Genomic DNA, 144179 nt, shown 5'->3' on the forward strand with positions numbered 1-144179 from the left:
GCGGGGAGTACGTGGGATGAGAGCGCGTAGGGTGCTCTGAAGATCTGGATCCAAGGTCTTGATCAGTCTGTTACGTTGGAGGATGTGTTCCTTGGTCGGATCTGCGGGTAACTGTCTGTAGTGTTCTTGGTTGTTCAGTTGTCGGTATACTTCTTTGCAGTAGTCCGTTCTGTTCAGTACGACAGTGGCCCCCCCTTTGTCTGCTGGTTTGATGACGATGCTGTGGTTGGTCTTGAGAGCGCGGATGGCATTGCGTTGTGCTTGGGTGACGTTCGGGGCTGTCTTGTGAATGCGACTGATGAATCTGGCATTGACGTGACTCCTGACGGCTTGAGCATACATGTCGAGTCTAAGGCAGCGGCCTTCCGGAGGGGTCCAATTCGACTCTTTCGTCTTCGATTGCCTCACCGCAGATCTCTCGGTCTGCTGTTCCGGTTCATTGGTAGTCTGCTTGGGTTCGCTGTTGGCCTCTTGGGGTCTGTGGAAGAATTCCCGGAGCCTCATTCGCCTGATGAATTCCTCCGTGTCTGCCGCGAGACTGATGGGGTCCATTTTGGTGGTGGTGCAGAAATTGAGCCCTCTGCTGAGGACTTCGATGAGGTGCTGAGGTCCTCAACCACCTCGTCCGCCAGCTCTACAGCAGACGACGCAACTGGAAACCAAGATAGAGGCCATATTCTCAACTTGCGCTCAGGATGCAGCAGACCAGCTGCGGAACACCGCCAAACAGATGAGACAACAATACTATGCCACCTATATGCATACCAAGAACAGAAAGCTTGAGAAACTTGGCATCACCACCGGCAGCAACCAAGCCACCCCCGGTGTCACAGTAGAAAACAATACAGGGAAATCTATTGTCAACTTGTCAGACTACACCCTTCAACCAGATGAAATCGAAGTCGTCAGCAGAGGGCTTAATTTCTGCACCACCACCAAAATGGACCCCATCAGTCTCGCGGCAGACACGGAGGAATTCATCAGGCGAATGAGGCTCCGGGAATTCTTCCACAGACCCCAAGGGGCCAACAGCGAACCCAAGCAGACTACCAATAAACCGGAACAGCAGACCGAGAGATCTGCGGTGCGGCAACCGAAGAGGAAAGAGTCGAATTGGACCCCTCCGGAAGGCCGCTGCCTTAGACTCGACATGTATGCTCAAGCCGTCAGGAGTCGCGTCAATGCCAGATTCATCAGTCGCATTCACAAGACAGCCCCGAACGTCACCCAAGCACAACGCAATGCCATCCGCGCTCTCAAGACCAACCACAGCATCGTCATCAAACCAGCAGACAAAGGGGGGGCCACTGTCGTACTGAACAGAACGGACTACTGCAAAGAAGTATACCGACAACTGAACAACCAAGAACACTACAGACAGTTACCCGCAGATCCGACCAAGGAACACATCCGCCAACTTAACAGACTGATCAAGACCTTGGATCCAGATCTTCAGAGCACCCTACGTGCTCTCATCCCACGTACTCCCCGCATTGGAGATCTCTACTGCCTCCCGAAAATACATAAGGCCAACACACCAGGCCGCCCTATCGTTTCAGGCAATGGGACCCTGTGTGAGAACCTCTCTGGCTACATCGAGGGCATCTTGAAACCCATCGTACAAGGTACACCCAGCTTCTGTCGCGACACGACGGACTTCCTCCAGAAACTCAGCACCCATGGACCAGTTGAACCAGGAACATTCCTCGTCACAATGGACGTCTCGGCACTCTACACCAGCATCCCCCATGACGACGGCATTGCTGCATCAGCCTCAGTACTCAACACCGACAACTGCCAATCTCCAGACGCAATTCTGCAACTCATCCGCTTCATTCTGGATCACAACGTCTTCACCTTCGACAACAAGTTCTTCATCCAGACGCACGGAACAGCCATGGGGACCAAATTCGCACCCCAATACGCCAACATCTTCATGCACAAGTTTGAACAGGACCTACTCACCGCACAGGACCTTCAACCGATGTTATACACCAGATACATCGATGACATTTTTTTCCTTTGGACCCACGGCGAAGAATCACTGAAACGACTACACGATGACATTAATAAGTTCCATCCAACCATCAGACTCACCATGGACTACTCTCCAAAATCAGTTGCATTCTTGGACACACTCGTCTCCATCAAGGACGGTCACCTCAGCACTTCGCTTTACCGCAAACCTACGGATAACCTCATGATGCTCCACTTCTCCAGCTTCCACCCTAAACACATTAAAGAAGCCATCCCCTATGGACAAGCGCTCCGTATACACAGGATCTGCTCAGACGAGGAGGAGCGTAACAGACATCTACAGACGTTGAAAGATGCCCTCGTACGAACGGGATATGGCACTCGACTCATCGATCGACAGTTCCAACGCGCCACAGCGAAAAACCGGACCGACCTCCTCAGAAGACAAACATGGGACACAACCGACAGAATACCCTTCGTCGTCCAGTACTTCCCCAGAGCGGAGAAACTACGTCATCTTCTTCACAGCCTTCAACACGTCATTGATGCCGATGAACATCTTGCCAAGGTCATCCCCACACCCCCATTACTTGCCTTCAAACAACCGCGCAACCTCAAACGAACCATTGTTTGCAGCAAACTACCCAGTCTTGAGAACAGTGACCACGACACCACACAACCCTGTCATGGCAATCTCTGCAAGACGTGCCAGATCATCGACATGGATACCACTATTACACGTGAGAACACCACCCACCAGGTACGCGGTACATACTCGTGCGACTCGGCCAACGTTGTCTACCTCATACGCTGCAGGAAAGGATGTCCCGAAGCGTGGTACATTGGCGAGACCATGCAGACGCTGCGACAACGAATGAACGGACATCGCGCAACAATCACCAGGCAAGAATGTTCCCTTCCAGTCGGGGAACACTTCAGCAGTCAAGGGCATTCAGCCTCTGATCTCCGGGTAAGCGTTCTCCAAGGCGGCCTTCAGGACCCGCGACAACGCAGAATCGCCGAGCAGCAACTTATAGCCAAGTTCCGCACACATGAGTGCGGCCTCAACCGGGACCTGGGATTCATGTCGCATTACATTCATCCCCCACCATCTGGCCTGCGAAATCCTACCAACTGTCCTGGCTTGGTACAATTCACACCTCTTTAACCTGGGGTTACCCCATCTCTGGATCTGTAAAGATTTAATCACCTGCTAATGCTCGCATTCCAAGCATTGTTTGGCATCTTTGAATTTGTCTATATATGTGTTTCTGGAACAGACCTCTTCATTCACCTGAGGAAGGAGCAGCGCTCCGAAAGCTAGTGACATCGAAACAAACCTGTTGGACTTTAACCTGGTGTTGTAAGACTTCGTACTGTGCTCACCCCAGTCCAACGCCGGCATCTCCACATCATTAGAATGGATGGCATTGAGGTACGTAGGGAAGAGGTGTTGGCAATTCTGGACAGGCTGACAATAGATAAGTCCCCGGGGCCTGATGGGATTTATCCTAGGATTCTCTGGGAGGCCAGGGAAGAGATTGCTGGACCTTTGGCTTTGATTTTAATGTCATCATTGGCTACAGGAATAGTGCCAGAGGACTGGAGGATATCAAATGTGGTCCCTTTGTTCAAGAAGGGGAGCAGAGACAACCCCGGCAACTATAGACCGGTGAGCCTCGCGTCTGTAGTGGGTAAAGTCTTGGAGGGGATTATAAGAGACAAGATTTATAATCATCTAGATAGGAATAATATGATCAGGGATAGTCAGCATGGCTTTGTGAAGGGTAGGTCATGCCTCACAAACCTTATCGAGTTCTTTGAGAAGGTGACTGAACAGGTAGAAGAGGGTAGAGCAGTTGATGTGGTGTATATGGATTTCAGTAAAGCGTTTGATAAGGTTCCCCACGGTAGGCTATTGCAGAAAATACAGAGGCTGGGGATCGAAGGAGATTTAGAGATGTGGATCAGAAATTGGCTAGCTGAAAGAAGACAGAGGGTGGTGGTTGATGGGAAATGTTCAGAATGGAGTTCAGTTACAAGTGGCGTACCACAATGATCTGTTCTGGGGCCGTTGCTGTTTGTCATTTTTATCAATGACCTAGAGGAAGGCGCAGAGGGGTGGGTGAGTAAATTTGCAGACGACACTAAAGTCGGTGGTGTTGTCGACAGTGTGGAAGGATGTAGCAGGTTACAGAGGGATACAGATAAGCTGCAGAGCTGGGCTGAGAGGTGGCAAATGGAGTTTAATGTAGAGAAGTGTGAGGTGATTCACTTTGGAAGGAATAACAGGAATGCGGAATATTTGGCTAATGGTAAAGTTCTTGGAAGTGTGGATGAGCAGAGGGATCTAGGTGTCCATGTACATAGATCCCTGAAAGTTGCCACCCAGGTTGATAGGGTTGTGAAGAAGGCCTATGGAGTGTTGGCCTTTATTGGTAGAGGGATTGAGTTCCCGAGTCGGGAGGTCATGTTGCAGCTGTACAAAACTCTGGTGCGGCCGCATTTGGAGTATTGCGTACAGTTCTGGTCACTGCATTATCGGAAGGACGTGGAGGCTTTGGAGCGGGTGCAGAGGAGATTTACCAGGATGTTGCCTGGTATGGAGGGAAAATCTTATGAGGAAAGGCTGATGGACTTGAGGTTGTTTTCATTGGAGAGAAGAAGGTTAAGAGGAGACTTAATAGAGGCATACAAAATGATCAGGGGGTTAGATAAGGTGGACAGTGAGAGCCTTCTCCCGCGGATAGAAATGGCTGGCACGAGGGGACATAGCTTTAAACTGAGGGGTAATAGATATAGGACAGAGGTCAGAGGTAGGTTCTTTACGCAAAGAGTAGTGAGGCCGTGGAATGCCCTACCTGCAACAGTAATGAACTCGCCAACATTGAGGGCATTTAAAAGTTTATTGGATAAACATATGGATGATAATGGCATAGTGTAGGTTAGATGGCTTTTGTTTCGGTGCAATATCGTGGGCCGAAGGGCCTGTACTGCGCTGTATCGTTCTATGTTCTATGTTCTAGCTTCAGGAGAATACTATTTTGGGATGCCGGAGGAGGCGATGGAATTTGTGAGAGACAATGGACTGGCAGGAGAAGGAGGAATTTGAACTTTGGAGGAGGTGTTTTCCTTTTCTCTCTTGGTTCTTCTGTTCTTTTCTCTTTTGGTCTTTGAATGTTGATGTTGTTGTTTGCACCAGGAGAGTGTTTGTGCGGGGGGAGGGGAATCAGTGGGGGTTAGGTTGCTAGGTGCCATGGACGGGAGCTACCAGGCTAGCTGGGCGGCCTACTTCATGGAAGCGCAGTGGGGGGTGAGCAGGTGGTTAGAGTGTTGATGGGGGTTGGTATTGCTGTTTTGGGGGGAGAGGGAAGGGGGAGACTGCTGACAGGGGAGGGGTTTTTGAAATGTGCTATGAGGAGGGTCGATGATGGTGAACATCGAGGGCAGGCCTGAGGGGGTGGCGGGATGCAGGCTGGAGGTTGGTGCAGGAGGGGCTATGGTTGATCAGTGGGGGCGGGGGGTGGGGTGGGGGCTGTCCCCCGTCCAGGCTGATCACATGGCATGTGAGAGGGTTAAATGTGCCGGTCAAGAGGGGGCTTGCGTGTTCACACATTTGAGGAGCTTAAATGCGGATGTGGCATTCTTACAGGAAACACACCTGAAGTTTGGGGATCAGACTAGGCTCAGGAAAGGGTGGATAGGGCATATCTTTCATTCAGGACTGGATTTGCTGATGAGGTGGTGGCGGTCTTGATAAATAAATTGATAGCTTTTGAGATTATGCACACACGACTGCATGGAAAATCTGGTTCCAACTCCATCTCCAAGTTTGCTGACGACACGACCATAGTGGGTCGGATCTCGAACAACAATGAGTCAGAATACAGGAGGGAGATAGAGAACCTAGTGGAGTGGTGCAGCGACAACAATCTCTCCCTCAATGCTAGCAAAACTAAAGAGCTGGTCATTGACATCAGGAAGCAAAGTACTGAATACACCTCTGTCTGCATCAATGGGGTCGAAGTGGGGATGGTTGACAGCTTGAAATTCCAAGGTGTGCACATCATCAAAAATTGTCCTGGTCCACCCACGTTGATGCTACCACCAAGAAAGCACAACAGCACCTATATAATAATAATCTTTATTGTCACAAGCAGGCTTACATTAACGCTGCAATGAAGTTACTGTGAAAATTCCCAGTTAACACTTGTTGCCACATTCCGGCACCTGTTCGGGTACAGAGGGAGAATTCAGAATGTCCCATTCGCCTAATAAGCCCGTCTTTCGGGACTTGTGGTAAGAAACCAGAGCACCCAGAGGAAACCCACCCAGACACGGGCAGAACTGGCAGACTCAGCACAGACAGTGACCCAAGCCGGGAATCGAACCTGAGACCCTGGCGCTGTGAAGCAACAGGGCTAGGTGCTGTGAAACAACAGTTATAACCACTGTGCTGCCAGACTTCCTCAAGAAACTAAGGAAATTCGACATGTCCACACTGACTCTTACCAACTTTTACAGATGCACTTCAGGAAAGTAAGATTTTGATTTAAAAACACTTGCCTTACAGGAGCAGTCCTCAGAATTTCGGCGGGATCTGAGTGCAGGGGCCTGTCGGGAGGTAAGTTTTTGATTTAAAAACACTTGCCTTACAGGAGCAGTCCTCAGAATTTCGGCGGGATCTGAGTGCAGGGGCCTGTCGGGAGGTAAGTTTTTGATTTAAAAACACTTACCTGGTCCCGATTCTGTTCTTCTTTTCTGTTTTATTTTTTATTTTTTTAATATAAAGCGAGAACCGGAAGTTCGACCCGCGGACTTCTGGGAAGGTTCCCCCCCCCCGCAACCAATAAATTCTGGTGGAGAGGAAACCCGAGACACTACACGTGTAGTGTCTCCCACCCGCCCTCCTCATCTAACCTAATAATAAGACCCATTGGTGTGAGGTAAGTGCCATATTATATATTTTTTTTTTATTTAAATTTTTTAAAAATTTATTAACCAGAACTTGGTTGGAAGTTAGAGGGATGGCAGGGAAGGTAGTGCAATGTTCCTCCTGCAGGATGTTTGAGGTGAGGGATGCCGTTAGTGTCCCTGCTGATTTTACCTGCAGGAAGTGCAGCCATCTCCAGCTCCTCCAAGACCGAGTTAGGGAACTGGAGCTGGAGTTGGATGAACTTCGGATCATTCGGGAGGCAGAGGGGGTCATAGATAGCAGCTTCAGGGAATTAGTTACACCAAAGATTGGAGATAGATGGGTAACTGTAAGAGGGACTGGGAAGAAGCAGTCAGTGCAGGGATCCCCTGCGGTCGTTCCCCTGAGTAACAAGTATACCGCTTTGGATACTTGTGGGGGGGGACTTACCAGGGGTAAGCCATGGGGTACGGGCCTCTGGCACGGAGTCTGTCCCTGTTGCTCAGAAGGGAAGGGGGAGAGGAGCAGAGCATTCGTAATTGGGGACTCGATAGTCAGGGGCACAGATAGGAGATTTTGTGGGAGCGAGAGAGACTCAGGTTTGGTTTGTTGCCTCCCAGGTGCAAGGGTACGTGATGTCTCGGATCGTGTTTTCCGGGTCCTTAAGGGGGAGCAGCCCCAAGTCGTGGTCCACATTGGCACTAACGACATAGGTAGGAAAGGGGACAAGGATGTCAGGCAGGCTTTCAGGGAGCTAGGATGGAAGCTCAGAACGAGAACAAACAGAGTTGTTATCTCTGGGTTGTTGCCCGTGCCACGTGATAATGAGATGAGGAATAGGGAGAGAGAGCAATTAAACACGTGGCTACAGGGATGGTGCCGGCGGGAGGGATTCAGATTTCTGGATAACTGGGGCTCTTTCTGGGGAAGGTGGGACCTCTACAGACAGGATGGTCTACATCTGAACCTGAGGGGCACATATATCCTGGGGGGGAGCTTTGTTAGTGCTCTTTGGGGGGGTTTAAACTAATGCAGCAGGGGCATGGGAACCTGGATTGTAGTTTTAGGGTACGGGAGATTGAGAGTATAGAGGTCAGGAGCACAGATTTGACTTCGCAGGAGGGGGCCAGTGTTCAGGCAGGTGGTTTGAAGTGTGTCTACTTCAATGCCAGGAGTATACGAAATAAGGTAGGGGAACTGGCAGCATGGGTTGGTACCTGGGACTTCGATGTTGTGGCCATTTTGGAGACATGGATAGAGCAGGGACAGGAATGGTTGTTGCAGGTTCCGGGGTTTAGGTGTTTTAGTAAGCTCAGAGAAGGAGGCAAAAGAGGGGGAGGTGTGGCGCTACTAGTCAAGAACAGTATTACGGTGGCGGAGAGGATGCTAGATGGGGACTCTTCTTCCGAGGTAGTATGGGCTGAGGTTAGAAACAGGAAAGGAGAGGTCACCCTGTTGGGAGTTTTCTATAGACCTCCTAATAGTTCTAGGGATGTAGAGGAAAGGATGGCGAAGATGATTCTGGATAAGAGTGAAAGTAACAGGGTAGTTATTATGGGAGACTTTAACTTTCCAAATATTGACTGGAAAAGATATAGTTCGAGTACATTAGATGGGTCGTTTTTTGTACAATGTGTGCAGGAGGGTTTCCTGACACAATATGTTGACAGGCCAATAAGAGGCGAGGCCACATTGGATTTGGTTTTGGGTAATGAACCAGGCCAGGTGTTAGATTTGGAGGTAGGTGAGCACTTTGCGGACAGTGACCACAATTCGGTGACGTTTACGTTAGTGATGGAATGGGATAAGTATACCCCGCAGGGCAAGAGTTATAGCTGGGGGAAGGGCAATTATGATGCCATTAGACATGACTTGGGAGGGGTAGGTTGGAGAAGTAGGCTGCAAGTGTTGGGCACATTGGATATGTGGAGCTTGTTCAAGGAATAGCTACTGCGTGTTCTTGATAAGTACGTACCAGTCAGGCAGGGAGGAAGGCGTCGAGCGAGGGGACCGTGGTTTACCAAAGAAGTGGAATCTCTTGTTAAGAGGAAGAAGGAGGCCTATGTGAAGATGAGGTGTAAAGTTTCAGTTGGGGCGCTTGATAGTTACAAGGTAGCAAGGAAGGATCTAAAGAGAGAGCTAAGATGAGCAAGGAGGGGACATGAGAAGTATTTGGCAGGTAGGATCAAGGAAAACCCAAAAGCTTTCTATAGGTATGTCAGGAATAAAATAATGACTAGGGTAAGAGTAGGGCCAGTCAAGGACAGGGATGGGAAGTTGTGTGTGGAGTCTGAAGAGATAGGTGAGATACTAAATGAATATTTTTCGTCAGTATTCACTCAGGAAAAAGAGAATTTTGTGGAGGAGAATGCTGAGACCCAGGCTATTAGAATAGGTGGCATTGTGGTACGTAGGGAAGAGGTGTTGGCAATTCTGGACAGGCTGACAATAGATAAGTCCCCGGGGCCTGATGGGATTTATCCTAAGATTCTCTGGGAAGCCAGGGAAGAGCTTGCTGAGCCTTTGGCTTTGATTTCTATGTCATCATTGGCTACAGGAATAGTGCCAGAGGACTGGAGGATAGCAAATGTGGTCCCTTTGTTCAAGAAGGGGAGTAGAGACAACCCCGGCAACTATAGACCGGTGAGCCTCACGTCTGTTGTGGGTGAAGTCTTGGAGGGGATTATAAGAGACAAGATTTATAATCATCTCGATAGGAATAATATGATTAGGGATAGTCAACATGGCTTTGTGAAGGGGAGGTCATGCCTCACAAACCTTATCGAGTTCTTTGAGAAGGTGACTGAACAGGTAGACTAGGGTAGAGCAGTTGATGTGGTGTATATGGATTTAAGTAAAGCGTTTGATAAGGTTCCCCACGGTAGGCTATTGCAGAAAATACGGAGGCTGGGGATTGAGGGTGATTTAGAGATGTGGATCAGAAATTGGCTAGCTGAAAGAAGACAGAGGGCGGTGGTTGATGGGAAATGTTCACAATGGAGTTCAGTTACAAGTGGCGTACCACAAGGATCTGTTCTGGGGCCATTGCTGTTTGTCATTTTTATAAATGACCTAGAGGAGGGCGCAGAAGGGTGGGTGAGTAAATTTGCAGACAACACTAAAGTCGGTGGTGTTGTCGACAGTGCGGAAGGATGTTGCAGGTGACAGAGGGACATAGATAAGCTGCAGAGCTCTGCTGAGAGGTGGCAAATGGAGTTTAATGTAGAGAAGTGTGAGGTGATTCACTTTGGAAGGAATAACAGGAATGCGGAATATTTGGCTAATGGTAAAATTCTTGGAAGTGTGGATGAGCAGAGGGATCTCGGTGTCCATGTACATAGATCCCTGAAAGTTGCCACCCAGGTTGGTAGGGTTGTGAAGAAGGCCTATGATGTTTTGGCCTTTATTGGTAGAGGGATTGAGTTCTGGAGTCATGAGGTCATGTTGCAGCTGTACAAAACTCTGGTATGGCCGCATTTGGAGTATTGCGTACAGTTCTGGTCACCTCGTTATAGGAAGGACGTGGAAGCTTTGGAACGGGTGCAGAGGAGATTTACCAGGATGTTGCCTGGTATGGAGGGAAAATCTTATGAGGAAAGGCTGATGGACTTGAGGTTGTTTTCGTTAGAGAGAAGGTTAAGAGGAGACTTAATAGAGGCATACAAAATGATCAGAGGGTTAGATAGGGTGGACAGTGAGAGCCTTCTCCCGCGGATGGAAATGGCTAGCACGAGGGGACATAGCCTTAAACTGAGGGGTAATAGATATAGGACAGAGGTCAGAGGTAGGTTCTTTACGCAAAGAGTGGTGAGGCCGTGGAATGCCCTACCTGCAATAGTAGTGAACTCGCCAACATTGAGGGCATTTAAAAGTTTATTGGATAAGCATATGGATAATGGCATAGTGTAGGTTAGATGGCTTTTGTTTTTTGACTTCCCATGTCGGTGCAACATCGTGGGCTGAAGGGCCTGTACTGCGCTGTATCGTTCTATGTTCTATGTTCTATCTGGCTGCATCACAGCTGCTCGGCCCAAGACCGATAGAAACTTCAGAGAGTCGTGAACACCGCCCAGTCCATCACACAAACCCGCCTCCCATCCACTGACTCTATTTACACCTCCCGCTGCCTTGGGAAAGTGGGCAGCATAATCAAATATTCCTCTCACCCGGCTTATTCACTCTTCCAACTTCTTCCATCGGGCAGGAAATACAAAAGTCTGAGAACACGCACGAACAGATTCAAAAACAACTTCTTCCCCGCTGTTACCAGACTCCTAAAAGACCCCCTTATGGACTTACCTGATTTAATTTTTTTAATTTAGAGTACCCAGTTATTTTTTCTCCAATTAAGAGACAATTTAGCGTGGCCAATCCACCTACCCTGCACATCTTTAGGTTGAGGGGGTGAAACCCACGCAGACATGGGGAAATTTGCAAACTCCACACGGACAGTGACCCAGGGCTGGGTTTCGAACCCGGGTCCTCAGTGCCGCAGTCCCAGTGCTAACCACTGCGCCACATGCCGCCCCCTGGACTCGCACCGGTTGTTAATGGGGGGATGGATTTTAACACGGTTCTGGAGCCGAAATTGGATTGGTCGAGCCCAAGGTTGGGGAGGGTGTCAACAGTGGCGAGGGGGGGCCGTGGAGGTTTAGTAGGCCGAGGGAGATGGAATCCCATGTGCATAGGGTGTACTCTCGGATCGACTATTTTGTGTTGAACAGGACGTTGTTGGCGGGGGTGGTCGGTTCGGAGTACTTGCTGATTATTGTTTCGGACCACGTGCTGCATTGGTGGACTTGCAGGTGAGTTGGGGTGAGGGTGGGGGGGGCGGGGGGGGGGGGGGACAGCGCCCACAGTGGTGGCTGGATGTGGGGCTGTTGGCAGATGAGGAGGTTTGTGAGCGGGTCAGGGCTGCTATTCGGGGATATGTGGAGCTGAACGACACGGGGGAGGTTTCGGCCGCCACGCTGTGGGAGGCACCAAAGTCTGTAGTAAGGGGGGAGTTTCTTTCAATTTGGGTGCACAGAGATAAGTGGAGGGGGCGGAGATGGCGAGGTTAGTGGAGGAGATTTTGCAGCTGGATTGGAGGTATTCGGAGGCCCTGGAGGCGGGATTGTTGAGGGAGCAACAGAAACCTGAGATGGAGTTTGGACTGATATCCATGGGTAAGGCTGTGGGGCAGTTGAGGAGAGCTAAAGGGATGGTCTTTAAATATGGAGAAAAAGCGAGTAGTGTGTTGGCGCATCAATTGAGGAAGCATGAGGTGGCGAGGGAGATCAGAAAGATGAAGGATAGGCGGGGAACACTGTCTTGGATCCGGTGGGGATGAATGGGGTGTTCGGAGACTTTTATAAGGTATTGTACGAGTTGGAGCCCCAAGCAGAGGTGGAGGGAATGAGGCTTTTTGGAGAGGTTGGAGTTCCCTAGGGTGGAGGAGGATCTGGTGGAGGGATTGTGAGTCCCGATTGGGCTGGTGAAGGTGGTGGAGGGTATGGGGTGACCCAGCCCCGGACGGGTTCCCGGTGGAATTGTATAAAATGTTTTGGGGGGACTTGGGGCCCCTGTGGAGGTGGTGGTCACCATGGATGTGGAGAAGGCCTTCTGCCGGGTGGATTGGGGCTATCTGTGGGAGATGCTGGGGCGGTTTGGGTTTGGGCAGGGGTTTGTGGATTGTGTTTGGTTGTTGTACCGGGCACCAGTAGCGAGCGTGCGAACGGACCCGGTGAGTTCGGAATATTTCAGGCTGCATCGGGGGACAAGGAGGGATGTCCACTCTCCCCATTGCTCATTGCCTTGGCTATAGAGTCATTGGCAATGGCGCTGAGAGCGTCCATAAGTCCATAAGACATAGGACCCGAATTAGGCCACTCGACCCATCGAGTCTGCTCTGCCATTCAATCATGGCTGATATTTTCCTCATCCCCATTCTCCTGCCTTCTCCCCGTAACCCCTGATACCCTTATTAATCAAGAACCTATCTATCTCTGTCTTAAAGACACTCAGTGATTTGGCCTCCACAACCTTCCGCGGCAAAGAGCTCCACAGATTCATCACCCTCTGGCTGAAGAAATTCCTCCCCAGCTCTGTTTTAAAGGATCGTCCCTTTAGTTTGAGATTGTGTCCTGTGGTTTTATTTTTTCCTACAAGTGGAAACATCCTCTCCACATCCACTCTATCCAAGCCTCTCAGTATCCTGTAAGTTTCAATAGGTCCCCCCTCATCCTTCTGAACTCCAATGGGTACAGACCCAGAGTCCTCAACTGTTCCTCATACAACAAACTCTTCATTCTAGGGATCATTCTTGTGAATCTCCTCTGGACCCTTTCCAAGGCCAGCACATCCTTCATTAGATACGGGTCCCAAAATTCCTCACAATACTCCAAATGGAGTCTGACCAGAGTCTCAGAACTACATCCCTGGTCTTGTACTCTATCCCTCAAGGGACTGGCAGGGGATAGCGGGGGGGAGGGGGACGGGTGAAGCATAGGGTCTTGTTGTACGCGGATGATCTGCTGCTTTATATATCAAACCTCTTGGAAGGTATTTGGGCGATTTTGGACATATTGGAAGAGGTTTGCTGGTTCTCGGGATATAAATTGAATATGGGGAAGAGCAAGGTTTTGCCGATTCAAGCGGGGGGTGGGGGGCAGTAGAAGAGGCTGGGGGAGTTGCAGTTTAGAGTAGAGGTGCGAGCTTGCGGTATTTGGATATTCAGGTGGCGCGGGGGTGGGAGCAGCTGCACAAGCTGAATCTGATTCTGTTGGTGGAGCAAATGAAGGGGGATTTTAGAAGGTGGGATGTGCTCCCGCTGTCGCTGGCGGAACGGGTGCAGTCGGTGAAGATGACGGTTCTCCCGATGTTCTTGTTTGTGTTCCAGAATCTCCCGATCTTCATTCCCGTAACAGCCTCCCCGAACAGGCGCCAGAATGTGGCGACTAGGGGCTTTTCACAGTAACTTCATTTGAAGCCTACTTGTGACAATAAGCAATTTTCATTTTCATTTCTCAGACTTTTTTTAGGAGGGTTAATGCACTGATTTCAGGGTTTGTTTGGGCGGGTAAAGCCCCGTGGGTAAAGAAAGTGCTGCTGGAAGGGTGGGCTGTGAATATAGCCATGGTTAGGAAGTGGGTAGTGGGGGAGGGGCCGGTTTGGGAGTGGATGGAGGCTGCCTCTTGTAAAGACTTGAGTTTGGCGACACAGTTGAGGGTGCCTTTACCTTTCTCGCTGGCCAGGTACTGCACAAGCCCGGTAGAGGTGGCGGCCCTGAGGGTGTGGGGACAGCACCTGAGGTTGGAGGTGTTCTTGGTTTGGGCACCGATCTGTGGGAATATTAGGTTTGCTCCGGGGGGGGGGGGTCGAACATGGGGTTTTCGGGGTGGCAACGAGTGGGAATTGAGTGGTTTGGGGATCTATTCATGGAGGGCAACTTCTCGAGCTTGGTGGGGTTGATGGAGGAATTTGAGTTGCCCGCCGGGGATGGGTTCCGGTATTTACATGTGAGGGATTTTGTTTGGAAGCAGGTACCGTCCTTTCCTCACCTGCCAACCCAGGGGCTACAGACAAGGTGGTATCAAAAACATGGGTAGGTGAGGGTAACGTGTTGGAAATTTATAAGGAGTTGGTGGATTGGGAGGGAGCTCCGAAAGGGGTAGTGAAGGGTAAATGGAAGAGTTGGGGAGGGAGGTGGAGGCTGGTGGTGTGGGAGGAGGCGTTGAGGAGAGTGAACGCATCCTCTTCGTGTGCGAGGTTTAGCCTTATTCAGTTCAAGGTGGTCCACAGGGCCAGGATGAGCAGGTTTTTTGAAGGGGTTGAGGAAAGCTGTGGGCGGTGTGCGGGTAGGCCCGCAAATCATGTCCACATGTTTTGGGCCTGTCCGAAGCTTGGGGGATTCTGGCAGGGGTTTGCCGACATTATGTCGGAGGTTTTGAAGGTGAAGGTGGGCCCGAGTCCAGAAGTGGCGATCTTCGGAGTGTCAGATGACCCAGGAGTCCAGCAGGCGTAAGAGGCTGACGTCGTGGCCTTTGCCTCCCTGGAAGCCCGGAGATGGATCTTATTGGAATGGAGGGACTCAGGGCCACTGAAACCGGGGGTGTGGGTGAGTAACCTGGCAGTGTTCCTTCAGCTGGAGAAGATTAAGTTCGCCTTGAGAGGGTCAGTGGAGGGGTTTGCCTGGATATGGCGGCCATTCATCGACTTCTTTGAGAACAGTTAAGATGTCAGCAGTGGGGGAGGGGCGGGAGTGGGAGGTGGGATGTTAGGTATTTAGTTGATTCGATTATATACAGCCTTGTTGGCTTGTTTTGTTTTATGGTTTTGTTTAATGTGTAAATATATAAATGCCTCAATAAAATATTTTCCAAAATAAAAGTGGAGAGGAAGCTTTGTTTAAAAGTGTAATTTGGAAAATCTGTTCTGGATTTTGGAATGCAAACCACCAAGGGAATGCATATTTATAATAGTACTAATAATCTTTATTATTTCACAAGTAGGCTTACATTAACACTGCAAGGAAAAGCCCCTAGTCGCCACACTCCGGCGCCTATTCGGGTACACAGAGAGAGAATTCAGAATGTCCAATTCACCTAACAGCATGTCTTTCCGGACTTGTGGGAGGAAACCGGAGCATCCGGATGAAACCCACGCAGACATGGGGAGAATGTGCACACTCCACACAGACAGTGACCCAAGCTGGGAATCGAATCTGGGACCCTGTCGAATTATGAGAGAAGAATTTAAAACATGTTTTTGAGAATGGAGTTTTTCACGTGACAATCACTTGGGGGCATTCTGAGGAGATATCCACAAACATTCACTCGGGGTTCAGAGTGGAGAGTTTGCCCAAAGTCATCTTTTGTGCTTAAAGGGCATCTTGTGTTAATGAAGATTAAGGTGTACTTTGTAATCCGTGTAAATCTTCATACTTGTACATTATTTTTAAATATAGAAGGGAGGAAAGGAGTATTGCATCAGAATCCAATTTTTTCATGTTTAATAAATGTTTTTCTTGTTGAAACAAATTAGCGGTCCTGTGACTCTGTTCCTCTACATTTAGTAAAAAGAAACTATGGTCTTTTGAGCCAGCATTCCATTCTGAGATCTTCCCGTCCAGTTTTAACATCAACTCTGATTCTAATAATTTAAATAATCTAATAGGGCTGCTCAGAGTTGAATTCACTTTCAGTTTTAATACTGACCAGACAGGCTCTCTTTGTTCCTCTGACATTGTAATGCATCTCCATAGGCCCAACTGTGGGAAGACATATCATACAGCACAGATATGAGGCCATTTGGCCAATCATTCCAATGCCAGTTCTTTAAAAGAACCAACAATTAGTCTTGAAATGAAAGAGAAAATGCTGGAAAATCTCAGCAGGTCTGGCAGCATCTGTAGGGAGAGAAAAGAGCTAATGTTTCGAGTCCGATGACTCTTTATCAACAACTCTTTTATCAACTCTTTTTGTTGAAAAAAACCTCTTTTTTTCAACAATTAGTCGTGAGCCCCTACTCTTTCCCCACAGCCCCACAAATGTTTTCTATTAAAGCACATATCCAATTCCATTAATTCTATGATGTGAGGAAGTGCTGGATGATTCTACTTCTGACTTGTCATTCCTCCAATGGAAATATGTCTGATCCTTCAAGACATTGTGACTGAATTGCTGTGATGATATCAATTTTCTGGTGTTCGAAAGGACACAGCATATATTAGGTTCCTCACACAGCCAGTGATTCACTGCCTGGAAGTCGAAGCTGCTTTATGTTTTAATTCAGTCATCGACTGGAACATATCAATATAATAAAGGTCGCGAACAAAGATATCCTGACTGGAAATGTCCCAAAACACAAGAGAGTGCATACTCAGAATGAGGCTAGGCACAAGGCAAATTTTAAGAGACATTTTTTTATATGTGAATGTTTTATAAAGGACACATGATGATTAGGGGATAGTTTTCAGTGCAGAGAATTTTCAAACCTGTGCAAGGAATATTCTGATTTATTTCAGAAAATAAAGTTACTTGCTTTCCCCTAAGAGGGCTTTCCTGCTTCTTCAAAAAATAAAAAAGGATAACTTTTCAAGTTTATCACACAACTTATCTGAAACTTCTTTATATGATTTTCTTTCTTTTGGTTCCACCTCTTATTTTTGATTTAATTTGATTTATTGTCACATGTACCAAGATACAGTGAAAAGTATTTTTCTGCGGCCGATGGAACATACACAGTACGTACATAGCAGACAAAAAGAATAATCAACAGAGTACATTGACAAATGGTACATCGACAAACAGTGATTGGTTACAGTGTGGAACAAGGGACCAAACAAAGCAAACCCATGAGCAAGAGCAGCATAGGGCGTTGTGAATAGTGTTTTTACAAGGAACAGATCAGTCCGAGGGGCAGTCATTGAGGAGTCTTGTAGTTGTGGGGAAGAAGCTCTTCCTATGTCTGGATGTGCAATCTCTTTCAAATGTGCAATTTTACAATCTCTACTTTCACTTATATAACACTTTTAACACGTAAAATGTCCCAAGGCATTTCACAGGAGCATTATCAAACAAGAGTTGACACTGAGCCACATAAGGAGATGCTAGGATTTCCTGGTGACCAAAAGAGACAGATTTTAAGCAACATCTTAAAAGAAGTAGTGAGGCAGAGGGGTTTAAGGGGGAACATTAAAGCCTGTATCTGAAGGCTTGGCTGACAATGGTACAAAGGTTAAAATCGGAAATGTGCAAGAGTCCAGAATTTTAGGAATGGAGGGATCTTGGAAGTTTGCAGTGTTGGAGGAGGTTACAGAGTTAGAGAAGAGTGAGGTCATGGAGAAATTTGAAAACAAGGATGAAAATTTTAAAATCGAGGAATTGCCTGAAAGGGAGGTGATGCAGATCAGTGAGTCAATGGTGGGAAAATGACTTGGTGCAAGTTAAAATATTAGGAGCAGAGTTTTGGATGAACTCAAGTTAATGGAGAATGAAAGAGCATTGTAATAGTCAAGCCTAGAGATAGCCAAGGCATCGAATAAGGCTTCAGCAGCAAATAAGGTGGGATGGGGCAGAGGTGGGTGATACTATGGGGGGGTGAAGAGGGTTGTCTTGGTAACATATGGGGTTGGATGCTCACCTTAAACTCAAACAGGGCACCAAGGTCATGAACGATCTGTTTCAGTATCAGACAGTGGCCTGAGAGCAGGATGAAGTCGCTAGCTAGAGAATGGAGCTTGTGGCAGCTTCCAACAACCTGACGCTTTTAACATGACAAAATGTCTCAAGGTATTTCACAGGAGTATTACCAAACAAAAGTTGACACTGTGCCACATAAGCTCTTCCCAACTTCAGAGGATTGTTAATCTATGAAATTGTCTCCCACAGAGAAGAGTGGAAGCTGGATCTTTGAATATATTCAAGGCTCAGTTAAACAGATCTTTGATTGACAAGGGTGGACAGTGCAGTTAATCAGATCAACCATAATCTTACTGAATGACAGCGCAGGTTTGATGGACCGAATGGCTCACTCTTGTTCCTATTCCTCATGATCTTAGATTATGTATGGTAAATGAATTATGTACTGCATCTGAAAATGTGCACTCCCTGCTTATTTTTGCATCTGCTAATTGGGGTTGAGGCTCGATTAATCTCTTTTCTTCAAATATATCGCAGAGAAGGAACACAGAACCACGAATAGCGGTGGAACTGTTAACTTAAAGGGGGGAAATCTAGAAGGGACTGTACCATCACCTGAGAACAGGGAAGCATTCTACAAATTAAGCCCTGAACTTAAACACCTAAGTATCAATGCAGAAATATTTGCTGTAAAAAAAATGCCTTTGATTTTATGTTTTGGGATAATGGTTCTCACGGTAAACCCCAAATGCTCACTCAATGGAACTGTCTGTTTTTTCAATAAAAGTAGGCAAGATCTCCTTTATTACTTCTCTCTCAAAGCTATATAATTTATATTAATTTTGGTCCACAGTGTACCTCTAAACAGACAGAAAGCGTGGGAGGAATTGTAAGACAGATTATTTAATATCTGCGAACTTGCATTTACAGAGAAATTGCATATTTATGACAGTTTGCTTATTTAAAAATTGCAACGTGCTGACTCAATGAAATCACTTTGGTGGCAAATGATAGTAGCGATTAACTACACTTGACTGACTCCCCTAACTGAGGCAGAGAGCAGATGAAAGAAAGAGCCCATAGCAAGGAAATGCAACACTGAATAGCCATTAAAATATAATGAAAAATCAAGGATAACTTTAAGGAAAAGGGGTAGATGAGTGGCAAATGGATCCTGAGCCAGGAATCCCACCGGACTGTTGAAAAAATTGTGCGGAAGGGTTATTTACGTATTGAGGGTGGGTGCAGTGTGTCTGTAGAGTTGCAACAGAGTTCCACTCAATTCTGCTGCTGGAAACGTGGAGTAACACCCTGGCACTTCAAAAGAAAGCCTGAGGACTTCTTTGCTCTGAAAATTGTACTGTTAAAAAATTCTTAAATCTCACAAAGAAATCAAGGTGTCATATATATATTGTTGTATTTTCCATAAATACTGGTAAAGAACAAGCTTAAATTGTGATTATTACCAACATCTGGGAAACAGAAGACTATACGAATGCATAGCCTAAGCCTTAAGGAATTTAGGCATGTTTTTGGCGGGGAATGGTGATATGTAAAGTAAGTTGGATGACTAGCCCACCACCTCCCTGCCCACCCCTGAGCTGGCCCCCATTTTACACTCGGTGGACAGGTGCCAAAATCGGCAGTCACGGCGCCGAGGTTCCAGGTTCGCTCCCGGCCCCGTGTCACAGTCCGTGTGGAGTTTGCACATTCTCCCCGTGTCTGCGTGGGTTTCACACCCACAATCCAAAGATGTGCAGGGTAGGCGGATCGGCCACGCTAAATTGCCCCTTAATTGGAAAAAATGAATTGGGTACACTAAATTTATTTCGTTTTAAATCGCAGATATGAAATGAAAATCGCTTATTGTCACAAGTAGGCCTCAAATGAAGTTACTAGGTGAAAAGCCCCTAGTCGCCACATTCCAGCGCCTGTTCGGAGAGGCTGATACGGGAATTGAACCGTGCTGCTGGCCCGATTTGGTCTGCTTACGTCCACCATGTGTAGGTAAATAATTAAAGGACTCTTAGGTTTGTTAGAAAAGCTATTGACCTGGAAGAGTAGGACAATATCCAGGCTTGGGTTGACAAGTGGCAAGTAACATACGCACCACACAAGTGCCAGGTAATGACCACCTCCAATAAGAGAGAACCAAACCATCACCCCTTGACATTCAATGACATTACCATCGTTCAATCCCCTACTTTTTTTCTTCAAACAAAATTCTAATTAAGGGGCAATTTAGTGTGCCCAATCCACCTACCCTGCACATCTTTGGGTTGTAGGAGTGAGACTCACAAAGATACGGTGGGAATGTGCAAACTCCACACGGGCAGGGGCCCGTGGATGGGATCGAACACGTGTCCTCGTCGCCATGCGGCAGCAGTGCTAACCACTGTGCCACAGTGCTGTTCTCAATCCCCCACTATTAACATCCTGGGGGGATTACCATTAACCAGAAACTGAAATGGACTAGGCCTATAAGTACTGTGGCTACAAGAGCAGGTCAGAGGCTAGGAATCCTGTGGCGAGTAACTCACCTCCTGACTCCCAAAAGCCTATGTCTCACCTGCAAGGCACAAGTCAGGAGTGTGATGGAATACTCCCCACTTGCCCGGATGAGTGTGTGGTATTATAGGTATTACGGTACCTGATAGGCTAAAGCACCATTGGTGGAAACTGTATCTTTCTATTGGTTAGAATGTATGATAGCTCCGCCCTGCTAGGTGGGGTATAAGAACCCCTGCTGCTCCAGCAGCCTTCATTCTGTACCTGAGCTGCTGGGGGAAACATCTAGCTTATTAAAGCCTTCAGTTGGACTACAACCTCGCTTTAGTGGTCATTGATCGTGCATCAGAGTGCATCTCCAACAACACTCAAGAAGCTTGATACCATTCAGAACAAAGCAGCCCGCTTTATTAACACCCCTTCACAAACATTCATTCTCTCCACCACCGATGCATAGTAGCAGCTGTGTATGCCATCTACAAGATGCACTGCAGGAATTCACCAAGACTCCTTAGGCAGCACCTTCTAAACCCATGACCACAACCATCTAGGAGGACAAGGGCAGCAGATACATGGGAACATCAGCACCTGGAGGTTCCCCTCCAAGTAGCTCACCATCCTGATAGAAATATATCACTGTTCCTTCACTGTCATTGGGTCAAAATCCTGGAACTCCCTCCCTAATAACAGTAGGTGTACTTACACCACATGGACTGTAGCGGTTCAAGAAGGCAGCTCACTACCACCTTTGCAAGGGTATTTAGGGATGGGCAACAAATGCTGGCCTGACCAATGAATTCCACATCCCGTAAAAATGAATTTACCGCTAATGCCCTCTGGCTTTGGAGGCACCCTCCCTAAGATATCATCTCCTCCCTTCCTGATGTACCACCTGCCCTCCAAATTCCAGCCCGCCTCCAACCTCCCTGAGTTCCAAAATACCTCTCTGTCCTAAAACCCTGGGCCTCGACTTTCTGGACCAGCCACCCACTTTGCTCATGTTCCTTTATGCAGTCCCGGCAGCGGCCACTACTGAGCTCTGGCACTGCTGGGACTGCTGGAGCTGCCAGCCAATCAGATTGGCCAGCAGCAGATGAGAGTGAGACCTCCTCTCATTGAAGGGCGGGTGCCCCACTCTTAACTACTGGTTTAGCGCAGTGGGCTTATCAGCTGGCTTGTAATGCAGAGCAATGCCAGCAGCATGGGTTCAATTCCCGTACTGGCCTCCCTGAACAGATGCCAGAATGTGGCGACTAGGGGCTTTTTACAGTAACTTCATTGAAGCCTACTTGTGACAATAAGCGATTATTATTATGAGTTGTGGCTAAGGGGCTGGCTTCTTTCGGGGTGTCAGCATTCTGGCCGATATTCCTTCCATTTGTCCATCAAGTCAACCATAAGCATTGAAAACCATTTTCATTGCCTCCCAGTATTGGTGTTTCATAACCGTTTCTTTGTAAGGGCAGCATTTCTTTCCTCAGCTTCCCAGCAGGCACAACAATCTTTCACCCTTCCACTCCCAGATAACCATGCTCATTCATGCTCCGTGTTTAACCTAGTAACAGCCCTTCTGATTCATTCACTCCTTCCTCCCAGATGGATTGTGCTGGTGCTTGTATGAGTAGGGTAAGATATTAAACTGAGGACCAGTCTGTCAGGTCAGTTGAACATGAAAGTTAACATAGTGATTATTGGAGTAGGGATTTCTCACAGTGTCCTGGCCAAAATAACTCACACATCCAACAGCAAAAGAAATATAGTGATTGGTCATTATTTAATTGTTATTTTGGGACCTTGCTGTACACCAATTTGCTGCCATGTTTGCTCACATAACAACAGCGACCATACTTCAAATAAGCACTTTGGGAATTCCTGTAGGTATGAAAGGAGCTAGATTTTCTTTTCTATTTATAAAAATCACACATATGTGGGCATTAGATATAAAAATGTATTGCTATTATGTTTATGTCACACTTTCATGACCACCTTTTCCATTCTAAAATCTGATGTGCACATTTGTAATGGAAACTGCCTATTTAAATAGCATGCTGTAAGTATGCTCTCCTGACATGGAATTGCTTCAGTTTTGGACCCCCCCGATCCTCAGTCGGGTTCCCAAAATTCCGATATATTTTGCTGGGTAAATCCAAATAGCATAAAAACAAGTGAGTTATAAAAATAAGGACAGACTTTAACATGAACATTTGCCTTTCCTGCAGTCCAAACCCACATCAGCTAAAGTCTTGACCCTCCATTTGCAAGGAAGATCAAGTATTGTAATAATAATGTGTTTATTTGAAAAGCTTTATTCTACAACACACTGGAGGTTTCTGCACTGTTGGAGCATGATGCAACCCACACTGATTAGACTGATTATCAACTATTATATTATTACATCAAAAACAATAATTGGCACATAATTCACCCCACATTGATTATCAACTATATTGTTACATCAAAAACAATAATTGGTACATAATTCAACCCACATCGACTGATTATCAACTATTATATTATTACATCAAAAACAGTTTCCCGGAAATCACTGGATCAATACATATTATATTCTAGTGCAAATTGATTGAGCTCTTGTTATGCTGAAAGTTTCTTCAGATTCATCTCATGATAGGATCTGGGAGAGTCTTATTGTTTTCTCTCCTATGTCATATATTCATGATTTTGAACATCTGAAGATTATCAGTATTTTAACATGTGATTCACTCCTCATCCAAAATTTGCATTGATGATACACACTGAGGATCCACTTCAAATTATTCCAGCTACGGCACACAGAATTAAATGAAATAGGTGAAGATGAGGCTGTGCCTTTGGGATTGTTATTTAACATAGGATTTCTTCAGTGTCGGATCCTGTACGACGTAAAGCGCAATAGTTCCTTCAGCTCTTTTCCAAACATATCTTGTGTAAAGAAAGGATAGTAAACTTAAGTTTGATGGATATGCATTCTTTATTTTAGTAGCAATATGTAAGATTGTTTTATTTCTAGGACATGGGGAGCAGTGTATTTCTAGGACATGGGGAGCAGTGTACGATTTTGATAATTCTACTAATTTAGATGGTTTGTTGTTGCTGCGTAACAGCTATGGGTTTTACTGGTTCCGTTTGAATTTCTGCTAATGAGACAATGGGCAGTCAATGGGATATTTTGCAGTTGCTGTTTGTCAGAAACTACTTTTCTTTAATAAATTTAGAGCGCCCAATTTTTTTTTTTTACCAATTAAGGGGCAATTTAGCGTGGCCAATCCACCTAACCTGCACATCTTTGGGTTGTGGGAGCGAAACCCACACAGACACGGGGAGAATGTGCAAACTGTACACGGACAGTGACCCAGGGCCGGTATTCGAACCAGAGTCCTCAGCACCATAGTCGCAGTGCTAACCACTGCGCCACTGCCGCCCTTCAGAAACTGCTTTTAATTGTTTTATGACTTTACGTTGTCGTAGGTCTTGTTTTTGAGCAACTGTGAGCTGTCTGAATTGTTCCCAATACAATTTGGTGTTTTATTTATCAACTTTGAAAGCATGTTTAAAAGAAGTTTGAGCTTTGGAGGATTTTATCTTTAAACAAAACCTATGCATCGATTTCATTGATAACTATATTTATAGGGTATAACATCTTTCCGTTTTGACATTGTGATAGTAATTGTTTTTAACATTTGTTCTTAATGAGTTTAGTGCCTGTGGGCGGGGGCTTGGGTTAAAATATGTTAAAGGAGATGTGACTTTGTTTGTAACTGTTCTGTATCTGAAGGAAAAACGTTACTTCATAATGAGATGTAAACTCTGGGGGCCCAAGGGATGATCACTTTCCTTTAGTCTATATGATTCTAGTTACAGGGGGCGGGCAAGGGGGAGGGGGGGGGGTGCGGGAGTAATGAATTTGAACAAGTTCCAAATAAGTGATTTTAAAACAATGAGAGGAGGGGATAAAAGTTGGAAAATTGGAATCTTTGTTGACAGTGTTATCATCGCTTCTGGGGTATGACTACTTTGGGCACAGTTCAACGTCATTTTAAAGACTGAGCTGGAAATGCTCAAGGAATTCTAGGAACCAGAGGGATGAAAGGCATCCATGTTTCCTTCTTGGCTTTGTTTAAGTATATGCACAATGTTGCATAATAAATTGTGCTTCAGTCAAATATACTAGTTGTTTGTACCTTGTTAAGTCAAGCACAACTGAGGACCCTAGTGTCAGAGATTAAGAATTCTGAACTTAAAAAGTTTTATTAGAAGTGTTTACACCTCATGACCCACAAACGTACAGAAGGTACTTGCAGCATTTGATTTCTGCTCCATATCGAGTTAATGGATCTTAGTCCAGATGATGTTTGAGTGCTGCAATAATCTTGATACCTTTGAGCTACCAAGTGGGCAAGAGGAATAACGAGGCAGGGTTTCCACTCCCTATTCGCTATTCATTGCACCCAGCAAGAAAATATGGCTTGCGGCCAAGAATTGGATTGGCTTCAGTTGTGTTGCCCTGAACTACAACAGAATGGGGGGCAGCACGGTGGCGCAGTGGATTAGCCCTGCTGCCTCACGACGCCGAGGTCCTAGGTTTGATCCCGGCTCTGGGTCACTGTCCGTGTGGAGTTTGCACATTCTCCCCGTGTTTGCGTGGGTTTCGCCCCCACAACCCAACGATGTGCAGGTTAGGTGGATTGGCCAGGCTAAATTGCACCTTAATTGGAAAAAATGAATTGGGTATTCTAAATTTAAAAAAAAAGACTACAACAGAATGACCTGCTGGCATTGATCATTTGCGTTCACGTGAACATGTGAGCAGGGAGCAGTAGGCCATTCAGACCCTCGATCCCGCTACATAACTTAATAAGATCGTGGCTGATCTGACAATAACCCTAAATCTTCATCCTGCCTATCCCCAATAACCTATCACCCCCTTGCTTACCAAGAATCTATCCCTCTGCCTTATAAATATTCAAAGCCTCTGCTTCCACAGTCTTTTCAAGAAGAGAGTTCCAAAGACTCATGATCCTCTGAGAGCAAAGATTTCACCTCATCTCCATTTTAAATGGGTGACCCCTTATTTTTAAACAGTAACTCCTAGTTCTAGATTTCCCCACAAGAGGAAGCATCCTCTCCACATCATGTTACAATCAAATCGCCTCTGTTGTAGCAGTATTACTGTAGGAATATAATGTCACAGTCTGATTGTGTAAACAGGGAGGTGCAGGAATATTAGAACCAGCAGCAGTTCAATGGAGAGGTGGTGGCAACGTGAATCTAACAACATTATTGAGTCAGTTGTCTTCAGAGTATACATTACTTTGTTTTCAATGGGACGAGAAGGCTGTCTCCTGCAGTCAGATTGGTATTTTTGCCATCCATCAACACAACAGATGCACCCTCCTGAAAAAGATAACACATTGAAACAATGTCTTTATATAGAGTTCGGGATCGTGCTTGGTTGCGATCTGCCCTATATATTGAATATCCGGGTGGCACATATTGCCAAGACCATGGCGCACTTGTGAGTGGGTGAAATTGTGGTCTTCTAATCGAATCTCTGTTAAATAAATCAACTGTGTACAAAATAGAGTCTCATGATTTGGAGCTGCATGGAATCACTCCAATTCACGCAACTTTAGTTGCTTAAAAAAACAGGCCATCTAATATTTCTTGAGTCTGTAGAAGGACAAGAGGGCCCTCAGATGGTCAAATGTAAAATTACAGCCAACAGTAAAACTGCAGTTATAATATCATAGTGAATGTTGTCGGTATGCCAGCAGAGGGATATTTTCATGACACAAGTAGGTATATATTCTTATTGTGATTTTCTTCATTAGTTTACATTTCCTACCACCACGTAAACTATTAAACTGGTAGAGTCACACTCATCATCATGTCACCCTCTGGTTTCTCTTCCAACATCTTTTCCTCCTTCAAGCACCAATATTATTCCACCGCCTCTTCTCTCCTTTAAATCTATATTGTTTACTACCTCCCAAACCTCACCAGATTCTCTCACCTCTGCACAAAACAACTCCCAATCCTCAGTGGTCCCAATCTCCATCTCAGCCCTTCTTTCTCCTCCTATCATCTCTCAATCTGGCCCTCTATTTAAACTCTCCTGCCCAACTCCATAGCCACCCCCTTGATCATACGGTTTCCCTCAGCCTCTGTACCATCTTCGTCATGAACACCGATTGGAACACCTTTGAGCTGTTCCTTTAATTCCTCACCTCCCACGAGTCCTTTATAACCCCCAGTCTTTTTGTTGCTATGGAACATAGAACATAGAACGATACAGCGCAGTACAGGCCCTTCGGCCCACGATGTTGCACTGAAACAAAAGCCATCTAACCTACACTATGCCATTATCATCCATATGCTTATCCAATAAACTTTTAAATGCTCTCAATGTTGGCGAGTTCACTACTGTTGCAGGTAGGGCATTCCATGGCCTCACCACTCTTTGCGTAAAGAACCTACCTCTGACCTCTGTCCTATATCTTTTACCCCTCAGTTTAAAGCTATGTCCACTCGTGCCAGCCATTTCCATCTGCGGGAGAAGTCTCTCACTGTCCACCCTATCTAACCCCCTGATCATTTTGTATGCCTCTATTAAGTCTCCTCTTAACCTTCTTCTCTCCAACGAAAACAACCTCAAGTCCATCAGCCTTTCCTCATAAGATTTTCCCTCCATACCAGGCAACATCCTGGTAAATCTCCTCTGCACCCGCTCCAAAGCCTCCACGTCCTTCCTATAATGCGGTGACCAGAACTGTACGCAATACTCCAAATGCGGCCGTACCAGAGTTTTGTACAGCTGCAACATGACCTCCTGACTCCGGAACTCAATCCCTCTACCAATAAAGGCCAACACTCCATAGGCCTTCTTCACAACCCTATCAACCTGGGTGACAACTTTCAGGGATCTATGTACATGGACACCTAGATCCCTCTGCTCATCCACACTTCCAAGAACTTTACCATTAGCCAAATATTCCGCATTCCTGTTATTCCTTCCAAAGTGAATCACCTCACACTTCTCTACATTAAACTCCATTTGCCACCTCTCAGCCCAGCTCTGCAGCTTATCTATGTCCCTCTGTAACCTGCTACATCCTTCCACACTGTCGACAACACCACCGACTTTAGTGTCGTCTGCAAATTTACTCACCCACCCTTCTGCGCCTTCCTCTAGGTCATTGATAAAAATGACAAACAGCAACGGCCCCAGAACAGATCCTTGTGGTACGCCACTTGTAACTGGACTCCATTCTGAACATTTCCCATCAACCACCACCCTCTGTCTTCTTTCAGCTAGCCAATTTCTGATCCACATCTCTAAATCACCCTCAATCCCCAGCCTCCATATTTTCTGCAATAGCCTACCGTGGGGAACCTTATCAAACGCTTTACTGTAATCCATATACACCACATCAACTGCTCTACCTCTAAGGTTTGTGAGGCATGACCTACCCTTCACAAAGCCATGCTGACTATCCCTGATCATATTATTCCTATCTAGATGATTATAAATCTTGTCTCTTATAATCCCCTCCAAGACTTTACCCACTACAGACGTGAGGCTCACCGGTCTATAGTTGCCGGGGTTGTCTCTGCTCCCCTTTTTGAACAAAGGGACCACATTTGCTATCCTCCAGTCCTCTGGCACTATTCCTGTAGCCAATGATGACATAAAAATCAAAGCCAAAGGTCCAGCAATCTCTTCCCTGGCTTCCCAGAGAATCCTAGGATAAATCCCATCAGGCCCCGGGGACTTATCTATTGTCAGCCTGTCCAGAATTGCCAACACCTCTTCCCTACGTACCTCAATGTCATCTATTCTAATAGCCTGGGTCTCAGCATTCTCCTCCACAACATTATCATTTTCCTGAGTGAATACTGATGAAAAATATTCATTTAGTATCTCGCCTATCTCTTCAGACTCCACACACAACTTCCCATCCCTGTCCTTGACTGGTCCTACTCTTACCCTAGTTATTCCCAGAACATTTCTTTGTTCTTTTAGAAGATTGTAGTTTAGTCGGGCAGTATGGTCGGCACGGGCTTGGAGGGCCGAAGGGCCTGTTCCTGTGCTGTACATTTCTTTGTTCTTTGTTTTGTATTCGCTTATTCCTGACATACCTATAGAAAGCTTTTGGGTTTTCCTTGATCCTACCTGCCAAATACTTCTCATGTCCCCTCCTTGCTCGTCTTAGCTCTCTCTTTAGATCCTTCCTCGCTACCTTGTAACTATCCAACGCCCCAACTGAAACTTCATACCTCATCTTCACATAGGCCTCCTTCTTCCTCTTAACAAGAGATTCCACTTCTTTGGTAAACCACAGTTCCCTCGCTCTACGCCTTCCTCCCTGCCTGACCGGTACGTACTTATCAAGAACATGTGATGTGAAACGCAAGGCTGCGTACTTAGCCCCCTACTCTACTCCCTGTACACACACGACTGCGTGGCAAAACTTGGTTCCAACTCCATCTACAAGTTTGCTGACGATACAACCATAGTGGGCCGGATCTCGGATAACGATGAGTTCGAATACAGGAGAGAGATAGAGAACCTAGTGGAGTGGTGTAGCGACAACAATCTCTCCCTCAATGCCAGCAAAACTAAAGAGCTGGTAATTGACTTCAGGAAGCAAAGTACTGTACACACCCCTGTCAGCATCAACGGGGCCGAAGTGGAGATGGTTAGCAGTTTCAAATACTTAGGGGTGCACATCTCCAAAAATCTGTCCTGGTCCACCCACGTCGACGCTACCACCAAGAAAGCACAACAGTGTCTATACTTCCTCAGGAAACTAAGGAAATTCGACATGTCCGCATTGACTCTTACCAACTTTTACAGGTGCACCATAGAAAGCATCCTATCTGGCTGCATCACAGCCTGGTATGGCAACTCCTCGGCCCAGGACCGCAAGCAACTTCAGAGAGTTGTGAACACCGCCCAGTCCATCACACGAACCTGCCTCCCATCCATTGACTCCATCTACACCTCCCGCTGCCTGAGGAAAGCGGGCAGTATAATCAAAGATCCCTCCCACCATGCTTTACTCACTCTTCCAACTTCTTCCATCGGGCAGGAGATACAGAAGTCTGAGAACACGCTCGAACAGACTCAAAAACAACTTCTTCCCCACTGTCACCAGACTCCTAAATGACCCTCTTATGGACTGACTTCATTAACACTACACCCTGTATGCTTCATCCGATGCCAGTGCTTATGTAGTTACATTGTATATGTTGTGTTGCCCTATTATGTATTTTCTTTTATTCCCTTTTCTTCTCATGTACTTAATGATCTGTTGAGCTGCTCGCAGAAAAATACTTTTCACTGTACCTCGGTACACGTGACAATAAACAAATCCAATCCAATCCAATCCAATCCAACATTGGATGAGGAATAGCAATCATTCACATATCATTTCCGTGTACTCATCCAGATATGAACTATGCATTGCAGGTCACTAGTTACCATTAATTATCAGTGCAGAATGGGTGACAGATCCTTTCAGGTGACTTATCGGGAATAATGGATTAATTAATTTGGGATGTTAACAAAAAACAAAGAACAATACAGCACAGGAATAGGGCCTGCGGCCCTCCAAGCCTGTACCGGTCATGATACCTCACTTGGCCAAAACCCTCAGCGCTTCCTAGTGCCGTATCCCTCTTAATGTTTTAAGACAAATTTAACTCAATGGCTAAATAAAAACTCCCATCTCAAATAAATTCTTGAAAATAATCAATGAACATTTTGGAAATACAACTAGTGTGAAAAGTTCACTGTGAACATTGAAGAGAAAACTGCTCCAATGCACACGGAGCTGTCTTCCTCCCCATTCAAAATATGCTCAGAAGGCAAAGACACAATTTCAAGGAGAAAACTTGACAAGTGGTGCCGGATTCATGTGAACATTCTAGGTTTTCATTGAGCAGTTGAAATGAAAGGTGCACTGGAGCATGCAAAATGATTTAAGATGGAAAATTGTAGGTTTAAGGAATTGCCTAATTTCTCTTCCTTCTGCTCTGTGCTGGGCCTGCACAGGTGATGGAAAATTTAGTCTTAGCTGTAGAAAGTCAAAGCCTATAAACAATGCCAACATTGTTCAGACTGGGCCATATGGTGCCAGCAATTTTTGAACTGTTTGCATCATTGGCATCTGGACACAGATAGATATTTTTAAGCTGCAGTAACTCTGTCTGTCAAGGATGAGGAAAAATTAAATCTTGTATTAAAAACATATGGCAGAATGAAAGCTAGATGTGGTTTGTGCTTAAGAATGTCAGCAAAAGTCTTACAGGATAAATATGAAAGTCTCTCACCAGCTGCCATATCCAGGTGTCCACACTCTCGTTGCCCTCACTCTCTCCAGTTGCATATACTACCGTCTGTCAGGACAACACAAACAGGCATTTCATAATTAACAAACATACGCTGAATATAATATCAATAAATAACACTCTATTACTTTCAATTCCAAAGACAAATATGTTCCCTTCATCGAGGATGCAAGTGATTACTGGAACCTAGATCAACAAGTTTTACAACAGAATGAAACTCTGGGCAGCACGGTAGCACAGTGGTTAGTACTGTTGCTTCATAGTGCCAGGGTCCCAGGTTTGATTCCCGGCTTGGGTCACTGTTTGTACAGAGTCTGAACGTTCTCCCCGTGTCTGCGTGGGTTTCCTCTGGGTGCTCCGGTTTCCTCCCACAAGTATGAAAGATGTGCTTGTTACGCGAATTGGACATTCTGAATTCTCCCTCCGTGTACCCGAACAGGCGGCGGAAGTGTGGCGACTAGGGGATTTTCACAGTAACTTCATTGCAGTGTTAATGTAAGCCTACATGTGACACTAATAAAGATTATTATTTAAAAACTCCTTCTTTTACCTTAGTCTCAAATTGATCACCAAACATGTCAATGATTCTCTTCATTTTAATATCCTGGCTGTGCTGGCGAAGCCAGTGTTGCAGTGAAAATGGTTCCATAACAGTACTGACAGTATTTAAACAAAATGGAATTTGTTTCTGCAGCTTGTCTATGAATGGAGCAGACATAAAATCACAGTTAATATTGTTCATCCTAATATCCCAGGCAACAGTTAAATATCACTTAAAATATCACCTATAACATTGTGACAAGAGTACAAGGAGCTTCATTCCACATCTTTACCTGCAAATATTCGGTGGTATTACCATGTGCAAAAATTGGGCAGGCTCTCCCTTAATGCCACTAAATCTCCACCCAAAAATTCAAATGAAAATAATATTCTAAGCTAAATATTATCAGAAGCACAACATTTAATACTTTCTGTACCTGGATTTGGTTTCCCAGTTTTATATTCCTCAGAGCTGAAAAATCTGAAAGATGAAAGAAAGAACATTTTTTAATTGATTGGAGCAGAATTGACTGCTGCTTTTTAAAAAATTCATATACGTAATGTGAGTGTCGCTGGTTAGGCCAGCATTTATTGAATTCTAGCCCTAGTTGCCCTTCAGAAGGTGGTGGTGATTAGTTGCCTTCTTGAACCTCTGCAGTCTTTCAGGTGTAGGTACATCCACTATGCTGTTAGGGAGAGAGCTTCAGAATTTTGCCCCAGTGACAGTGAAGGAATGGCGATCTATTTCCAAGTCGGGGTGGTGAGTGACTTGGAGGGGATCCTCCAGGTGATGGGGTTCCCAGGTATCTGCTGCTCTTGTTCTTCTAGGTGGTAGTGGTCGTGGGTTTGGAAGGTGCTGCCTAAGGAACCTTGGTGAGTTACTACACTGCATCTTGAAGATGGTACACACGGCTGCCACTGTTCGTCGGTGGTGGAGGGTTTGAGTCTTTGTGGAAGGAGGAGCAATCAAGGACATTCAGTATCATTCTACTGAAAAAGGTGAGATGAAATAGGATGGAAATAAGACCACGTGGTGTACGAATACAGGCATAGAGTACCTTGTTGTGTTTGGTCCCTTGTACTTTATGAAGTAACTCATCAAACACTTCGATATGTCCAAACCAGAAGCTTTTATTGTGTCTCATGTGGGAGGATGGCAATCTGATACAGAGCACGTTATCATGGAGTCTTGTTACTCCTCTGGATGTTACTCCGAGCACTGACCAATTACATGTATGTCTTATTACTCTCTCCTCTACTTCGGAAGATGGCCGGATGTGCCTCTATTTATATCCGGGTCCCTGGCCACATGACCTTGGTCTGGAGCCTGCATGTTGTGTCTGTACCGCCACCTGCTGGTTGGAGATCTCACACCATCCAACTATGATATTGCCCATAGGCATATCACCACATACCTGTTGGGCCAAATGGCCTGTGTCTGTTCTGTAATTCGAATGAAATTGTTACTCAATAACAACATTACTTGAAATTCTAAAGAAAAATAAGCAATTGTACATGGGGCAATACCAACAACGATAATGGAGATAAAGCTCAAAGACGTAATAGGGAAGATTTCAATGAGGAACAAGTCCGTTTTAAGACCACGACTGTTTCACTCTGAATCTCAAAGCTTTTTACAAAGAACTGATGTGTATTTATTTGTGCTGTTAATGGTAGAGTTCAGACACTCGGTAATCTGCAAAGTTCATGTACACTGTCAGGGTATTCATTGGTTTAAAGTTTTTTATTAACTGGAAACAAAAGGAGGAATATTACACAACAGTTTTGTAACAAGCTTCAACTTTAGGGCCAGATGCAATCACATTGTTGTTGTACTCTGATCAACTCTCCACAATTTGTTGGGAGCACAATTTATTCTCCGGAGTGTTGGTGTGAAGTTGAAACAGCCTCACACTAGTGTTAAATTTGCAGTGCAAGGGCACCTTTAGAGAGTTTTGTGTGTCTGTTAAAAACATTTTTTTAAATGTAGTCATAGGCTGCGGGTGATGCTGAGAAGGTCAGAATTTATCGCCCTTCCTTAGTTGCCCTTTGAAGATGGTGGTGTGCCACCTTTTTTAACCGTCGTGGTGAAGGTGCTGTTGAGTAGGCAGTTTCAGGACTTTGATTCAGGGGGGCTGAAGGGTCAGCGATATATTTCCAAGACAGGATGGTGTATGACTGAGAGGGGAATGCATTCCATGCATCCGTAGAGGTTTGAGAGGTGCTGTCAAAGGAGCCTTGACAAGTTTTTTTCCACTGCTTCATTTTGATGGAACACACTGTAGCCACAGGGAGGGGGTAAATGATTAATGTGGTTGATGTGTACTGTAATATTCTCTTCTGCACTGTATGTTCTGTGATTCTGTAAGTGCTGGCAAGGGGGATTAGGTGGCTAGCTCAGGGCCTTCCATGTGTCTGTGCAGACTCGATGGGCCGAGTATTCTGTGATTCTGATCCAAGTGGGCTGCTTTGGCCTGAGAGTTACTGGAGCTTCGCTCCTCCAGGCAAGTACAGACTATTCTACCTCGCACCTGAATTGCGCCTAGTAGGTGGTTGGACAGACTTTGAGGAATCAGGAGATGGGTGAGTCACATGCTACAGGACTCCCAAGAATTCTAGTCAGCAGTAGAGCCTTGTAACATTTTCCCTTCAATGTCTGAGCAGATAAATGAGTAACGTGTACAAGACACTGGAGAGCACACAGCACCCGTGCGCTAGAACTCCATCAAGAATTCAATGTTTCCAGGTAGGGAAAGAGTAAACAAAACTGCAGAATAAATATTTCAAAGAAAATGGGGATGAACAAAACCTTGGACATTGGCTTCAAGTTTTTTTCTACATCCAGCAATAAGAATTCTGAACTACAGTTCACAAAACAGAGTTCAAAAACCATGTTGGAAATGACAAGTGAATGTTTTTTCAGCTTATTTTGCAAAAGTAATGAAAGAACTCTTACTCTTTTATTACGGGCCCAAGCTGGGTGCCCAGGTCTTCACAGTAGAACCATTTTTCAAACAGCACATCAGTAGAATCACTGATATAATATCTGTCGAAAGAACTAAGTATTAATATAGCGGCAGTTGCGCCTTTTAGAGAAATATCATTGTGTGTCACAAAAAGTGCAACAGTCCAACCTAACAATCTCAAAGGTATATTGTCACAATCTACATGGAATACTCAGTTAATACTCAAAGCTATAGAACAGCCTGCTTTGAAAGTATATGAACACTACTGTGCTAGCAAACTCAGGACAGCAAGAGTTGCTACAAATTGCTGCAGTACACGCTGTTGGAATATCTTGGGCGGGATTCTGCCATAATCGGCGGGGTGGGCAACTCCGACGGGACGGAGTGGCGTGAACCACTCCGGCGTCGGGCCGCCTCAAAGGTGTGGAATCCTCTGCACCTTCAGGGGCTAGGCCCGCCCCGGAGTGGTTTGCGCCCCGCCGGCTGGCGGGAAAGGGGCTTGGCGCCACATCAACCGGCACCGAAGGGCCGCCGTGGCTGGCGCGAGTTGGCGCATGCGCGGGAGCACCAGCGTGTGCTGGCGTCATCCCCGCGCATGCGCAGAGGGCTTTGTTTCCGCACCAGCAATGGTGGACTGGTGCAGCTGCCGGTGCGGAACAATAGAGTGCCCCCATAGCACAGGCCCGTCTGCGGATCGGTGGGCCCCGATCGCGTTCCAGGCCACCGTGGGGGCACCTCCTGGGGCCAGATCCCCCCGCACCCCCCCCAAGAACCCCGGAGCCCGCCCGCACCGCCAGGTCCTGCCGGTAAGGACCTACTCCAATTTACGCCAGCGACTCTGGCAAAAAACGGGCGGGACTTCGGCCCATCACGGGCCGGAGAATTCGGGGAGCCCCGGGGCAAATTGAGTCGTGCTGGTCCCCGCCATTCTCCCAGGCGGGCATGCGACTCACGCCGGGCCGATTTTTGGGGGGCGGGAGAATTTGGAGGATGGCGGGGGCGGGATTCACGCCGACCCCTGGCGATTCTCTGACCCGGCAGGGGGTCGGAGAATCCCCTTTTTTAAAAATCCAAATTGAGCCATTTCTTCTGTTGCCAAGCAACGATGAAGGATGATTTTCTCAGTGTGCTAGATATTGGAAAATTATAAATACATTTATAAAAACTGGTTTATAATGGCATCATGACAATTATGGCATATTGTGCTTCGCAAAATATTACTATTACGACCCCAGACCAGACCCCAACAGTGGCTAGGATACTGGACAGAAACCCCAATATCTTATTTTATTTTTATAAGACTGTGAGGAAGGCTACCTCACTCCAGGAGTGATTGTACAAAGAAATAGGGATATGGTATATTACAACAAACTTTATTATTAACACAGTATTAAAATATTTCACATCACACCTGAAAATAGCTTACAATTACCTCTTAAACAATACTACTCAATACAGTGAATACAATACCCTTAATAGCTATCTTTATCCCTTCTTAAACAACAAGAAAATATACCATCTCAGCTCACCTTAAATACCAATGGCACAGAGGTATTCTTTGAGAAAGAGATCTTTTGACACTGCTTTACAGAGAAGGTCGGACTCCTGTCAGAAATTCCAGCTGTATGTCTTCAAAAGCTAGTTCAACTGGCTTGTTTCAGCTCCCCCTTTTCCTCAGACAGGTCTGCACTGCTTTAAAGACTATGAATCTATTTTTAACTAAATTGCAGAGAGCAAAAACCCGACTTGCGGTCTCAGCATCATCCAGAACAGAACTGAGCTGAAGATTATTTCACAAAAATGTCTGATGCCTTAGCTCCACCCAGTAATGCCATGGTCTCACCAAGCTGAAAAATAATCAACTCCCTAGGAAATCGCCTTAATCAAAACAAAATTGCATTAGTCCAAGCTTTTTACATTGGTTAATTGCACCTCTGGCTCCTAAAAGCTTTGTTGTCTTTCAAACCAAGATTATTTTAAAACATGACTTCAGCAGTCAAACACATTCCAACCCAGGCTTTTAAACTTTACTTCACCAAATACTTATAATACAATATATCTGAAATTCCTACAATATATCTGAAATTCCTTCATTCATCATATAACACTGAATTATTTTAACTTACTTTCCAGTTTTATTTTGTGAAATGTAGAATGCAGCTCCTCCACATCATGGGTTTGGACTAGGCATTATTCTGCAGCTCTTTAACTAGCCATTGGAAGGAGCGTGAGTCACACTCTTATTTCCTATTGAGCATGGTATTATTCATGAGCTCCTTGTTGACTTCAGCTCTGGGTTTTTTCCCTTTGGAAGGAAGGGAGCTCCTTTCCCTGTTTCCTTCTGCTCAAGACTTCTTTATTCACCCTCTTCAATCTCTTGTACTCCTTTACTCTTTTTATTGAGACCTCTTCCACTGGATTACTCTGAGCCTACGTGCCCCCCCCACCCCCCCCCCCCCCCCCACCCCTCTCCCCAGCTCCCCTTCTCTATGTTAATCTTATTTCCCCTGAACCTCTGCTGCTTGTTCTATTAGTTCCAACCCCAATAGTGCCATTAAAGTTATTGAGGTTATGCGGTGCAGAAGGTTTTACCTAGCTGAGAAGGGACAATAAAAGCTATGATAGCACAGTAGTTATGCTATTAAACTTGTAACCCGAGAGATTTAGAGTAATAATACAGAAATCACGAATTCAAACCCAATTTGGGAATTTGAAACATTGAAGTCAGCTTAACACATTTGGAAGTAAATAGGTTGCCAATAAAAATGTTCATGGTGATGTTGGATTGTCATCAAAATCCAAGTGGCTCACTATTTCACACAACTTTCTCGTTCACTATCAATGTTTTAAATAGGGGATCAATGGACATTGACTCTGCAGCACTTGATTTACCTGAGTGCATCAAGCTCTGTCTTCAGCCTCATCCTCTCAAAAACCAGCCCCACCGTGTTTGCCTGTCGCTGAGGAGAATGAGGTATTCGAGCTGGCAGCAAAAACATCTGGGGGCGGGGTGGAGAAGGAAAGAAATTCATGTCACTTAAGAGCTCGACTGATCATAAGGTTCTGCACAGAAATGGCGACAGCTGGATATGAAAACAAAATAAAGGTTACTGTGAAAAATTCAGGTTTAACTTGAAATTAATTTTGTAAGAGATTAATAATAAGAAAAACGGGGGAAAAAACACAGAAAATGCCACACTGCTGCCTGCACTGGCCGTGCAGTGTTAATTTTACACTACAATGCAAGATCAGATTTTTGGCACAACATTGTGCCACTCCTGACACACAGTGTACAACATATTAGAAGGGTCAAGGGCGGGGTTATCGGGTGCCAGTAACTCTGAAATGGCTGCTGGCCAACCTTAAATTCTGTCTCACCTGTGTACTTAATTTCAGAACAAGTGAGGAAGGAAGTTGCTGACCTCAGGACAGCAAGGTCAGTACTGTCACATTTTGCTTTATAAGTTGTTAACAACCCTTTCTTGTATGTTTAGGGAAATATTAGAGAAAGAATGCACCTCATGTCCTTGTCAAATGCCATCTTTCATCATGGCATTCTGCCTTACTGCCACAAAAGTGACCCTGAATTTCCACAGTGAACTCTGGCAGAAGCACCAGAGAAACAGTGCAAATGGCTGGGTTTAGCAGTCTGACAGGGTTTCCATTGGGATAACAGTAGTATAATCCCTATTGAATTTCAGGGCCAATGTGATTGCTTTGTAGCCCTTTAAATGCAACCAGTATGAAGTATCCTATCAATACAAGATTCCTTCATTTTACATGTCATACACTTCAATATGTTGGTGCTGAGCGAAGCACTGGGCAACATGAGGAGAGGACCCTGAAGATTCTGGGCCTGAAGGACTGTCAGAGGATGAGGTCAGAAGGCCTTCCCCAAGCTTAACTTGAGGATCCTTCATCATCTTACTAACTCATTCACTTTCTTCAGCTGCAATGCAGTGCTCCAGCACAAAGCACCAGAATGCCCGGCCATGTGAGCTCTGTTTTGAGCGACTGCCCTTGCTGCACCACATTGATCCCTGTCCATGCTAAAGGGGCTCTTAGCCTCAAAGGGATAACAGAAGGGAGAAGCATCATCTGTATCACCAGTTGCCCCATTCAAATGGCTCTAGGCATGACAGAAAGCAAGCTAATTCAAGCAGCCTGCGTAACAATACCCATGCCATCTGAAGTTGCAAGGCAGCACACGGCAGGAATAACCACCTTTCATCACTCAATGCTGATTTTTGTTCAGAGAAATTAAACGAGCAGCACTGGGATTTGGTGGACATCTCTCAGGGTGGCACAAATGGTCATAGCAATATTTCTCTGTACATCAATTTGGTTTCATGGAATCCCTACAGTACATGGTCAATCCACTTAACCTGCACATCTTTGGACAATTGCAGTGAATTTCCTCAAAAATAGCAAGATTGCCTCCCTTATGTCATATTAATGGTGTAATGTCAGGGGAAATTTCAGGGCAATGACTGCTGTGAAATAAAAGAATGATGACAATGACCAGGTTAACAGGCATCAATGGGCATGATTCACTGCTATACTTCACAGTTTGACCCCCTTCTGTTCCTGAGTTGGCATTCAGTATGTGACCCATTAGTCTAGAAGTGTATGCTCAACAATGTGCTGCATTTTGAGGATTCCTGGCAGATGACAAACTGTGGAACTCTTTCACATTGCTGGCAGTTTTTCTTTTTTTTTCTCTCTTTTTAAAATAAATTTAGAGTACCCAATTCATTTTTTCCAATTAAGGGGCAATTTAGCGTGGCCAATCCACATCCCGTGCACATTTTGGGTTGTGGGGGCAAAACACACGCAGACACGGGGAGAGTGTGCAAACTCTACACAGACAGTGACCCAGAGCCGGGATCGAACCTGGGACCTCGGCGCCGTGATGCAGCAGTGTTAACCACTGTGCTACCTTGCTGCCCTTTTGCTGGCAGTTTTCATGGGTAAATGTATGAAAGCTCGATCTTGGGCAAACAGGATAACCTGTCACCAGCAAGGTATATTTGTACAAGGTAAATTTGACAGATTTCTTTTGGTGAATATTGTGAAAAATCAAGGCAACAATCACTGTGAAAGTCGTTACGGTAACATCCTTGCCCTGGATCTGTTATCTCGGCCTAGTTGCAGAAGTCTGCAATGTCATGTTACAGCATTCTTGAAGAACTGTAGGCTTCAAATCCCCACCCCTGGCCACAATCTCCATCCTCTCTGCCTCCCAATTGAGAGCCTGGAGCTGAGGATCCCTTCTGGATGCTGGGGAACCATACCCATCTCCTGCCACTAGTTGCCCCTCCTGTCCATTTCCTTGGTTGCCAATTTGCCCGCTGTCGAGTGGGATGCAGCCCAACAATATTGTAATGAGGCCAGTGGGGCCTCCTTGTCCACCTCGTCCGGTTCTTTGGACAATGTTCTGCCTCACCTTCCCAGCCAGCCCATTAATATTGGGTCGCAGGTTCTGCACATGGATGTCCTTAGGCACATTCAGCGATTACCTTAGCTTGTATACCTGAATATGACATAATGCTGGTTTTTGTTTTAGCACCCACTGTGTAAATGCACTTGTATGTGCCTCGTCTGTTCTCTCTCTTCCTTCTCCAGAACCTGCACACATTGATGGATAAGCAGTTGGATAATCAAAGATCCTAATTTGGTGGAACACAGTTACAGATTGATTGGCAAACATTTCCAAATGGGAAATGGAATGCAGCTGAATAGCTTCAGGCTAAACTTGTTTTTTAATCAAACCGCTGGATTTAAGACAGCCATTTCCATGAAAGAATTACTTCTATTGCTGCCTCCTCAAAGGGGGCGAGAGATTTTGCCTCCAGATTATTCATTTGTCAGGGCTTGGTATTTTCTATTTGATGAATAATACACCAGGAAATTTGGAACCCATTCTTTTTCTTTACAGCTGAATGGTCTGTTGTGTATTTCCAGCCATTTCTGTTTTTATTTATCATTGTACACTAGCTTTGTCTGTTAGAGAATAAGCAGATATCTTATGTTGCCCACTTCAACTTCCAGCAGCTGGACGTGAAGTGATTATTAAGAATCTGCAAACATGGGGACTTCCGGTGAGGGGGATGTGCTGAGTAGGCAAACACCAGGTGTCTCTCCTCCAGAATACAGGGAAATAGGCACCATTGGCTGAATTTAGCCCTAAAATTCTGACTTATTCTACTCCTAAACAGAAAATGCAGAGCAGAAGGGCAAAAAGCCAGCAATCAGTAGCTCAAGAAGTCTCAGAGAAGCCAGAAGCGGTGGAAAAGGGCAGGAGCAGCGAATGAGCAAGTCGGCAGATCCATGAGGGGAGGGGTCCCCGACACCCACGAGAGAGGGAGACCGATGACACGGACAACGGGTTCCCCTTCCCCCCCAACCTGGAGAGGGATGGAAGAGTTTCCAAACCAAGGAATTGACCGCGATGAAGGGAGAGATCAAAGTGGAGATCCAGATGGTGATTAAAGTGGCGGTGGAGGACGCGCTGGTCGCCATGCAGATGACGCTCGATGGAATGGGAAAGAAGCTGGAGGCTCAGGGAAAGACAATTCAGGAGCACAAAAAGGCATCGACTGACCAGAGTGACAGGATTGTCATTCTGGAAGCAGAGATGAAAAGGTTGGTGGTGACCCAAGGGAGCCTGAAGGGGAAGGTCGAGGACCAGGAGAACCGGTCTTGGCGGCAGAATATTCGAATAGTGGGCCTGTCAGAGGGAATTGTGGGCAGAGACCTGACTGACTCTGTGGCCCAGATGCTGGGCAACTTGGTTGGAAGGGACACCTTCCCAAGCCACCGGCCCAGAGGTCACTCTGACCAAAGCCCAAGGCCAGGGAGCAACCAAGGGCAATAAACGGCAAGTTAACAGGTACCAGGATTGGGAGAGGATCCTGTGTTGGGCTCGGTAGACCAGAGCGAGCAGTTGGAAAGGACACAGAATACGGGTGTACCAAGATACCGGGGCAGACCTGACAAAGTGCAGGGTCATATTTAACCACGCAAAGTCGGCCCTGTACAAGAACAGTATAAAACTTGGCATGTTATTCCCAGCCAGGCTCTGGGTGACATTCCAGAATGTTTCACCACCCAGGCAGAGGCGGATGAGTTCATGTGGGCGAATGGCCTAGATAAAAGGCAAACAAAGCAGTGGTGAGGAAGACACAGGGAGAGAAAAGAAAAAGGAAAAGTCCCGGATATGAACAATTTTTATGCAGGACAATACTGCCTCGCTTTGAGCAGGAGCATTAGCTCACAGGAAGGAAAGTGTGAGGGCAGTGGAGCACAGGAAAGGGTGAAGAGGAGACAGAGTGGACGGCAATTGATCAGGCATACAGGGCGAAAGATCGGCTCCGGAAGGGGGGGGCCACCACTCGCGGGGAAAGCTAGCGCCATGAGGTATGAAAGAGAGGGGGGCTGCGGTGAATCTTCCAGCGGGGAGGGAGCGCCTGGCGGGGGGAGTGACACAGGGATAAAGGTGGGGGAAGGTATGGGCTGAATGGAGGGGGGCATGAGAGGGCTGGGAAGGATAGAAACGGGGATAGAGGAGGGGAATTGGGACCCTGTGGGGAGCATAACAATTAGGAAGGCAAGGGCTCTAGACTGACTTCAGCAGGTCAGGTTCAGGTTGATGAAAAAGACGGCATCATAAGTAGCCACTTTGGAGGGTCCCTAAACAAAGGGAAACCCAGACGTGCCGGGGCTCTCCCATGTGGCGTACATACAGTTGGCAGAAATGTTGGGTGGCCCCTGGACAAAGGGAAACCCCAGAGCGCAGGGGTCCGGCCTTATGGTGAGAACAGCGACCGCAGTCATTTTGGACGGCCTCCTAACAAAGGGAAACTCCAGAGTGCAGGAGCGCATCTATAACGTAAGTATGGTTGATACTGCAGGAGTGGGGGAGACAGACACCCCTCACCAGAATAGTCACCTGGAATGTTAGGGGACTTAATGGCTGAGTGGAAAGATCCAGAGTCTTTGCCCATCTGAGAAGTTTAAAAGCCGACATAGTCTTTTTTCAAGAGTCTTTTTTCTCCCTGAGGGAGAAGGACCGACTGCGGGTAAGGAAGGGCTGTGTGGGACAGACGTACCATTCCTGCTACGGGACGAGGGCTAGGGGAGTAGCCATACTGATAACTAAGAGGACAGTGTTCACCGCGACAAAAATGGTCACGGACTAAAGGGGACGGTACGTTATGGTCGGCAGTGTCTTGGATGGGGCACCTGTAGTCCTGATAAACATGTACATGCCCAACTGGGACGACACGGATTTTATAAAGAAGACCATGGCGTAATGACACAGATGTGCACCGACTGATTGTGGTTAAATATTTTTTTATTCTCCTCCTTTTTCACATTTTCTCCTGGAGGTATACCATTTAAAATAGCCCGAAACAAATTCCGCTACCTGGTGATCCAGATAGCCCACGATTGGACATGGATCCACAAATGCAATCTGACCAGTCTGGCAGGGGAAATTAAAAAGGACCTGCAGAGATGGGTTGCACTCCCGCTTTCCCTGGCAGCGAGGGTGCAGACAAGCAAAATGAATGTACTGCTCAGGTTCCTCTTCTTATTTAGATCCATACCGATCTTCATCCCCAAGGCCTTTTTTCTTGGTGTTTGTGTGGTGGGGGAAGGATCCAAGAATTCCTAAAGCAACATTGCAAAGGAGATATGGGCGGCCTGGCCCTCCCGAACTTGCAATACTACCACTGGGCAGCCAAGGCCGAGAGATTGAGGGGATGGGTGAAGGAAACAAATATGAATGGGTGAGGATGGAGGTGTCGTCCTGCACAATAATGACCCTTCGAGCCCTGACCACGAGAGCGCTCCCATCCCCGCTGGCAAAACACTCAACCAGCCCAGTGGTAGCAGCAACACTCAACCTGGAACCAGACGAAAAAGCACTTCAGGCTAACCGAGGTGTCCACCATGGCCCCCATCTGCAGCAACCCAGGTTCCCACCAACCATGCTAAACACCACCTTTAAGAGGTGGAGACAGGATGGGGTGGACACTAGCGGTTAGGGAGTTCTGCACAGGCGACAGACTTGTGAACTTAGAAGAGCTGACGGAGAGACTGGAACTATCGAATGGACAGGAACTCCGACATTTAGAATTGTGCTAAAGCTTTGTGGATAGCACAATTGCTTCACAGCTCCAGGGTCCCAGGTTCGATTCCCGGCTTGGGTCACTGTCTGTGCGGAGTCTGCACATTCTCCCTGTGTCTGTATGGGTTTCCTCTGGGTGCTCCGGTTTCCTCCCACAGTCCAAAGATGTGCAGGTTAGGTGGATTGGCCATGCTAAATTGCCCATAGTGTCCAAAATTGCCCTTAGTGTTGGGTGGGGTTACTGGGTTATGGGGATAGGGTGGAGGTGTGGACCTTGGGTAGGGTGCTCTTTCCAAGAGCCGGTGCAGACTCGATGGGCTGAATGGCCTCCTTCTGCACTGTAAATTCTATGATTTACAAATCAAGGGAATGATGAGGTACCGTAGGGCCCCGAGAGACACAATGTTGGAGGAGCTACTGAACGCGGACTATCTCGGAAAAGGGAACTGCGGGGACATATAGGGGCGACTCTTAGAAAGGAGATGCTCCCCACTGGATGGAACAAGGGAGAAATGGGAGGAAGAGTTAGGGACGGAAGTGGGATGTGGACTCTGCAGCGAAGCACTGAGCAGGGCCAACTCCACCTCCTGCTGTGCAAGGCTAGGCCTCATGCAGCTTAAAGTGGTGCAGGGAGCACACTTGACAAGAACCTGAATGAACTGGTTCTTCCTGGAGGTGGAGGACAAATGTGAACGGTGCCAGGGAGGCCTGGCCAACCACACCCACATGTTCTGGGCCTACCCCAGACTTGTCGGGTTCTGGACAGCCTTCTTCGAGGCGATGCCCAAGTTGTGGGGGTGGGTGAGGGTGGAGCCGTGCCCGGGACTGGCAGTCTTCGTGGTATCGGACCAGTCAGAACTTCATATGGGGAAGAGGGCCGCGCCCATGCATTTGCTTCACTAATCGCCCGCCGGAGAATCGTGCTCGGCTGGCGATCAGCAGCACCACCCACAGCTGCAGACTGGCTGGCAGACCTGTCGGAATTTCTCCATCTGGAGAAGGTCAAGTCCACCATCCGAGGGTCGGAAGATGGCCTCCACAAACGTAAAAAAATCACCAATCCATCTCTTTTTTCTCCTTTAATGACTTCCTGAAAACCCATCTCTCCATTACCAAGTCTCATTTTTGCCCCAAGCTTGTGAAATTCCCTGGGCACTTTTCAACATGCGAATATAAGCTGCAGTTTCCCTTTTTAATCATGCGGATCATTTATCATATTTTATAGTTTGATAAGACCTCTTGGAAATCTTTGAAGATTCCTGACTGTTGCAAAATATTCACAGAATCATAGAATTTACAGTGCAGAAGGAGGCCATTCGGCCCATCGAGTCTGCACCGGCCCCTGGAAAGAGCACCCTACTTAAGTCCACACCTCTACCCTATCTCTGTAAGCTAGTAACCCCACCTAACCTTTTTGGACACTAAGGGGCAATCCACCTAACCTGCACATCTTTGGACAGTGGGAGGAAACCGGAGCACCCGGAGGAAACCCACGCAAACATGAGGAGAGCGTGCAGACTCCGCACAGAGAATGACCCAAGCCGGGAATCGAACCTGGGACCGTGAAGCGATAGTGCTAACCACTATGCTACCGTGCCACCCACTTGATCGAACAGAATAAATTCTATTAACAGTAATGAACACATTGTAGAAGAAGGCTTGTTAGATTGTTCTTTTGCAGGTTGGTGGGAAGGGGTGCATGTTTCTTCTGAAAATGTTTTACCTTCTAAAAAGCAGAGATATTGAGCATTCACTGTAACCCATTTTACCTCAGTCACATCCAACTGTTTTTTTTTAGCAAATGTAAGGAACATTTTGATAGAGAAAGAGTTCACATACAGGTTTTATACTAATCCTAGGCCAAACTAGGAACACTGGTGATTCTGTTAAATCACGAACAAGATCGATGTCTTGAAAAAACCCGACTGACCTCTCCTTCTCCAATGTGTACGTCTTTATGTTTTCCTTTCTCTATGATCTTCAGGCACATGTCACCTTTGCACTGGTAAAACAACTAAAAAGAGAATGAAAGAAAACACGCACATGATCGGTAAAGTGAGTACTTCTACAGCTAACATAATTCCAGTTTAGTTTCACTAAAAGCTACTGGTTCATGTCAAGACTGTGAGAAAACAAGATAAAAATGGGCACTGGGCAAGAAACAGTCTAAAGGATAAAAAATAGCTGATTCTAAGAGGAAATATATTGAATGGGCGGAAAGTATTAGGTCGGTTACCCCAGGGCTCAATGTTGTGATTAATTATGTTTAAATTTAAACCACTGATTTTGATTGAGAAACTCCATCCAACTGTCATCAAATTTGCAGACAATATCAAACTAAGAATCAAAGGAGGCTGGGAAATGATAGGATGTGTTATTTAGAACATTTGAATTGGCAGAACAATTGTGGATGATAAAATTTAAGGCCTCCAGCGTAGATTATTGCACATAGGAAGGAAACACGGGTAGCTCAATTAACCATAAATGATGTTGAAGTAGCTAAGGAAGATACTTGAAAAGGTCCTGGGAGGCACAAAACCTGGCAAGCTCCTCTGCACAACAAGAAGCAACAGAACCAACACTCCATTGAACTGTATAGTCAAAACAGTAGAACACAAAGCAGAGCATGTGATAATCAAGCTATACAATGCGCTGGTCAAAACACATCTTGATCTGGCCATTAAGACTTATCACAACATTGAGCCCTGGGGTAACCAATTTAAGCAAGGAGTCAGGAGGGCTAGAAGGGGTCACGAAAAGTCATTGGCAAATAGGGTTAAGGAAAATCCCAAGGCTTTTTACACATACATAAAAAGCAAGAGGGCAGCCAGGGAAAGGGTTGGCCCACTGAAGGATAGGCAAGGGAATCTATGTGTGGAGCCAGAGGAAATGGGCGAGATACTAAATGAATACTTTGCATCAGTATTCACCAAAGAGAAGGAATTGGTAGATGTTGAGTCTGGAGAAGGGTGTGTAGATAGCCTGGGTCACATTGAGATCCAAAAGGACGAGGTGTTGGGCGTCTTGAAAAATATTAAGGTAGATAAGTCCCCAGGGCCTGATGGGATCTACCCCAGCATACTGGAGGAGGCTGGAGAGGAAATTGCTGAGGCCTTGACAGAAATCTTTGTATCCTCATTGTCTTCAGGGGATGTCCCGGAGGACTGGAGAATAGCCAATGTTGTTCCTCTGTTTAAGAAGGGTAGCAAGGATAATCCAGGGAACTACAGGCCGGTGAGCCTTACTTCAGTGGTAGGGAAATTACTGGAGAGAATTCTTTGAGACAGGATCTACTCCCATTTGGAAGCAAATGGACGTATTAGCGAGAGGCAGCATGGTTTTGTGAAGGGGAGGTCGTGTCTCACTAACTTGATAGACTTTTTTGAAGAGGTCACAAAGGTGATTGATGCAGATAGGGCAGTGCTGTTCGTAGTATATATATATATATATATATATAATGATTTGGAGGAAAATGTAACAGGTCTGATTAGTAAGTTTGCAGACGACACAAAGGTTGGTGGAAATGCGGATAGCGATGAGGACTGTCAGAGGATACAGCAGGATTTAGATTGTTTGGAGACTTGGGCGGAGAGATGGCAGATGGAGTTTAATCCGGAAAAATGTGAGTTAATGCATTTTGGAAGGTCTAATGCAGGTAGGGAATATACAGTGAATGGTAGAACCCTCAAGAGTGGACTTCCGGGTGCGGCGATGACCAGCTAGGTCGCACGTTTCGGCAGCTCCCGTTGGAACGGACTTTTGGGCTCTTAATAGGAGCCCCAACGGCAATTTAAACGGCAAAAACACTGTGCGGTAAACCAGAAGGGAATCCCCCCCGGACACGCATGGAAAAGGGAGAAGATAGCGGCCGGATTGCGGAGGATCCTCTGGAGCAGCGGCAAGGAAGGGAAGCTCAAAGCAAGATGGCGTCGGTGTTATGGGGCCTGGAGCAACAAGTGTTCCTGCGGCGCTGTGTGGAAGAGCTGAAGAAGGAGTTGAAGAAGGAGCTGTTGGCCCCGATATCGCAGGCAATTGAAGGACTAAAGGAGGAGCAGAGGACCCAAGAGCTGGAGCTTCGGGTCGTGAAGACAAAGACTGCTGAAAACGAGGATGAAATACAGGGCCTGGTGGTGAAGGCAGAAACGCATGAGGCACAGCACAAAAGGTGTGTGGAGAGGTTGGAAGCACTGGAGAATAACTCGAGGAGGAAGAATTTAAGAATCCTGGGTCTTCCCGAAGGCGCAGAAGGGGCGGACGCCGGGACATATGTGAGCACGATGCTTCACTCGCTAATGGGATCGGAGGCCCCAACGGGCCCTTTGGAGGTGGAGGGAGCTTATCGAGTTCTGGCACGAAGGCCAAAGGCTGGAGAAATACCTCGAGCTATAGTGGTGAGGTTTCTCCGCTACAATGACAGAGAGATGGTTCTCAGATGGGTGAAGAAAACTCGGAGCTGTAGGTGGGAGAACGCGGTGATCCGCGTATACCAGGATTGGAGTGCGGAGGTGGCGAGAAGGAGGGCAAGTTTCAATCGGGCTAAGGCGGTGCTTCACAAAAAGAAGGTCCAGTTTGGAATGTTGCAACCGGCGAGATTGTGGGTCACACACCAAGGGAAGCACCACTACTTTGAGACGGCAGAAGAGGCATGGACATTCATTGTGGACGAGAAGCTGGAATAGTCTGGCGAGAGAAAGAGATTTTGGGACAAAGTGGTGGGGTGATTATGTGGGGCGAGGAAGGGGAAGGGGGGGGGGGGGGATGATTTTTCAATTTGTTAATTCTGTGATCCTGTAACTTTTCTCTCTTCTCAATGCTGGGGGGGGCGGGGGAGCATGAGGAACTGTGGGCGCCGACCATTAGGGGCGGGGCCGAGTGGAAACGCGGGCTTTGTTCCCGCGCTATGGTAATTATGGTGGGGGGGGGGAGCATGAGGAACTGTGGGAGCCGACAATTAGGGGCGGGGCCGAGTGGAAACGCGGGCTTTGTTCCCGCGCTATGGTAATTATGGCGGGAACAGGGACGCAGGAAGGAGGGGGCCTCGCACAGTGGGAGCCGAGGACAAGGGGGGAAGCCGAGGTCAGCCAGAGTTTGCTGACTTCTGGGAGCAACATGGGGGGTGCATCTACGCTAGAGGGGGATCTAGCGGAGTGGGGGGGGGGGGGTGGTTAACTGGGTTGCTGCTGCTAAGGAGAAGGGGGAGCTGTTATGGGATGGGGTGGTCGAGGCGGGAGGGCACCATCGGGGGGATATACGGGTACGTGGGAACCGGGTGAGGAGCTGGGTTAAAAAAGGGGATGGCTGGTCGACAAGGGGGGGGGGGGGGGGGGTAAAGAGCCCCCCAACCCGGCTGATCACGTGGAACGTGAGAGGGCTGAACGGGCCGATTAAAAGGACACGGGTATTCGCACACCTAAAGAAATTAAAGGCAGATGTGGTTATGTTGCAGGAGACGCATCTGAAACTGATAGATCAGGTCAGACTATGTAAAGGATGGGTGGGACAGGTGTTTCATTCGGGTTTAGATGCGAAGAACGGGGGGTGGCTATCCTAGTGGGGAAATGGGTACTGTTTGAGGCAAAGACCATAGTGGCGGATAGTGGGGGTAGATATGTGATGGTGAGTGGCAGATTGCAAGGGGAGGCGGTGGTTCTGGTGAACGTATATGCCCCGAACTGGGATGATGCAAATTTTATGAGGCGTATGTTGAGACGTATCCCGGACCTGGAGGCGGGAAAGTTGGTAATGGGGGGAGACTTCAATACGGTGCTTGATCCAGGGCTGGACCGGTCGAGGTCCAGGACCGGGAGGAGGCCGGCAACGGCCAGGGTGCTCAAGGACATCATGGAGCAGATGGGAGGGGTAGACCCCTGGAGATTTAGTAGGCCTAGGAGTAAGGAGTTCTCATTTTTCTCCCATGTTCACAAAGTATACTCACGGATAGACTTTTTTGTCTTGGGAAGGGCACTGATTCCGAAGGTGACAGGGATGGAATACACGGCTATAGCCATTTCGGACCACGGTCCACATTGGGTAGACCTGGAGGTAGGAGAGGAAAAAGAACAGCACCCACTCTGGAGAATGGATATGGGCTTATTGGCGGATGAGGGGGTATGTTTAAGGGTGAGGGGGTGTATTGAAAGGTACTTGGAGCTTAATGACAATGGAGAGGTTCAGGTGGGAGTGGTCTGGGAGGCGTTGAAGGTGGTGGTCAGAGGGGAACTGATATCCATAAGGGCACATAAAGGGAAGCAAGAGGGTAAAGAAAGGGAGCGATTGTTGAAAGAACTTTTGAGGGTGGACAGGCACTATGCAGAGGCACCGGAGGAGAGACTGTACAGGGAAAGACAAAGGTTACATGTGGAATTTGACCTGCTGACCACGGGTAAGGCAGAGGCACAGTGGAGGAGGGCACAGGGTGTACAGTATGAGTATGGAGAGAAGGCGAGTCGGCTACTGGCCCACCAATTGAGGAAGAGGGGAGCAGAGAGGGAGATAGGTGGGGTGAGAGATGAGGAGGGAGAGATGGAACGGGGAGTGGAGAGAGTGAACGGGGTGTTCAAGGCATTCTATGAGAGGTTATATAAGGCTCAGCCCCCGGAAGGGAAGGAGGGAATGAGGTGTTTCCTGGATCAGCTGGAATTCCCGAAGGTGGAGGAGCAGGAGAGGGCGGGACTGGGAGCACAGATTGAGATGGAGGTGGTGGTAAAAGGGATTGGGAGCATGCAGGCGGGGAAGGTCCCGGGACCGGACAGATTCCCGGTGGAATTTTATCGGAAATATATGGACCTACTGGCCCGCTTTTGACGAGAACCTTTAATGAGGCCAGGGAAAGGGGGCAGTTGCCCCCGACTATGTCGGAGGCGACAATATCGCTCCTTTTGAAGAAGGAAAAAGACCCGCTGCAGTGTGGGTCCTACAGGCCCATTTCCCTTTTAAATGTAGATACTAAGCTCCTGGCCAAGGTGATGGCGATGAGGATAGAGGACTGTGTCCCGGGGGTGGTCCACGAGGATCAAACTGGGTTCGTTAAGGGGAGACAGCTGAACACGAACATACGGAGGTTGCTTGGGGTAATGATGATGCCCCCACCAGAGGGGGAGGCGGAGATAGTGGTGGCGATGGACGCCGAGAAAGCATTCGACAGAGTGGAGTGAGATTATCTGTGGGAGGTGCTGAGGAGATTTGGTTTTGGAGAAGGGTTTATTGGATGGGTACAGCTGCTGTATAGGGCCCCGGTGGCGTGTTTGGTCACGAACAGGCAGAGGTCTGACTACTTCCGTCTTCATAGAGGGACGAGGCAGGGGTGTCCCCTGTCTCCGTTACTGTTTGCATTGGCGATTGAGCCCCTGGCCATAGCACTGAGGGACTCCAGGAAGTGGAGGGGAGTACTCAGGGGAGGAGAAGAACACCGGGTATCTCTGTATGCAGATGATTTATTGCTGTATGTTGCGGACCCAGTGGAGGGGATGCCTGAGATAATGCAGACACTCAAGGAGTTTGGGGAATTTTCGGGGTACAAATTGAATATGGGGAAGAGTGAGTTGTTTGTGGTACATCCGGGGGAGCAGAGCAGGGGAATAGATGATTTACCGCTGAGGAAGGTAACAAGAGATTTCCGGTACTTAGGGATTCAGATAGCCAGGAGTTGGGGAACCTTACATAGGCTTAATTTAACAAGATTGGTTGAACAGATGGAGGAGGATTTTAAGAGATGGGACATGGTGCCCCTGTCACTGGCGGGTAGGGTGCAGGCGGTCAAAATGGTAGTCCTCCCGAGATTCCTTTTTGTGTTTCAGTGCCTTCCGGTGATGCAACTGAGAGATCTGTTCGTAGACGGGACGTTTGAGAGTCTGGGAGCGCTGACGGAAAAATCTGGGTTGCCCCCAAGGGAATGCATTTCGGTACATGCAACTGAGGGCATTTGCGAGGCAACAGGTGAGGGAATTCCCGCAGCTCCCGACGCAGGAGATTCAAGATAGAGTGATCTCAGGGACATGGGTGGGGGATGGTAGGGTGTCGGATATATACAGGGAAATGAGGGACGAAGGGGAGATCATGGTGGATGAGCTGAAGGGGAAATGGGAAGAAGAGCTGGGGGAAGAGATTGAGGAGGGGCTGTGGGCTGATGCCCTACATAGGGTAAACTCGTCGTCCTCGTGCGCCAGGCCAAGCCTGATACAATTCAAGGTATTGCATAGGGCGCATATGACCGGAGCAAGGCTCAGTAAATTTTTCGGGGTAGAGGATAGGTGTGGGAGATGCTCGAGAAGCCCAGCAAACCACACCCACATGTTTTGGTCATGCCCGGTACTGCAGGGGTTCTGGGTGGGGGTGGCAAGGGTGCTTTCGAAGGTGGTGGGGGTCCGGGTCGAGCCAGGCTGGGAGTTGGCTATATTCGGGGTTGCAGAAGAGCCAGGAGTGCAGGAGGCGAGAGAGGCTGATGTCTTGGCCTTTGCGTCTCTAGTAGCCCGGCGAAGGATATTGCTTATGTGGAAGGAAGCCAAACCCCCGGGCGTGGAGACCTGGATAAATGACATGACAGGGTTTATAAAACTAGAACGGATAAAGTTCGCATTAAGGGGTTCGGCCCAAGGGTTCACCAGGTGGTGGCAACCATTCATTGACTACCTCGCAGAACGATAAAGGAAATGGGAAGGCAACAGCAGCAACCCGGGGGGGGGGGGGAGGGGGGGGGAAGAGGGGGAGGGTGGGTCCGTAGGGGTGTTTTTGTATAGATATTTGTACTCGGTTATGTATATTGGATTGTTTGATTTTATCTCTGGAGAGTTATTATTTTTGTTATGGCAGTTGCCATTTAGTTTATATATTATTTATTTATTTGTTAAAACGGTCACTGTTATTTATATTGTTTTATTGTTGTAAAAAGGAAAACCTTTGTATTGTTTTGTTTGGCCGAAAAATTTGAATAAAATATATATTTTTTTAAAAAGAACCCTCAAGAGTATTGAAAGTCAGAGAGATCTAAGTGTACAGGTCCACAGGTCACTAAAAGGGGCAACACAGGTGGAGAAGGTAGTCAAGAAGGCCTACGGCATGCTTGCCTTCATTGGCCAGGGCTTTGAGTATAAGAATTGGCAAATCATGTTGCAGCTGTATAGAACCTTAGTTAGGCCACACTTGGAGTATAGTGTTCAATTCTGGTCGCCACACTACCAGAAGGATGTGGAGTCTTTAGAGAGGGTGCAGAAGAGATTTACCAGGATGTTGCCTGGTATGGAGGGCATTAGCTATGAGGAGCGGTTGAATAAACTCAGTTTGTTCTCACTGGAACGACGGAGGTTGAGGGGCGACCTGATAGAGGTCTACAAAATTATGAGGGGCACAGACAGAGTGGATAGTCAGAGGCTTTTTCCCAGGGTAGAGGGGTCATTTACTAGGGGGCATAGGTTTAAGGTGCGAAGGGCAAGGTTTAGAGGAGATGTACGAGGCAATTTATTTTTTTATTTTACACAGAGGGTAGTGGGTGCCTGGAACTCGCTACCGGAGGAGGTGGTGGAAGCAGGGACGATAGTGACATTTAAGGGGCATCTTGACAAATACGTGAATAGGATGGGAATAGAGGGATATGGACCCAGGGAGTGTAGAAGATTTTAGTTTAGACGGACAGCATGGTCGGCACAGCTTGGAGGGCCGAAGGGCCTGTTCCTGTGCTGTACTTTTCTTTGTTCTTTGTCCTAAGACACATGGGAGATATTCAAACATTGGAGACAAGTGTGGAGAAAACTCATGAAGCTTACCCCAGTGTTAGACAACTCATTCGTGAGGAAAAACATGTGCTTTATAGCCTAAAGAAGTATCTGAAGGTGATGTTCCAGCAATATTTCAGATAGTTTAAGGAATGGAAAAGGTAAATCCAGAATATCACTTCAAGTTAAATTGCAAATAGGTTCGAACTAGCAAAGAGATGAATTTAACACTGATACAAGGAATACTTCTTTGCACAAAGAGCGATCAATACTTGGAATGGACTCCCAGATAAATTAGGGGAGGTCAGAAATCCTGCAGCTATTTTAGAAATAATTGTTTAGATTTGTAGGATATTTTTTAATGGATGGAACAAGGTGGGTCGAAAACAATTCCTTATCCGTATGTAACCTGTGATTGCATTTGGTTTCATATTTTGTTGCTGATTAGAATCATTATCACAGACCCATGACGGTTAAGTTTGTTGGTACATCGTCCTGTGTACAGAAAAGGAAGGTCACAGTTTTGATCTTTGATCTGTGCTGAATTTATTGGTCCAAGTCAGATCTTCTAGAAAACTCACTAGACCAAAGAGAGAAAAAGTCATTGAGTTATTTCTCACCCATATCTAATGACATCTCATGAGAATATTTATGTCTGAACTTTGCACGAGGATAGGATCATGCTCAGCTGTGATACCCCTCACACTTAAAGAATCTGCCGCAGCTTTCTAAATGAAAATTAGTCATTTTGATGAAGTAGCAGAGGTCAACCTGCTACTTCTTTGGAACCACAATGCTGTGGTTGTTAGGAAATTTTGAGTTCTAGAAAGTTATTTAATCATGAGCTTGAACTCAACAGCAGAGGTAAATGTGGTGAGCCACGTATGGCTATTGTATATACTCACTGTTGTTCTATTATTACTATTGTCATTGACATCCACTATTGTATCTACTTACTGTTGTTGCTGTTGAATTGTTATGTTGATGCTGCTGGCTCCGTCTGTGGCTCCGCCCCTCTGAGGAGGTATATAAACTGCCGATCTGAGATAGGCTCTCAGTGCAGGAGAAGCTACAGGTTGGCACACATCAAGTTGATTAAAGCCACTGTTCTTTGGTACAAACTGTCTCGACTGAACTGATGGTCATCAATTTAATCAACTAGTGGGTTTTTTTCCACAATGGACGCCGCTCTGAAACCTGATCGTCTTGAACTCGACCCGCAGGCAGCTGAAGCTACGGCTATCTTCGAGCATTGGCTCAGTGAGCCACAGGATTTTTCGGCTAATCAGGGACGCGGCCTCGTACACGGAGGCAGTGGAGCTGCTCAAAGGACAGTTTATGAGGCCAGTGAATGAGGTACTCGCTGGACACCTCCTGACCACGCATCGTCAGCGCCAGGGTGAGTCGCTGGCTGAATATCTGCGCGAACTGAGGGTACTCGTCCAGAGTTGTAACTGCCAGACGGTCACGGCAGTACAGCATGCAGAGCTGATGATCCGAGACACCTATGTGGCAGGAGTCAGGTCCAGCTACATCCGGCAACGGCTTCTCGAGAAAGGGTCCCTCGTCCTCGAGGAGACGGTGAAACCAGCTACCTCGCTGGAAGTGGCCTTCCAGAGCATGGAGGCCTTTCTATCCGACCATGCGGCATCCTCGTGGGTGACGGAGGCGCAGCCATCACCCGACCCGGGCGTGCCCCATACCTGCGCCGCGCGGCAGCCTGCCAGCTCCGGAGGGCCCTGTTCTTACTTCTGTGGGTCGGGCCAGCCCCAGGCAGCGTTGCCCAGCTCGAAACGCGACCTGCAATGAGTTGTGGCAAGAAAGGGCACTTTGCTAAGGTATGGCTGGCCCGACCTAAAGTCCAAAAATCAAGACTGCCAGGCCTGGCCTGAGGCTCACAGACCCCACAGCGTGGTGCAGCCATCTGGGATGGCCACTTCCAGAATACAAAATGGACATTTGCAAAGATTGCAGAGAAAAATGGACAATGTTAAGAAAGCAAGCAGGCACAGAGCCTGTCTGCATATTGGAGCCGCAGCTCCCAGACAAGACTGCAACTGTAGGCCCATTAGCATATGGATGGCCCATCTCCGGCAGCAAAGGGAGATACTTACGTAACCGATCTGGCTCCAGACCTCGCGGCGCCTGTTCCCCAAACCGAAAGGAGAAAACGAAGCAGGTCAACGGCCACCTAGGACACGCCCAGCTATCAGGATACCCACCCCTTTATTGGTCAAGATCAATACGAGTGATCAAGATGCGGTCCAATTAATTGGGGCCAAGTTCAAGGCCTGCCCAAAAGCGCACAAAGCTCCCTTCAGGTATAAGAAGAAGGCCCCAAGAGAGAATCGCTCTCTTGGACCCGGCTCTCTCAGCGGAGAGACCCGTCCACCAGCTGCACCAGAAGCAAGTAAGTCCAAGGTCAACGCTCGCTACCAGACGGACGACCTTAGCCGTTTCTCCTCTACTACTTCGACCCAGTAGCCTCAGATCCGAACAACGGCCATTGTTCCTATGACTGAGTGGGCGCCCGAAGCTAAGTATAGGCTTTAGCAGTAGTGATAGTTTAGTCTGTAGTATTTCGTGCATGAGTAGATATTGCTGTGTGTGTAAATAAATAGTGTTGACTTTGAACTAACTAACTGGTGTATTGGCTCTTTTGATCAGTATTCGGCTTTGAACCTTGTGGCGGTATCGAAAGATACCTGGCGACTCTAGAGCAAACATAATTAGGATTAAGGAAGGCGACCATATTGACCGCCATATTCAGAGCCAACCAAAGAGAGCAACAGTGGCATCGTGCCTGCCGGGCCCGCCCTCATCTAACGCGTCGTCCGCCTTGTGCGACCAGTGGGGGCAGCCATCTTGGTCGCCACCTTCGACGCCGCCCGCCACGTGAGACAGGTGGGGGCTGCCAATTTGGCCGACATCCTCGACGCTGCCCGCCACATGCGTCTCATTGGGGCCGCCATGTTGGGACCATCCCGCCACTGCCGCTACCAGTCGTCTGCAACTCTGCTCGATTCAGCTTGACCAGTCCCGATGATGACCGTCCATGATGACTGTCCGACTCAATGGACAGGAGACGTCCTGCCTCTTCGACTCCAGGAGAACAGATAGCTTCGTCCACCCGGATATGGTAAGGCGCTGCTCCCTCCGGGTCCTCCCCATCTCACAAACCATCTCCCTTGCTTCCGGATCACACTCCGTGCAGATCCAGAGGTATTGCATCGCTAACCTTACGATACAGGGCGTCGAGTACGCCGATTTCAAGCTTTACGTCTTCCCCCATCTCTGCGCCCCGCTGCTACTAGGTTTAGACTTTCAATGCAACCTCCGAAGCCTGACCTTAAAGCTCGGGGGACCCCTACCCCATCTCACCATCTGCAGTCTCATGACCCTGAAGGTCGCCCCTCCCTCGCTCTTCGCGAACCTCACCCCAGACTGTAAGCCCATCACCACACGGAGCGGACGGTACAGTGCTCAAGACAAGGCCTTCATCAGGTCAGAGGTCCAGTGGCTCCTGAAGGAAGGGATCATTGAGGCCAGTAACAGCCCCTGGAAAGCACAAGTGGTGGTCGTCAGGACCGGGGAGAAGAACCGGATGGTAGTCGACTACAGTCAGACGATCAACCGGTACAAGCAGCTCAATGAGCCCTCTTCACCCCCGCCGGACTTTTTTTTCTTAACAGGGGTGAATGTGGTGAGCCATGTATGGCTATTGTATATACTCACTGTTGTTCTATTATTACTATTACCCTCTCCCCCGCATATCTGACGTGGTCAATCAGATTGCGCACTACCGAATCTTTTCCACGGTAGACTTGAAAGTCTGCGTACCACCAGCTCCCTATCCGCCCGGAGGACCGCCAATACGCTGCCTTTGAGGCAGACGGCCGCCTCTTCCATTTCCTCAGGGTTCTCTTCAGTGTCACCAATGGAGTTTTGGACTTCCAACGAACGATGGACCGAATGGTCGACCAGTACGGGCTGCAGGCCACGTTCCCGTACTTGGATAATGTCACCATCTGCGGCCATGACCTGCAGGATCACGACGCAAATCTTAGAAAATTCCTCCGCACTGCCCAACTCCTTAACTTGACATACAATAAGGAGAAATGCGTTTTCCGCACAACCCGGCTAGCCATCCTCGGCTATGTCATGGAAAACAGAGTCCTAGAGCCTGACCCCAACTGCATGCGCCCCCTCCTGCAGCTCCCTCTTCCCCACTGCCCCAAGGCCCTGAAGAGATGCCTGGTGTTCTTTTCTTACTATGCCCAGTGGGTCCCCAATTACACGGACAAGGCCCGCCCACTTATTTAGTCCATTACTTTTCCCCTGATGGCTGAGGCCCGCCTGACCTTCAACCGTATCAGAACCGACATTGCCAAGGCCACGATGCACGCTGTGGACGAATCCATCCCGTTCCAAGTGGAGAGCAATGCGTCAGACTTTGCCTTGGCAGCCACTCTTAACCAGGCAGGGAGGCCCGTCGCCTTTTTTTCTCCGCACCCTCCATGCCTCTGAGATTCGACACTCCTCTGTCAAAAAGGAGGCCCAAGCCATTGTGGAAGCTGTGCGACACTGGAGGCATTACCTGGCCGGCAGGAGATTCACTCTCCTCACAGACCGACGGTCGGTTGTCTTATGTTTAACAATACACAGCGGGGCAAAATTAAAAACGACAAGATTTTGCGGTGGAGGATCGAGCTCTCCACCTATAACTACGAGAGCTTGTGTCGTCCTGGGAATCTCAATGAGCCCCCAGATGCCTGGTCCCGCGGTATCTGCGCCATTGCGCAAGCAGACCGGTTATGGCATATCCACAATGACCTCTGTCATCCGGGGGTCACTCGGCTTCTCCACTTCATCAAGGCCCGCAACCTGCCCTACTCCACTGAGGAGGTCAGGGCCATGACCAGGGACTGCCAAATCTGCACAGAGTGCAAACCGCACTTCTATCGGCCAGGCAAAGCCCACCTGGTGATGGCCTCCTGCCCCTTCGAATGCCTCAGCATGGATTTCAAAGGGCCCCTCCCCTCCACTGACTGTAACGTGTACTTTCTCGACGTTGTTGATGAGTACTCACGTTTTCCCTTTGCCATCCCATGCCCCGACATGACCTCTGCCACTGTCATCAAGGCCCTGCACAGCATCTTCACCCTGTTTGGTTTCCTATCTACAAACATAGTGATCGGGGTGCCTCTTTTAGGAGTGATGAGCTGCATCAGTACCTGCTCAGAAAGGGCATCGCCTCGAGCTGGACTACCAGCTACAACCCCCGGGGAAACGGGCAGGTGGAGGGGGAGAATGCTACGGTCTGGAAGGCCGTCCTTCTGGCCCTACGGTCTAGATGTCTCCCAGTCTCCCGCTGGATGCACTCCACTCCATCCGGTCGCTCTTGTGTACTGCAACTAATGAGACCCCTCATGACCGGCTATTTGTCTTTCCCAGGATGTCAATTTCCAGGGTCACGCTTCCGTCCTGGCTAACAACTCCTGGGCCTGTCCTCCTCCAGAAACACGTGAGGAGCCATAAGGCCGACCTCGTGGTCGAGAGGGTCCAGCTCCTCCACGCGAACCCTCAGTATGCCTACGTGACAAACCGTAACGGACAGCAGTACACAGTCTCCCTCCGAGACCTGGCTCCCGTGGGTACCCCCGCGCCCAACATCACCGCACCCCTTCCATCTACCTCCCCATCTACACCAACATCCCTCCCTGGGTCCATTAGCTCCGTCCCTGCGCCATCGCCCTGTCCGGGACCCAGTTGTGAGGACGACATGCTTCCGGAGCCGAAGGTCTCGACACCTGTGCGCACACCGCAGCCGGGACTACGGCGTTTGCAGCGGACAATACATGCTCCTGTGAGACTTAACCTATGAGCCCTCTTCACCCCCGCCGGACTTTTTTTCTTAACGGGGGTGAATGTGGTGAGCCATGTACGGCTATTGTATATACTCACTGTTGTTCTATTATTACTATTGCCATCGACATCCACTATTCTATGTACTTACTGTTGTTGCTGTTACTGTTGAATTGTTGTGTTGATGCTGCTGTTGACTCTGCCTGTGGCTCCGCCCCTCTGAGGAGGTATATAACCGGCCGATCTGAGACAAGCTCGCAGTGCGGGAGAAGCTACAGGTTGGCACACATCTAGTTGATTAAAGCCATTGTTCTTTGGTACAAACTGTCTCGACTGAATTGATGGTCATCAGTAATAACTACTCGCAACTCTGCCTTTTGCATCATTTGAGATCAGCTAGCTCAAATGAAAATTAGAATTGGGATCTTTGGTGTAGACAACATACTGCTACACTCCGTGATTTCATGTAAGTTGGCAACAAAATTAATTTTGTTGGATCAAAGTGTTCTCCCACAAATTGCTTCATTTAGAGAGTTAATTACATCAACCTTAAAACAGATATTAGCCTGGAATTTTCTCTCAGTGGTGAATGACAACACCAGCCATTCATTACACTTGTAATTATCCATGGGCGTTCTATGGAATTTTGCACTGGCATTTACTGTAATCAGAAAGGCATTTTGGTATGTTGCCTTTTACAAATCATCTGGGCCCTGCATGAACAGGACATGTGACAACGTGTCTCTAACCAACCAGCTTGAAGAATTATTAATGAGCAGCACAGTCTAAACCAGTTAGGATATTTAATTCAATGTCAACTCAGGTATAGGAAGTAAAATAAAAAGAGGGTGAGAAAATCTCCTAAGAGAGATATAGAAAAGAGAGAAAACAAAATTCTCCAACAATCATTTATATCTGAAGATATAAAATTGCAAAAGTTAATTTTCAGTGCCAGAGATGGTGTTTGGCAGTAATTAAGACTCATCGTGTTGTCTGAAGGATACTCATACTGGACTAGACAAGCCCCAAGTTTTTCTGGTGAGTTACTATCCTACCTCCGAGCTAGATATATGAATTCCACTGCATTCAATGTTTTTAAATGGTGAGTCAGGCACAAGAGACTATTATAGTACAGTCACTGGTGGAGCAGCACATTTTGGACAGCAACTTCTGCATTTCCATATTGATCTTTGAGCGGTGGGAGTCGGCGGTTGCAGGCCAATTTTCACAGAAATGACAGTGAGCATTGTTTGTGTTAACCATAACTTATATTTATATTAAGGGCGCAATTCTCTGGCCTCGTTACGCTCCCGCACAAGTGAAACAAGACCGGTGATTAGCGAGAGAGGTTGAAAACGAGAACCGCACCAGACACCAAACAGTTTGTGATGCAACTGCCCTGCTCCCGTAAGCAAAATCGGGATCTCAACGTAGCTTGATGAGTACCAATTATCAGCACGTAAACTCTATTTCCATACAATTAATGGGAGCGACCCCATATCCAATGGCCTCCCATCATTTAGCGGTCTCCCCAGCAAGTGGTCACGCTGGCGCCGATTCGTACTCTGTTTGAAAAATGTGAACCTGACGGAAGGGCTTCTGTGGGGAGCCGAGGAAGTGATTAGCCATCTTTGCTCACAGGCAAAGAGCCCAGGGGTTTCCTCCCACAGTCCAAAGATGTGCGGGTTAGGTGGATTGGCCATGCTAAATTGCCCATAGTGTCCAAAATTGCCCGTAGGGTGGGGTTACTGGGTTATGGGGATTAGGTGGGGTTACTGGGTTATGGGGATAGGGTGGAGGTTTGGACCTTCGGTAGGGTGCTCGTTCCAAGAGCCGGTGCAGACTCGATGGGCCGAATGGCCTCCTTCTGCACTGTAAATTCTATGTCTATGACTTGCCACCCCAGTGTTCTGCGGAAGGTGGGGGACTCTTGGCTGAGAGTGGGGGACCCTCTGCAAGGTGGGGGGGGGGGGGGGGAAGCGCTGAGGGGGGAACTGGAGGGGGGGGCAACCACTCGCAGCACCACATTCCAACCCCTGGAACATGTTTACCAGTCTAAGGGCAACCCTTGCCCATGCCTGTCTGCCCAATGACCGTCCATAACCCCCGCCGACTGCCAATGCCTCTGGCCGTGCAGCTGAAGTCCAATGCTAATAGGGAATTGGCAATTGTGGTTATGTGAGCACTTCACAAATCCCAAGTGGATTCCTGTGGGTGGGTGGGAGGGCCATGTAGCAAGGGGGAGTCATTGCCTAGCAATCCCAATCGCACCTGGATGCCTGAACACTGTGCTTGAAGACTGCGGAAGACAGCACCACACACACAGCAGCCAACATCCGAACACCCAGGGGAAGGGACACAGCTCCGGGGACATGTCCACAGCCGGAGAATGGGTGGTGCAACGGGGACGGGCCAAGGGATTGGAGGTCAACTCGCATTGCGGAAGAAAATGGCAGAGGCCACCCATGATGCCACCCACCCATCTCTCCAACCACCCCCATTCCACCCCCCCCTCCCCACACCCCCAACCCCACCCCTTCCTCTCCCTCCCCCGGTGCCCTCGGTGATCCTCAATGTGCCTTAGTCTTCCTCGCTCTAGCGCTACGTCTAAGTGTGTCCCCAGGATGCACATCAGAGATGGAGGCAGCCAGCTGCTTATTTCAACTGTGATGCCCCTGGCGACACATGCACAGCCGTGCCACCCTGCCCCGTGTGCTGACTTCATCAGAGGGGTGGTACTTCTCCTGGTCGGTGCCCATAGGGCCCTGGTGTTCACCTTGGGGCGGGGGGGCTGCCCTTCCATCATCTGGCTCTGCCAGCCCTGGCGGCTCCCTGATGTCTGCACCAAGTTGTCGACGCCCTTGGCGATGCTTCTCATTGATTGGGCCATGCTCTGCAGTGCCTCGACAATGCCCACCTGCGGCTGGGACAAGCTCCGCAGCGCCTTAGCCATTCCCATTTGAGAGCGGGGCATGTCCTGCAGAACCTCATGAAGGTCAGCCTGATACTGGGTCACATCCCCCAGCGAGTCGGACATTCTGCCGAGACCCTCAGCCATGACCTTCACCGACTGCACGTCGCCTTGGACACCTTCACTAATGGTGCGGATGTCGTGCACCAGGCTTTCCACTGCGATCGCCACCCTAAAGTGTTGGCATCAGTGCCACACATTGCCGCCGACATCTCTTGCGCCTGTAGCTTCTGGGAGTCCTCAAAGCTGCTATGGATCTGTTGGAGTGATGCTGACATGCCCTTCTGAATGTCCAAGCTGCTCCCTATCATCTCCAGGAGCTCTGGGTACCCCTGGACCATAGGTTCAGCATCAGGCTGGGACCCAGCTGGGTCCTGATCTGACTGCTGTCTCGCCAGAGGGGGTTCTGTCTCCACCTGATGTACATCAGCAGTTGTGCAGTGCACACCAGATTGTGCCCCAGAAGCCTGACACTATCGTTCCCACCAAGCTGTGTGTATCTGCGCTGGTGGGGATGACAGCTGTGCTGCGACTATAATGGTTGCATCCTCGGAGCTCTCCTCCGAGGTGGTCTCCTGGGAGTCAGGAGAAGGTGCCGCTCGGGGTGGGCCAGTGCTGTCCACTGGGGGACCTGCGGGAGAATGGACATGTGGTCAGTGGGAGTGATGGATCAGTCAGTAAGGCAAAACAGCTCATTTTTGACAGGTCCTCTGGGTGGAGCCTGGTGATTCCTCACCTCTGCGGGGTCCGCCAGCCTCCCTGTGGGTGACCGATACCGATCTGTCCTCGGCCACCCCAGTCATCTCCAGGGCACGCTCCTTGAAGGAGGTGAGGATTCTTAAGTCCGGCACTCTGCCGTCAGTCTGGGCCCTCTCCCAACGATTATGGGAGAGCTTTTCCTGAGGAGATACAGAGGAGGCATCGTTAACCACATGCATGGTTCACAATGGTGGGAGGGGGTGTGTGGACGGAGGGAGGGTTGGGTTGAAGGGGGATGGGAGTCGCATGGGGAGTTGGGTGGTGGATGCTCCCTTGGGGAGAGGCGGGAGGTGGTTGGGACGTTTGTGTCTACTCGCTCATGCTGCCCTGTGTAGGTCTTTGACCTTTTTTTGGCACTGGAGGCCAGTCCTCCTAGTCACACACCCCGAGCTCAGAGCTGTCGTCCCCTCGTCCCAGGCAGCACTGGCTGCCCTGTGGCTCACCCTCTGGGATCCTAGGGGAAACAGGACATTCCTCCTGGCTTCCAATGCGTCTAGGGGCCTCCCCAGGTCAGTGCCTCCTCTGCACTATTATTGTGAGCTGGTTGGGGTTGGCTGAGCAAGTGTAGTTTAAGTACTGCTTGGCCTTGTTAGCGGGGGGCTGTCGAGCACCGTGCCGGTGAATCGGCTAGTGATCCGTCATTTGCGGCGCGAATCCCCTGGTGCCTCATTAAGTGGACCAATTAATGTTGAATAGCATTGCCGGCGTCACTGGGCCAAGCACTGGGAAGCTCGCGGAAATTCCCACTCGCTACCACACTTAGAAATCTTGCCGGTGAATTGCCCCCAATGCCTTTGAAATAATGAAACTTCCCCAGGAGCTTCACAAGAGCATTAGTAAACAAGGTATGGTACTGAGCCACATTGGAGATATGAGGTTAGATAGGTTGTGTCAACTTTAAGGATATGGAGACAATTCAGGCAGTTTAGAGGCTGGCCCCGATCTGTACCAATCATTTATTAGAGCCATTAGAGATTGGACGCCAAGCTCAGGATGTGGGAAGGGAAGGTTTGGAGAGATTCTGGGATTTTCTTAGAGAGGGACGGTCTGCCAGCTTGGAGGAATTGTCGGCTAAGTTTGAGCTGGGGGGGCTGAATGACGCACGATCAATTGCACAAAGACTAAAGTTGGGCCCAACTGTGGCTTTATTACAGTCAGATGCGTGGCCTCCTGCTGCAGCTGGCGAAATGGCAGGGCACTGGAGGTCATGCATATTTATACAGTTCTCCGTGGGCGGAGCCAGCCAGCAGGAGCTACCGGCGAGCCTGTAGTGCCGGTCCTACCTTACATCCCCTAATACAGTGGTTCACCACATTCACCGCTTGTTAAAAATGAATCCGGCGGGGTGACGTGAAACTATATACAATTAGTGCAATTATGTACAGTGGTAGGGAAAGAAAAGTCCATGTTGACGGTCCGGAGTCAGACAAAGGTTCAGCTGGTTCGGTGCTTTGGTGCTTCGTTGGGAGCGGCGTAACGGTGGCGGCGACGTCGGTGCTGGCGGTGGTGGCGGTGCTGATGCTGGCCAGTCATTGGGGAACTCCGGGAGCGTGCCATAGTCCTCTTCGTCCTCTTGTGCGGAAAAGGGGAGGGGGGGTGCTCTGGTGGGGTCAATATTGGCGGCGCGGTGGGAGGTGGGGGGGGGGGGGGGGGTGTTGGAGTGGAACCTGACGGTGCCAGGTCCCTGAGTGAGACAGCATCTTGGCGGCCGTCGGGGAACTCAATTTAGGCATATTGAGGGTTGACGTGGAGCAGGTGAACCCTGTCCACCAAGGGGTCCGCCTTGTGGAGTCGGACGTGCCTACGGAGAAGGACCTGTCCTGGAGCAGTGAGCCAAGTCGGGAGCGACCCCCAGGAAGTCCACATCTGGGGTAAGGTAAAAACACGTTCATGGGGTGTGTTATCAGTGGCTGCGCAATAGTGACCGGATGGAGTGCAGAGCGTCAGGGAGGACCTCCTGCCAGCGAGAGGCTGGGAGGTTCCTGGACCGTAGAGCCAGCTGGACGGCCCTCCAAACCGTCCCATTCTCCTGTTCTACTTGCCTGTTTCCCTGGGGGTTGTAGCTGGTCGTCCTGCTGGAGGCTTTTCCCCTGCTGAGCAGGAACTGACGCAGCTCATCGCTCATGAATGAGGATCCCCTGTCACTGTGGATGTAGGCGGGGAAACCGAACAGAGCGAAGATGGTGCTGAGGGCCTTGATGACGGTGGCAGAAGTCATATCGGGGTATGGGATGGCGAAGGGGAATTTGGATTTCTCATCGACCACACTGAGATTGTACGTGTTACAGTCGGTGGAGGAGACTGCGCGCATCCCGGCCTTGGCGATGTCTGCTCTGATGCGGGCGAAAACATGTTGTGCCTCGGCCGCAAGGGGGAATTGGGTGGACTGGATGAGTGGGCGGGCCTTGTCCGCATAGTTTGGGACCCACTGAGCGTAGTAGGAAAAGAACCCCAGGCAGCGATTTAGGGCCTTGGGGCAGTGGGGGAGGGGAAGTTCCATGAGGGGGCGCATGCGCTCAGGGTCGGGCCCGAGAAGTCCGTTTTGGACTACATAGCCAAGAATGGCTAACCGGGTCGTGCTGAACGCACACTTCTTTTTGTTGTAGGTCAGGTTGAGAAGAGTGGCAGTGTGGAGGAATTTATCGAGGTTGGCATTGTGATCCTGCTGGTCATGGCCGCAGATGGTGACATTATCTAAGTACGGAAAGATGGCCCGCAAACCGTACTGGTCGACCATTCGGTCCATCTCTCTTTGGAAGACCGGGACCCCATTTGTGACACCGAAAGGGACCCAAAGGAAGTGGTAGAGGCGACCGTCCGCTTCGAAGGCAGTGTATGGCCGGTCCGACTTCCGGATGGGGAGCTGGTGGTAGGTGGATTTCAGGTCAATTGTTGAGAAGACCCGGTACTGCGCAGCCTGATTGACCATATCAGATACGCATGGGAGGGGGTACACGTCGAGCTGCGTGTACCGATTGAAGGTCTGGCTGTAGTCCACGACCATCCTGTGTTTCTCCCGAGCTTTAACCACGACCACTTGGGCTCTCCAGGGGCTGTTGCTGGCCTCGATAATACCCTCCTTAAGCAGCCGCTGGACTTCGGACCTGATGAAGGTCTTGTCATGGGTGCAGTACTGTCTGCTCCTAATGGCAACGGGCTTGCAATCCGCAGTTAGATTGGCAAAAAGGGAGGGGGGATCGACCCTGAGGGTCGCGAGGCCGTAAACGGTAAGGGGGGGTAAGGGCCAGCCGAATTTGAGGGTGAGGCTCTGGAGGTTGCACTGGAAGTCCAGGCCCAACAGGAGTGCAGTGCAGAGATTAGGAAGAACATAGAGGCGGAAGTTACTAAATTCCTGGACCATGAGGGTGACTGTACAAAAGCCTCGGATCGGAACGGAGTGGGATCCGTAGGCTAGGGAGACCCTTTGATTGGCAGGGTGGACCGCGAGGAAGCAGCGCCTTACCGTATCTGGGTGAACGAAGCTGTCGGTGCTCCCGGAGTCCAGCAGGCACGAGGTCGCGTGGCCGTTGATTTTAACCGCCATCGACGCGGTGGCCAGGTTGTGCGGGCGAGATTGGTCCAGCGTCATCGAAGCGAACTGCGGGTAGCCATCGGATGCTTCGGGTGGTGAGCGTGCGCGGTTCCGATGTCGGGATGTTCGGAGACCCTGTGGGGGACAAGATGGCGGCGCCCATGGTGCGCACATGGCGGGGTCGGGCCAAGATGGCGGCGCCCATGGTGCGCATATTGCGGGGTCGGGACAAGATGGCGGCGCCCATTGTGCGTCTGGCGTGGGGGAGGGGGCGATAGCAGGCACGATCGCAGCGACTGCGTGGGCCTGGCACACAGCCGCGAAGTGGCCCTTTTTACTGCAGGCTTTACAAATGGCAGTGCGGGCCGGGCAGTGTTGGCGGGGGTGCTGACCGCAGAAGTAGCAGCGGGGAGCCCCGGGGTGTGCGGAACGGCGTGCAGCACAGGCGTTTTGCGAAGGCAGGGCCCTGGCTGAGGAGGTTGTCGGCGGGGTCCAGGAGGGGTAGGAAGGAGAAGAAGGGTGGGCAGCGTGGTGGGCGGGGTATGATTGTACGTTACGGGATGCAACCGTCATGGAGAGCGCCAAGGTTTTCATCTCCGCCAGTTCGAGCATGGCCCCTTCCAGCAATCGTTCTCGGATGTGGTCCGACGCAATCCCCGTCACGAAGGCATCGCGCATGAGGAGATTTGCGTGTTCGGCGGCCGTAACGGCCTGACAGTCACAGTCCCGGACGAGTGGGATTAGGGCCCGCCAGAAGTCTTCGATGGACTCACCAGGTAGTTGCGAGCGGGTGGCAAGTACATGCCTGGCGAAGAGCGTGTTCGCCTTCTGTGTGTAGTGTTCTTTGAGGAGTTCCATTGCTTTTGTGTAATTCGTGGCGTCTTGGATCAATGGGAACACGCTGGAGCTCAATCTGGAGTACAGGACATTTATCTTCTGAGCCTCCATTGGCACGGGGTCCGCCGCGTTGATGTAAGCCTTGAAACATGCTAGCCAGTGAGTAAAGTCTTTCCTGGCATTGGGCAAGTGCGGATCCAGCTGCAGGCGATCGGGCTTAATTCTGATATCCATTCTGTGGAAAATCTGACTAATAAATTGATGCATGATCAATTGCACAAAGACTAAAGTTGTGTACAGCTGTGGCTTTATTACAGTCAGATGTGTGGCCTCCTGCTGCAGCTGGCGAAATGGCAGGGCACTGGAAGTCATACATATTTATACAGTTCTCCGTGGGCGGAGCAAGCCGGCAGGAGCTACCGGCGAACCTGTAGTGCAGGTCCTACCTTACATCTCCTATTACAGTGGTTCACCACAGTGAACTCGATCAGGTACTTCCAGATGAGGAATTTTGTGCGGATGGCCGTCCCAACATTTCCTGAGGCACCACAGGCATCTCTGTTGGAAAGGATACCTTCACTGGCGGGGTTATGTCTGTTATTTATGGGTGAATTGTGTCTGTGGACTTGGTGGATGGAGTGAAGTGGGAGAGGGAGCTGGGGCCTATAGGGTTGATAAGATGTGGAGTAAAGCCCTTCGTAGTTTGAACTGCATGTCTTCATGTGCACGGCTTAAAAACAAAGAACAATACAGCACTGGAACAGGCCTTCGGCCCTCCAAGCCTGTACCTGTCATGATACCAATCTTTTCCAAAACCCTCAGCGCTTCCTTGTGCCGTATCCCTCTATACCCATCCTACCCATGTATTTGTCAAGATGCCTTTTGAAGGCTGTCAATGTATCTGCTTCCACAACCTCCCCTGGCAACACGGTCCAGGCACTCACCACGCCCTGCGTAAAAAACCTGCCTCGCACATCTCCTCTAAACTTTGCCCCATGGACCGTAAACCTATGCCCCATCGTGACTGACCCCTCCACCCTGGGAAAGAGTGCCTGCCCACCCACTCTATCCATGACCCTCATAATCTTGTAGACCTCTGATCAGGTCACCCCTCAACCTCCGGCTTTCTAATGAAAACAGTCCGAGTCTAATCAGCCTCTCCACGTAGCTAACACCCTCCAGACCAGACAACATCCTCCTCTGCACCCTCTCCAAAGCGTCCACATCCTTCTGGTAGTGTGGTGACCAGAATTGTGTGCAATATTCCAAGTGCGGCCTTACCAAGGTTCTGTACAACTGTAGCATGACTTGCCAGTTTTTATACTCGATGCCCCGCCCAATGAAGGCAAGCATTCCGTATGCTTTCTTGACTACCTTGTCCACTTGTGTTGCCACTTTCAAAGATCTGTGGACCTGCATGCGCAGATCTTTCTGACTTTCTATAATTCTAAGAGTTTTGACATTTACGGTATATTTCCCCTCTATGTTAGACCTACCAAAATGCATTACCTCACATTTGTCCGGATTAAACTCCATTTGCCATTTCTCTGCCCAAATCTCATCCCAGTTTAAGATGGTGCATAGGACTCATCTGACCAAGGGCTGGGTTCTCCGTTTCAGGGGCTGAGTGACGGTTGAAACGGAGAATTTGCGGCCATTTTACGACGCCAAAATCGGTGCCGACCCCTCACTGATTCCGGGATAGGTGAGGGGCTAGCAGCGGCGCCGGGTGAAACCCACGGCTCCCGCGCCGTGAATGGCCAGTGAATGGCCGGGTCCCATTCGCATGCTGACGATCTGCAGCGGTCGCGCCGTAAACATGGTCACCCCCCCACCAGTCTCCCCAGGCCTCGCGGAAGACACCCCAGCCTGCAGCAAGGATCCCGGCCGAGTGTGCTGGCGCTGGACACAGTCCCCAGCCGCCACGTGGTTCCCAACCGCTCAGACCACACGTCAACCGCACGGTCGGGAACTTGGCCCATTGGAGGCGGAGCATCGCGGGAAGGCCTGTAATGCCATTGTAATGGCATTGGCCCGCGACTCAATGACGCCATTTCGGAGGGGGCAGAGACTCGAAAACCACCATCAAACTGCAAAATTGGAAAATCTCGAATAAAAATTGTTTTTAAAAAAGGAGTTATTAGGTCTTTTAACCAAAAGCTTGGTCAAAGAGGTAGGTTTTAAGGAGTGTCTGAAAGAAGGAAGGCAACGTAGAGAGGCAGAGAGGTTTAGAGAGGGAAATCCAAAGTTTGGACCGAGGCCACTGGAGGGAGGCATGGTCGCCAATGGTAGAGAAATTAAAACTGTGGATACATAAGAGGCCAGAATGAGAAAATCACAGATATCTCTGAGGGTTCTGGGGTTGGAAGAGATGACACAGATAGGGAAAGAAAAGAACATTGAGCAGTTCGAAAACAAGGATGAACACTTGTCCAAGAGCCAATGTAGATGCATAGTGACTTTATTTGATGTGATTTGATTTATTGTCACATTACCGAAGTACAGTGAAAAGTACTTTTCTACGGCCGACGGAACGTACATCATAGACAAAAAGAATAATCATCAGAGTACATTGACAAATGGTACATCGACAAACAAAAAATACAAACAAAACCTATCGACAATGGGTTACTGCGAACTAAGATTAGGCAGCAAATTTTTGGATGACCTCAAGCTTAATAATAATAATAATAATCTTTATTGTCACAAGTAGGCTTACATTAACACTGCAATGAAGTTACTGTGAAAAGCCCCTAGTCGTCACATTCCGGCACCTGTTCGGGTACACAGAGGGAGAATTCAGAATGTCCAATTCACCTTACAGCACGTCTTTCGGGAGGAAACCGGAGCACCCGGAGGAAACACACACAAACACAGGGAGAACGTGCAGACTCCACACAGTCAGTGACCCAAGCCAGGAATTGAACCTGGGACCCGGGCGCTGTGAAGCAACAGTGCGAACCACTGTGCTACCGTGCCGGCCTGAATTATTATTATTAAACCCAAGCAAACTACTTTTATGTTGTGATAGTGCCGAGAAATCAGGGTTGCATAGCAGAAAAAGTCAAATTTAGGATCAATACTTGAGGAAGTTTTTCTTTGAATAAAGAGTGCTCAGTACATGGAATGATCCTTTAGACAAGAGTTGTGGGTGTGAAACCCTTGAAAATGTTTAAGTAAGATTTGAATGATGCAGCATAGAATCTTTCTGGATGGATAAATTCCTATCCATAATTACCTTGTCACGTAGACTGCTGTAAATACATCACGAATGCCAAGCTTGGCGGTGGATTTATTTTAATTTCTTGCCTGCAGTGTTGGATATCATCCCTAGGAGGTACTGATTTTTTTAGAGTAGAATGAGGGAGACTAGCCAGGAGTGCTTTGGAATAGTTTGGTCTAGAGGTAATAAAGGTATTTCAGCTGCAGGTGAGCAGAAGCGAAGTCAGGCTATATTACAGAGTTGGAAATAGGCAGTCATAGTGATGGCATAAATATGAGGCCAGAGGTTCATCTTGGGATCAAATGCAACACCCAGGTTGTTTTTGTGTGGAAGATTTTAGTTTAGACAGGCAGCATGGTCGGCACAGGCTTGGAGGGCCGAAGGGCCTGTTCCTGTGCTGTACTTTTCTTTGTTCTTTATTTTTTGTACACACTGGCTTTACCTCTAACCTCTAACTATTACCAGGGAGAGGGGTGGAGTTGGTAGCCAAGGTGTCACCAAGCACGCTGACGTTATCTGCGAGGGTATCTCAGCTTTGAACACCTTTTCGGGGGGATGTGCACTTTTATTTTGTTTTAGTGTGAGGAGACAAGTGAAACCCCACTGAAAATAAACAGCCCGGTCATCATGTAACAATTATTAAAGACTATTTATTAAAGTAAAGAAAAGACAAATACGCACAAACAAGACTACTCTACTCTTGCGCAATTAAGAGGTATGAATTACTAAACACACAGTTTATATAGAACCCTTGTTACAAAATATATCTACGATACATGAACTCTAAAAGACTTCCCCTGTTCCCCAAACAACATCCAAATTGAATTACCAGCTATAGTTACCACACAATACAGAGTTGATACTCAAATCTGGGGCGTCATTCTCCGACCCCCCAGAGGGTCGGAGAATGGCCGTTGGCCGCCGTGAATCCCGCCCCCGCCGGTTGCCGAAGTCTCCGAAGGGAGAAAAGTCGGCGGGGCGTTAATGGCGCCGCTGCCACGGAGAATGTCACGGGTCTGCGCAAGGCAGCCGATTTTCGGCCTGCCGATATTCTCCCTTCCGGGTGGGCCGAAGTCCCGTCGACGTGATGGCCGTTCACGTCGACGTGAATCAAACCTCCTTTTCATCGGCGTGACCCGGTGCTCCAGGCTCACGCCGACCAGCGTGGAGGTGAGTGACGGCCTGGGGGGTTGGCTCTGGGAAGGCGATGGCGTGGCCGCAGTCTGAATGTGTGAGGAGAGGTGTGCCTCGGCTTGTGTGTGCGGCGGGGAGGGGGGGGGGGGGGTGGTTAGAGTAGGCTGGGCTCCGGGGGAGTGCCGGGAGGGGGTCCGTGCCGGGGTGGAGGTTGGGGGGGGTCCGTGCCGTGCCGGGGTGGAGGTTCGGGGGGGGTCCGTGCTGGGGTGGAGGTTGGGGGGGGGTCCATGCTGGGGTGGAGGTTGGGGGGGGGGTCCGTGCTGGGGTGGAGGTTGGGGGGGGTCCGTGCCGGGGTGGAGGTTGGGGGGGGGGTCCGTGCTGGGGTGGAGGTTGGGGGGGGTCCGTGCCGGGGTGGAGGTTGGGGGGGGGGGTCCGTGCTGGGGTGGAGGTTGGGGGGGTCCGTGCCGGGGTGGAGGTTGGGGGGGGGGGGTCCGTGCTGGGGTGGAGGTTGGGGGGGTCCGTGCTGGGGTGGAGGTTGGGGGGGGGGTCCGTGCCGTGCTGGGGTGGAGGTTGGGGGGGGGGTCCGTGCCGTGCTGGGGTGGAGGTTGGGGGTGGTCCGTGCTGGGGTGGAGGTTGGGGGGGGGGTCCGTGCTGGGGTGGAGGTTGGGGGGGGTCCGTGCCGGGGTGGAGGTTGGGGGGGGGTCCGTGCTGGGGTGGAGGTTGGGGGGGGGGGTCCGTGCTGGGGTGGAGGTTGGGGGGGGGGTGTCCGTGCTGGGGTGGAGGTTGGGGGGGGTCCGTGCCGGGGTGGAGGTTGGGGGGGGGGTCCGTGCTGGGGTGGAGGTTGGGGGGGGGTCCGTGCTGGGGTGGAGGTTGGAGGGGGGTCCGTGCCGTGCCGGAGTGGAGGTTGGGGGGGGGTCCGTGCCGTGCTGGGGTGGAGGTTGGGGGGGTCCGTGCCGTGCTGGGGTGGAGGTTGGGGGGGGGGTCCGTGCTGGTGTGGAGGTTGGGGTGGGGTCCGTGCTGGGGTGGAGTTTGGGGGGGGTCCGTGCCGTGCTGGTGTGGAGGTTGGGGGGGGGGGTCCGTGCCGTGCTGGTGTGGAGGTTGGGGGGGGGGGTCCGTGCTGGGGTGGAGGTTGGGGGGGGGTCCGTGCTGGGGTGGAGGTTGGGGGGGGGTCCATGCTGGGGTGGAGGTTGGGGGGGGGGCCGTGCCGTGCTGGGGTGGAGGTTGGGGGGGAGGTCCGTGCCGTGCTGGGGTGGAGGTTGGGGGTGGTCCGTGCTGGGGTGGAGGTTGGGGGGGGGGGTCCGTGCTGGGGTGGAGGTTGGGGGGGTCCGTGCCGGGGTGGAGGTTGGGGGGGGTCCGTGTTGGGGTGGAGGTTGGGGGGGGGGGTCCGTGCTGGGGTGGAGGTTGGGGGGGGGGTGTCCGTGCTGGGGTGGAGGTTGGGGGGGGTCCGTGCCGGGGTGGAGGTTGGGGGGGGGGTCCGTGCTGGGGTGGAGGTTGGGGGGGTCCGTGCTGGGGTGGAGGTTGGGGGGGGGGTCCGTGCCGTGCTGGGGTGGAGGTTGGGGGGGAGGTCCGTGCCGTGCTGGGGTGGAGGTTGGGGGTGGTCCGTGCTGGGGTGGAGGTTGGGGGGGGGGGTCCGTGCTGGGGTGGAGGTTGGGGGGGTCCGTGCCGGGGTGGAGGTTGGGGGGGGTCCGTGCTGGGGTGGAGGTTGGGGGGGGGGTCCGTGCTGGGGTGGAGGTTGGGGGGGGGGTGTCCGTGCTGGGGTGGAGGTTGGGGGGGGTCCGTGCCGGGGTGGAGGTTTGGGGGGGGTCCGTGCTGGGGTGGAGGTTGGAGGGGGGTCCGTGTTGGGGTGGAGGTTGGAGGGGGGTCCGTGCCGTGCCGGAGTGGAGGTTGGGGGGGGGGGGTCCGTGCCGTGCTGGGGTGGAGGTTGGGGGGGGTCCGTGCCGTGCTGGGGTGGAGGTTGGGGGGGGGGGGTCCGTGCTGGTGTGGAGGTTGGGGTGGGGTCCGTGCTGGGGTGGAGTTTGGGGGGGGTCCGTGCCGTGCTGGTGTGGAGGTTGGGGGGGGGGTCCGTGCCGTGCTGGGGTGGAGGTTGGGGGGGGTCCGTGCCGTGCTGGGGTGGAGGTTGGGGGGGGGGTCCGTGCTGGTGTGGAGGTTGGGGTGGGGTCCGTGCTGGGGTGGAGTTTGGGGGGGGTCCGTGCCGTGCTGGTGTGGAGGTTGGGGGGGGGGGGGTCCGTGCTGGGGTGGAGTTTGGGGGGGGCGTCCGTGCCGTGCTGGGGTGGAGGTTGGGGGGGGTGGTCCGTGCCTTGCTGGGGTGGAGGTTGGGAAGGGGGGGTCCGTGCCGCGCTGGGGTGGAGGTTGGGGGGGGGGGGGTCCGTGCTGGGGTGGAGGTTGGGGGGGGGTCCGTGCCGGGGTGGAGGTTGGGGGGGGTGTCCGTGCTGGGGTGGAGGTTGGGGGGGTCCGTGCCGGGGTGGAGGTTGGGGGGGGGGGTCCGTGCCGTGCTGGGGTGGAGGTTGGGGGGGGGTCCGTGCCGTGCTGGGGTGGAGGTTGGGGGGGGTCCGTGCTGGGGTGGAGGTTGGGGGGGGGTCCGTGCGGTGTGGAGGTTGGGGGTTAGGGAGGGGGTCTGTGCCGAGGAGGGGGATGGGAGGGCAAGTGAGTTGGTCCACCTGGCCAGGTGCCAGCGTCCAACAGTTGGACCCATGCGGTCCATGCCACCTGGCTGGGGGGAGGAGGGGATATGGGCAATGATGACATGTCGTCGTTCCCCTCCCCCCCACCAGGCCGTCATGTTTTCAGATCATCCAGCGATGTTGGCCGCCGTGGTGGCAGCCGCTCATGTCTATGTTGCCCTGGAGGAGGAGGAGGAGCGTGCCAGAGAGGCGGCGCAGGCTGCCGCAGAGGGGCAGGCGGCAGCCGCCCAGGCTGGAGGGACACCTGACCGACAGGACGAGGAGGGGGAGGAGGACGTCGCGGCCCCACGGCAACGGAGGCACCCGAGGGCGCCCCATGTGTACCGGCCCCGGCAGTCATACCAGGACCTCACGGACCGGGAATGCAGGAGGAGACTCCGGATGAGCCGGGAAACCGTGGCACACATCTGCCACCTGCTGGCACACCTGTCACCGCGTGGCACTGGCGGGGGACACCCTCTCCCCGTGTCCGACAAGGTTACGGTGCCCCTGAACTTTTATGCAACGGGGTCATTCCAGGCACCGAGTGGGGACCTGTCCGGCATTTCGCAGACATCGGTGCACCGGTGCATCCGGGCAGTGACAGATGCCCTATATGCCATGGCGCACCGCTACATCCGCTTCCCCGTGGACCGGGCCAGCCAAGATGCCCGGGCCGTGGGCTTCTCTGCCGTGGCCGGGTTCCCCATGGTCCAGGGCGCGATCGATGGGATGCACGTCGCCGTGCGGCCACCTGCAGATAACAGGGCCGTGTTCACTAATAGGAAGGGGACCTATTCGATGAACGTACAGGTGGTCTGCGACCACCGCATGATGATCCTGCACGTCTGCGCCCGTCACCCAGGCAGTGTACACGACTCATTCGTGTTGTCGCGGTCATCCATCCCCGGCATGTACGAGGGACGCCATCCCTGGCTGAGGGGCTGGTTGCTGGGCGACAGGGGCTAACCATTGCGATCGTGGCTGATGACGCCTATACGGACGCCACGCAATGAGGCGGAGAACCGCTACAATGATGCCCATGTAGCGACAAGGGGAGTGATCGAGAGGTGCTTTGGCGTGCTGAAGATGCGTTTCAGGTGCCTGGACCTCTCTGGGGGCGCCCTCCAGTATCGGTCACATAGAGTCGGCCGCATCATAGTGGTGTGCTGCGTCCTGCACAACATAGCCCAGCAGAGGGGCGATGTGCCGCAGGCAGAGGAGGGCGGAGTGGAGGAGCAGCAGGAAGAGGCGCAGTCCTCCCCAGATGAGGGGGATGGGGGCAATGGTCAGGGCAGACGGGGTAGACACAGGCAGGCGGCTGTCCACCGTTACCGGCTGGCCCAGCGGGCACGGGACAGACTGATAGACGCCCGCTTCACTGACTAGATGGGCGTGGGAATCGGGTAGTATGGCCACAGACCGCACACCATGGCAACAGCCGACCACCCACACCCCCCACCCATCCACCCACCCAGCACCCTCACCCCCCTCCCCAACCCCACCCACCCCACCCGCATGCACAACACCCCCCCCCCCCCCCCCCATTGCCGATCCACCTGCGGCACAACGGGCCGGGCTCACACAGTTGCGGGTGGACGCGTGTCTATCGCAGGCCATGGAGGATGATGACAACCCGCCCTGCGATGAGCTCCTGGCTCTACATCGTTGGACTATGTCTGACCCATGGCCACAGTACCACCATCCACCCGGACCATCCCTGCATGCGGCTGTGACACTGCAGCGCACGGTCCCGTCCTCTGCCCGGGGGATGTTGATGGCGGCCCAGGGGGAAGGGGGCAGACTCACCTGGGGCTGAGGTAAGACCACCCCTCACACACACACTTGCGCTCAACGTACATGACACCCCCGCACACTTTGGACAGAGCACAAAGGCAGCTTCGGTAGGTGTAACATTGACTTTAATAACCAAAGGACTTCATGCACGTGCCCTAGCCCCTAAAACTCATCTGTGCCCTGCACCCGTGCCAACTTACTCAGTGTCTAATTGTTTGGCCTTACGGGCCCTTTGACTACGTCTACGTGGTTCCCCAGACGGTACAGCAGAACTGGAGGTGGACTCCTGTGATTCCTGCCCTCTGACACTGGATCCCTTTGGCGGCCGTTTCCTGGGACGTCCTGGCCTAGATGGGCCAGGCTGCGGCCCGGGCGACTGGGATGGCGAGCTGCCAGCCTGTCCTGCCCGTTGCCCACCCGATGCACCTGGGACGGAAGGGGGGGGGGGGGGGGGCGGGGAGTCCGAGGTGTCACGGTGTACCGGGACCTCCCCTACAGAGGGAGCCGGGACGGACCACACCACCTCCTCCTCCCTCGGGGTGCCCGATGGCCCCCAGGCCTCTACATGGGTGGGGGATGCGAACAGACTGGCCATCCGACGCCCCCCCGACATCTGGCACTGCCAGTCCTGGAGGCCCGTGCTGGTATCGACAGGGGTCTGCAGGTTTGCAGCCATGGAGCCCAGGGGGTTGGCAAACCCTGTCTGTGACAGTGCGACGCCGGCTCGCACATGGCCACTGGCGCCGATGCCCTCAGCGATGGCCTGCAGAGACTGGGCCATGGCCTGCAGAGACTGGGCCATGGCCTGCAGAGACTGGGCCATGGCCTGCAGAGACTGGGCCATGGCCTGCAGAGACTGGGCCATGGCCTGCAGAGACTGGGCCATGGCCTGCAGAGACTGGGCCATGGCCTGCAGAGACTGGGCCATGGCCTGCAGAGACTGGGCCATGGCCTGCTGAGACTGGGCTATGGCGTTGAGCGCCTCTGCCATCTGGCGCTGGCACTGGCTCATGGCCTCCTGTGAGAGGGCAGCCATTTCCTGGGCCACAGACGCCGCCTGCACGGAAGGCCCCAGGCCTCGCAAACCGTTCCCCATGTCTGACACCGTCGCACCCATTGCCTCCACCGCGGACGCCACCCGTGCGGTGTCAGCCTGGGTGGCACGCATGACCGGCACCACTCCCAGCTCCTGGACGCGGGTGGACTCCTCCACCTGCGACCGCAGCCGCCGCAAGCCGCCCGTCACCCTCTTCGCTCGTCTCCGGGTCGGTGGTTGCATCGGATCTATGTGTGGGTGTGGTAACTGCAGGAACCCGGGATCCATCTGGGCGGCAGATGTTCGCTTGGGCTGGGCTGCCCTCCGACCGCCCGGTCCCTCTGCTGCACCTACCTCCACCTGCTGTACCGGGACGGCAGTGTTGTGCGCACCAGTGAGTGTACCAGACGCCTCATCACTAAAGTGCCCAACCGTGGTGAGTGTTTCTGCGATGGTGGAGAGTGTTGGTGACAGCAGTGGCGTTGTGTCGTGCTCTTCGTCCCACTCTGAGTCCATGGCACTTTGGGGTGGGGGTTCGTCTCCACCCATCCACTCTGAGTCACTGTCCGGTATTTCGTCTGCCTGGGTAGTGCTGTCCCGGGGAGGGGTGTCCTGGGTAGTGCTGTCCCGGGTAGGGGTGTCCCGGGTAGGGGTGTCCCGGGTAGGGGTGTCCTGGCTCGGATGTGACGGGGGCCTGTGGCTGCCCCCCTCGTCGCTGGGTGGTCGCTCCCGCACGTGACGGGGGTGTCGTCTCCCTGTTGCTCCAGGTCTCTCCGTCTCCCGTGGTGTGCGAGGGGCATCCTGCGGGCGTCGCATGCTGGAGGGTCTGGGTCTCTCCGTCTCCCGTGGTCTCCGAGGGGCATCCTGCGGGCGTCACATGCTGGAGGGTCCGGGTCTCTCCGTCTCCCGTGGTGTGCGAGGGGCATCCTGCGAGCGTCGCATGCTGGAGGGTCCGGGTCTCTCCGTCTCCCGTGGTGTGCGAGGGGCATCCTGCGGGCGTCGCATGCTGGAGGGTCCGGGTCTCTCCGTCTCCCGTGGTCTCCGAGGGGCATCCTGCGGGCGTCGCATGCTGCAGGGTGCGAGTCTCTCCGTCTCCCGTGGTCTCCGAGGGGCATCCTGCGGGCGGTCTGCATCTGCGGGGATGGGTGCCTGGACGTTTGGTCCTGCGATACACAATGAAGCATGCATGGTTAGACATCAGGCAGTGATCAGGTGATACGGGGGAGGGGGATATAGGGGAGGGGGGATATGGGGACGGGCTGTCGGTGGCTCACTCGCTAGTACGCCCCCGGCCTCTGCATCAGCAACCTCCCGGTCCTCAGGTCCGCCAGCCAGTTCCAGGGCCCTTTCCTCGTGTACGGTCAGTGCCTCTCATCAGCGGGCCCTCCTCCAGTCCTCACATGCTCCCTATTGTTGTGTGCGCGCTTCTCCTGTGGGTGGGGGGGCAGGGGTAAAAGGCAACAGTGTTAGGCAGGTATATGAATGCACGCCATCGGTTGCGCGTGCATTGCAGAGGTTAAGGTTAGGGCTGGATTCACTTGGGGATATGGGGGAGGGGGGATATGGGGGAGGGGGGATATGGGGATATGGGGGAGGGGGGGATATGGGGGATATGGGGGATATGGGGGAGGGGGGGATATGGGGGATATGGGGGAGGGGGGGATATGGGGGGATATGGGGAGGGGGGGATATGGGGGAGGGGGGGATATGGGGGAGGGGGGGATATGGGGAGGGGGGGATATGGGGGATGGGGGGATATGGGGATATGGGGATATGGGGGAGGGGGGATATGGGGGAGGGGGGATATGGGGGAGGGGGGGATGCGGATATGGGGGAGGGGGGGATATGGGGGAGGCGGGGATATGGGGGAGGCGGGGATATGGGGGAGGGGGATATGGGGGAGGGGGGATATGGGGGAGGGGGGATATGGGGGAGGGGGGATATGGGGGAGGGGGGATATGGGGGAGGGGGGATATGGGGGAGGGGGGGATATGGGGGAGGGGGGGATATGGGGGAGGGGGGATATGGGGGAGGGGGGATATGGGGGAGGGGGGGATATGGGGGAGGGGGGGATATGGGGGAGGGGGGATATGGGGGAGGGGGGATATGGGGGAGGGGGGATATGGGGGAGGGGGGATATGGGGGAGGGGGGGATATGGGGGAGGGGGGGATATGGGGGAGGGAGGGATATGCGGGAGGGGGGATATGGGGGAGGGGGGATATGGGGAGGGGGGATATGGGGGAGGCTCACCCTGCCTGCTCTGACGAGGTCATTCACCTTCTTGTGGCACTGGGTGCCTGTCCGTGGTGTCAGGGCCACAGCGGTGACGGCCTCTGCCACTTCCCTCCACAGACGCCGGCTGTGGCGTGGGGCAACTCTGCGGCCGTGCCCGGGATACAGGGCGTCCCTCCTCTGCTCCACTGCGTCCAGGAGCGCCTCCACATCGCGTGACTCGAACCTCGGGGCTGAGCGACGGCCAGCCATCCAGTCGGGTGTTGCGGTCGGGTGTTGCGGTCGGGTGGGGGGGAGCAGCGCGGCCTTATGAGCCGTCACGCCGTGCAGCGCGTATGACGCTGCACGGCGTGAACCACAGCGCAAGCGCGGATCCCGTTACGTCGCTGCTAGCCCATTTTGGGCCGGAGACTATCGACCCATTTTTCCGACGTGACGCAAGTCGGATTTGCGCCGTTTTTTGCGCCGATCGGCGGACTTTCCGCCGATAACGGAGAATTTCGCCCCTGGAAACCGTCTTTTTCCTGGTTCAATGAAGATATTTTAAAACTGCTGTACCGAAGGCTTTCTGCGCTGCCTTGGCTCTAAGACTTAGAAGCTTGTTTTCTGTAAACTTGCCATCAGGCTTGGTGGCTAAAACAGGACTATCCGCTTTCTGAGACTGCAAGATGGCAACTGCCTCGCCTGGCTTCTCAGGGTCTGGGCAATTATACCTTTGCTGTTCTTTGATTATGCTTTCTGTGTATTTGGCGGTCTGCCCCATCAACTTCCTTGAGTATGGTAACATCTGTGTATCTCAGGGACCTTTCAAATTGTCTATATTCTGTTTCTCCTCCATAAATGATTCACACTTGATTATTATCTAAACAGATGTTCTAAATTAATTACCGGGAAAGGTGCATACCAATTGTGGCCCTTTGAATGATGTCTACTGCTGTCTCCAGGGAAATTCAGGACTAAGGAGTACAGTTTGGTGTGGGGACCAAAAACAATAGCTTCAGCCTTCCCAGTGTTTAATTGGAAGAAATCTCAGCTCATCCAGTACTAGATGTTGGTTAAGCAATCCGATAATTCAGCAGCAGTGGAGGATTTGAAAGAGGGGTTGTGAGGTAGAGCTGTGTGTTGTCAGTGTTTATGTGACAAATAATGCTATGCCTTTGGATAATGTCGCCGGGGGCAGCATGTAGATGAAAATTAGTAGGGGCTCAAGGTAGGTTCTTGGGGGGGTCACCAGAGGTAATGGTGTGAGAGCAGGAAGAGTAGCAACTGAAAGTGAATCCCTGGCTATGATTCGAAAGATAAGAATGGAACCAGCGAGGGGTTGTCCAACCCAGCTGGATGACCATGGAGATGCACTGGAGAAGGATGGTGCAGTCAGCCATATTAAAGGATGCAGACAGGTTCCAAAGGACAAGGAAAGAAAGCTTACCTTTTCATTGTTACTATCTTACCATTATTTCTACAGCAAAACTGAAGCTGCCCCCACCATAAACTTAAATTAAACTAATTAATTAATTAGTGATGGCTGGTCAGGTGATGTGCTTGAGCTGCTTGATGTGGGTGCTGGCAGATCCCATTGCGAGCTGCAGCGACCACATCTGCAGTAAGTGTTGGCTGCTCGAAGAGCTCCGGCTCAGAGTTGATGAGCTGGAGTCTGAGCTTCAAACACTGAGGCACATCCGGGAGGGGGAGACTTACCCGGACACTGTGTTTCAGGAGGCAGTCACACCTGTCAGAGTAAGTAGTTTAAATCCTGCCAGTGGCCAGGGACAGCAGGGTGTGACTGCAAGTCAGGCAGGTAAAGGGAACCAGCAGTCAGGAACTCAGGAGCCTCAGCCCTTGACTCTGTCCAACAGGTATGAGGCACTTGCTCCCTGTGTGGATGGCGAACAGGGTTGCAGGAAGGATGAGTCAGCTGACCAAGGCACCATGGTTCAGCAGGCCATTCAAGGGGAGGGAGTAAATAGGCAAGTTGTAGTTGTAGGGGATTCTATTATCAGGGGGATAGATAGTATCCTTTGTGAGCAGGATAAAGAGTCCCGCATGGTATGTTGCCTGCCCGGTGCGAGGGTGCAGGACATCTCTGACCGGCTTGAAAGGATACTGGAGAGGGAGGGGGAGGATCCAGTTGTTGTGGTCCATGTCGGTACCAACAACATAGGCAAGTCTAGGAAAGAGGACCTGTTTAGAGATTATAAAAAGCTAGGATTCAAATTAAAAAACAGGTCCTCAAGGGTCATAATCTCCGGATTACTGCCCGAGCCACGTGTAAATTGGCATAGGGAGGCAAGAATAAGGGAAGTTAACATGTGGCTGAAAGAGTGGTGTGGGAATGAGGGGTTCCTTTTCATGGGACACTGGCATCAGTTTTGGGACAGGGGGGACCTATACCGTTGGGATGGTCTCCACCTGAACCGAGCTGGGACCAGTGTTCTGGCGAAAAGAGTAAATAGGGTGGTCAATAGGACTTTAAACTAAAGATTGGGGGGGGAAGGGAAAGTCAGGGAACCAAGAGGTGAAGTAATCAGCAGGGAGCGTAGCTGCTTAGAAATACAAAAAAACACGAACAGACAAAACTCAAGAGTGGTTACGATTGTCCCCATCCCACAAAATATGACAGTGTATGGAAAGGCTCAGTAAACCAAGGTCCACCACACTAAGAAAACAAAAAGGGACGGTCAATAGAGAATTAAAGGTGCTATATTTAAATGCGCGCAGTGTACGGAACAAGGTAGATGAGCTTGTGGCCCAGATTGTGACTGGCAGGTATGATGTGGTAGGCATCGCAGAGACATGGTTGCAGGGGGTTCAGGACTGGCATTTAAACATCCAGGGATTCACAACCTATCGAAAAGACAGAGAGGTGGGCAGAGGGGGCGGAGTTGCCTTGTTAATTAGGAATGAAATTAAATCAATAGCACTAAACGACATAGGGTCAGATGATGTGGAGTCTGTGTGGGTAGAGTTGAGGAACCACAAAGGCAAAAAAACCATAATGGGAGTTATGTACAGGCCTCCAAACAGTGGTCAGGACCAGGGGCACAAAATGCACCACGAAATAGAAAGTGCATGTCAGAAAGGCAAGGTCACAGTGATCATGGGGGACTTTAATATGTAGGTGGACTGGGTAAATAATACTGCCAGTGGACCCAAGGAAAGAGAATTCATTGAATGTTTACAGGAGGGCTTTTTGGAACAGCTTGTGATGGAGCCCACGAGGGAACAGGCCATTCTTGACTTAGTGTTATGTAATGAGCCAGACTTGATTAAAGATCTTAAAGTAAGGGAGCACTTAGGAGGCAGTGATCATAATATGGTCGAATTCAATCTCCAATTTGAAAAAAAGAAGGTAGAATCAGATGTAAAGGTGTTACAGTTAAATAAAGGTAACTACAGGGGCATGAGGGAGGAACGGACGAAAATCGACTGGGAGCAGGGCCTAGTGGGAAAGACAGTAGAACAGCAATGGCAGGAGTTTCTGGGAGTAATTGAGGACACAGTACAGAGGTTCATCCCAAAGAAAAGAAAGGTTATCAGAGGGAGGATTAGGCAGCCATGGCTGACAAAAGAAGTTAGGGAATGCATCAAAGCAAAAGAGAAAGCCTATAATGTGGCAAAGAGTAGTGGGAAGTCAGAAGATTGGGAAGGCTACAAAAACAAACAGAAGATAACAAAGAGAGAGATAAGGAAAGAGAGGATCAAATTTGAAGGTAGGCTAGCCAGTAACATTAGGAATGATAGTAAAAGTTTCTTTAAATACATTAAAAACAAACGGGAGGCAAAAGTTGACATTGGGCTGCTCCAAAATGACGCTGGTAATTTTGTGATGGGAGACAAGGAAATAGCTGAGGAACTGAATAAGTACTTTGCGTCAGTCTTCACAGTAGAAGACATGAGTAATATCCCAACAATTCCGGAGAGTCAGGGGGCAGAGTTGAATATGGTAGCCATCACAAAGGAGAAAGTGCTAGAGAAACTAAGAGGTCTAACAATTGATAAATCTCCGGGCCCAGATGGGCTACATCCTAGAGTTCTAAAGGAGATAGCTGAAGAAATAGTGGAGGCGTTAGTTATGATCTTTCAAAAGTCACTAGAGTCAGGGAAAGTCCCAGAGGATTGGAAAATCGCTGTTGTAACCCCCCTGTTCAAGAAGGGAACAAGGAGAAAGATGGAAAATTATAGGCCAATTAGCCTAACCTCGGTTGTTGGCAAGATTCTAGAATCCATTGTTAAGGATGAGATTTCTAAATTCTTGGAAGTGCAGGGTCGGATTAGGACAAGTCAGCATGGATTTAGTAAGGGGAGGTCGTGCCTGACAAACCTGTTAGAGTTCTTTGAAGAGATAACAAATAGGTTAGACTAGGAGAGCCAATGGATGTTATCTATCTTGACTTCGAAAAGGCCTTTGATAAGGTGCCTCACGGGAGACTGCTGAGTAAAATAAGGGTCCATGGTATTCGAGGCAAGGTACTAACATGGATTGATGATTGACTGTCAGACAGAAGGCAGAGAGTTGGGATAAAAGGTTTTTTTTCGGAATGGCAACCGGTGACGAGTGGTGTCCTGCATGGTTCAGTGTTGGGGCCACAGCTGTTCTCTTTATATATTAACGATCTAGATGACGGGACTGAGGGCATTCTGGCTAAGTTTGCCGATGATACAAAGATAGGTGGAGGGGCAGGTAGTATGGAGGAGGTGGGGAGGCTGCAGAAAGATTTAGGAGAGTGGTCCAAGAAATGGCTGATGAAATTCAACGTGGGCAAGTGCGAGGTCTTGCACTTTGGAAAAAAGAATGGAGGCGTGGACTATTTTCTAAACGGTGACAAAATTCATAATGCTGAAGTGCAAAGGGACTTGGGAGTCCTAGTCCAGAATTCACTAAAGGTAAACTTGCAGGTTGAGTCCGTAATTAAGAAAGCAAATGCAATGTTGTCATTCATCTCAAGAGGCTTGGAATATAAAAGCAGGGATGTACTTCTGAAGCTTTATAAAGCATTAGTTAGGCCCCATTTAGAATACTGTGAGCAATTTTGGGCCCCACACCTCAGGAAGGACATACTGGCACTGGAGCGGGTCCAGCGGAGATTCACATGGATGATCCCAGGAATGGTAGGCCTAACATATGATGAACGTCTGAGGATCCTGGGATTATATTCATTGGAGTTTAGGAGGTTGAGGGGAGATCTAATAGAAACTTACAAGATAATGAATGGCTTAGATAGGGTGGATGTAGGGAAGTTGTTTCCATTAGCAGGGGAGACTAGGACCCGGGGGCACAGCCTTAGAGTAAAAGGGAGTCACTTTAGAACAGAGATGAGGAGAAATTTCTTCAGCCAGAGAGTGGTGGGTCTGTGGAATTCATTGCCACAGAGGGCGGTGGAGGCCGGGACGTTGAGTGTCTTTAAGACAGAAGTTGATAAATTCTTGATTTCTCGAGGAATTAAGGGCTATGGAGAGAGAGCGGGTAAATGGAGTTGAAATCAGCCATGATTGAATGGTGGAGTGGACTCGATGGGCCGAATGGTCTTACTTCCGCTCCTATGTCTTGAGACCATAAGACCATAAAACCTATTCATTAAGAATATAATTTCAACTATTCGCAAACACTGCACTACGTCACAATAGCAATAATGTCACAAGGAAATAGTAATAACTGTTCCAGAGAAAATGCTAGCTACCATGCCATCCAATTTCAAAGTTAACACAGTATTTGCTGCAGAGGTTAAGTTTGTATTTTCACACAGCTGACTTCTATTTCTTTGTAAGAAGTCTTTCAGCAGTCAAGGGCATTCAGCCTCTGATCTCCGGGTAAGCGTTCTCCAAGGCGGCCTTCAGGACGCGCGACAACGCAGAATCGCCGAGCAGAAACTTATAGCCAAGTTCCGCACACATGAGTGCGGCCTCAACCGGGACCTGGGATTCATGTCGCATTACATTAATTCCCCACCATCTGGCCTGCGAAATCCTACCAACTATCCTGGCTTGACACAATTCACACCTCTTTAACCTGGGGTTACCCCATCTCTGGATCTGTAAAGATTTAATCACCTGTTAATGCTCATATTCCAAGCATTGTCTGGCATCTTTGAATTTGTCTATATATGTGTTTCTGGAACAGACCTCTTCATTCACCTGAGGAAGGAGCAGCGCTCCAAAAGCTAGTGACATTGAAACAAACCTGTTGGACTTTAACCTGGTGTTGTAAGACTTCTTACTGATCCCACCCCAGTCCAACGCCGGCATCTCTACATCATGGCTTCTATTCCTTTGTTTACAGCTAGTTTAAGTTAATGTGTAGGATGAGCTAACATGCAATGAACTGCAGCATTACGTTGATGAGCAGTAAATACATGACTGCCCAAAGAGCCTACGCAATACATGGAGCAAGGGGGTCCAAAAATGAGTCGAAAATAACTGTCAAAAGTGAAGAATAAAGAGGTCTTACAGGTTAATATCAGTAATTCTGGGGTGAGGTTAATTCTGTTGAATCATTTACCAGCCAGTAAGCCATATTGTTGACTGTCTGGACTTTGGGTTGCCCAATATATTTTCTCAAGCATTCAGCAAATACTCTTATCTGAAGCTTTTGCTCATTTAAAAACAGTTGTTACTAATTGCTTAATAGGAGTTAACTGACCTAAAGTTGTCGGCCAAACAAGATGTGGTGTAATATTTCTGCGATCTGAGGTTGCAACTATTTAAGAACTAATTTATTTAACCTTTCCCCTTAAATGCATTGAAATTTCACAGTGTCTGTGTGGGTCTCACCCCCACAACCCAGAAAGATGTGCAAGGAGGTGAACTGGCCAGGCTAAATTGCCCCTTAAATTGGAAAAAAAAATAATTGGGTACTCTAAATTTAAAAATATATAAATTTCAAACAAAGTTTTCAAGAGCACAGTATATTCCCTTCTGACATAGGTCATCCAATTACACTGTTTACAAAGATAAATGATTCAAATAATATGGGGCAGAAATTTAAAATTAAGGAACCTCTCTCCATGGGCCGGTACCATAAGGAATCTAAAGCAGCAATAAGTAGTACAAATGAAACGTCCTAAGTTTAATTCTTGACCTGAGCTCATTTAGCTAATACCAGCTGAAGAAGCAGTTCAACTGCAACAAATGGCCACTGCAATCCTAACTTAGAGAGGGAGAGAAAGCAATTAAATGTCCTGTTTCCAGTCAATACCCCAGCACATCTCCCCAACCCCTGCCACGCTGGAAATTGTTCACATCTGAATGTCAGGTGAAGATAGGAGTGAGCTAGGGTCAGAACTAATATACATTCAGGAAAGGTGGAATGAAAAGGAGATGAAATATTATCTGAAATATTGCATTCCCGTGTGTCCAACAACCATTGAATAATTATGTTTTACCTCTTCTCCTTCCTCTATGTGATAATCTTTCCTTTCATTCGGTCCTCCAACAAACATAACCTTTAATTGGCCACTGTGCCTGAAAAGCATGATTGTAAAACAAAGTATTAGCCAAAGGCTTTCAGATCTGAGGAGGTAATTCAGAGTTAATAACATGTCAAGGTAAAAGTTGAAAATTTGTTGAATAAAAATATTTTCAAAAAGAAATAACGTCAAAAGAGAGGTCAATAATAATGCTGAAGTAATGAGCAGCGATTTACACGATCAATTTAATAAACTAACACTGCATCCTGTCTAAGTAATGGTACGGAATTTTTCCTTAAAAGTGTTCTTAAATGATCATTGAATGACACAGAAGGAGGCCATTTGTCCCACTCGTGCCAGAGTCTAGCTATATCAGTAAAGGAGCATGTTTTAAGGTTTTACTGGATACTGTTTTTCTTTTCATCATCACTAATGCAATCTTCCCGACAGTCAGATCCAGCATAGATGGATGAGGTGAATAGAACACAGTTTGCAGTACAGTTCGCTATAACTTCTAATGATAGAGCTTGTCCTTCACAATCGCAGGACGTCGCAAAATCTTCATAGATGTTGGATTGGATTTGTTTATTGTCACGTGTACCGAGGTACAGTGAAAGTATTTTTCTGCGAGCAGCTCAACAGATCATTAAGTACATGAGAAGAAAAGGGAATAAAAGAAAATACATAATAGGGCAACACAACATATACAATGTAATTACATAAGCACTGGCATCGGATGAAGCATACAGGGTGTAGTGTTAATGAGGTCAGTCCATAAGAGGGTCATTTAGGAGTCTGGTGACAGTGGGGAAGAAGCTGTTTTTGAGTCGGTTCGTACGTGTTCTCGGACTTCTGTATCTCCTGCCCGATGGAAGAAGTTGGAAGAGTGAGTAAGCCGGGTGGGAGGGATCTTTGATTATGCTGCCCACTTTCCCCAGGCAGCGGGAGGTGTAGATGGAGTCAATGGATGGGAGGCAGGTTCGTGTGATGGACTGGGCGGTGTTCACGACTCTCTGAAGTTTCTTGCGGTCCTGGGCTGAGCAGTTGCCATACCAAGCTGTGATGCAGCCCGATAGGATGCGTTCTATGGTGCACCTGTAAAAGTTGGTAAGGGTCAATGTGGACATGCCGAATTTCCTTAGTTTCCTGAGGAAGCATAGGCGCTGTTGTGCTTTCTTGGTGTTAGCGTCGACGTGGGTGGACCAGGACAGATTTTTGGAGATATGCACCCCTCGGAATTTGAAACTGCTAACCATCTCCACCTCAGCCCCGTTGATGCTGACAGGGGTGTGTACAGTATTTTGCTTCCTGAAGTCAATTACCAGCTCTTTAGTTTTGCTGGCATTGAGGGAGAGATTGTTGTCGCTACACCACTCCACTAGGTTCTCTATCTCCCTCCTGTATTCGGACTCGTCGTTATTCGAGACCCAGCCCACTATGGTCATATCATCAGCAAACTTGTAGATGGAGTTGGAACCAAATTTTGCCACGCAGTCGTGTGTGTACAGGGAGTAGAGTAGGGGGCTAAGTACGCAGCCTTGCGGGGCGCAGGTGTTGAGGACTATTGTGGAGGAGGTGTTGTTGTTCATTCTTACTGATTGTGGTCTGTTGGTCAGAAAATCGAGGATCCAGTTGCAGAGTGGGAGGCCAAGTCCTAGGTTTTGGAGCTTTGATATGAGCTTGGCTGGGATTATGGTGTTGAAGGCAGAGCTGTAGTCAATAAATAGGAGTCTAATGTAGGAGTCCTTGTTTTCGAGATGCTCTAGGGATGAGTGTCGGGCCAGGGAAATGGCGTCTGATGTGGACCGGTTGCAGCGGTATGCGAATTGCAGTGGATCAAGGTGTTCTGGGAGTATGGAGGTGATGCGCCTCATGATCAACCTCTCGAAGCACTTCATTATGACTGAAGTCAGGGCCACTGGTCGGTAGTCATTGAGGCACATTGCCTGGTTCTTCTTTGGTACCGGTATGATGGTGGTCTTCTTGAAGCAGGTGGGGACCTCGGAGTGGAGTAGGGACAGGTTAAAGATGTCCGTGAAGTATTATCTTGTAGGAAAGCACAGCAGCCAATTTTCATACAAACAGAAAGGAGGATTACCCCTGGACTTCTTCAAATTGTGCTGGTGCTCAGTTCATCTGCCTGAGAGGGCCGATGGGTCTCAAATTAATGTCTCACCCAAAAGACAGCATTGCCAACAACACAGCACTCTCACAGTACGTCACTGAAATGTCAGGCTAGATTCTCTGATCAGGTCGTTTCTGACTCGGTGTTAAGGCTATCGCTGAACTAAGACTAACACCCTATCATGCATAGATTCACAACACTGACTACTATTAGATTGACAGCTGCTCTGCTACAAGAACAGGTGAAATGGGGATGAAAATGTCAGATTGTTGCAGTTGTGGATGCCCTTTCCCACTAAAGGCTTTTTTTTTTACAATGGAATATAGTTCCAAGGGTATATGTGGCCTAAGTGGTCACTAAGTGATCCTTGATCAAATTGAAGGAAGGGGGTCTGGCAGTGGCCACCACTCTGCCTTTAACCATACATCTTCTCTCGGCCTTATCTCACTGAAGGCCCAAAATAACAATGTCAGTGTCCTCTTCCATAGCACCTCCTCTTTCTGGCACTGCCCTATACTCTTAAATCCCTTCCCTAAATCTCTTGATTCTCTTGCTCCACCTTCAAGTTTTTAGGCAAAATGTCCCATTACCTCTTTGTGTGGTTTGTTGTCTGCCTGGTGCATTGAGATATTTTACTGCATCGAAGGCACAATATAAGTGCAAATTGATGTTGGTGTCTTGCTGTATTTTGTTTCCTGTGTTGTGATCCCAAGGAAACCCTCAATGCAAGAAAATGGGGTTGGAGGCAGTACAGCCAGTGGGATTACAGGAATCCCCCAATCCAACTCTAGCAGTGCACTTCACCCCACAGGAAGATCCAGTCCTACCTATTTAGGGTTAAATCAGTGTGATCCAGGACAAGCACTGCCAAGGCAAGGTCACCGCCCTGAGGTCTAAGCTGCTTGAGGAATACTGACCCCTGTTCATGGGCCATCTCATCAGCCCCTACAATGTATATATATATATTATGCAATGAACTGCAGAACAAGTATTGCCTCTAACATGCAGCAATGCTACTGGTCCTCTACGTGGCACACAGTAGACGGTGCTATTCTGTTTGCAACACACCATTATTGCTGCTATGTAACCGTACATCGCATTCCTCACTATCCGTGTTGAAGTAGACAAAACACGTTGAAGGGGTTTGTGAGAGAAAAATGCTCTATGAAGCCATAGTTACAATAAGAACGATAGTAAAACTATTATTTACAATGAACCCAAACATCAATCGGTTAATGTTAAAGTTAACAAGAGGGTTTCACATTAAAGGGCCGGAATATCGATGTTAATTCCTTCTTGGGGAATCCTTTCCAAATGGCATTCTCGGTGTTGGATTCCAAGTACTGGATTGGGCAGCAGGTGCACGATTCTACAACAAACATTCAAGCAACTTGTTTGACTTGCAGCTGGACGGAAGAAACTCACTCACTGTTCTCCACAATCAGCAAAGACACCTCTGGCTTTACTTACATGAGTTTGTTGCAGACAGGGGGATTAAAGCATTTCTTGTTCTCCTCGATCCAGGTGTCTACATTGTAAAGCAGCCCCATCGCTTTGATATTCCGAGTTTAACGTTGGGACCTAGGTCAGGGGGGATCAGCTCAGCTGTAATGTTACAGGGCTATCTTGTGAGTTAACGGGGCGTGAAGACCTTTCCTTCGTTTTATACTGACGTTGACGAGCGGTTGAAACCACCTTTGATTGGAAGGCTCCACGTTGGGGGGAAGGAATATTACTCTTTTTTTTCCCCGCCAAGAGGAATTTGCTTGCAACAGATTTCAACAAATTCCAATCGATTGCGAGTCAAAAACCTGCTTCCTGCCCCCTCTTTCTCTCCAAAACGTCCCACCGCTGTCTATTCCTTGATAGGGGTCCGAAATCAGACACTGGTGGCGACCCCAGTTCAGTTAAAGATGAGAAGGGGCCACCCGCTTGCAAAGTTGTCACTGTTCAAAGTTACCAAGTCACCTGCTCCAGAAAGGATGCATCCCAGGTGTGAGGATAACAGAAGATCTGACCACAACCTTTCAGTCCTTCCTGGATATTGGAGTGGTGCCAGAGGACTGGAGGATTGGAGATATTGTGGCCCTGTTCAAAAAAGTGAGAGGATTAAAACAACAGACCAGTCAGACATCAGTGGTGAAAATAACACTAGGGACTGCAAGACAAAATTTGCGTAACTGAGGAGTTTGAAAGCAGAGGTGATTTTTCTGCAGGAGACGCACGTCCGGATGAAAGGTCAGGTTAGGTTGAGGAAGGGATGGATGGGACAAGTATTTCACATGGGGTTTAGATAGAACATAGAATAGTACAGCACAGTACAAGCCCTTCAGCCCACGATGTTGTGCCGACCATTTATCCTAATCTAAGATCAACCTAACCTACACCCCTTCAATTTACTGCTGTCCATGTGCCTGTCCAAGAGTCGCTTAAATGTCCCGAATGACTCTGACTCCACCACCTCTGCTGGCAGTGCATTCCACACACCCACCACTCTCTGTGTAAAGAACCTACCTCTGACATCTCCCCTATACCTTCCTCCAATCACCTTAAAATTATGTCCCCTCGTGACAGCCATTTCCGCCCTGGGGAAAAGTCTCTGGCTATCCACTCTATCCATGCCTCTCATCAACTTGTACGCCTCTTTCAAGTCACCTCTCTTCCTTCTTCGCTCCAGTGAGAAAAGCCCTAGCTCCCTCAACCTTTCTTCAAAAGACATGCCCTCCATTCCAGGCAGCATTGTGGTAAATCTCCTCTGTACCCTCTCCAAAGCATCCACATCCTTCCTACAATGAGGCGACCAGAATTGGACACAATATTCCAAGTGTGGTCTAACTAGGGTTTTATAGAGCTGCAGCAAAACCTCGCGGCTCTTAAATTCAATCCCCCTGTTGATGATAGCGAACATACCATACACCTTCTTAACAACCCTATCAACTTGGGTGGCAACTTTAAAGGATGTATGAACGTGGACCTCAAGATCCCTCTGTTCCTCCACACTTCCCAGAATCCTGCCTTTAACCCTGTATTCAGCATTCAAATTCGACCTTCCAAAATGAATCACTTCACATTTATCAAGGTTGAACTCCATCTGCCACTTCTCAGCCCAGCTCGGCATCCTTTCAATGTCCTGTTGTAACCTGCAACAACCCTCAACACTATCTACAACTCCCCCCAACCTTTGTGTAATTGGCAAACTTACTAACCCACCCTTCCACTTCTTCATCCAAGTCATTTATAAAAACCACAAAGAGCAGAGGTCCCAGAACAGATCCTTGAGGGACACCACTGGTCACCGATCTCTAGGCAGAATACTTTCCATCCACTACCACTCGCTGTCTTCTTTCGGCCAGCTAATTCTGTATCCAGACAGCCAAATTTCCCTGTATTCCATGCCCCTTAACTTTCTGAATGAGCCTACCATGGGGAACCTTATCAAATGCCTTACTGAAATCCATATACACCGCATCTACTGCCCGACCTTCATCAATGATTCAAAGTCACAGGGTGTGGCGATTTCGTTGAACAAAAAGAAGGGGTTTGTGGGGGCCAGGGAAGTGCGGGATCCGGAGGGAAGATATGTGATAGTGAGCAGGGTGCTGAAGGGGGACAGTGGTGCAAGCCAATATATATGCACACAATTGGGACAAGGCAGAGTTTGTAAAGGAGCTAGTGGGAGCGATCCCGGACTTGGATATGCACCAACTGATTATGGGTGGAGAATTTAATTGTGTGATGGAGCCGAAGGTGGACATGTCGAGCCCCAAATCAATGGGAAAGTCGAGGATGGCAAAGGAGTTGGGTGGGTTTATGGAACATATGGGAATAGTTGATCTGTAGAGATTCAGGAACCCAAGGGGGAGGGAGCATTTCTTCTTCTCGCACGTGTACAAGGTGTACTCTAGAATTGATTTCTTTGTGGTGGGTCGGGCGGTGCTCATGGGGTGGTGGTGGTGGAATATGCGGGAATAGTGATTCTGGATTATGCGCCACATTGGCTAGAGCTGAGTCTTAGCCCGGGGCAGGTGCAGAGGCCGGGATGGAGGTTAGATTTGTGTCTCTGGGCAGATAAGGGGTTTTGTGAAAAAGTGAGGCTGGCGATTGGAGATTATGTGAAGCTTAATCAGAATGGGGAGGTCTCAGCACTCACATTCTGGGAGGCGATGAAGGTGGTGGTTCGAGGGAGATTATCTTGTTCAAGGCGGATGCTGGGCAGCACGGTAGCATATGTGGCTAGCACGGTAGCATATGTGGCTAGCACTGTGGCTTCACAGCGCCAGGGTCCCAGGTTCGATTCCCTGCTGAGTCATTGTCTGTGCGGAGTCTGCACGTTCTCCCTGTGTCTGCGTGGGTTTCCTCCGGGTGCTCTGGTTTCCTCCCACAGTCCAAAGTTAGGTGAATTGGCCATGCTAAATTGCCCCTAGTGTCCAAAAAACAAAAAGGTTAGGAGGGGTTATTGGGTTATGGGGATAGGGTGGAAGTGAGAGCTTTAGTGGGTCAGTGCAGACTCAATGGGCCGAATGGCCTCCTTCTGCACTGTATGTTCTATGTATCTATGTAAGGCGCACAGGAACAGGAGAAGGAGGGAAGAGTATGGATGGTTGTTGGACAAGATAGTTGAGGTGGTCAGGAGATACTTGGGGGCTCCCACTGAGGTGTTTCTGGTGGAGAGGAAGAGGTTTCTGGGCAGTTTAATAGGTTGATGACGGCAAAGGTGGTGGAGTAGTTATGGAGAGTGAGGTGCGTGCAGTATGAGTACGGAGAGAAGGCGACTTGTATGCTGGCCCACAAGCTACGGAGGCAGGCAGCGTCTAGGGAAATTATAACGGTGTGGACAGAGGACGGTGAGGTGGTGTCAGAGCCAGGGAAGATAAACAAGGTGTTTAGGGGGTAATATGAGAAACTGTACAGGGCCAAGCCAGGTGGAGGGGAAGGGGATATGGGGCAAAATTTGGCTCCAATTCCATCTGCAAGTTTGTTGATGACACAACCGTAGTGGGTCGGGTCTCAAACAACGATGAGTCAGAGTACAGAAGGAAGATAGAGAACTCAGTGGCATGGTGTAACGACAACAATCTCTCCCTCAATGTCAGCAGAACAAAGGAGCTGGTCATCGACTTCAGGAAGCAAAGTGTTGTACCTGTCTACATCAACTGGGCCGAGGTGGAGATGGTTGACAGCTTCAAGTTCTTAGGTGTAGGCAACACCAACAATCTGTCCTGGTCCACCCACATCGACGCTACGACTGAGAAAGCACAACAACGCCTGCACTTCCTCAGAAAATTAAGGAAATTTGGCATGCTCACATTGACGTTTATCAATTTATACAGATGCACCACAGAAAGCATCCTATCTGGCTGCATCACAGCCTGGTATGGCAACTGCTTGGCCCAAGACTGTAAAAAAATGACAGAGAGTTGTGAACACAGCCCAGTCCATCACGCGAACACGCCTCCCATCCACTGATTCTGTCTACACCTGCTGCCTTGGGAAAGCATAATCAAAGACCCCTCCCTACTGGGGTTATTCTGTCTTCCAACCTCTTCCATCGGGCAGAAAGTACAACAGTTTGAGAATGCACAGCTATAGGTTCAAAAACAGCTTCTTCACGGCTGTTACAAGACTCTTGAATGGCCTTCTTATGGACTGATCTGATCTTTCTACGCATCTTCTCTGTAGTTGTAGCACTATACTCCATTTGCTGCACCCAATGTCTTATGGTTATGTATTTACATTGTGTATTTACAGTATGTTCTGTGTTGTATGTATTCATGTGTGGAGCGATCTGCCTGGGCTATACGCAGAACAATATTTTTCACTTTCCCTTGGTATACATGACAAAAAATAAATTAATTCAAATATGACAGATGTCAGGGTGGATAGTATAATTGAGAATTAGGCACCGTATAGAAAGTTCAGAGGGGGACTGAAAAGATAAATAAGAGAATAAGAAAAATAAGATCATAGTAAGAGCAGGAGTAGGCCAGTAAGTCTCTTGAGCCAGTTCTGCCATTCAATAAGACCATGGATCATCTGATGATGACCTTAATTTTAATTAAATTTTCATCTTAATCTCAATGCTTAATTCCTGTCTCTCCCGTAACCCTCGGGTCCCTTGTCAATCAGAAATTTGTCTAACTCAGCCTTTAATATATTCAATGACCACTGTTCTCTGTCGAAGAGAATTCCAAAGATGAACAACGTTCTGAGAGAAGAAATTGCTCCTCAGCTCCAGCTTAAACGGGAGATCCCTTATATTTAAACTGTGCTCCTAATTCTAGATTTTCCCACTGGAGGTAACATTCTCTCAGCATCTACCCTGTCAAGCCCCCTCAGAATCATATCTGTTTTGTTAAGATCACCTCTCATTCTTCTAAACTCCAATGGGTGTAGGCCAAATCTTCTCAACCTTTTCTCATAAGACAACACCTTCATCCTAGGAATCAGCCCCGTCTCAGAACTGTTTCCAATGCAAGTATATCCTTCCTTAAGTAAGGTACAGACTCATGATTGCCCTGTACATTTGTCACAAGTGTTCCCTACTTTTATACTTAGTAACAAAGAGAATGTAAGAGAACAAACTGGCAGCGAACATAATAGTGAGTCCAAGTCTCTTCTACAGGCAAATTACTAGAAGGGTGGTAAGAAGATTGGGGCCAGTTCGGGTGTTGGAAATAGCTGTGATGGGAAATCACTGTCATCCTCCGACCCGAGCTGCATCTCCAGCAGGCCTTGCAAGGCACAAGACAAGATGCATGATTAGACCGTGGGCCGGGGGGAAGGGGGTGGGGGGTGGGGAGTGGGGGTGGACGTGTGTGTTGGGGGGGGGGTTGGTGTGAGGGTGGTGTGGGGGTGAGGGTGGTATGGAAGTTAGGGGGGTATGGCACCCTATATGGCTGCCTCACAGTCTGGTATGGCAATTGCTCAGCCCAGGACCGCAAGAAACTTCAGAGAGTGGTGAACACAGCCCAGTCCATCACACAAACCTGCCTCCCATCCATTGACTCCATCTACACCTCCCGCTGCCAATCAGCATAATCAGGCAGCATAATCAAAGACCCCTCCCACCCGGCTTACTCACTCTTCCAACTTCTTCCATTGGGCAGGAGATACAGAAGGCTGAGAACATGCACGAACAGACTCACAAACAGCTTCTTCCCCGCTGTTACCAGACTCCTAAAAAACCCTCTCATGGACTGACCTCATTAACACTACACCCCTGTATGCTTCATCCGATCTTGGTGCTTATGTAGTTACATTGTGTACCTTGTGTTGCCCTATTATGTATTTTCTTTTATTCCCTTTTCTTCCCATGTACTTACTGATCTGTTGAGCTGCTCGCAGAAAAATATTTTTCACTGTACCTCAGTACACGTGACAATAAACAAATCCAATCCAAATCCAAATCCAGTGGGGGTGAGGGTGATGTGGGAATGAGGGTGGTGTAGGTTTTTTTTTTTTGGGGGGGGGTTTGACACGTGTCACAGGGAACCGCAACTCAGTGGGGTCTCAGTTCCTCGCCCGCGGCCGAGCTCCACCTCAGTGACCTCCCGTTCCTCTGGGCCACCGACCACATCCAGGGTCCTCTGCTCAGCCACGGTGAGGGGCCGCAGGTCTGACTCCCCCCTCCTTTCTTCTTCCACTCCCAGCAGTTGCGCCCAGCCTTCTCCGGGGGAGGGGGAACGAGGAAAGATGGGAAACACGACCGTGTTAGACAGTCCGACGCATGCAGTCCAGAGGGTGGGTAGCTAGTGGCCTCAGTGGCCAGGACACCCGGCCATAGCGGCCGGTATGGGTACCGACATGTGGTGCAGGGTGGGGATTTGGCCGTCCTCCTCATGAGGGGAGGGGGTGGGGGGAGGGTTCCGGGTGTGCAGGATGAGGGTAAGGTGCCGGGGGCACAGTGCAGCCTACTCACCCTGATCGTCCTGAAGAGGTAGTGCAGTTTTTTCCAACACTGCTGGTCCATCCGGACGCTGTTGCCCACAACGCTCAGGGCCTCTGCGCCCAGGCACAGTGAACAGCAGTGGCTGGCAGCCTTCTTCCTGGGCTGGTGTGCAGGGTCACCCTCCTATTCTCCACGGTGTCCAAGAGGGTCTCGAGCTCTGCATCCGCGAATCTTGGTGAAGCTCTTCTTACTGTCATCTTGTTGGCTGGGATGGAGTGTGTGGGGAGTGCAGTGTGTATATGCGGCTGCAGCTTGTCAGCCTTTGAGTATGAATCGCAAATCCGGCACCGTTTCTCAGTAGAATCGATTGTCTTCCACGTGACGCCCGTGCTAGCCCCTTAGCAGTGGCGGAATCGTTGAAGGTGTGGCACCTGTTTTTCTGTTGTGAAAGTCCATGAATTCTGATTTAGCATCAACACGTCTCAGAAATGGAGAATTCCGCCCTTAGTCTCAGAAACGGAGAATCCCGGCTATAGTTCCCAGGTTTTGTAGTTTGTTAAGGAGAAGCCAGACTCTTCATTACCGAGTGCATCTAAGGAACTAGCTTTGGAGGAAGCGGTTTGATCAATTAACTGACAACTGGTGAGTTGGCCAGGGGCAGTGTTCTGCCTGACAATGGTCAGTGATTGATTCATGGGTGATACTTTCTGAGAGAACTGTGCAGGTGTTTAGATCTTGGAATTGCTGGGAGTGGTCTCCCTCTCTCCTGTTTGCTGAAGTTAAAGAACTGCTCTATGTTCTGAAAGCAGTGGGTGCCTGGCACATTCTTTGTTGTGAACCTAAAATGATGCTGATCTACTGAAAAAGTAGACAACCTTGCCAGAGAAAATCATCTCAAGCCTAGGACAACATACCAAAAAGAAAGCCTGAACTTCAGAAAGGCATTGACTGAAAGTCATCCCAGTGCATCAGAGATCCTTATCCTTCTATTTTTATTAATATTTTCTTTCCCTTTCCACCACCCTTTCCCCTCTGTGTTGTTTGTCTCTGTGGGTGCGTAGAGTGGGGTGTGTTCGGAAGGAGGGTATGGAAAAATGGTGGTGGATAGTCAGTTACATTTTCTGTCCATTTAATAATAATACTGTACATGATAAAAGGTTACTTGTGTTTTAAAATTACAAACCTGGTGACTGTAGTTTATTGGGCTCAACCAAGGACCTTGGGGCGGGTTTCTCTGTCCCGTCGCACCAGATTTCAACTTCCTGAGAGTGTAGTGGAGGCCATGTTGGGTGCTCTGCTACACAGACGAACCAACACGGTTGCGGAAAGTACAACTCAGTTTTATTACTAACAATATTAACATTTGTAAACTGGTTACTGTGGTTAGTTCATGACATAATGTTGCTAACTTTGCCTTGGTTCAATTGCTCTGTTTTATTACCTTTGCTCTCGAGTCGCCAGGTATCTTTATGATACCGCCACGAGGTCCAAGTCCGAGTAATGATCAATAATCCAATACACAGATTAGTAAGATTTAAATCAAAGCACATTTATTATGTACAGTATTCGCTACTCATGCACAAATTCTACGTTTAAGCTACTTCTACAACTAACAGGCCTATACTTAACTTCGGACTGGCCCACCAGGTCAGGGAAACAAATGGCCTTTCGTTCAGGTTCTGAGCCTGCAGGATTCGAAGTTGGTACAGATTGGTAGCTAGGAGCGCCTATCTCATAGCGAGCGTTGAATTAAGACTTACGAGTTCGATGATCACTGGAGTCACTGCACCGGTCACGGTCAATGTTGGTTCGTTGCTGCTGGGTGACCCGGGCAGGACGAAGAGCGCGAAGAGGTGGAGAAGAAGAGAGCGATTTGAACTTGGGGCTCAATTCTTATAGTCCCCAGGGGCTTCCCGCCTTTCGGGGTGGACCCTGTACCTGGTCCCAAGTGATTGGACTTTGTCCCAATCGCATGGTTTGATTTTCTCCAATGCTGGAGCGGTTCCCTGATCGATGGGCGGTCTTGAGTTGCTCGTTCACCTCCTTTTGTGTAGGCTTCTACTGGCGCCGAAGAGTCTGGTTTTGCTTTGTGTCTAAATGTTTCTTATTGTTCCCGGGGATTGCTCATTAGTATGCAGGTGGCTGTTGCTTTGTTATGCTGATGGTTGCTGCTATCGATATTGTCTGGCCTTTCCAGAGGTAAATACACAGCCAACCTGCAGCTGCTGGTTTTTGTCTTGTTGGCTGACTTTCCCATCAGCCTTTGCCGTTCGCCATTTTGAATCGGGAGTTGGCCATTTTAAGTGGCTACACCTCTAATCTGTGGACCCAGCCCTAACACTATCTTGGAGAGGCACTCAGCACATGGTGAATGTCTGAGTGCCTTGCTGTGAGCTCTGTGCCCTGAGCTGTCTCCTGCTAGAATGAACCGGAAGTGTCGTGTTCCCCGTTTTATAGTGTGTCTGCTCTTGTTTGTGATTGGCTGTGATGTTGCATGTGTATTGATTGGTCCGTTGATCGGTCCATCAGTGTGTATGTGTGTTTGCACCATGATGTTTATCTGAATATCATGACATCCCCCCTTTTTTACAAGAATATGTGCCTATGTGGTAATAAATATAGATGTGTACTGAGTGCAGCTGAATGTGTGTGTGTGCAATATCTACAACATGTACATGAGGCTAAACTATATACATAGGAAGGTGTCAGGTGCAACATAGCAACGAGGTTGTACCATAAACAAAACAAGCGTAAGCATCAAGCATCAAAACAAACTCCTGTAACGACAAAAGAGAAACTTATTAACATAGTGGCATAAAACTTTTAGTGAGTCCAATGTTCAAACAGGCTCATAAGTCCAGCCTAGTAGGTGGGCGATGAATTCGGGTTGACCGCCTCAAGGGTGGGTCAGGATCCACCGGCTGAGGAATGGGCCTGGACACAGGCAGCAGAGGAATGGGCATGGAAGCTCCACAAATTCACATCAGGAACAACAGGAGGGCGTGGCACCAGTGTATGATCACGTAGCGAGCGCGGAAGCAGGCGAAGAGCCCGGCGATTGCGCCGGCGAGTGGAGCCATCAGGCATCCGAACCAGGAACGAGCGGGGAGCCATGCATTGTAGAACTTTGGCAGTTGCCGACCAGCCACCCTCTGGTAGGTGGATGTGGATGTTGTCTCCAGGCGCCAAGGCAGGAAGATCAGTTGCCTGAGTGTCGTGTGCCACCTTCTAGACTAGAGGACTGGGAAATCTTTAGGGGGCAACAGAAAGCTACTAAAAAAGCAATAAAGAAGAGTAAGATAGATTATGAGAGTAAACTTGCTCAGAATATAAAAACAGATAGTAAACGTTTCTACAAATACATAAAACAAAAAAGAGTGGCTAAGGTAAATATTGGTCCTTTAGAGGATGAGAAGGGAGATTTAATCATGGAAGATGGGGAAATGGCTGAGGGCTGAACACGTTTTTTGGGTCGGTCTTCACAGTGGAAGACACAAATAACATGCCAGTGACTGATGGAAATGAGGCTATGACAGGTGAGGACCTTGAGAGGATTGTTATCACCAAGGAGGTGGTGATGGGCAAGCTAATGGGGCTAAAGGTAGACAAGTCTCCTGGACCTGATGGAATGCATCCCAGAGTGCTAAAAGAGATGGCTAGGGAAATTGCAAATGCACTAGTGATAATTTACCAAAAATTCACTAGACTCTGGGGTGGTCCCGGCGGATTGGAAATTAGCAAACGTGACACCACTGTTTAAAAAAGGAGGTAGGCAGAAAGCGGGTAATTATAGGCCAGTGAGCTTAACTTCGGTAGTAGGGAAGATGCTGGAATCTATCATCAAGGAAGAAATAGCGAGGCATCTGGATGGAAATTGTCCAATTGGGCAAACGCAGCATGGGTTCATAAATGGCAGGTCGTGCCTAACTAATTTAGTGGAATCTTTTTAGGACATTAACAGTGCGGTAGATAACGGGGAGCCAATGGATGTGGTATATCTGGATTTCCAGAAAGCCTTTGACAAGGTGCCACACAAAAGGTTGCTGCATAAGATAAAGATGCATGGCATTAAGGGGAAAGTAGTAGCATGGATAGAGGATTGGTTAATTAATAGAAAGCAAAGAGTGGGGATTAATGGGTGTTTCTCTGGTTGGCAATCAGTAGCTAGTGGTGTCCCTCAGGGATCAGTGTTGGGCAACTGTTCACGATTTACATAGATGATTTGGAGTTGGGGACCAAGGGCAATGTGTTCAAGTTTGCAGACGACACTAAGATAAGTGGTAAAGCAAAAAGTGCAGAGGATACCGGAAGTCTGCAGAGCGATTTGGATAGGCTAAGTGAATGGGCTAGGGTCTGGCAGATGGAATACAATGTTGACAAATGTGAGGTTATCCATTTTGGTAGGAATAACAGCAAAAGGGATTATTATTTAAATGATAAAATATTAAAACATGCTGCTGTGCAGAGAGACCGGGGTGTGCTGGTGCATGAGTCGCAAAAAGTTGGTTTACAGGTGCAACAGGTGATTAAGAAGGCAAATGGAGTTTTGTCCTTCATTGCTAGAGGGATGAGTTTAAGACTAGGGGGGTTATGCTGCAATTGTATAAGGTGTTAGTGAGGCCACACCTGGAGTATTGTGTTCAGTTCTTACTTGAAAAAGGACGTACTGGCACTGGAGGGTGTGCAGAGGAGATTCACTAGGTTAATCCCAGAGCTGAAGGGGTTGGATTACGAGGAGAGGTTGAGTAGACTGGGACTGTACTCGTTGGAATTTAGAAGGATGAGGGGGGATCTTATAGAAACATATAAGATTATGAAGGGAATAGATAGGATAGATGCGGGCAGGTTGTTTCCACTGGCGGGTGAAAGCAGAACTAGGGGGCATAGCCTCAAAATAAGGGGAAGTAGATTTAGGACTGAGTTTAGGAGGAACTTCTTCACCCAAAGGGTTGTGAATCTCTGGAATTCCTTGCCCAGTGAAGCAGTAGAGGCTCCTTCATTAAATGTTTTTAAGATAAAGATAGATAGTTTTTTGAAGAATAAAGGTATTAAGGGTTATGGTGTTCGGGCCAGAAAGTGGAGCTGAGTCCACAAAAGATCAGCCATGATCTCATTGAATGGTGGAGCAGGCTCGAGGGGCCAGATGGCCTACTCCTGCTCCTAGTTCTTATGTTCTGCTGAGCACGCTGCTGTCGCATCCATTGCAGTATTGGAACGCGGTCGAGTGTAGGGACAAGAATGGATGGCACAGTGGTCCTGAGGGCGCGACCCATCAACAGCTGGGCTGGTGAGAGGCCAGTGGCTAGTGGGGCCGAGTGATAGGCCAGCAGGGTGAGGCAGAAATCCAATCCGTCAGCAGCAGCCTTACAGAGGAGCCGCTTAACGATATGAACCCCCTTTTCCGCCTTGCCATTTGACTGGGGATGCAGAGGGCTGGACGTCATGTGTGTGAAGCCATATGAAGCGGCAAAAGAAGACCATTCGTGGCTTGCAAAACAGGGCCCATTGTCCGACATGACAGTAATCGGAATGCCATGGCGAGCGAAGGTGTCTTTGCATGCCCTTATGACAGCGGACGATGTCAAATTGTGCAGGCGTATGACCTCTGGATAATTTGAAAAGTAATCTATGATGATTACGTAGTCCCTGCCAAGCGCATGAAAAAGGTCCACACCCACCTTCGCCCAGGGGGACGTCACCAACTCATGGGGCTGAAGCGTCTCGGGGGGTTGCGCCGGCTGAAACCTTTGGCAGGTGGGGCAGTTGAGCGCCACGTTGGCAATGTCATCGCTGATGCCTGGCCAGTATACAGCTTCTTGGGCCCTCCGCCTGCACTTCTCAACCCCGAGATGGTCTTTGTGTAGTTGGTCGAGGACCAGCTTGTGCATGCTGTGTAGAATTACAATCCGGTCCAGCTTTAGGAGGACACCGTCAATGACGGCCAAGTCGTCCCGGACATTGTAGAATTGTGGGCACTGTCCTTTGAGCCACCCTCCCGTCAGGTGGCGCATCACACGTTGTAGAAGGGGGTCAGCCGCAGTCTCCCGGCGAATACGGGCCAAATTTGAATCATCAGCTGGCAGATTGGCCGATGTGAAGGCCACATGCCCTTCGAGTTGACAGACGAACCCCTCCGAATCGGGCGGTGTGCTTACTGCTCTGGATAGGGCATCCGCAATGATGAGGTCCGTACCCGGGGTGTAGACCAGTTGGAAGTCGTACCTCCGGAGCTTGAGCAGGATGTGCTGGAGGCGAGGGGTCATCTCGTTCAGGTCTTTATGTATGATGCTGACCAGGGGACGATGGTCGGTTTCCACGGTAAACTGGGGGAGACCATACACGTAGTTGTGGAACTTATCTATTCCGGTCAACAAATCCAGGCACTCCTTCTTGATCTGCGCATAGCGCTGTTCTGTGGGGGTCATGGCCCGTGAGGCATAGGCGACCGGGGCCCATGATGCAGTGTCGTCCCGTTGCAGGAGTACCGCCCCAATGCCGGACTGGCTGGCATCAGTCGAGATCTTCGTGTCCCGAGAGGTGTCGAAGAACGCCAATACCGGGGCAGTGGTGAGCTTAATTTTGAGCTCCTCCCATTCCTTCTGGTGTGCGGGCAGCCACTGGAACTCCGTGGACTTCTTTACTAGGTGGCGAAGAGCTGTTGTGTGGGAGGCAAGGTTGGGATTGGACTTCCCCAGGAAGTTGACCATGCCTAGAAAGCGTAGCACTGCTTTCTTGTCTGCCGGCTGCGGCATGGCTGTAATGGCGCTCACTTTGTCTGCATCCGGACGCACTCCCGACCAGGGTATATGGTCCCCCAGAAACTTTAGCTGTGTTTGGCCAAAGGAGCACTTGGCTCGGTTGAGGCGCAGGCCGTGTTCCCGTATCCGCGCGAAGACACGCTGGAGACGACTGATGTGCTCCTGTGGTGTAGTGGACCAGATGATGACGTCGTCAACATAGACGCGCACCCCTTCGATGCCCTCCATCATCGGTAGCATTGGCAGCACGGGCAGCGCGGTAGCATTGTGGATAGCACAATTGCTTCACAGCTCCAAGGTCCCAGGTTCGATTCCGGCTTGGGTTACTGTCTGTGCGGAGTCTGCACATCCTCCCCGTGTGTGCGTGGGTTTCCTCCGGGTGCTCCGGTTTCCTCCCACAGTCCAAAGATGTGCAGGTTAGGTGGATTGGCCATTCTAAATTGCCCTTAGTGTCCAAAATTGCCCTTAAGTGTTGGGTGGGGTTACTGGGTTATGGGGATAGGGTGGAGATGTGGATTTTGGGTAGGGTGCTCTTTCCAAGAGCCGGTGCAGACTCGCTGGGCTGAATGGCCTCCTTCTGCACTGTAAATTCTATGAAAGCTATGAAATCATCTGTTCCATGATTCTGTGAAACACCTTGGATGCCGAGATGATGCCAAACGGCATTTTGTTATAGCAGAACCTGCCGAAAGGAGTGTTGAAGGTGCACAGCTTCCTGCTGGACTGATCCAGTTGGATCTGCCAAAAACCCTTCGAGGCATCAAGCTTTGTGAAAATTTTAGCCCGGGCCATTTTGCTTGTGATCTTCTCCCGTTTGGGTATGGGGTACTGTTCCCTCATGATGTTGTTGTTCAGGTCTTTCGGGTCGATGCAGATCCGGAGTTCGCCAGAGGGCTTTTTAACGCACACCATGGAGCTGACCCATGCCGTGGGCTCCGTGACCCGGGATAGCACTCCTTGGTCCTGGAGATCATGTAGCTGCTGCTTGAGGTGGTCTTTGAGTGGTGCTGGGACTCTACGAGGTGCGTGAATGACCGGGGTGGCATCCGGTTTGAGCCGTATTCTGTAGGTATAGGGCAGTGTGCCCATGCCTTCGAATGCCTCCTGGTTGTGGGTGAGGAGCGAGTGCAACTGTGCCCTAAATTCAGCATCCGGGAAGTCTGACGTGCCTTCTGGAGACAGAGCGTGTACCCGCTGAACGAGGTGGACAGCCTTGCACGCCTGTGCGCCTAGCAGGGAGTCCTTTGATGAACCAACAATGTCGAAGGACAGTGTGGCCGTGTACACATTGTCACCTGGAGCTGGCAGGATCCCATGGCCGGGATAACGTTTCCGTTGTAGTCGACCATCTTACAACGGGATGGCCGAATTGATGGTCTGACCTTCAAGGTGTGGAAGGCTGACCATGCTATCAGGTTGGCGGAGGCACCAGTGTCCAAACGGAATGTGATTGGTGATCGGTTGACCGTTAGGGTGGCACACCATTCATCACCCGGATTGACACTGTTCACTGGCATCGGCTGGTGGGTCCTGCTTGGAGACATTTGGTTCCTGTCGATGACCGCAACGCGGAAGGCTTCCAGCTCCTCTGTATCGCCGGTCTGTATATCGTCCGGGTATGACTTGGAGTATGGAGGCTGAATGGTCCGCACGTCCCTGCGAGGCTGTCGGAAATGGGGAGCGTTGGCAGGTTAAGCTGCTTGGCAGCAGGCAGCGTAGTGGCCCACCTTGCCACAGCGGAGGCATTGTTGGTTCTTTGCTGGACATTGCCGCTTTAAATGTGCGGATCCACAGTTGCCGCACGTCGTGATGTCATGGCGTTCGATGTGCCATCGCGCATGCGCAGTTCGGTCCTGCGTAGAGCATGCTTGCGCGTCACGTCCCTCTGCATCAACGTCTCTTTTGGCGCATACAAGCATGGGAGGCTGCAAAAAGGGCGCGAAATGGCCGCCCTCTTCCGGGCCGCGGGCCGGGAGGAACTCGATGGACTGGACCCGCTCGGCCTCATAGGACCCCTGCCTTGCTGATTCGGCCGTGTAGGACCCCTGCCGTGCCGATTCGGCCGCCTGGAATTGGGAGTAGCGGCTGGTCGCGTTTTCATGGAGGACGCAGGCTTCAATGGTGGTGGCTAGGATGAGGCTTTTTATCTTGAGGAGCTGCTGGCGTAGGGTGCCCGAGGTGACCCCAAAAACTATCTGGTCCCGAATCATGGAATCGGAGGTGGCCTCGTAACCGCAGGACTGCGCGAGGATACGGAGATGTGTAAGGAAAGATTGAAAAGGCTCATCCTTACCCTGCAGGTGCTGCTGGAAGAGGTACCTCTCGAAACTCTCATTTACCTCGACGCTGAAGTGTTGCTCGAGTTTGAGAAGGACCGTCTTGTACTTCGTCTTGTTCTCACCTTCGCGAACACCAGGGAGTTGTAGATGTGGATGGCGTATTGCCCTGCCGTGGAGAGGAGGAGGGCGATTTTCCTGGTGTCCGAAGCATTCTCCCTTTCTGTGGCTTCTAGGAAGAGCTGGAAGCGCTGTTTAAACAACTTCCAGTTAACGCCGAGGTTTCCAGCGATTTGGAGCGGCTGCGGCGGGCTGATGGTGTCCATGGCGCAAGATGGCGGATTCCTGAGGATGCGTAGGTAGGTCTCACAGTTAGTGGGTTCCACTCCTGGTACGATGTTGTGTTGGGTGCTCTCCTACACAGACGAACCAACACGGTTGCGGAAGGTACAACTCAGTTTTATTACTAACAATATTAACATTTGTATACTGGTTACTGTGGTTCGTTCATGACCCTCTAATCTGTGGACCATGATGTTTATCTGAATATCATGACAGGACCATTATCTGAAAAGGGAAATTCTGCAGGAAAAAGGGAAGAGGGTGGCACTGGGTGAATTGTTCGAGTAAAGAGACAGTCCGGACACAAGCAACAGAGTGGCCTTCTTCTGTGGCATAACCATTCCATAATTCTATGAACAGTGATCTTGGGTGTATATTCACAAACCTTTGAAAATGTAGAGCAGTTTGATGAGGTTGTTAAGAAAGTTATGAGATACTCGGTTTTCTAAGGAAGTCTTGCTAAACTTTTACAAATCAGGGGCTGGATTCTCCGGTCGCTGAAATCGCGTTCAGCGATCGGCCAGAGCATCAGAGTTCACGATCAAATCGGGGGCAGCACCTTTTTCGCAATGCTCCGCACCCTCCAAAGCGGCGTATTCGGAGAGTACGCTGCGTCACGTATCAACGGTCTCAGGACATTGCCTGAGGCCCCCCATTCCCGATGCTCCGCCCGCCCCCCCCCCGACCGGGCCGAGTTCCCGACGGCATGGGTCACATGTGGTCCCACCCTTACGGGAACTCGGTGTGGCGGCTGCGGACCCAGTCCAGCGCCGCCGTAGTCGGGGAGTGCCGATCCGCGGGCAGGGGGGATTTTATCAGGGGCTGGAGGCACTGTGGGGGTTGGTCCGGGGCACGCAAGCCGGCCAAAGGGGGGGCACTATTTCACAGGCTGGGTCCGCGAGTGGCCTCCGCCATGTAACATGGCACAGCCGCTGCAGGCCGCCGCTGTCCGCATGTGCGGCCAAAGACCCGGCAATTCTCTGGGACACATCAGCAGCTAGAGCTGGGTGCTCTACGCTGCCGGCATGCTAGCCCACAGCAAAATGGGGAATCAGTGGCCATTTTTTCTGTCAGAAAATGCCACCGTTCCCACGCCGGCATGGGGCCATAGCCCTAGAATCGGAGAATTCAGCCCCAGGTGTTAGGGCTCAGCTGGTGTTTTTTGTACAATTTTCAACAAAACACCTGAGGAAGGATGTCAAGATCTTGGAGTGGTATACCAGGATGATAGCAGGGATGAGAAGCTTAAATTATTTGGAGAGACTGGAGAATCTGGGATTGTTCTCATTAGACTAGAGAAGATAAAAGAGAGATCTAATAGTCGGATTCAAAATTCTGAAAAGTTTAGATACAACTGGGGTGAAACTGTTTCCTCTGGCAAGCGTGTCGGTCACCAGAGATCATGGGCTGGCACGGGGGCTGAGAATCCACTTTTATGACAGGATCGGGCCCGGAGCCTCTCCCGCACACGATTTACGCAGCGTGACTGGAGGGCCATTGCCAGAATCCCCCCCCGCGATGCTCCGGTCTCGACTGGCCGAATTCCCGATGGTATTGTTCTAACAATGATCGGGTGTGCGAGATGTAACAGCGCCGGGCCGATCGTTGGGACCTTCGTTCTTCGTCCAGGTCCGCCGATGGAGTCTGCCATAGCGTTTGGCGCAACCGCTGTGCGGACTCGCAACCGGGAAGTGCCTGTATCCGCAGCTGAAGCTGCGAGAAGCATTCCGGGGCCCTGCCAGCCTCCTGCAGGTAGGTGAATAGCTGCTAATATTTTAAATTAATATCCAGAGTAAAACTCCAGCGTTTTTACACTGGCGTGGGGCCATAGCCCCATTGTTGGAGAGTCCAACCCCAGAGATTTAAAATAATTTTCAGAAGAACTGGAAAGGAACTTGGAGAACTTTTTTTCCCACAGAAGGTAATTTAAGATTTGAAAAACTCCATCTGAAAGAGTAGTGCCTGGAGATTTCACAGGAACTTTCCAAAGGCAATTGAGCATGTATTTGAAGAGGGTTGATTTGCCGTGTTTATGGGGAAAAGGCTTGGGTGTGCGCCTAAATTAGGCAGCTAAATAAAGAGCATGCACGGGCAAGATGGACCAAATGGCCTCCTTCTGAGCTGTAAATCTTTGAATGTTGATGTTTTCTCTAGATGTGTGAGGCCCCACAACCAACTGGCTTGCCAGCACTTCATACGTGACAAAAGCAGGGAGGACGAGGGGACACAAGTTCAAGGTAAGGGGCAGGAAGTTTGGGGCAAGAGGATGCGAGGAAAAGGGTTTTTACCCAGAGGGTGGTGACGGTCTGGAATGCACGGCCTGGGAGGTAGGTTGTCTCACATCCTTTAAAAAGTACCCGGGTGAGCACTTGGCACGTCGTAACATTCAAGGTTGGCGAGCAAAGTGCTGGCAAATGGGATTAGGCAGGCAGGTCAGTGCAGACTCGATGGGCCGAAGGGCCTCCTCGGCACTGTGTGATTCTGTGGCATCTGGCACTCCCACCCAGACTCCAGCTCAGAGACACACAACCTGGGGGACGGGGGCTCAGAGAATAAACCAGTGCCCCCCCCCCCCCCCGGGTGTATAGACCACTGTCTCCCTGCCCACAGCAGGCTGTCCCCCTCAGTCTGACTCTCCATGACACGATCTCCTATGTACTCTGCACAGGCCCTTTGTGTCCCCCCCCCGCAACTATGGCTGAAAGGTGGCGGCTTTGTGGCCTCTGGATTGCCGCCGGGAATCCGGTGGAGCCACTCAAAACAAAAACAAAGATCACCGAAAGATCCTCCTCCGCCCAACAGAAACAGCCCAGATGAAGGAGGTCGGGGCTCAGAGTGCGAGAGCAGGCCCCGATCCCCGGGGTTTCATTCTCAGCAGCCCGCCGAAAAACACGAATGCAGCCGTTCGGGGTCGAGGGGGGATAGCGGCGGTCATCAAAGGCGGTTTGAAAGGAGATTTCCAACTGCCCCGCTCGCTCCCTCCCTCCAGGCCGAGGGTAGATGGGACATTTCTCGGCCGTTGATGTCAGAGCTCCAGTGGCGCAATCGGTTAGCGCGCGGTACTTATATGACAGTACAGAGTGAGCAATGCCGAGGTTGTGAGTTCGAGCCTCACCTGGAGCACATGTTTTATGGGCCCCCAAAAAGGGGTAAAAATTCCCCGATTCTATTAAATCTTGTCTCCCCCCCCCCCCGCAAAATACACACACACATACTAACCCCTCCATCCCGAATAAAATAAACGCTTTGTATTTTTTCAAGGGGGGGGAATTATTTTGAAAATAATATTGCAGCTACCCAAATAAAGATGCGGCTGCAATTTAAAACACGATTGATATTTTGCATGATATTTTTTTTAACCAATTTCTAACGTCTCAATTCGGTTGAGCTTTTTTGCAACGAAGTAAAAATCGCCAGTCTCAAAAATAAGCTTGCAAAAATATCCGAAATGCAATCTCAGTGCATCTGATACGAGTGCCTCTAGATCGGGGTCTTCCCGTGACGCTAAACCTGGAGATTCCAGCTTAACGTTACAGACCTTAACACACCTGAAAGTGTAGCTCTAGGGAGGTTGGCTTTTAAGCAAAACAGATAATTTTGTACAATGCAAACGGTGTGGTAAATGGAACTACTGTTAATTCACCAGTGCACTGTGATATCATGTTACTGCTGTATCGTGTTTCGTTATGTGTTTAACCCTGTGGGCTCCACCTATGGGCCATTGTACGGCTTCACCCACAGGGGGATATGTCGGGGCATGTACGGGCTCGCCCATGGCTCCACCCCTTACAGGAAGTATTCTAGCCAAGAGCAGAAGCTTATAGCCAAGTTCCGCACACATGAGTGCGGCCTCAACCGGGACCTGGGATTCATGTCGCATTACATTCATCCCCCACCATCTGGCCTGCAAAATCCTACCAACTGTCCTGGCTTGACACAATTCACACCTCTTTAACCTGGGGTTACCCCATCTCTGGATATGTAAAGATTTAATCACCTGCTAATGGTCGCATTCCAAGCATTGTTTGGCATCTTTGAATCTGTCTATATATATATGTTTCTGGAACATACCTCTTCATTCACCTGAGGAAGGAGCAGCGCTCCGAAAGCTAGTGACATCGAAACAAACCTGTTGGACTTTAACCTGGTGTTGTAAGACTTCTTACTGTGCTCACCCCAGTCCAACGCCGGCATCTCCACATCAGGAAGTATAAAGGCAGCTGACCTGCAGAGCCGCATTCTTTGTTGTACCCGTCACAGGCTGGCTGTAGCACCGTCAATATGACGCGAGGCAGGTTGAGGTAATGTCAATTGAAGGCTTTATTAAGCAGAACTTTATCCCCAGCAGCGTGGTTACAGAATGCAGCTGCTGAGGGAAATGGAGGGAAAAACTGGGTTCTTATACCGGCATTTCTGGGTGGAGTCCAGTAGGTGGCAGATCCTATCAGGACCTGGCATCCCTCCACCAATAGCCTGTTGACACGTGGTGTACCGTATTACCCCTAATACATACCACCACATTCACCCCTTGTTGAAAAAAAACGGCGGGATGGTGGTTCGCATGGTGGTAGGGGTTTACAGAGTCGGTACTGTGCCGTAACTTTGAACAAAACACAAAATTATCGCTTCAACTGGGCCAACGGGCTAAACAGGGTCGGCATGATGCCATAACTATAACAAGACACAATAACTGAAAACGTTGAGAGTTAAAGTGATTCGATGAGCCGGATGGGCGCCCTGGTCATCCTTTCCAATCGTCTCGGGCGTGGTGGTGATGGCGCTGGCTCGAGTCCCGTCGACTCTGGGAGCGTAGCGCTATCCCCTGTGTCCTTACTCCTGGGCGGGTCTGGGAGGAGAACTGAACCCCCCGGGAAGGGGGTGGCTGCGGGATGAACCGGCGGGAGTGAGGAGGTGGTGATTGCGTTGGGGGGGGTGTGGGTAGCTCCGGCGGGCGCCAGATCTTGCAGGGAGACCGTGTCCTGTTGGCCATCGGGGTACTCCACATAGGCGTATTGCGGGTTGGCGTGAAGGAGATGCACCCGTTCCACCAACGGATCTGACTTGTGCGCCCGCACATGTTTCCGGAGCAGAATGGGTCCCGGAGCTGCTAGCCATGTCGGAAGTGGCGTTCCAGAGGAGGACTTCCTAGGAAAGAGGAGGAGGCGCTCGTGAGGCGTTTGATTCGTGGTGGTGCACAGCAGGGACCGGATAGAGTGAAGGGCATCCGGGAGGACTTCCTGCCAGCGGGAAATTGGGAGGCTCCTAGACCGGAGGGCCAGCAGGACGGCCTTCCAGACCGTTCCATTCTCCCTTTCTACCTGCCCGTTCCCCCGGGGGTTGTAACTGGTCGTCCTGCTTGAGGCTATGCCCCTGCTGAGCAGGAATTGACGCAGTTCGTCACTCATAAAGGAGGACCCCCTGTCGCTATGGATATAGTCGGGGAAACCGAACAGTGTAAAAATGGTACCGAGGGCTTTAATGACCGTGGACGCTGTCATGTCGGGGCAGGGGATGGCGAAAGGGAACCGGGAGTATTCGTCAACGACGTTCAGGAAGTACGCGTTGCGATCGGTGGAGGGGAGGGGGCCTTTGAAATCCAAACTGAGGCGTTCAAAGGGTCGAGAGGCCTTAACCAGGTGTGCTCTATCTGGCCTGAAAAAGTGCGGTTTGCACTCAGCGCAGATCTGGCAGTTTCTAGTGACTGTTTGGATGTCCTCGACGGAGTAAGGGAGGTTGCAGGCCTTAAGGAAGTGGTAGAAACGAGTGACCCCCGGGTGGCAGAGGTCCTCGTGGAGGGCTTGTAGACGGTCCACTTGTACATTGGCACATGTGCCGCGAGATAGGGCATCGGACGGCTCGTTCAGCTTTCTGGGACGATACAAGATCTCATAATTGAAGGTGGAGAGTTCGATCCTCCACCGCAAGATCTTGTCGTTCTTGATCTTGCCCCGCTGTGCATTATCGAACATGAAGGCAACCGACCGTTGGTCAGTGAGGAGAGTGAATCTCCTACCGGCCAGGTAATGCCTCCAGTTTCGCACAGCTTCCACTATTGCTTGTGCCTCCTTTTCCACTGAGGAGTGGCGGATTTCTGAAGCGTGGAGGGTTCGGGAGAAGAAGGCCACAGGTCTGCCTGCTTGGTTGAGGGTGGCCGCCAGAGCTACATCCGATGCGTCGCTCTCGACTTGGAAGGGGAGGGACTCGTCGATGGCGGGCATCGTGGCCTTTGCGATATCCGCTTTGATGCGGCTAAAGGCCTGGCATGCCTCTGTCGTCAGGGGAAAAGTAGTGGACTGGATTAGTGCACGGGCCTTGTCTTTTACTGGGGAACCCACTGGGCGTAATAAGAATAGAAGCCCAGGCAACGTTTCAGGGCTTTCAGTGGGGGAGAGGGAACTCCATGAGGGGGCGCATGCGTTCAGGGTCGGGGCCTATCACTCCATTACGTACTACGTAGCCCAGGATGCCTAGACGATCGGTGCGGAACACGCATTTTTCTTTGTTGTAAGTGAGGTTCAGGGCGTGAGCGGTCTGGAGGAATTTTTGGAGATTGGCGTCGTGGTCCTGCTGGTCGTGGCTGCAGATGGTGACGAGATATGGGAACGTGGCCCGTAAACCGTGCTGGTCAACCATTCGGTCCATCTCTCGTTGGAAGACCGAGACTCCGTTCGTGACGCCGAATGGAACCCTTAAAAAGTGGTATAACCGCCCGCCTGCTTCGAAGGCAGTATAGTTGCGGTCACCGGGACGGATGGGGAGCTGGTGGTAGGCGGACTTGAGGTCCACGGTGAAAAAAAACCTTGTACTGTGCAATCCAATTGACCATGTCGGATATGCGGGGGAGAGGGTATACACCTAGCTGAGTGTACCTGTTGATGGTCTGACTATAGTCGATGACCATCCTCTGTTTCTCCCCGGTCTTAACAACTACCACCTGGCCTCTCCAGGGACTGTTGCTAGCCTGGATGATGCCTTCCTTCAGCAGCCTCTGGACTTCGGACCGGATAAATGCTCGGTCCTGGGCGCTGTACCGTCTGCTCCTTGTGGCGACGGGTTTGCAATCCGGGGTGAGGTTCGCAAACAAGGAAGGCGGTTCAACCTTGAGGGTCGCGAGGCCGCAGACAGTCAGTGGGGGTATAGGGCCTCCAAATTTAAATGTTAAACTCTGGAGGTTGCATTGGAAGTCCAACCCTAGGAGTGTGGGCGCACAGAGATGGAGGAGGACATACAGCCGGTAATTTCGGAACTCCCTCCCCTGCACCATTAGGTTAGCGATGCAGAACCCCGAGATCTGAACGGAGTGGGATCCCGCCGCCAGGAAAATTTTCTGGGTGCTTGGCCGAATTACGAGGGAACAGCGCCTTACCGTGTCCGGATGAATGAAGCTCTCCGTGCTCACAGAGTCGATAAGACACGGCGTCTCGTAGCCATTCACTAGGACTGTAGAGGTCGCAGTCTGGAGCGTCCGGGGTCGCGACTGGTTGAGGGTCGTCGAAGCCAGACGTGGTTGTTGAAGTTGAGCATCGTAATCAGGCAGTATGTAGCCGTCTGTGTCGGGGTCCTTCAGCCAAGATGGCGGCGGCCACGGATCGAGCGCGGTCGGGGGTGGACAAAATGGCGGCACCCATCTCTCCCTCATGGCGCCCGCGGTCCAAAATGGCGGCGTCCGTTGGTCGCACGTGGATCGCTGGGGGGGCTGGGTCTGTGGTCCTGTTTCTTCCCCGGAGATAGCGGCGACCCCGCGGGACTTGCACACCGTCGCGTAGTGGCCCTTCTTCCCGCAGCTTTTGCAGTTAGCCGCGCGGGCCGGGCAGCGATGCCGAGGGTGTTTCGGCTGGCCGCAAAAATAGCAGCGGGGCCCCCCGTTTGGTCTGGCGTTTTGGCCGTGCAGGTTTGCGGGTTTGGGGGGGGTGTCGGAGAGTCGACCGCAGCGGGGGTCCACGGTCGGGGGCGTAGGCGCGGGCGTTACGCGAGGCCACATCGAGGGATGCCGCCAGGGCCCGAGCTTCTGTAAGTCCCAGAGATTCTTTCTCCAGAAGCCTCTGGCGGATCTGGAACGAGGCCAAACCTGCCACATACGCATCGCGGACCAGGAGCTCTGTGTGTTCACTCGCTGTTACCGCCGGGCAGTTGCAGTTTCGACCCAGGATCTGCAGGGCGTTATAAAACTCGTCCAGCGATTCCCCCGGAAATTGCTGTTGTGTGGCGAGCTGATAGCGAGCAAAAACCTGGTTGGCGGGCCGGATGTAGATATCCTTCAGCGCGGCGATGGCACCGGTGAAACCGACCTCGTCCTCGATAAGGGAGTAGACGTCAGGACTCACCTATCTCATCGTGGGCGCTGCCTGGCGTTTTGGGGCAGCATGGTAGCCTTGTGGATAGCACAATTGCTTCACAGCTCCAGAGTCCCAGGTTCGATTCTGGCTTGGGTCACTGTCTGTGCGGAGTCTGCACATCCTCCCTGTGTGTGCGTGGGTTTCCTCCGGGTGCTCCGGTTTCCTCCCACAGTCCAAGGATGTGCGGGTTAGGTGGATTGGCCATGATAAATTGCCCTCAGTGTCCAAAATTGCCCTTAGTGTTGGGTGGGGTTACTGGGTTATGGGGCTAGGGTGGCGGTGTTGACCTTGGGTAAGGTGCTCTTTCCAAGAGCCGGTGCAGACTCGATGGGCTGAATGGCCTCCTTCTGCACTGTAAATTCTATGATAATCTATGATAATCTATTTGTGGTCGACGTAACAGTCGACCACAAAAGATCTACAAGATTGAAGAGCACTGAGTGGGCACTGGGGGTGGGGGTCACTATCTGTAGCTTAGGGGAATGGAAATGTCAAATGTTCACGATTAGAACATGTTACAGCTGATACATGTGAAGCTGCTGTCACGTTAATCTTCACAGCGGAACTGTCTGTACCCCCACCCCCTGTTACCCTCCATTTCCCCAGCCCCTGCACTCCAGGCACAGAGGATGGGTGTGAGCGCTCTGTCAGACTTTTGCAGAAACTGAGGAGCATCAGAGCTTTCCTCACATTGAGTTATCATCTCAAAGACACTCTCCTGTCTTTGCACATTGACCCACTGACAGTGCCAACAAAGGCCCATCACCCTGGGGTGATGCTACACAGCCCCTTGGAGGGTGGAACAGGGTGGTCAGGGAGGGGAGGTGTGATGGGAGCAGGGAATCGGGGGGAAGGAGGGAAATGGGAGGGGGGAATAGGGGGGAAGGAGAGAAATGAGGGAGGGGGATTGAAGAAGAAGGTGGGATGGGGGAAGGAGGGATTGGAGGGTTGTGCTCATGATCAATTGCCCCTTAGTGTCCAAAAGATTAGGTAGGATTACTGGTTATGGGGATAGAGTGGAGGTATGGGCTTAATTCAGGTGCCTTTTCCAAGGGCCGTTGCAGACCCGATGGGCCGAATGGCCTCCTTCAGCACTGTAATTTCTATGATTCTATGAATTCAGGCATAAATGGTTGCTTGAAATGCAATGCATTAATTATCCTCTGAAACATGACTTTGTTTATTAAATGGTCAACAGTAACAAAGATTTGAGAATCAACGACATAACATTCCACATAGCACACCGCCATTAAACAACAAGGAAACATGGGATCATTGTTCTATATTGGTACCAATACAAACTATACCAGCTTATTTTCACACAAAAAAAATGAACACACGCAGGTTCCTCAACAGAAATCCCACCCAAGAGGGGCACAGTTCAGCCCAGAACAGGTCTGGCACATTATAAACTAAACCAAGTACAGAGCAACCAGTGAAGGAGAACACAAAATAGGCAGGAAGACACCGAAGACACCAGCCGTACACCAAGGACAAAACCCAAAGCAAAAAAACCCCCAAATGAACAGTGCCACCAGCTGGTGAGGCAGTGCACAATCCCCCTCTCCGAAGTAGACCTACCTTGGTGGAAAGGTGCCAATGTGTGCATGGGAAAATATGTGTGTGAACATCAGTGTGTGCATATCAGTGAAAGTGTGCGTGCATAAAGAGTATATGCATGAATAATTGTGCGTGCAGACCAGCGGAAAAGGTAATGGCACATGGGCACAGCAGAAGAAGGAGAGGGAGCTCCCCATCCCCTCCCACCAACACCGGGAGCGTGCACCGATAGGAAACACAAAACAGGCAGGAATATAATGAGGACACCAGTGTGGTGATGTGCATCACTGTAAATACATGTAAGCTAGCCAGACACTAGAGGGAGCTCCAGAAACATCACACACACACACACACACACTCAACCAATAGAAAAGTTAGATAGGAGGCGACCAATGGACATTCACGATACACAAGGAGGTGACATGACCACAGGGGGGGCATTACACCAACCCATATATAAAGGACACCACACACATGATCTCCTTTTTGGCCAGTGGAGACAGTCAGTGAGGAGAGGAACAGGGTTGATTCAATATTACACCCACCACGTGGAAGACAGCAGCTGGTTAGTCAGTTTAGGTAGCTATAATAGGATTAGCAGTAGTGTCGAACTCAAGTTATGAAAGTGTACATAGTGTAAATAAATGTGTTGAAGTTATCTACACGTCTCAACCTTCCTTTGACAAATGCAACACAAGGAAGCCGCTTATGTTACAAAGGAAACATAACAAAACATGGTACCAGTAGTGAACTGTTTAAATCCAGATAGCCATACCTCAGCGTACAGTGACAACCAGCAATGATACCCAGGCAAGATGTTCGAGCTCCCGGTTCCGCAGCAGCTCCAGTGCCACGGCGATCTCCGCGAAAACTGGCAGATATTCCGGAAAACGTTTGAATTCTTCCTGGTGGCAGCCGAACTTAAAGACCTGGCCGATGATGAAAAAACAGAGCTTCTGCTCACCATCGCCGGTGCAAGAGCAGAAGAAATCTTTTAAAAATTCAAGTTTTCCAAGGGGCAAAACAGGTGCAACTTCCAGGCAGTCCTGGACAAATTCGGTAAATACTGTGAGGAAAACACACTCCAATCGGCAAGAAAAGGTAAGAGAAGTGCCAGTACTCACCACGAGGCCGAAATCCCGGACCAGGGAACGATTTGGGTCGGGGTCGGCGGCCATCTTGCTAAAGGGACTACACTAGCGCAGTTGCGCGAGAAGTGCGCAGAACCGGAAGGTTCGTTTGCGCATGTGCGGGAGGCCGTGCATGCGCAATCAAGAAAATGGCCATCGGTAAAGGAACAGCGATCTGCGCATGCGCAATCGCTTCCGACGTGCTACGTCACGCGCGTCATGACGTCAGAGGACCCAGACCGCACCAATTTAAAGGGGAAACGTCCCAAATCAAAGAAAAAATCTTTTAAAGCTGTAAAACAACCTTCCTTCACCTGGAATGACAGCACAGTGACTCAAATTGAACCAGGAAATGAATTTAGCCTCCGAAGAACATGGCAACAAGCAGTCACCTATGCACAAACCGATGATTCCGACTTTGAATACTTCGATACCGCCCTTTACATTTTCTCTGGACCTTGCGAGCCCAATGATAGCTCCATGGTCCTAGACGACTACGACTCGGACGAACCTTTCACCTTGAGAGGCTACCCCAGTACCAAATCCGAACCGCAACTGGACGTGTTGCACATTGGCGACCCCCTCATTGAATGAGGTATGATCTCCCACGACATTCGCCGAAGGCTGCTCGAAATGGAGACGTTGGGCCTCACCGAGGCCCGGGCCCTGGCAGGGTCTATGGACGTGGCGTACAAAAATGCCCTTGCGTACGCCCCCGCGCGCACCGCGCCCCCTGGGCTGCGTGGCACCCCGCCGCGGCAGCCATTTTGTCCCTCCCCGCCGCCATTTTGTCCCTCCCTGCCGCCAGTTTGCTCCTCCCCGCCGCCATCTTTTGAGTCCCAGGACTCCACGTGCGATCCATGGCCGGCGCCATCTTGGATGGGGCCTCAAGCCCCCAGCGCGGCTGGCTACGCGCTGCCCGACCAAAACCCTTTGTTGCAGCTGGCCTCCGCTCGTGGGAGCAGAGTGCACCGCCATTTTGTCCCTCCCCGCCGCCATTTTGTTTCTCCCCACCGCCATCTTTGGAGTCCCCGGACTCCATGTGCGATCCATGGACGGCGCCATCTTGGATGGGGCCTCAAGCACCCAACACGGCTGACGATGCGCTGCCCGATCTTCACTCCTTGCTGCAGCTGGCCTCCATTACCCTGGACCAGAGTCGGCCCCGAACGCTAGCAAAGGCCACCATGATGATCGGCATCAACGGCCACGTGATGTCATGCCTCATCGACTCCGGGAGCACGGAGAGCTTTGTCCACCCTGACACGGTAAGGCGCTGTTCTCTGGTCACCTACCCCACCCAACAAAGGATCTCCCTGGCCTCCGGGTCACACGCGGTGCAGATAAATGGGTTCTGCCTCGCGAACCTCACCGTCCAAGGCAGGGAATTCCGCAATTTCCGCCTATACGTGCTGCCGCACCTCTGCGCAGCCACCCTTCTGGGACTGGATTTCCAGTGCCACCTACAAAGCCTAACTTTTAAATTCGGCGGCCCTATACCCCCCTTACTGTTTGCGGCCTCGCGATCCTTAAGGTCGACCCGCCTTCCCTGTTTGCGAACCTCATCCCGGATTGCAAACCCGTCGCCACCAGGAGCAGACGGTACAGCGCCCAGGACTGGACCTTCATCAGGTCCGAGGTCCAAAGGCTGCTGAAGGAAGGGGTCATCGAAGCGAGCAACAGCCCCTGGAGGGCTCAAGTAGTGGTGGTAAAGACCGGGGAGAAGCATAGGATGGTCATCGACTATAGCTAGACCATCAACCGGTTTACGCAACTGGACGCGTACCCCCTCCCCCGTATTGCCGACCTGGTAAACAGGATCGCGCAATACAAAGTCTTCTCCACGGTGGATCTCAAGTCTGCCTACCACCAGCTACCCCTCCGTAATAGCGACCGCCAGTACACTGCCTTCGAAGCAGATGGGCGGCTCTACCACTTTTTAAGGGTTCCCTTCGGTGTCACAAACGGGATCTCGGTCTTCCAGCGTGAGATGGACCGAATGGTTGACCGGTACGGCTTACACACAACGTTCCCGTATCTTGACAACATCACCATCTGCGGCCATGACCAGCAGGATCACGACACCAACCTCCGTAAATTTCTCCAGACCGCGCACCTCCTAAATCTGACCTACAATTAGGAGAAGTGCGTGTTTAGCACCGACCGTCTAGCCACCCTAGGCTATGTAGTGCGAAATGGAGTCATAGGCCCCGACCCCGAACGCATGCGCCCCCTCATGGAGTTCCCCCTGTCTCACTGCCCCAAGGCCCTAAAGCGCTGCCTCGGCTTCTTTAGCTACTATGCACAATGGGTCCCTAATTACGCCGACAAGGCTCGACCCCTAATCCAATCCACAACCTTCCCCCTGTCGACGGAGGCCCGCCATGCCTTCCGCCGCATCAAAGCGGACATCGCAAAAGGCACGATGCGCGCCATCGACGAGTCCCTCCCCTTCCAGGTCGAGAGCGACGCGTCTGACGTAGCTCTGGCCGCCACCCTCAACCAAGCAGGCAAGACCGTGGCTTTCTTCTCCCGCACTCTCCATGCCTCCGAAATTCGCCACTCCTCAGTCGAAAAGGAGGCCCAGGCCATAGTGGAAGCTGTGCGGCACTGGAGGCATTACCTGGCCGGCAGGAGATTCACTCTCCTCACGCACCAACGGTCGGTGGCCTTCATGTTCGATAATGCACAGCGGGGCAAAATTAAGAACGACAAGATCTTGCGGTGGAGGATCAAACTCTCCACCTTCAATTACGAGATCTTGTATCGTCCCGGAAAGCTGAACGAGCCTCCTGATGCCCTATCCCGCGGCACTTGTGCCACTGCACAAGTAGACCGCCTCCGAGCCCTCCACGAGGACCTCTGCCACCCGGGAGTCACCCGGTTCTTCCATTTTGTTAAGTCCCGGAACCTGCCTTACTCCATCGAGGAGGTCAGGACTGTCACCAGGGGCTGCCGAATCTGCGGGAAGTGCAAACCGCACTTCTACCGACCAGAGAGGGCGCATCTGATAAAGGCTTCCCGTCCCTTTGAACGCCTCAGCATGGACTTCAAAGGCCCCCTCCCCTCCACCGACCGCAACACGTATTTCCTGAACGTGATTGATGAGTACTCCCGGTTCTCATTTGCCATCCCCTGCCCGGACATGACCACAACCACCGTCATCAAGGCACTCCAAACTATTTTTACACTGTTCGGTTTCCCCGCATACATCCACAGTGATAGGGGGTCCTCCTTTATGAGCGACGAGCTGCGCCAGTTCCTGCTTAGCAAAGGCATCGCCTCGAGCAGGACGACCAGCTACAACCCCCGGGGAAACGGGCAGGTAGAAAGGGAGAATGGAACGGTCTGGAAGACCGTCCTGCTGGCCCTTCGGTCCAGGAATCTCCCAGTCTCCCGCTGGTAAGAAGTCCTCCCAGTGGCCCTGCGCTCCATTCGGTCACTGCTTTGTACCACCACCAACCAGACACCTCACGAACGTCTCCTTGTCTTCCCCAGGAAGTCCTCCTCTGGGACCTCGCTCCCGACTTGGCTGGCAGCACCCGAACCCATCCTACTCCGAAAACACGTGCGGGCACACAAGTCGGACCCGTAGGTCGAGAGGGTCCATCTTCTCCACGCTAACCCCCAGTACGCCTACGTAGCGTTCCCCGACGGACGCCAAGATACGGTCTCCCTCCGGGACCTGGCGCCCACCGGAGCCCCACGTGCGCCCGAGCCACTTCCTCCGTACCTGACCGGAGGGTCAGTACTGCCGCCAGAACCCCGACCCAGAGCCGAGTAGGCACTGACGCCCCCTACAGGCACCCCTTCCTTTTGCCCATCTTTCGACCTTACAGCGCCGCCTAGGGGTGACGAAACTGCCTGGGAGGAAGACACCACGTTCCCGGAGTCACTACTGCCGGGGCCCTCACCAGGATCGCCGCCGAAACGTAGACGTTCCAGCAGGACGACCAGCCCGCCCGATCGTCTGATTGCAGCACCCTGAAGAAAATTAACAACGCAAGAACTTTCTCCGCAACCCTCGATAGCATGGTACCTGCAATACCTGGTCCTACCATGAAAAGGCGACAGTAATACTGGCCATCACCCCGCTGGCTCTTTTTTTTAACAGGGGGTGAATGTGGTAATACCAGGTATTGCGGTACCAGAGAGAGGAATAACCATTGTCTAGACCGCGGGGTCTACCATTGGGCAATGTACATAGCCCCGCCCTGAGAGGCGGGGTATAAAAACCAATGCCGCCCCAGCAGCCTTCACTTCTGTAACTTCGCTGCTGGGTACAGTTCTATCTGATTAAAGCTGAATCGATATGACTCCACGTGGACTCAAGCGTATTGATTGTGTATCAGCTATGTCCACACATTTGTTCCACACCGACAGTGCGGCCAATGACAGCTCATGCTGGACAAACCCAGTATTCAAGCCTGCAGCAGCCAGCAGTTATGCAGCATATTCTCAAACAGGCCAGCGCTACGGATTGCCCACTAATGGAATCAAGACCGAAGGAGGACGACCGCAAGCGCAATCTGCACTACAGACTGGATGCCTTAGTTACAGCCCAGGATTTGCCTCACCACAGCCTGGCCAGACGGCATATTCCTATCAGATGCAAGGTTCTAGTTTCACACCATCACCAGACATTGATGCGAGCAGCAATTCTGTTTCCAATTCGACAAGCTTCAACGCTTCTCAGCAGAATCACCCTTCCAGCACAACATGTGGCCAGAACCAGTATGCACAGTCTCATCCGACTTCAACATCTGGCACATCCATGACCTTGAATGATACTGTTGATGGTACCTCTTCAATGTCAACGACCTATCAGCTACAAGATGCCATCGGACAGCACCACCACAAACATAAAAAGAAAAAAAGACTCCAAATCAGACAGCAAAGTGATTTGAGCACTTCTTGGTTCCTGTGGCTCGGAAACGTTGATGGCGTTCATAACCAAGAGAGACATTTGACCATGATGATTGATGGTTTATGGACTCACATGAATGATTTGGACGTATTGTTTCATCACAGTTCCCATGACTTGTATATACCTTACCTTATCTACCTGTTCTTTGTTCAGTTTTTCTTAAAGTGTACAGAAAATATGAACATATAAAAAAGGGAGGATGTGGTGATATGCATCACTGTAAATACATGTAAGCTAGCCAGACACTAGAGGGAGCACCAGAAACATCACACACACACTCCCAACCAATAGATAAGTTAGATAGGAGATGGCCAATGGACATTCACGATACACAAGGCGGTGACACGAACACAGGGGGGCATGACACCAACCCATATATAAAGGACACCACACACATGATCTCCCTTTTGGCCAGTGGAGACAGTCAGTGAGGAGAGGCACAGGGTTGATTCAATATTACACCCACCACGTGGAAGACAGCAGCTGGTTAGTCAGTTTAGGTAGCTATAATAGGATTAGCAGTAGTGTCGAACTCAAGTTATAAAAGTGTACATAGTGTAAATAAATGAGTTGAAGTTATCTACACGTCTCGACCTTCCTTTGACAAATGCAACACAAGGAAGCCGCTTATGTTACAAAGGAAACATAACAAAATAACCAGCTGCACACCAAAGACAAAATTGAGACAAGAAACAAAAAGAACACAATACTGTCAGCTGCCTAGTCAGTGGACGTGCCCCCGCCCCCCCATGGCGGCCCCAGCAGCAGTCCCACATTAGTGGAAAGGTGTCCAATGCGTGTCCAGGAAAGTATGTGTGACAACCTCAGTGCGTGCATATTGGTATGAATGTGCATGCACAAAGAGTGAATTATTGCCCGTGTATGCCTGTTAGAGTGCGCGTGTGTGAGAACGAGCAGCACAGACCACCGGAAACGCTCACGCTGACACGGGACACAGCGGAGGAAGGAGAGAGAACACCCACCCCTTCTACAGGAGGGACCAGGCCATAGAAGCTAGAGGGGGTCACAGCAGACAAGCACACAGCTGCCAGACAAAAAAAAAAGCAACACACTGCCAACGGTATAAAAACATAAAAAGCCACCGATAGTCCATGAAAGTGCTCTGGTGCAACCTCCGGACTGCGTAGTTGAGCCTGATCACCACCTCTTCACAGATTTGATGTCGCAGGAGGGGGCCAGTGTTCAGGTAGGTGGTTTGAAGTGTGTCTACTTCAATGCCAGGAGTATATGAAACAAGGTAGGGGAACTGGCAGCATGGGTTGATACCTGGGACTTCGATGTTGTGGCCATTTCGGAGATATGGATAGAGCAGGGACAGGAATGGATGTTGCAGGTTCCGGGGTTTAGGTGTTTTAGTAAGCTCAGAGAAGGAGGCAAAAGAGGGGGAGGTGTGGCGCTGCTAGTCAAGAGCAGTATTACGGTGGCGGACAGGATGCTAGATGGGGACTCTTCTTCCGAGGTAGTATGGGCTGAAGTTAGAAACAGGAAAGGAGAGGTCACCCTGTTGGGAGTTTTTTATAGGCCTCCTAATAGTTCTAGGGATGTAGAGGAAAGGATGGCGAAGATGATTCTGGATATGAGCGAAAGTAACAGGGTAGTTATTATGGGAGACTTTAACTTTCCAAATATTGACTGGAAAAGATATAGTTCGAGTACAATAGATGGGTCGTTTTTTGTACAGTGTGTGCAGGAGGGTTTCCTGAAACAATATGTTGACAGGCCAACAAGAGGCGAGGCCACGTTGGATTTAGTTTTGGGTAATGAACCAGGCCAGGTGTTGGATTTGGAGGTAGGAGAGCACTTTGGGGACAGTGATCACAATTCGGTGACGTTTACGTTAATGATGGAAAGGGATAAGTATACACCGCAGGGCAAGAGTTATAGCTGGGGGAAGGGCAATTATGATGCCATTAGACGTGACTTGGGGGGGATAAGGTGGAGAAGTTGGCTGCAAGTGTTGGGCACACTGGATAAGTGGGGCTTGTTTAAGGATCAGCTACTGCGTGTTCTTGATAAGTATGTACCGGTCAGACAGGGAGGAAGGCGTCGAGCGAGGGAACCGTGGTTTACCAAGGAAGTGGAATCTCTTGTTAAGAGGAAGAAGGAGGCCTATGTGAAGATGAAGTGTGAAGTTTCGGTTGGGGCGATGGATAGTTACAAGGTAGCGAGGAAGGATCTAAAGAGAGAGCTAAGACGAGCAAGGAGGGGACATGAGAAGTATTTGGCAGGAAGGATCAAGGAAAACCCAAAAGCTTTCTATAGGTATGTCAGGAATAAGCGAATGACTAGGGAAAGAGTAGGACCAATCAAGGACAGGGATGGGAAATTGTGTGTGGAGTCTGAAGAGATAGGCGAGATACTAAATGAATATTTTTTGTCAGTATTCACTCAGGAAAAAGACAATGTTGTGGAGGAGAATGCTGAGCCCCAGGCTAATAGAATAGATGGCATTGAGGTACGTAGGGAAGAGGTGTTGGCAATTCTGGACAGGCTGAAAATAGATAAGTCCCCGGGACCTGATGGGATTTATCCTAGGATTCTCTGGGAGGCCAGGGAAGAGATTGCTGGACCTTTGGCTTTGATTTTTATGTCATCATTGGCTACAGGAATAGTGCCAGAGGACTGGAGGACAGCAAATGTGGTCCCTTTGTTCAAAAAGGGGAGCAGAGACAACCCCGGCAACTATAGACCGGTGAGCCTCACGTCTGTAGTGGGTAAAGTCTTGGAGGGGATTATAAGAGACAAGATTTATAATCATCTAGATAGGAATAATATGATCAGGGATAGTCAGCATGGCTTTGTGAAGGGTAGGTCATGCCTCACAAACCTTATCGAGTTCTTTGAGAAGGTGACTGAACAGGTAGACGAGGGTAGAGCAGTTGATGTGGTGTATATGGATTTCAGCAAAGCGTTTCATAAGGTTCCCCATGGTAGGCTATTGCAAAAAATATGGAGGCTGGGGATTGAGGGTGATTTAGAGATGTGGATCAGAAATTGGCTAGCTGAAAGAAGACAGAGGGTGGTGGTTGATGGGAAATGTTCAGAATGGAGTACAGTCACAAGTGGAGTACCACAAGGATCTGTTCTGGGGCCGTTGCTGTTGTCATTTTTATCAATGACCTAGAGGAAGGCGCAGAAGGGTGGGTGAGTAAATTTGCAGACGATACTAAAGTCGGTGGTGTTGTCGATAGTGTGGAAGGATGTAGCAGGTTACAGAGGGATATAGATAAGCTGCAGAGCTGAGCTGAGAGGTGGCAAATGGAGTTTAATGTAGAGAAGTGTGAGGTGATTCACTTTGGAAGGAATAACAGGAATGCGGAATATTTGGCTAATGGTAAAATTCTTGAAAGTGTGGATGAGCAGAGGGATCTAGGTGTCCATGTACATAGATCCCTGAAAGTTGCCACCCAAGTTGATAGGGTTGTGAAGAAGGCCTATGGAGTGTTGGCCTTTATTGGTAGAGGGATTGAGTTCCGGAGTCGGGAGGTCATGTTGCAGCTGTACAGAACTCTGGTACGGCCGCATTTGGAGTATTGCGTACAGTTCTGGTCACCGCATTATAGGAAGGACGTGGAGGCTTTGGAGCGGGTGCAGAGGAGATTTACCAGGATGTTGCCTGGTATGGAGGGAAAGGCTGATGGACTTGAGGTTGTTTTCGTTGGAGAGAAGAAGGTTAAGAGGAGACTTAATAGAGGCATACAAAATGATCAGGGGGTTGAATAGGGTGGACAGTGAGAGCCTTCTCCCGCGGATGGATATGGCTGGCACGAGGGGACATAACTTTAAACTGAGGGGTAATAGATACAGGACAGAGGTCAGAGGTAGGTTCTTTACGCAAAGAGTAGTGAGGCCGTGGAATGCCCTACCTGCTACAGTAGTGAATTCGCCAACACTGAGGGCATTTAAAAGTTTATTGGATAAACATATGGATGATAATGGCATAGTGTAGGTTAGATGGCTTTTGTTTCGGTGCAACATCGTGGGCCGAAGGGCCTGTACTGCGCTGTATTGTTCTATGTTCTATGTTCTATGTTCTTCTCTCCTGCAGTATTGGCATCTGATCTTCCATTACCGCCCTGCCCAAGGACCGGGCTACAGGAACACAGCGGTGTAGTAACAGGTGACCCACAAGTCCAGAACTTAATACACAGCCAACACACAAAACAGCCTTTAAAAATATTCACAGATTGCTTGAGTAAGTCCGCCTACATCCTCAGCCCAGTAGTGGGCCCTGCCAAAATCCTCCCCTCACTGCACTCCAGGTAAAAGAGATCTCTTTATCTAGAAAGCAACAAGCCAAAAGGAAGCGGTAGCAGGCAAGTAGAAAAGGCAGCAGCAACCAAACTCTCAGCAACAGCAGCCTCCAGGTATTTTCAGCTCAGCAGCAGCAGCAAGCAGCAAACACAACCTGCAACTGGGAAGTGCACTCACAACCAACAAGGCTAAATTCTCCTTTGCAATAGCCTTCAGCTGTGAAGCTAGAGGCTGCTCACAGTCAAAGGGAGTGAAATTGGCTCTCAGCATTGAAGCCTCAGTCGGGCTCTGTCCAGAAGTGTTTGGTAGGACAGACAGGCTGCAGCTGTGGTTGCCCGTGTTATGAGTCTCCACAATAAGATGGCTTGAAGGCCTCACAGAAGCCAAGCCCCTCAGCCCCCGGCCCAGGGGCCCCTCAGCCCCCAATTTGAAACGTTTCAGACCCCCGACCAAACCCAACTCCCCTGAGGGGTCCCCCACCCTCCCCGAGCACTGAGGCAGCAGCTCCGGTGCCCTTGGGCTGCATGCCCGATAATGGAAATGGCTACTCACCTCCTCAGTTCCTCCCAGCAGCCATTGTGCCAGCATCACAATTTTGAAAAGTAGTACTAAACGACGCCCATGTGACTTCTCGCTGGGGAGTCGGGTAATTCCCGGGAAATGCTGCATTCAACTTCAATCTCGCTAATGAGATTCAAATGAATGCAAATGAGGGTTAATGATATGCTCGTCATTTTTGGGCGAGATCTGGAATTCGCCATCGGGAGCCGACTGGTCAGATAGCAAACTGGTTCATACCTGCCGTGAATCTCGATTTTCGCCTGTCCCACTATTTAACTGTCGCGCCCAGATCCTCGCCGCGCCATAGTTAAATCGGGTCCATAATGTTTCCAAGAAGGAGTTACATATAGCTTTTGGAGCTAAAGGGATCAAGGGATATGAAGGGAAAGTGGGAACAAGTTAATGAGTTGGATGATCATCCGTGACCATAATGAATGGCGGAGCAAGCTCGGAGGGTCCAATAGCCCAATGCTGCTCCTATTGTCAATGTTTCAAACAAAGCCAGAGCTCCTGAATATTGTTGCAATTTCTGTGATGGCAATTTTGGAATGTTTGTAATGTTCTTTCAGATATTACTATATTTTGTGCTAAAGGAAACAGAGGCCTCGGATGACGAAAGAGATAAGTTCAAATCTTACAGCACCCGGAATGACAAGTCTGTTAAATTGGACGTCATGACAGTGCTGCCATGTCTGCTGCCTACTCATCCGAGCCCATCCACTGTCATTCTACCAATGAATGGCCACTTAAATGCCTTCTCCCGCCACTGCTAGCATTTGACCCACAGTGGGGAGGCTGGTATCAGCTATCCAACCTGGTGAACTGGTGGCCAGGAAAGGAGGGAGTTGCCCCCTTTTTCAGGTATTCTGTGCATATCAAACACCCTCCCCCCCCCCGCCCACTAAAAGGTAAATCTCCATCCTACCCCTCCACCCCTGTGATTCCTCCTGCCCCTTTGCCCGGGCCACCAGTCCGTCAGATTGGACACTGGGTGCCAGCCTTCCCCGCCCATGGACAAAATCTAAACAATGGTGGGAGCTTTTAGGAATAATAGTCCAGGACACACTAACACTCACATGGACAAATGTGGATGAATTAAGGAAAGCGTGGATGTATTTGTTAACGACAAAATTTGTTTAGCTGACTTGACGAATTTCTTGATGAGGCAGCAGAGGAGGCTGATGAGGAAAAGGTGGTGCACGTGGATTTCCAAAGGTCAATTGATTAAGTGCCAACAGACTTGTCAGCAAAGCCGAAGCCCATGATGTAAACGAGACAGGGGTAGTATGGAAACAATGTTGGCTGAGTGTTGGAAACAGGGAGCTGTGGTGTAAGGTTGTTTTTCAGACTGGAGGAAGGTATAGTGTGGTTCCCCAGGGGTCCGGTCTGACCGGGGCCACTGTTTTTCCCGATCTTCATCAATGACTTGAGGGGGGGGGGGGGGGGCACACTTTCAAAAGTTGCTGATGACATCAAACCAGTAATTGTGGTGAACTGTAAGGATGATAATGATAGACTTTAACACTCCAGGTGGTGTGGGAAGACAGGTGGAAGATGCAATTTAATGCAGGAAAGCGTGAAAAGATATATTTCAGGAGGGAAAGACAATTTAAAATAAAGGTTACATTTCTAATAGGGCTGGCGGAACAGCGGGATCTTGGGGAAAATGTGCAGAAATTGTTGAAGGTGACAGGGGCAGGTTGAGAAAGTGGTTAATAAACCAGGGAGGATCAAAGATCTTTTAAGCAGAGGCATAAGTACAAAAGCAAGGAAGTTATGCTGAACCTCTAGAAAACACTGGAGCAGCCTCAAATGAAGTATTGTATCCAATTCCAGGCACCACACTTTTGGAGCAATGTGAAGGCATTGGAAAGGGTGCAGAAAAGTTTTATGAGAATGGTTCCAGGGAGTAATAACATCAGTTATCTGGATGGATTGGAGTAGCTGAAGTTGTTCCATTTTGAGAAGGTTGGGAGCACATTCAATGGAGGCATTCAGAATCATGAGAGGTCTGGACAGAGTGCACAGAGAGGAAATGTTCCCTTCGGCAGAAGGTGACGTGTTGGGTTTACTGTAGCAGAGAGAGAGACAGGCTTCCAACACTTGAAGAAATGCAACTCTATTTTATTAAACTCTGAACTACTAAACATGCTTGAACTGTGGGTTGACACTATGCTGAGTTGACTGGAGACCTGAGGCTAACCTGACCAGACTATCTTACTACCACATGGTGTATGTTCTAGTTGTTGCTCACAGGCTCTGACTGTCTCAGAGGCTGCATCCCAAGAGAGCGGGAAAACTAGTGCCCTCTGGTTATATAGTGGCCGTGACCTGTCTGATGATTGGCTGCTGTGTTCTGTATGTTCATTGGCTATCCTTTGTGTCAATCACTGTCTGTCTGTGCACCATCATGTACTTGTGTGTATATTATGACATTTCTCCCCTTTCAAAAAATATGTATGTGTCAATAAATAGTGGGTGTGTGTATGAGCCTGACTATGTACAAAGTATGTGAGCGTATTTACATGAGTAGGAGCTTAACTATATACAAAAAACATGAACATATTTACGTGGGAAGGTGTCTAGTGCAGATAGAGTGCATACCACAAATTAAGAAGAAACAATACGTACAGATGTGTAAACGAAGCACAAGGCAATGCAACATTCAGTCTATAAGTTCAGTCTCTGTGGCGGGCGACGAATTCTGGTTGACCACCTCAAGGGGGGTCAGGGGCCGCCTGCACTGGAATGGGCGGAGCTGCGTCCAACGTAAACGGTGGCAAAAGAAATGGCAGATTGGTGACCTGTTGGAAGGGTGTGTCCTGAGGAATCGGCAGGCGAGGCGCGACATCACGATCAGGTGGCGAGCGTGGAAGCAGCTGCAGTGCCCGCCTATTACGGCGAAGAAAAGAGCCATCATGCATGCGAACGAGAAATGATCTCGGGGCCACTTGCTTAACCACCACAGCTGTGGCAGACCAGCCACCGTCAGGTAGCCGAACACAAACTCTGTCAGCAGGGACCAGAGCAGGGAGATCTGTGGCGTGGGCATCATACGCCGACTTGCATTGGGCCCGAGACAGTTGCATTCTTTGCAGGACCGGAAAATTGTCAAGGTCCGGGACGTGGATAGCTGGCACCGTCGTTCGTAACGTGTGGTTCATTAGCAGTTGTGCTGGGGACAGGCCAGCAGACAAAGGAGTCGCCCTGTAGGCTAGCAGTGCCAGGCGAAAATCTGAACCCGAATCACCAGCTTTACACAACAGTCGTTTTACAATGTGTACCCCCTTTTCTGCTTTCCCATTTGACTGGGGGTAGTGGGGGCTTGAAGTGACGTGCGTGAAATTGTACCGTCGGACAAAATCCGTCTACTCCTGACTGAAGTCATGAACTGGTGTCATCCCCATGGACCAAGGTTGGCATTGATCTCTGCCACGCAAAAGGCCGGGACTACGTCCTCCTCGTGGACTATTTTGCAAATTACCATTATCTGTCATGACCGTAAATGGAATGCCATGACGGGCAAAGGTCTCTTTGCATGCCCTGATGATCGTTGCTGATGTGAGGTCATTCAGTCTGACCACCTCGGGGTAATTTGCAAAATAGTCCACGAGGAGGACGTAGTCCCGGCCTTTTGCGTGGCAGAGATCAATGCCAACCTTGGTCCATGGGGATGACACCAGTTCATGCGGCTGCAAAGTCTCTTTCGGCTGAGCGGGCTGGAACCGTTGGCACGTTGGGCAATTGAGGACAGTGTTGGCGATGTCATCATTGATGCCAGGCCAATATATTGCCTTTTGGGCTCGCCGGCGACACTTTTCCACCCCCAGCTGACCCTCGTGGAGTTGGCCGAGGACGAGCTCTCGCATACTCTGTGGTATTACTATCCTGTCCAGTTTCATCAGTATGCCATTGACCACTGCCAGGTCGTCTTTTATATTGTAGAACTGTGGGCACTGGCCCTTTTGACAACCATCTGTGAGATGGCGCATGACCCGTTGGAGTAAAGGATCCCTGGCCATTTCTTGACGAATCTGCACGACCCTTTCGTCAGTGGCCGGAAAGTTGGATGCGCAGAACTCAACATGGGCGTCGATCTGGCAGACGAAGTCCGACTGCTCGCACGGCGTGGTGATGGAGTGAGAGAGTGCATCGGCCACAATGAGCTCCTTGCCCGGGTGTAGACCAGGTCGAAATCATAGCGTCGGAGTTTGAGGAGGATGCACTGTAGGCGTGGCGTCCTATCGCTGAGGTCCTTCTGTATGATGTGAACCAGTGGCCTGTGGTCCGTAAACTTGGGGAGTCCATACATGTAATCATGGAATTTGTCAATCCCCGTGAGGAGGCCCAGGCACTCTTTCTCGATTTGAGCATATCACTGCTCAGTAGGGGTCATGGCTCTAGATGCATATGCGACTGGGGCCCAGGAGGAGGATTCGTCCCGCTGGAGGAGTACTGCCCCAATGCCAGTCTGGCTCGCTTCGGTGGAGATCTTCGTCTCCTTGGCAGGGTCGAAAAACGCCAGACCGGGGCCTTGGTTAGTTTCGCCCTGAGCTCACGCCACTCTCGCTCATGAGCGGGGAGCCACTTGAAGTCGGTGTTTTTTTTTACAAGATTGCGGAGAGCTGTGGTGTGAGATGCGAGGTTGGGGATAAACTTCCCAAGGAAATTGACCATCCCTAGGAAGCGGAGGACCGCCTTCTTGTCCTCCGGTGTCTTCATAGCATTGATCGCCGACACCTTATCTGCGTCTGGCTGCACACCGAACTTTGAAATATGGTCGCCGAAGAACTTTATTTCTTCTTGACTGAACGAGCACTTGGCTCTGTTGAGTCGGAGGCCATGCTCGTGGATCCATTGGAACACTTGCTTGAGGCGATCGATGTGCTCCTGAGGAGTTGTGGACCAGACAATGATGTCATCGACGTACACTCGCATCCCCTCGATGCCCTCCATTATTTGCTCCATTATTCGGTGGAACACCTCTGAGGCGGAGATGATGCCAAAGGGCATCCGGTTGTAACAGTAACCACCAAATGGGATGTTAAAAGTGCAGAACTTTCGACTGGATGCATCTAGCTGTATCTGCCAAAACCCCTTGGAGGCATCCAGCTTCGTAAATAACTTGGCGTGCGCCATTTTGCTAGTGAGCTCTTCTCGCTTAGGGATAGGGTAGTGTTCCCTCATGATGTTACGATTCAAATCTTTGGGGTCAATACAAATGCAAAGTTCCCCTGACGGTTTTTTGACACAAACCATGGAGCTAACCCAGTCCGTGGGTTCCGTGACCTTAGAAATGACGCCCTGGTCCTGGAGGTCTTGCAGCTGCTGCTTGAGGCGGTCCTTGCGGGGTGCCGGCACCGACGCAGTGAATGAACCACGGGTGTGGCATTTGGTTTCAGAAGTATCTTGTATGTGTAGGGGAGTGTGCGCATACCCTCGAAGACGCTGTGATATCATGCTATGATGTCATCTAATTGGGTTTGAAAGTTGGCATCGAGCGAGGCTGATGCCTCAGCGGGCGACATGGAGTGAACCCGCTGCACAAGATTCAGGATTTTGCAGGCCTGAGTACCGAGCAAGGAAGCTTTGTTGGACGCTACTATTTCGAAGCGCAGGGTGGCTCTTGAGGACCGATGAGAAACCACAAGCTGGCATGAGCCACTGGCAGCAATGGCATGGCCATTGTAGTCAATAAGCTGGCAGGCCGATGGAAGAATGCTCAGCTTGACGTGGATGGTATTCAGGTCAGACTTTGAAATAAGGTTTGCTGAAGCACCAGTATCCAGCCTGAAGCGTATGCGAGATTCGTTGACCGTAAGGATGGCACACCACTCATCGTCCGGACCAATGCTCAGCACTGGGAGTGGATTAACATTTTTTTTAGAAAGCATCGTATGCTTGGTGATGATGCCCACCCGGAATGGGGATGTGAGATCCTCAGTGTTGGGATCTGCAACCATGTCGGAGTCGGAGTCTGCAACGGGTTGCTACACTGACCGGACGTTCCTGCGCTGCGGCTGGGATCGCTGTGTGGTGGGCAGTTGAGCAGATCTGCACAGGGCTGCGTAGTGGCCAAGCTTGCCACACTGGAGACAACGTCGAGATTTCGCAGGACATTGCCGCTTTAAGTGGGTGGAGCCACAGTTGTTGCACGTCATGGCGCCGGCGTCAGGACGCTCCGTGCGCCACCGCGCATGCGCGGTGCGGTCGAAAGATGTGCGCACATGCGCAGTTCGATCCTCGGCCTCGCCGTCCCCTCGGTCGTTGTGCGCATGCGCAGGAACCCGGGAAAAGCGCGCGAAATGGCTGCCCTCATCCAGACTCAGGTCCTGGAGCTGGTTTACGGCCTGCACCCATTCCGCATCGTGGGGGCTTTGCCGCACCGTCTCTGCCGCTTTGATATGGGTGTACCGGTTATTAGCGTGCTCATGAAGGACTCAGGCTTCGATGGAGATGGTGAGGGTGAGCTGCTTAACTTTGAGGAGTTGCGAAGGGGATCGGAATGGACCCCGAAAATGATCTGGTCGCAGATCATGGAGCCGGAAGTGGAGCCGTAGTTGCAGGACTGCGCGAGGATACGGAGGTGGGTTAAGAAGGACAGGAAAGGCTCATCCTTACCCTGAAGCCTCTGCTGGAACACATAGCGTTCAAAGCTCTCATTGACTTCGATGTCACAGTGGCTGTCGAACTTCAGCAGGACTGTTTTGAACTTTGGCTTGTCCTCACCTTCAGCAAAGGTGAGGGAGTTAAAAATGTGGATAGGGCAATCTTTCTGCTATCCGATGTGACCTCGAGGTCGATGGCTTCAAGATACAGCTGAAACTTCTGCTTAAAAATCTTCCAGTTCTCACCGAGGTTGCCGGCGATGCGGAGCGGCGGGGGAAGGGCAGACGTTGTCCATGTTACCGGATGGCTGATCGCTGGTCAAATGCAGACTATCTCAAGGTGGGTCCGTCAATCTCAAACATAACTCACTGTTACCATGATGTGTTGGGTAAGCTGGGTCTGCGAGGACTGCGTTTACTGTAGCAGAGAGAGAGACAGGCTTCCAACACTTGAAGAAATGCAACTCGATTTTGTTAAACTCTTAACTGTTAAACATGCTTGAACTGTGGGTTGACACTATGCTGAGTTGACTGGAGACCTGAGGCTAACCTGACCAGACTATCTTACTACCACATGGTGTATGTTCTAGTTGTTGCTCACAGGTTCTGACTGTCTCAGAGGCTGGATCCCAAGAGAGCGGGAAAACTCGTGCCCTCTGGCTTTATAGTGGCCGTGTCCTGTCTGGTGATTTGCTGCTGTGTTCTGTATGTTCACTGGTCATCCTTTGTGTCAATCACTGTCTGTCTGTGCACCATCATATACCTGTGTGTATATTATGACAGAAGGGTCAAGGACCAGGGCAGCACGGTGGCACAGTGCTTTAGCACTGCTGCCTCACAGTCCCAGGGACCCGGGTTCAATTCCGGCTTTGGGTGACTGTGTGGAGTTTGCACTTTCTCTCCGTGTCTGCGTGGGTTTCCTCCCACAGACCAAAGATGTGCAGGTTAAGGGCTAAAATTGCCCCCTAATGTCCAAAAGGTTAGTGGGGTTACAGGGATAGGGTGGGGGCCTGACCCTACATAGGGTGCTCTTTCAGAGGGTTGGCGCAGACCCGATGGGCTGAATGGCCTCCTTCTGCACTGTAGGGGTTCTATGATTCTATGAGCCAGAGGGCATTGAATTAAGGTGAATGGCAATAGGTGCCATAAGGATTTGCTTGTAACACAGTGAGTGGTTAGGGTCCGGAATGAACTGCCTCTGAGTGTGGTGGAGGCAGATTAAGTCGGTATTTCATATAGGAATTGAATAATTATCTAAAGAGAATGCATGTTCAGGGCAATAGAGAAAGAACAGGGGAGTGGGACTAGCTCTTTGGACAATGAAGCAGTCTGAGCCCATATGAAGCTAGATCCGGACAATGTTCAGGTTTGGATTGATGATTGGCAATGAAGAGTGCAGGAGGGCATGTCAGGAGCAGCACCAGGCATACCGAAAAGTGAGCTGTCAGCCTGGTGAGGTTGCAACACAGGGCTATTCACAACAGAAGCAGGAAGCGATAAAACAGAGCTAAGCGATCCCACAACCATCGGATCAGATCTAAGCTCTGTAGTCCTGACACATCCAGCTGTGAATGGTGCTGGACAGTTCAACAACTCACTGGAGGAGGAAACTCCATAATTATCCCCATCCTCAATGATGGAGGAACCCAGCAGATCTGATTTTGTGGAAGACCTAATGGTATTGGAAAGAAAAATAGAAGTCCAGAATCAGGAGGTGATTGATGTTGTTCAGAAAAAATTAAATCACGGTAGCACAGTGATTAACACTGTTGCTTCACAGCGCCAGGGTCCCAGGTTCAATTCCCGCTTGGGTCACTGTCTGTGTGGAGTCTGCACGTTCTCCCCATGTCTGTGTGGGTTTCTTCTGGGTGCTCCGGTTTCCTCCCACAAGTCCGGAAAGACGTGCTGTAGGTGAATTGGACATTCTGAATTCTCCCTCTGTGTACCCGAATAGGCGCCGGAGTGTGGAGACTTGGGGCTTTTCACAATAACTTCATTGCAGTGTGTATTTTCTTCTTTTAAAAAAAAATTTAGAGCACCCAATTCAATCTTCCAATTAGGGGGCAATTTAGCGTGGCCAATCCACCTACCCTGCACATCTTTGGGTTGTGGGGGCAAAACCCACGCAAACACAGGGAGAATGTGTAAACTCCACACGGACAGTGACCCAGAGCCGGGATCGAACCTGATCCTCGGCACTGTGAGGCTGCAGTGCCACCCACTGCGCCACCGTGCTGCCCCTTCTTTGCAGTGTTAATGTAAGCCTGGAGTGATGCAGATACAGAGGGGGTCCTGTGTCGGGAGCTAGCCCCGGAGCACCAGCAGACACACAGCATGTAAGAGCTGCTCAGAGTTAATGATAAATCCATGCTGCTCTAAGTCCTTGGTCGCCGGTCATTGCGACCCAATACTTTTACAGATTTGTGGTGGACTGAGTAACAAGATAGAAAAGTAGGGTTCTGAACATGTTGCTGGAATTTAATGCCCTCTGTCCGGCAGCAGCTTTGGAGATGGTCATTTAATTTGGCCGGAGGATGTGGGATGTAGATCCTGCCACCTTCCCACCTCCGCCCAATTAAGTCTGGGCAGGAAGGCTAGGGGATGGGAGCATCCATGTGACCACCTGGTCTACAATACGTACAGGAAGTGTGACATGCTATTCCTTTTCTATATTAAAAAAGTCTTCTATCTCAAAAGCTTGATGCACAGGATGGTGTAGAAGTGGAGGTGACGCAGTGCAGCGTATCAAGCTGTCTCACAATGCTATTTAGTTTCATGACCTAAGCATGCTGACAGATGGAACCATCTCAATGCATTTCACATGATTGGCAAGAGAACCAAGTCAGGACAGCCAGTCTCTGCAACACTCGAATTAACGCAGACCACTGGCATATCTAACAATGCCATTAACTGTGCAAAGTCAGCATTTTGCAATCTACAGCATTGCAAATACTGGTCTCAAACTCGCATACGCATCGAATGGTTCTGTAACCATTCCCTAAAAACAAAAATCAAGCTACAATCTACTACCTGTGCACAGAAGGTTATATAAGTGCTCAGGTGTGGCGGGCAAAACACCCAGAGATGGCCTGTGTGTTCCAGATCATTCAGCAAGTAAGGTTTCAATCTAGGTGTTTGACTCAGTTCACACAAAGGATCTTTACACAGTGAAGTGACTGTAAACAGGTAGAGCAGGCATGCTGACATTATTTTCAATGCTCTCAATTGTGCCTCACATCAAAAGCTGTCATCGCTATGAAAACAAGCTGCCAGCACTTCCAGTGTGCCATAATGTGATGTCAAAAATAGCACCGTGGGATTTTTAAAACCTTAAAGGTGCTATAAAAATGTACAGTCAGAAGTCTTACAACACCAGGTTAAAGTCCAACAGGTTTGTTTCAAACACTATCTTTCGGAGCGCAGCTCCTTCCTCAGGTGAACACCCATAGTCCAATGCTGGCATCTCCACATTATAAAAATGTAAGTTGCATTGTAAACTCTCCCACCTGGGTTATTCTCTCTTCCTACCTCTTCCATCGGGCAGGAGATACAGAAGTCTGAGAACACGCACTAACAGGTTCAAAAACAACTTCTTCACCGCTGTTACCAGACTTCTGAATGACCATCTTATGATCTGAACTGATCTCTTCACACATCTTCTCAATTGAGTAACACTACACTCTGTATGCTCACCCATTCATTACCTGTGCCTATGCATTTACATTGTATATTGAAAATGAATGAATATCGCTTATTGTCACAAGTAGGCTTCAAATGAAGTTACTGTAAAAAGCCCCTAGTCGCCACATTCCGGCGCCTGTTCAGGGAGGCTGGTACGGGAATTGAACTATGCTGCTGGCCTGACTTGGTCTGCTTTCAAAGCCAGCGATTTAGCCCTGTGCTAAACAGCCCCTGTATGTCCTATGTGTTTTATGTATGGAATGATCTGTCTGGACTGTACGCAGAACAATACTTTTCACTGTACCTCGGTACACGTGACAATAAATCCAACCCAATCCAAAACTTTGGGGAATTATGCATGGCATGAATTCTGGATTTCTTATATAATTTTTTTGCCTTCTCTCTTCCCTCAAAGGCACTGAGACCAATTTTAATTTTTGTCAATGGTTTAAGCTGGGTAATATGAGATTGACCGACTCGTATACACCTTGTTTAATTTTCAGTAGCGTTAATATGTTAGGATGCAGTTCAGTGGATGATTGGTACATGTGGCCAGCTTTCAGTTCGGGTCCAAACTGTGAACGTCCCAGACGATTCTGTCAAGCTCCCTCTGCAAATTCCTCCAATCCTGTGTCTCGGAGCTTTGCCCTTTTCACACCTGAGTCCAGCCTCTTGTGTATCTCCTCCTCACAGTACCCCATTTGTATTGACAGCCACCTGGGTCCAGCTCTCCAATACCTCCTTCCTATACAGTGCATCTCTCACTTCATTCTCACGTCTCTCTTCCTAAAGCCCAATACGGGGCAAGTGTTAGAAACAGGATAAGAATCGGTGACCAGGTGGAAAGCAGCAACTGAATCTCAGGTTTAAGGTGGCGCTGAAAAGCCATTAATAGTAATTGATGAAATGCCCTGTGACACTGACCGATCTCGACACTCACGTCTCAGAAATGCACCCCAGGGAGCTTCCCTTAAATCCTGTGGCTTGTGTACTTTACCTCAGTGCTACCCCCATATGACATCCATAAATGCAGTGGCTGAAGGGGTAACTGGGCAGTGGTAAGAGCACCAATGCTGGCAGACTCCCTGCTCCCTCCTCCCCGACCTACACACACACACACTTCCAAAATTGAGTGCAGTAAGACCAACTGGAGCTCCTTCATTCTTTGAACTCTACTTCGACAATCTCCATAATCTTGAAGGGAACCACATGATCCCAGCTGCCGATGCATGTCATATGCTGCCAGTCGATATAAAAGCAGCTACAATTGCGAATTGCAATTCAAGGCAGCCAGCAGCGGAGGGTGCTAAAGGACAAAAATCAGAACTGACAGTTCTGTCGGGTGACTTTATGAATATTTTATCATCTCCCCTTCTTTGTGTGTGAGCCTAGGAAGAAGGTGCTTTTATCTTTATTTCTCCAGAAATATACTTTGTCCATTAAATTTTGCATAACCGTTCAAATTTGACATTACGTAAATTGCAATACAGATTATTTTCTTCCAGTGCAGCATGTGGCACTCTGAGATCCCTCACTAAACTTATGATTTCAAGTTATATTTACAGTATCCATTTACATTTCATGTTGGACATTCTCTGTCCAAGGGTTTCCAGCATCCCAGCGCACCATGGCATCAGGGACCTACACTGTTGTTTTTCCCCACTGAGCCTCTATGACGGCAGCCCCGAGCTTTAGTGTGTCCCTCTGCACATAGTCCTGGACCTTGGAACGTGCCCGTCTGCAAGATTCAGTTGTCAACAGCTCTTTGCACTGAAAGACCAACAATTTTTGGCTGGGGGGGAAGAGTATCGTTCACCGAGTTGATGGTCCTTCAGCAGCAGTTGATGGTGATCTCGGTGTGCATTGCTGGGAACAGCCCGTGGAGCGCTGAGTCCTGCGTCACAGAACCTCCAGAGAAACCACTGCATCTCTCTCCAGGCACATTCCAGAAGTAGGTGGACGATAGGTTCTTGCCCACTGCAGCCGCCCAAGGACAGATCCTCTGGTCAGTTTGGAAGGATCAGACACACTGGGCCACTCTCTCCACCAGCCAAGCCCCGACATTCATAGTCATTTGAAAACTCTGATCTTGAAGCATTCTGCCAAATGACGTTGAATGCCCAGTCACAAACCTCTTCAGGAGGGACAGGCGGTACGGTATCACCAACTGGCTGAAATGTTCCATGGCAGCACAGCCAGTTCCACCACAACACCACAGACATGTAGAACCTTATGACGCAGTCAGCTTTGATATTTGCTTGGCACAAAGTTGGCCACCTGGATGAGGGACATGTTCGGTACTTTTTCTCCCCTTTACCTAGAGCTTTCTACATCATGTCCCTGCGGACACTGTACAATTTCAATCTCCAGATCACATAGAATCCCGACAGTGCTGAAGGAGGCCATTTGGCCCATTGAGTGTGTACCGATCCTCTGAAAGAGCCTCCATCCTATCCCCGTAACCCAACCTAGTGTTGGTGCCGGCGTAAACACTGAGTGTTCCACGCCAGCGTCAACGGGCCTCCTATCCCAGCGATTCAGCGGCCCTCAGAGGGCCAGCACGGCGCCAGAGTGCTGAACGCTGTGGCCCCCCGATCGCGGGCCCGGAGTCTGATCGCCCTGCCTCCCCACCAGGACGGCCACCGCGGTTGCGGGCCTGAGCTCCCGCCGGGTGGTACCAGGTTGGAACCATGCTGGCGGGACTCAGCGGGAATCCGGTCGGTCGACCGCGGAGAATCGCCGCGGGGGCCGCTTTCAGGGACCCCCGACCGGCGCCGCGTCGACCGCGTGGGCGTCATTGCCGCCGATTCTCCGGTCGCCAGAGAATCGCATCCCGACGTCGGAGCGGCGTGGCGGGAATTTCCCGCGTCACCGGCGATTCTCCGACCCGGAACAGGCTCGGAGAATCCCGGCCCTAACCTTTTGGACACTAAAGGGCAATTTAACCTGGCCAATCCACCTAACCTGCACATCATTGGAATGTGGATCATCCAGAGGAAACCCAACAGACTTCGCACAGAAAGTGACCCGAGGCTGGAATTGAACCTGGGTCCCTGGCGCTGTGAGGCAGCAGTGCTAACCATGTGCGGCCCCGGCATAAAATGGAAGATGGCTTGCCATGCAGGAGGAAGGCCTGGGCCAGACCTGCATCACATGGAGCAATGCATTCACATCACGTGGCCAGGTTCCTAGCCACAATGAAGAGAGACTGTTCCTCCCACATGCCCAGTTCCCTTTGACCACCTCCTCGTTTTTGGTGCATGTCCTGGCTCCTCCAAACCATATCCCCATACTTTCAAGCAGTCTGATCTGACAGGGAAGGGGACAAAGGATTGGCCAACCCAATTCCCAAATAACATGGCCCTGTTCTGTTCCTTTGTGGGATTAAGTGCAGTGTGAATGTGTGTGAGTTTTGTGGAACCAAGGGCAATCCTACAGGAAACTTGTCAAATTTGTGAGGGCCAGCATTTAGGAAGGTCCGTTTTCTGTAGGGCCACCTTGGTGGGCAGTTTTAGCCAATCTCCCAGCACTCTTTAGGAGTTACTGCCAACTGTGGACGACCCAAGTGTTGGAGGACGAGTGTGAATCTTTTTCAATGTAGAAGCAGATAAAAAGTTTAAGGAAGTTGCATGTCTGTAGGAGGCATGGCAGCTGAACCCCTCCTGTTCAAAACAAATGCTCCCAGATGCATGTATCAACAGGAACCACTGGATAAAGCTCAGCATCAGGAACGGTGGCTGATTTTCCCTCTTCTAACCCTGGGACATTAACTCCAGTGGTCCTATATTAATACCATGATTGGGATTAGATAGCTCGGAGTTTGAGAAGGGATTGAACCACGCACCTTCAGAAGGCTGCATGGCTCAGATCCTCAAGGACAGAGCACTTACTGAACTAAATGCTCAGTAGAATGATCCTAATTCTGTTTTAAATGTTGATTTCATAATGTCCCGTCTTTCGCCCTGCTGACAGACGCTACCTTGGAAAGAAATCTCTTTTGAAATGGGAAGGTGTTATTCACATTGAGGGTGTATATGGAGATCATGCAGGGGTCAGTGGTTGGGAGTGAAGATGCTCTATGCTGCCAGTACGGAACGAGCACACAGTACCCAAACGCAGATAAATGTTGCCAGAAATTCCAACATAAAATTAGTCAGCACAATTCATAATCCGGTTAAGAATGCTTTACTTCCGAACAGAATTGCAAGATGCACATTCTATTGAAGGAATGCGGAGTAGTCATCGGTGTACTTCATTCATGGAGGATGCTGCCAAACAGGAATATGAACAGTAAAGGAAGCACTTGCACAAGGCTCATCATTGTGAATGTAATTAGAAAGTCATGTTATTCACTTGAAACATTCTGGTGACAGCATCGCACTGGAACTTTCAATCCGGTTGAAAACTCACAATGCTGAAGTTTTCTAAAATCCGGCTCAAAGTGAGTCAGCCGCCTGTCTTACACCATGGGCGTCATTCTCCGACCCCCCAGAGGGTCGGAGAATGGCCGTTGGCCGCCGTGAATCCCGCCCCCGCCGGTTGCCGAAGTCGCCGAAGGGAGAAAAGTCGGCGGGGCGTTAATGGCGCCGCTGCCTTCGGAGAATGGCACGGGTCTGCGCAAGGCAGCCGATTTTCGGCCTGCCGATATTCTCCCTTCTGGATGGGCCGAAGTCCCGTCGACGTGATGACCGCTCACGTCGACGTAAATTAAACCTCCTTTTCATCGGCGTGACCCTGTGCTCCAGGTTCACGCCGACCAGCGTGGAGGTGAGTGACGGCCTGGGGGGTTGGCTCTGGGCAGGCGATGGCGTGGCCGCAGTCTGAATGTGTGAGGAGAGGTGTGTCTCGGGTTGTGTGTGTGTGTGTGCGGCGGGGGGGGGGGGGGGGGGGGGGGGTGGTTAGAGTGGGCTGGGCTCCAGGGGAGTGCCGGGAGGGGGGTCCGTGCCGGGAGGAGGTTGGGGGGGGTCCGTGCCGGGGAGGGGGATGGGGGGTCCGTGCCGGGGAGGAGGTTGGGGGGGGGTCTGTGCCGGGGAGGAGGTTGGGGGGGGGGTCCGTGCCGGGGAGGGAGATGGGGGGGTCCATGCCGGGGAGGAGGTTGGGGTCCGTGCCGGGGTGGGGGATGGGGGGTCCGTGCCGGGGAGGAGGTTGGGGGGGTCCATGCCGGGGAGGAGGTTGGGGGGGTCCGTGCCGGGGAGGGGGATGGGGGGTCCGTGCCGGGGAGGGGGATGGGGGGTCCGTGCCAGGGAGGAGGTTGGGGGGGTCCGTGCCGGGGAGGGGGATGGGGGGTCCGTGCCGGGGAGGAGTTTGGGGGGGTCTGTGCCGGGGAGGAGGATGGGGGGGACCATGCCGGGGAGGAGGTTGGGGTCCGTGCCGGGGTGGGGGATGGGGGGTCCGTGCCGGGGAGGAGGTTGGGGGGGTCCGTGCCGGGGAGGAGGTTGGGGTCCGTGCCGGGGAGGAGGTTGGGGGGGTCCGTGCCGGGGAGGAGGTTGGGGGGGGTCCGTGCCGGGGAGGGGGATGGGGGGTCCGTGCCAGGGAGGAGGTTGGGGTCCGTGCCAGGGAGGAAGTTGGGGGGGGTCCGTGCCGGGGAGGAGGTTGGGGTCCGTGCCAGGGAGGAAGTTGGGGGGGGTCCATGCCGGGGAGGGGGATGGGGGGTCCGTGCCGGGGAGGAGGTTGGGGGGGTCCGTGCCGGGGAGGAGGTTGGGGGGGGTCCGTGCCGGGGAGGGGGATGGTGGGGTCCGTGCCGGGGAGGAGGTTGGGGTTCATGCCGGGGTGGGGGATTGGGGGTCCGTGCCGAGGAGGGGGATGCGAGGGCAAGTGCCTTGGTCCACCTGGCCAGGTGCCAGCCTCCAACAGTTGGACCCATGCGGTCCATGCCACCTGGCTGGGGGGAAGGGGTTGGGGGGGTCTGTGCCGGGGAGGAGGTTGGGGGGGGGGGGTCCGTGCCGGGGAGGGGCATGGGGGGTCCGTGCCAGGGAGGAGGTTGGGGGGGGTCGGTGCCGGGGAGGAGGATTGGGGGTCCGTGCCGGGGAGGAGGTTGGGGGGGTCTGTGCCGGGGAGGGGGATGGGGGGACCATGCCGGGGAGGAGGTTGGGGTCCGTGCCGGGGTGGGGGATGGGGGGTCCGTGCCGGGGAGGAGGTTGGGGGGGTCCGTGCCGGGGAGGAGGTTGGGGGGGTCCGTGCCGGGGAGGAGGTTGGGGTCCGTGCAGGGGAGGAGGTTGGGGGGGTCCGTGCCGGGGAGGACGTTGGGGGGGTCCGTGCCGGGGAGGAGGTTGGGGTCCGTGCCGGGGAGGAGGTTGGGGGGGTCCGTGCCGGGGAGGAGGTTGGGGGGGGTCCGTGCCGGGGAGGGGGATGGGGGGTCCGTGCCAGGGAGGAGGTTGGGGTCCGTGCCAGGGAGGAAGTTGGGGGGGTCCGTGCCGGGGAGGAGGTTGGGGGGGGTCCTTGCCGGGGAGGGGGATGGGGGGTCCGTGCCGGGGAGGAGGTTGGGGGGGGGTCCGTGCCGGGGAGGAGGTTGGGGGGGGGTCCGTGCCGGGGAGGGGGATGGTGGGGTCCGTGCCGGGGAGGAGGTTGGGGTCCATGCCGGGGTGGGGGATGGGGGGTCCGTGCCGAGGAGGGGGATGGGGGGGAGGTCCGTGCCGGGGAGGAGGATGGGGTCCGTGCCGGGGAGGAGGGGTGCGAGGGCAAGTGCCTTGGTCCACCTGGCCAGGTGCCAGCCTCCAACAGTTGGACCCATGCGGTCCATGCCACCTGGCTGGGGGGAGGAGGGGGTATGGGCAATGATGACATGTCGTCGTTCCCCTCCCCCCCACCAGGCCGTCATGTTTTCCGATCATCCAGCGATGTTAGCTGCCGTGGCGGCAGCCGCTAATGTCTATGTTGCCCTGGATGAGGAGGAAGAGGAGGAGGAGCGTACCAGAGAGGCGGCGCAGGCTGCCGCAGAGGGACAGGCGGCAGCCGCCCAGGCTGGAGGGACACCTGACCGACAGGACGAGGAGGGGGAGGAGGACGTCGCGGCCCCATGCAACGGAGGCACCCGAGGGCGCCCC

General features: G+C 50.4%; 1 protein-coding gene and 1 non-coding gene across 2 annotated transcripts; one reads left to right on the forward strand and one right to left on the reverse strand.

Annotated features, from left to right (window-relative positions):
- Positions 1 to 18898: 18898 nt before the first annotated feature.
- haao (3-hydroxyanthranilate 3,4-dioxygenase) lies at positions 18899 to 90444 on the reverse strand. The gene is made up of 10 exons (XM_072510354.1): positions 90265 to 90444; positions 86646 to 86724; positions 45443 to 45526; positions 37272 to 37378; positions 34370 to 34459; positions 31851 to 31894; positions 31424 to 31572; positions 30856 to 30921; positions 25832 to 25914; positions 18899 to 23442 (listed from the first exon to the last, which is right to left on the reverse strand). Exons 1-10 carry the CDS (start codon positions 90342 to 90344, stop codon positions 23361 to 23363), a joined length of 864 nt encoding a protein of 287 aa, XP_072366455.1. The 5' UTR covers positions 90345 to 90444; the 3' UTR covers positions 18899 to 23360.
- An 18644-nt stretch (positions 90445 to 109088) lies between these two features.
- trnai-uau (transfer RNA isoleucine (anticodon UAU)) lies at positions 109089 to 109181 on the forward strand. The gene is given in 2 exon segments: positions 109089 to 109126; positions 109146 to 109181. It is a non-coding gene; the product is annotated as a tRNA-Ile (tRNA).
- Positions 109182 to 144179: the final 34998 nt, after the last annotated feature.

This window comes from Scyliorhinus torazame, chromosome 1, assembly GCF_047496885.1.
Source record: "Scyliorhinus torazame isolate Kashiwa2021f chromosome 1, sScyTor2.1, whole genome shotgun sequence".
NCBI lineage: Eukaryota > Metazoa > Chordata > Chondrichthyes > Carcharhiniformes > Scyliorhinidae > Scyliorhinus > Scyliorhinus torazame.

Coding starts and splice junctions, on each gene's coding strand:
- haao (XM_072510354.1), bottom strand. CDS start 90,344: ATGGGGCTGCTTTACAATGTAGACACCTGGATCGAGGAGAACAAGAAA. Junction 45,527..86,645: donor ACATAGAGGAAGGAGAAGAG/GTAAAACATAAT, acceptor TTCTCTTTTTAG/TTGTTTTACCAGTGCAAAGG. Junction 37,379..45,442: donor TACACATTGGAGAAGGAGAG/GTCAGTCGGGTT, acceptor CCCCGCCCCCAG/ATGTTTTTGCTGCCAGCTCG.